At 35.4% G+C, this 144,179-nt stretch overlaps 2 protein-coding genes across 33 annotated transcripts; both read right to left on the bottom strand.

Moving 5' to 3' along the window:
- Nucleotides 1–44,730: 44,730 nt before the first annotated feature.
- On the bottom strand, nt 44,731–81,378 carry LOC129235327 (peroxisomal membrane protein 11C-like). The gene is made up of 4 exons (XM_054869092.1): nt 81,075–81,378; nt 72,523–72,701; nt 56,598–56,654; nt 44,731–46,668 (listed from the first exon to the last, which is right to left on the bottom strand). The coding sequence occupies exons 1-4, from the start codon at nt 81,294–81,296 to the stop codon at nt 46,443–46,445; spliced, it is 684 nt and encodes a 227-aa protein (XP_054725067.1). The 5' UTR covers nt 81,297–81,378; the 3' UTR covers nt 44,731–46,442.
- Nucleotides 81,379–114,678: 33,300 nt separating this feature from the next.
- LOC129235324 (pneumococcal serine-rich repeat protein-like) lies at nt 114,679–124,951 on the bottom strand. 32 transcript variants are annotated; one of them, XM_054869090.1, is made up of 6 exons: nt 120,976–124,951; nt 119,236–120,915; nt 118,330–119,175; nt 117,460–118,293; nt 116,638–116,733; nt 114,679–116,601 (listed from the first exon to the last, which is right to left on the bottom strand). In XM_054869090.1, the coding sequence occupies exons 1-6, from the start codon at nt 124,913–124,915 to the stop codon at nt 114,782–114,784; spliced, it is 9,216 nt and encodes a 3,071-aa protein (XP_054725065.1). In that variant the 5' UTR covers nt 124,916–124,951; the 3' UTR covers nt 114,679–114,781. The 32 variants fall into 32 exon arrangements, with proteins under 32 accessions (XP_054725065.1, XP_054725062.1, XP_054725064.1 ...); XM_054869087.1 differs by having other exon boundaries at nt 114,679–116,733; nt 117,460–118,269; nt 118,318–119,175; XM_054869089.1 differs by having other exon boundaries at nt 114,679–116,733; nt 117,460–118,245; nt 118,318–119,175.
- Nucleotides 124,952–144,179: the final 19,228 nt, after the last annotated feature.

The raw sequence follows: 144,179 nt of genomic DNA, 5'->3' as shown, positions 1-144,179 counted from the left end.
TTAGATCTGGAGTGAAAAAAGCAGCTCTTTCCAATGGAGTCAAAACGAAAACTGTGGGACAATTCCTTCACTTTTTATTGATGGATTTAATAAAGAAAGTAGTGCCTAAATTTCAACTAAGCCTAAAAAAATTCGAGCTAAGAACAAAAATAACTCCCGCCGTAATTAAGTTAGAGCGTTGAAACAAATTACGTAGAACGCGGAAAAGTCTACTCTTTCCAACGATATATAATATTAACATATGAAGTAATTTTTCCCCTCCATATTCGGGAATGTAATTTTCAGTATGTGAAAATTGGGCCTAAATTGAAAGAAAAAAGAACTATTCATCGAATTTTTTTTCGAACTGGTCTGCAAACCTTTTCAGGACTTAAAAGAACAAACTGTGAAAATTTCAGCGAAATCGGCCGGGTAGTTCTCGAGTTTTGCGAGTTCAAACACACGGACGCTTTTTGGAGACTTCATTTTATACTATGTAGAAATGAGGATAAGCTAGTCAAGACAGTAGTTGACAAGGATTCAAGATTTAACCATACTTCATGCATTCGAATAACTCGTAAACTGTTGATAGTCTTTAAATATTCCTGTAAGACGTAGGAGAATAAACTTGAATCACAATTTTGGGATGGCAAAAGCATTGCTTCCATACAATCATGTACCTTTCACCAATTTTTTAAGCATCACATTTTCAATTTCTACTATTTAGTTGGTAGGGTCTGGTGGGGTAAAGTGGTCATAAAATCGTAGATTTTCAACTTTGGTGGGTAATAAATACAACAAATTATTTAAACACTTCAACTTTTTTGTTGTTATTTTACATTGCATTTTTAAAGAACACAGTACATTGAAGTTTAGAAGAAAAAAATTGATTTAATTAGTTTTATAACACTTTCTTTTCCCTTTGTATTTATGACCACTTTACCCCATGGGATGGGGGAAAGTGGTCATAGCATGGGGTAAAGTGGTCATAGTTAAAAATAAATGCAAAACCATATTAAATAACCCTAATATTTGTATATTTTTCAGTTATTTTTATGGTTACAAGTATATGCACTAATATATGTGTGTATACCTGAGTATATCGTGTAAACATGAGTAAACACGTTCATGTATGATTAGATACATGTATACATCAGATACATGCAACCACGTGCCTACTTAAGTATATACGTGTATACACGAGTATGTAAGCATGTATACGTGATTACCTAAAGGAGTGTTGACGTGTCTACATGAGTATATATGTGTCATGTTTATATACGTGTCACGTGTATATATGCGTATAAACGAACGTCATATGCATGTATGCACTTGTATCTCGAGTACATACGTGCATACCTGAGTATATATGTGTTTAGTAGACGTATATACGCATATATGTACAAGTGTACATGTGGGTACATACATTAGTGTACATAAATGTATGTACGGGTATACACGAGTTAATTCGTGGATGCATCCAATGCGTGTTTGTACATGTCTACTCACGTATATACATGTATATATGGAAGCACGAGTGTATAAGTATGTATACGTGTAAGCACAATTATATACCTTAAAAGACGTATATACGTACATTTACGTGTATACACCAGTACATATATGTATACACGAGTATATACGCTTATATACATGTATGCCTACAGAGTGAATCCAAGCTCTTGAGCAAAAATCTAAGGGGTGTGAGAGGGGAGGATAAAAAGCAAAGAATAATAAGGAGCTTATGGTCGCTGACGCGCTACATGCACACAAAGTCAGGACGCAAAACAGGTCACAAACTTTTTACACATAGATAATTTTACTAAAAATTTTAGTTTTTAAGAAATATTTAGAGCATTAATTAAAAGTTACGGCCCGTAGTAGTTCTAATACACGCAATGCAACAAAGGCGCAGCGACGGATGAAATTTTTTCAAAAGTCTCGTTATTAAAACAGAGAGTGCTTTGTGATTGTGACGCATGTATTACAGCTGCAGGCCGCAAATTTCTTCAATCGCTTTAAAACTTTCTTACGACCTAAAATGTTGTGTAAAATTGTCTTAGTGTAACAAATTTGTGACTTGTTTTGCATCCATCAGTATTTGGCTTTGCATGCATGTAGCGCGTCAGCATTGTGTTTATGACCATATGTTCCTTATGATTCTTGCTTCTTATCCTCCCTTCTAAAACCTTTTAAAAAATTTCCCAAGAGTTTAAGCTCACCCTGTATATTTGTATATCACATGCTTGTGTGTAAGTATCTACTCGAGTATGTACGTGTATATACGTGTCTACCTGAGTATATAAGTTTTCGTATACATACGAGTAAAAGCAAGAATATACGTGTATAGTCGAATGTATATCTGCATAGACGAAAAATACCCATATCGCAGATACCCATATAAGTATTTATTGGTGCATTTATGTGAATACGTTTATATACGCGCCTACACGAGTATATGCGTATGCATACGTATATACTCGTATATTTAACCCCATTTACTGTAAGAACAATACATATTAAGTGAAATTTATATTTAATTTATATCTGCCTTATACTTTAAGATTCAGTGACATTAGGAGAACAATATTCGTTAAGCATAATATTATGACCACTTTACCCCATCTTACTAAAATTGTTCTAAAAAATTATCTAAAATATATTAAGCTAACTGCTAATGAGTAAGCAATCTTAAGACATGTAGGAAGTTTCCTGTGCCATCAATCTGTTCATAATTCTAACAAACAAAATTTCCCAAAGAAGTTAAAAGAGGTGTTTAGATTTTTAAAATTTTCATATTTACGCAAAATTTTTTTTTTTTTTTTTGCCAAATAAAATTTTGCCAGTTCTGAAATTTTGTATTCAAAATGTAGTTCCTAACTCCCCGAACCTAAAATAAAATTTTCACATTCATTCGAACATTTATTTCCAAGCTATAGTCATTTATTTGACGTATGACCACTTTACCCCATTAACCACTTTCCCCCACCAGACCCTATGCATTTTTCCACCATAGTTTCGGTAGCAAACTCATTCGTATCTAACATTTATTTGTATAAGTTTTAAATCTGTAACCTTGATAAAAGGATTGACAAAAATACCACAGAATCCGAGAGCAAATATTTCAAACAGCACGTTATGTTCGGACTAAAGGAGATTTTTTATAGAATAAGGATGCTTCGAAAAGAAATATTGGCCCTCATACATCGCACTTAATATCAGCGTTTAGCCCTTTCCTGATCTTTTATGGCGTTCAATTTATATGCTACATACACATGGTCGTTCGTCACGATTTAAGGCTTTTTCTTTGTGTCTGAAAAAGTGAGGCATGAAAAATTTTCGCTTTCATTTCTGGTCTTACTTTCGCTAGAAGTAGAATCTAAAACAATAAATGAGTGCAACAGAGTAACGTAAAAAGAAACATTAATAAATTCATGGGTTTACAATAAGTTGTAGACACGTGACACACGTTTCAATGCTCCGAGGAACCTTTTTCAATGCAGAAAAGTGGTATTTTGAGAAAACTTTACATTCAAAAGAGCACACTTTACAGCATTTCAAAAAAGGTTCCTTGAAACCCCGAAACACGTGTCTGCATACACTGTAAAAAAGTTCCGAAACGTTACTGAGTATTTCCGTGTTACGTTTCAAGATTTCATTGGTTTGTATCCACTTCCTGGAAAAATCAAATATCATTGTGGAAAAGTTTCCTGAATTGCTACAAGTTGCACGAATGCAAACTTCTCACTGTTATATATTTTTCACTGAAAAACTGAAAAATACTTTCAGCTCCCAGTTTAAAAGATTAACTAAGCGTATTTATAAAATGTATCGGCTGCAGTTCGAGTACGGCTCGTCCGGACTGATTAAGTTCCCAAAGGGAGTGAATAAATCAATGGAATGCGTAGTTTTGCAAGAATTGCAGGCGAGTAAAATGCTTGATTTTTACCTGCAATTCTGTCTTCGCTTTTACCATGCTTGTAATACTGCTTTTGGAACTTCCTTGCTTAATCAGAAAAAGGTCCCAAGCTATTATATTATACCTTCTTAAATTTACTCTAATTTTTCAGAGACACGACTGCCTTTAAACGGGACGATTTCTGAATTTTTCAAGAGGCTTACAGCATAATTTCAGGAAGGTTACTGAATTTTAGCAGAAAACATTTCTGATTATTGCAAGACATGTTACTTGCGAAATTGGGCACATAAGCTGCCCATCTTTTCCCAGGAACGTTTCCGAATCGTTTTTACAGTGTACTGCACCTTATTACAAATTTGTGGCGGACAAGGCAGAAACTATCACACAATTTAGAATAATTATTTCAGTGAATATATGTATTTTTTTTTCATCTGCAAATTTGATCCGGATAAACTGGACATCCAGATAAACGGGAGCCGGATGAATCAGGTTCTACTGTATTCGAATGAAAGAATGCAATATCCGCGTAAAAATCTAACACCCGTGCAAATTGATTCACGAAACATTGTTTTTCGTGTTACTACAATCTATATCTAAAAGTTCGGATGAAAAAAAAATTAAATTAAAAATAGTGACACCTTTTTTTTCTAAAACAAAAAAGGGGGTTTTGAAGTTTTTCCTTTAAAAAATATAGACATTGAAATAATGCAAATTGAATGTCTTCAATGTCACAAACCGTATTTTACACATTACCGTAACGAACTTTTATCACAACACTAGCAAGTGATTCTATTTAAAATACACAGTTTTAGTAATCATGAAAAAAAAATGTCTCCTAAACTGATGTATTATCTAAATTTTGAAGTAGTTTCGTGTAAAAAAAAATCTACTTTAAATTAATTAGTAAAATACATAACTTTTTAAACGCCTGTTTAAAACCCTTGTTTCTTAAAGTTGTGTGAAAAATGTTCCTAATTTAACAAATCTTTTTTTTTTTTTTTTTTTTTCCTTCTTCTTTTAGAAAAATCTTACAACTTAGAAACAACTTTTTTAACTAGACGTATTTTTTCCTTCATTTGTAATTTCGGATTTAAATAGAAAAGTTTCTCTTGCAATTTAAACAGATTTTGTAATCGATTACTCTTTGTGAAAGATTTTCTCTTTTTGAATGTCTCTTGAAAAACATTTTTTAAAGCTTTGGAATTAAAGAAGTAAGTTTGCTATTTTTCTCGTAATTAAAAGAAGATTATTTGAAATACAGGAAAAATAAAAATAAAAATTATTACCAAGTAAAAAAACTGCAACTGCTTCAGTGATATACCCTCAGTAATATTTTCTGGTAATTAATATTTCTCTTACAAAATTTATGTCTTGTTATTTTATTCTCTCATATAGATGGCAGAATTAAGGAGAATTAAGTTCTTCACTTACTGCGAGAAGTGCATAAAAACTTTCATTTCAATTTGATTTTTTAAAGAGTTTGTCTCAAGTGGATTATATTTTTAAAAAATCATTCGCTAAATCACAAGCACTCACTTCTGCTTCCGTTTTCACACTTTCCTTTTCATCTATATTTGTGATTTTGTGTTGTCGCCCGGCTGCGAGGCAAAATTTTACATATAGAACATATAGACTGCAAGTTGGGATAAGGATATACCCCTCAGTAAGAAGGTTCTTTAAGGTTGTACATTAAAAAAAGCAGGTCCGAACCTATAAATTTTGGGCCCCTCTGCAACAAAATCTGTATTACTCCTCCTCAGAGGCCAGCACCTCCTTTCTACTTCCCGCGATCCAAACAGGCTGAAGTTCAACCTCTTCGGGGGCAATGGCACCCTCTTTCTGATGAATGATTCACTTGCCCATTCTTCCTTGGACATAACTCAAGATCCACTCTTTCCATTTAGACCTCCTAAGAGTACTAAAATCAATACTTACCTACTTGGACCATGATCTAAAAAAGAACCTAGTGAAATCTTATTACAGAAAGGCGAAGACACTGTTCGTTCACTTGACAAAAAAAACAGTGTATTAATCTACACATATGGTTCTTCTGACATTGACTGTAATAGAGGTGGCGCACGCATCTCCATCATTTATCCCTCAAGAAATAACGTCAAACTTAAAATACCCACTGGCCAGATCGCCTCAAACTTCATCAGCGAACTCATTGCTATTAAAGCGACTCTTTCTTATTGTCTCTCTTCCCCTACTCTTAAAGACCAAATGGAAGAAGTTGAGATCTTTTCCGACTCAAAATCAGCATTCGAAGCCATACGTAACGGTGTGACAAGACTGACGCAAGAAATTAATTTTCTTCTCCACTCACTCAACATAACTTGTGTTCTCCTGTGAATCCCCGCTCATGTCGGAATCGAGGGAAATGAGTGTGCACATGCCCTAGCAAAGGAAGCACGTAACCAAGATCAACCTCTAACAGCCACCTTCACAGACGTGAATGCTGTTGCCAGGCGAAGGATCTACAATCAGCTTTTCAACAAGGCAACAATCCCCGATCTTCACTGCCCAAGAAACCTCTCTTCCACAATAGCTAGGCTACGCACTGGACATTTCAAGGACATGAAGATATTACCAACTAATAATAAATCCTATCCCATCTGCAAGCACTGTCCCCATTTACAACTCACCCCGGATCATGTTTTTAATTGTCAGGCCATTATTCGCTCCCTCCTCCAACTTGGAGCACCACCAATTGAAATCCTGTACAGCCATCGGGCTCCAGAATTAGCAGATCTTGTTATCAAGACTTTTGGAGACATCTAAACCTTTCGCACTCTGCACGTCATTATACACGACAACAACAACAACAGAGGCCAGCAGTTTATATTTGCAACGCAAAAAAAGTCTTAGTGATAGAATTTTTTTTTTTCTAATTCTTTGGTCCTTGGGCCCTTTTAGAGCGTAGGCCTCCCCGCACTGCGGCGTCTGCGGGTACGCAGATCAGGGCCAAGAAAAAAGATCACTACAGGTTGTTTCATATTAAATGGGACAAAAAGAATAGCATGGTACATATTCTGGAACTGGTTTATTTCAGGGTCGTAACCAGATTTTTGTTTCGATGAGGGTTTTATCAAACACATTTCTTGAAAAATCTATATGATCAATCAACTTCGAGTTCATTCATATATTCTATTGTCTTTTTTTACAATAGAATATTTAAACGGCGGAAGGGGGAGGTAACATGAGCAAATGTAAAAAATGAACTAACCTTTTGAATTAAGAAAAAAAATCGTATGTGTACACTACATAACTTTACCTTTGTTAAAAATGTGATGTCCTTTTAAGAACTCAAAATAGTAGATATATGCATAACGCTCACTCGAATAGTACACATAACGCTCACTCGAATACTTCCAAAATTCACTTTTTGACGCTTATGGAATATGTTAAACATTGAGTTTGGCACCCTCAAAGTGAAAGAATTTCACTGTTTTTGTTTGCGTTAGGTATTCAAAATCTGAATTAAATACTGTGTTGTGAGAAATTATGTTTGAAAAAACTAGAATTAAAATATATATATATATATATATATATATATATATATATATATATATATATATATATATATATATATATATATATATATATATATATATATATATATATATATATATATATATATATACTTGAGATAAAGCACTGAATTGGTAAAATTCTTCAATAAATAATGAAATGAATTGAAATAAATTTGAAAAAAAAAAAAAGTTAAATAGTTATACGGCAAAAAAGAAATTAGAAATGTTTTAAAACGTTTAGGTGTCAATTTGAACACTAAAAACCCAGTTCCTAAAATACGACCATTGAGAGGAGATAAAATGGAGGGAGTGAAGACTTTCATTCGTAAAGCAAAGATCTGAAGTCACGTGATGAATTTTAAAGCAAAGCATTGAAAGAAATCAGATTCCTCTTTCTAGTGCCACACAAAACGTGTCAACCATTCGTCGTTGTTGAGTCACATGACTTGGGGTCTGTGCTTCAGCTAAGCAAAGCAAATGATTGGACTTGCTCCCTGGATACGACCTTGGTTTGTTAATAAGAAACATTTATTTTGAAGCTTCAACCATGAAAGTTTTATATAGCATCAGCGAAAAATCAACCAATTACGGATTTGCCATGAGAACTAAAATTATAAATTTAAAAAAACCCCGACAGATTCGCAACTGTAGAATCAAGAGGAAAAATTGAAAATCCCTTTAAAAGCCTTATACTATTGAAAATCAATTTCAAGTATTTTATGTGCTAACAAATAGAAACTGGCAACAGATAAAAAATTTAAATCATTGCGTTTAATTTCTTTGTCGGTCATTAATGAATTCGGAGATCAATCGCGTGAATAAAGGCTTACCCGTTATTAAAATCTGCTTTAAAAAGACGTTATAATTCGGATTCTATGTAACACGGAAGTTCCAAACACATTCTATCAGACGCAGAAAAAAATTCTTTTTATTGATAATTGCATGATAATTTGATAGTATGTTTTGGTAATGTTTAACATTCAGGGAAAGGCTTTTTTGTGACAAGGCTGAACTCGATCCGGCAACTTAACTGTTTAACTATAGTAAGACTGTCACTTCAGGGGAATGAAGAAACGAAAAAATGGTCGACAATGAACGCTGCCTACTGGAGTTTAAGGTTAATCCACTGGAGTAAGGGTTACAGTTTCAACCATCAAAATATCTATAAGTAGGCAATGGCTTCGTTCAAATGTAGAAGCAATTTTCACCCGTCATACCTTGACGGGCGATTTTCTAGTTATGATATAATGGATAATGGATATTAAAAGCTACAAAAATTAACATCTTCATTTTGCAATGCTTCATTTATTCCGAATTATATTTGGCGAAAAATTCAAATTTTAAAATTTTCATTAATAAACATCAGCCATGCTAGAAAATATCATTGCTCAGCGTAAAAATGATTTTAATGACATGTTGGCATCACATAATCCGAATCTAATATACGTCACTTGTGCATTGTCCTCGTTAAATCAGTCTTAGGTATATATAAGCAAAGCTCTATTGCTCCCTACAAATTTTATTCTCTTTTTTTCGTGGATTCCACGATATCCTACTTCGAGTAAAACTACTCCCGTCTTCCTTAGCAATGATGAAACGAATAGGAGAGGAAATCCTTTTATTCTTCCTTTGTTCCATATAGTGCCAGAAATCCTTAGATTGACATAGAATGGATATAAAGAAGAAAAGAGGAAGATTAGAACATCCTAGAACGTTTTGTCCCTTGGCTCAAAATACTTCAACCATACGAAATTCCTATAATGAACTGAATAATAAAAATATCTTTAAGAATGCCATTTATACCAAAGAAAAATACTCTTTTTCAGGAAGCATCGTGGAATGTTTTTGCAATTTTCTTCTTAAAAAAGTTGTGTTCGTGAATTTTTTTATTATTTTCTCAAAGATATGACTTTATGGATTAATTTATTTCATATCTTGAAATTTGTTTAAAAACCCGTTTTTGAAAGAAAAGTTTAAAACGTTTAATGTGTAATCTAGATGTGTTATTATATTCGTAACTTTTGAAAAGACTGTATTATTTACTACCCGTTAGTTGCAATGACTGGAATTTTTCTCTCAGATGTACTCTTCTGTACTCAAGCACATCAGTGATTGAGTACATAACTCAATCAGCATTGTCATGGGCTAATTCCCCTGATACCAGAGGTGCGCACAAGAGGGATTCAGGACGTACTCTGCGCCATTAAAACTTTTAACTGAATTTATGTAAGATACATACGGGTGAATATACGGTAAATGAATTTTTTGCGTTTAGTTTAACATTCATTATTTCACCAATGGGGTATTTTCCAAAATTTTAAAAGTTTTTTTTTTCCTGAAAGAGCATGCTTAAAAACATAGAATCTGACCATTTTTTTAAATAATTTGTTAAAGCTTAATATTTTTTAAAAAAAATACTTAAATCGGAGCGCTTTTATTGTTTATGGCTTCTGCCGATGACATCACACATGATGAAATGTCATTCAAGCAAATGAACATAGCAAATTGGCGAGAAATTCATCATCTATTATTTGTAAATATACATGAGAACCAAATGGCCTTTTAATTTTCTACTATGGGCAAAGCCGTGCAGATACCACTAGTGTAAAATAGCCAAACAGAAAGACGGGAAGATTATGAATCCACCGATACCTGGTTCGATTGTCAGTTCACTCGTTCAGGAGAAGAAACTTGGACATAAATGACTACATAGATACATAGGTACATACATGCGCTCAGTTTTTAATTATATAAGACTGCTCAACAATGAGGGTGATCGACAATTTATGCCCAGTTTCAAATTTCGACATTCAAATTTCCAGCTTCGACATTTCAAATTTCCTCCCCCTTTAATGCATCAAAAGGTATGATTAAAACTGAAGAACAGGGGGGGGGGGGGCAAAAAATGAAATGTCGGCGAAACTGGGAAGACACCTGATTGACAATAAGTTTTTAATTGAAGGCTTACCTACATTTTGGCATGAAATTAGTTAAAAAACAGTTATAATCCACGTTCTAATTACCTTGGAACATTGGAACAAATTTTATCTGTTGCAAGAAAATCGGAGTGTCTATGGATATTTTATTCTAAAAATTTTGAGACCATTTTTTCGCCCTCATACTAGATTAAGTCGTCACTCACCAGCAGTTTAGTTCCAAAAAAAAATAGTGTGGTTATAGAGATTGCTTCCATTTACCCCACGTTTAATTCCACCCCACTGATCCTTTTTTTTTCCCGCTGCTTTAGCGAAAACTGTCTTCAAGTTGCGTCCATATCCTACACACACGTGCATGCATACACGAATCTGTACACACATACACTCATACCCACACACTCATGCCTGCACTCAGACATAAACAAACACGCCTACATACACAAACACACTCCTGATTGCGAAAAACAAAAATTGAATTCAAGACGTCAAAATTCAAATTATCATTATTATTTTTTGAATACAGGTTAGCATAAAAGAACTTCTCGGTTTCAAAAATGTATATTTCATGAACTATTACACTTTGCACTATAAACGATACATAAAAATAAAGAAAACTGTGAAAGTTATTTTTCACTCACAAATGTTCGATGTGTGCGCCTTTCGTAACGCGACACACATCTATAACATACATTTTGGAGTGTTTCACTCATTTTTCCGTAATGCTACACATATGCGATACTTTAAGTTCTTGCTATGTTGTAGGCAATGGTGGTGATAAGCACTGTATTTGACGAAACCCCATTTTAAAAAAATCACATGGAGTTTTTGTTTGGGGATCCGGTTGACCTACGCAAAAGGATAAATCATCATCACCTGCATGGCCAATCCAGCGTTGCGGAACGTCAATGGCGCAGCGAAGTGGGGGGGGGGGTTGAAAACACCCCCCAGAGAGCTTGGTTTTAATATTATTGCCAATCTTTATACAGTACTTAATGCATGTGTAAGAACTGTTGTGACTAAAAATACCCTTTCCGGAAGGAATTTCTGTCTGCGCTAGTGCGGAACGTTGAACGTTTAAGTAGTTACTTATATACGTTAAAAAATAAATAAAAAACATGGACAGTTTTTCTTTATTTTTATGTATTATTTATAGTGATGAGAGAAATAGTTAATGAAATATATTTTTTTTAAAACCGGGATATTCTTTAATGCCAACCCTGTACAGGAGTTATTTTAAAAAGTAGTGAAACTAACTTACAGCCTTACTAATTGTGATTTAATTACAAAAATAAGTCTTTTAAACATCTTAAGACTAGCGTATTCAAGTTTCTGACACTATTTTAAGACACAAGAAAAATCCGTTTCAAATGTAAAACAAAATTATTCAATTTACACTACTTAAACAAATATTCTTGTTCGAAAGAAGCTCACAAGCAATTTTTTTTTAGCTTTAAATTAGAAAGATTCGATTACAAGCAAAGAAAAGCTCGAATTGAAAACCCTTTTCCTTTTTTTTTTTTTTCCAATTCCGAAGTGTTTGAAAATTTTCAATCCTGCCAAGAAGGGTTCTTTTTTCGCTAAAGATCAGCGAATAAAGGGGAAAAGAATCCCTTTTTGTAGATTAGATTCTTCAATCTTAAATCTTCTCCAACTGGAAATAAGGAACAAGAATAGGACGAAAGTGGAAAAATACAACGAAAACGAAACAAGTGTTTTTCTTTTAGCACTTCAAAAATGCAATTGCAAAATTTGTTCCGATTTGCTTCATTTCAGTCGTGATTTTTATGTATATGTTACCGTAAAAGACTGAAATTGGAGAATGTCGAGTTTCACATGTGATTCACCGGAAGTATTCAATTTTTCGCCGATGTCTTTGCTATGTGAACGTTGATATTCACCGGTCAATGTCGACATTTATCAGATTTTGAACTTTTGCAGCAAGGTAAAATATCAGAGGGTACCTAATATTATGCTATATTAAAACCATCAGAGTGGTGTAATGGTTAAATAGACATTGGTCTCTTATGCCCAAAGGCACAGCCTCGAACCTGGCTCCAGTCGGCGGATTTTCAAGACGCAAAAAATCGATCGTATGACTGTCGTAAGGTTATGCAGTATGTAAAAGATCCCTTGAAAATTTGTTTGGGCTTGGAGTACTCTTCTCGGCTAACTTAAACTCTAGCGCAATTTCACATCGACTAGAGCTCAGGTGCTTCCATCTAGTGAAGAAACTGGGCGTCAAAATTCTCGTAGTTATGGCATCCGCCGATAATGGTGCTACATGAAAGTGCTACATGAAAGAATGCTATAGTGGTTTGCACTAGGTTTGCAAAAGTAACGACTCAATTGAAAGGAGGGTAAAAACACTGTCTGAAAGTAGCAACAATTTTTATTTGATTCCTTTTGAACAAAGAAAACTGATTAATCATTGCTATTTTAGCCTTGCTATTATGATCATTTTAGCCTATAGTGTGGGGTAAAATGAATGGTGTAGTAAAATAACTTTTAAAAGTTAACAAGATCGATTGGTAAGCAGATAACACGCGCATTATTAAACCTGCAGATTTGTTCTATTTACTGATTGTCTCAGCGAAATTTGTAATTTATGTAAAAAATCCCAGTTAAAATAGCGATTAACTTTAAATTTCTCAGGGCGTCGTGAGATCAAAAAACTAAGAGGGAAGGTATGAGTTTTAGCAAGCCCCCATCTCACCTTTTTCCCCTAAAAAATTTTAAAATAGAGAGAGAATGTGGATTCAGCTTTTGCATTGGGAGGAAGTCTTTATTAGATCTAAGCAATACGATTCCTGTCGTAAGTTTAATATTGACTCAGAAATAAAGGTTCCTGGGGTTTTCGCTCCCGGAATTTTTTTTAATTTGTAATTTTAGACGATCTTTGACAGTATAATGTTAAGGTGAGGATAGGCTTGGTGGCCCTCCCGCTGCAATTTTTCGAAATTGAAGCTCTAAAAACGCAACTGCGGATTGCTCCGATTATCTTAGGAACAGGTAAGTTCAGTGGCTCTGACCCGGAACTTTTTCAAAATTGTAGTTCTAAAAATGCAGTTTTAGTCCATCTTTAGTAATGTTTAAGTAAGAGAGAGGAAAATTTCCGTGTCCCTCCCGCGCCAACTTTTCGAAATTGAAATGTTGATAAGAGAAACTTATGAGAATGGATATTGGAATTTTCGACAAGAAACTTGATGCAGAGAAGTAAACTTATAGTTACAGGCAGAGAGAAACGTTTATAAATGTTATCACTGTATAGGAGTGATGTTCCCATCAATTTTTCTGAGGGTATACTCCCAGTAATCCATTACACACAATATGTGTATGCATCATGTACATAATATGTCATAATATGAAAATTTTTGAAGCTTGAGTGTACACGTTAAATGTCTAAAAAATATTTGAGAGTATACGGCGTATAGAAGAATACTCTATGGGAACACCACTGCTATGTAGTATACCAAAGAAAGTTGTTAAAAGAAAAATATATAGTTTTGAAGTATATTTAATGATGTAATTAAGCTGTAAAAAAAATCAGCATGCCAATAAAACATTTAGTTTAGAAATTGCAGCCTGTTTTTGTAGATTGTTCATTTTACTTCACCAAACCCTATATCCTGAGGGGGTTTCTTTTTTTTACATTATTTGAATTTGCTTATGGACTCCAAACTTTTTTTTTTTTTTTTTTTTTGCAAGAAAATAAGAGAATATTCGGAACCTCACCTCCCGTCTTATTTTGTTCAGTTGTTTTTCGATTATAATTACTTTTCTTGGTGCATATTTTTCAAATGCAAATTTTCATCATTATGTATACATGTTTAAATTGCTTTGAAATTTGTAACATATAATTCAACAGCTATTAGCACTGTAATTTGTGACGGGCTCCAAAATTTCTGTGCACGCCCCTGGGTATAACTACATCTAAGGCAGTGATAAGAAAAAGGATGTACGTGCCAAAATTCAAAAATTAGAAATAATCTGCAAATGTAATAGAACCTCGTCTTTGTTCTAGGACAGGATATGGTACTAGTGGCTTTGATGGATGCTTCTATACAGCATGATTTAGAAAAAAATGTCAATGAAAGCCTACCTAGGGTTTGAACTTTAAATGCGTTTTTCTTGAAACTTTAAAACGTCCACTTAAACTCCTTTGCTTCTTACTGCCTCGGCAGTACTTCTCAGAGTTCAAAACTAAAGAATTTCCGTAGTGAGCCCCTGAGCCTTCCTCATTTCCTTAACGTCTTCTAAAAAAAAAAAAAAAAAAGACTAAAACAGTATTTTTAAAACTTAAATTTCGGATTCTAGAAAGATCTAATATTCTCTAGAAAAGCTTCCGTTCTCCTAAAGTCCTGGTTTCCTAGGAGCGAAGTCGCTGATCTTCGGCGTCGCTCCTCGCCGAGGGGAAAACTTGATTCTTCTGCGCATGCGCGCCCGAGCTAAATCGACGTCGTGAATGGCCATGACGGAATCACTTGACTTTGATTTCAGCGTCATGGCGAGGAGCGACGCCAAAGATTGGCGACTTCGCTCCTAGGAAACCAGGGCTTAACGTCACCAAAGACTAAAACTGACTTCAGTTTTGAAGAAGATTCGGGAGAGAGCACTCCCTCGAACGCTGCTATTAATTTTTGACGTAAATTTAGAGCATTCTTCGGGAGAGGGGACGCCCCTTCCCCTTCCCTTTTTTGTAGGAAGAATACAAATTAAATTAGTTTGTCTTTTTCCTTAAATAAAGTTTTAAATTTTAAGTTCAATAATTTGGATGGTTTTAATACATGGGCCATTCCATTCGGTGGAATGGGACTTTTTCAGCATATTTTGTGGTATAAATACAAATAAAACAAGCTAGAATTTTTATTTTTTATGGCAACGGTAAGGATTTTTCGTACAGTGGTTCGGTTCAACTCGAACGATAAGTTTAATACATGAAATACACCTACAGCACAGCATGGCACCCTTGGTGTGGCATGGCACCCATGCTTTCACCTTAGAGTAAATATATTCACTCGTCTGGAACCCCTGGTTATAAGAGTGTTGACGTAACAGTGTGTCTGTGTATCTATCTGTGGCACTCTAGCGCCTAAACGGGTGGACCAATTTTGATTTTTTTTTTTTTTTTTTTTTTCGAAAGGAGAGTTGATCGAGAGTGTTCTTAGCTAGGTTGCGTCTTCGGATGACATTAATTAACGAAGATATTAATTAAAAACATCTAAAAGGTTTCCGTGATTTTTACTGTGAGAACACATTTAAAATTTTCGAACCCAAATGAAGAGTAATTTTTTCTGGGTCTGATAGAATGCGTTTGGAACCTTCCATGTTATACAGAATTCGAACTATATAACGTTTTTTAAAGGCAGATTTTAAATACGACTAAGCCTTTATTCACACGATTGGTAACCGAATTCATTATTGGCCGACAAGGAAAGAAAACGAATTGATTTAAAATTTTTATCTGTTGCTAGTTTCTACTTGTTTACAAATAAAATACTTGTGAATGATTTTTAATAAAGGATTTTCAATTTTCCCTTGTAATTCTACATTTGCGACTCAGTCGGGGATTTACATTTTTTTTATTTTAGCTACCTGTGTTCCTTTAACAAACTACATTTCGTTAGAATGTTATTCAACAGTTTAATTCATATTAAAAAAAAAAATTTAAATGATACTTATCACAGATGCGTCATTGCAGTTGATACAAAACGAACAGATTTTTTCTCAACCTTTGTAAAATATAAAACAAAATTTTGCATCCCTAAATAATATATTCGTAGAACATGACACGAATAATAATTAGTTTTACAACTTGATAAATTGCTCTCCAAAATGCCATTTCCGAAAAGTGTAGTTAGTTTATCTTAATTCTCCCTTCAGACGTTTTCTTCGTTTTTTCCCTCTAGTTCATCTTAAATAAAATGTAGGAAAATTAATCATTCTTTACGTTAGAGAGGATTTCTAAGAAACAACTTCATTTATTATCCCCAATTCTCAAAAGCTATATAAAAACTGGTTATAAATTAGCATTAGACATGCTCTTTATCCTTCCTTTTGCTTTGGTAAGTGGTTGATTTTCTTATGTAGATCTTCCAATTCGCTTTTATCGGAGAAGATTCTTTTTTCTTACTTTTTTTTTCAGAATTAATTTATATGGAGCGGTGAAATTAACTCAAGCATATTATGTTGTCCTTAATACAGCAGTTTTTTACTTAGATTGATAAAAAGTCAATTATTTTTTTAATTACACAGACAAAACAAAATTTCTTTACAGGAGCAATAGAAATAGAAAAAAACATCTACTCCTCATGACTGAAGATTTTTTTCATCTTAACACTGCTTAACTGATTCAGTCATTATATTATGGGTACATTCTTTTCACAGTCAGCGGCGGATGGGAGAGCATTAACCGGCCCTGGCATTTACAGGCCAGCCGGACCCTTAAGAGTTGCTACATGAAAAGGAGACCCCCCCCCCCCCTCTACTTTCTTAAATTGTAAAAGAGAGAGCGGATCCAGCTTCTAGTTTTAGGAGGGAGTCATCACTAGAATTTGAGGATTCAATTTAGGAGAATTGCGTTTTACGAATGTGGAGAAAACGAAGAAGTAATACGAACACCAGCATAGAAAAAAGGGCAATATTCTTGAAAGTAATGGGAGGTCCGGGAGGCCTCCCCCGTAAAATTTTCGAAATTACAGTTCTAAAAACGCATTTTTAGATGATCTTGGACGATGTTTGCGGGAGGGGGGGATTGATGAAATCCCTAATAAAAGTTTCGAAATTAGTCTTAAAAGCGCATGAGTAAGTTATCTTAGGAAACACTAGGAGAAGGAGTGGGATTCAGAATTCTTTCTAGACAAAATTTCTCAATTTAAGTTCACAAAGCGCAAATGTCGACGATAATTGACACTCTTTGGGGGGAGTGGGATGTTTTTTGAAATTGAAGTTCTTTAACAAGTTTGTTACCGATAAATTGATCCCAAGTCAGTCTCTGCAGGCGCACCTCATATGCAATATTGATTGAAGAGGAGGAACTTTTTTAACGTGAAATCGCATGAAAACAGAATGTATAATTTGCAATGAACGTGTATAGCGGAAATTCAGACGATCCTTAAGAGCAGGAATCTGAGAAACTGTCGCGCCTAGCATTATGAGGTGATTCATGCCGTCTGAGATTTTCTTCAAAAAATTACCAATTATTGCTTACCTTAATAAAAACCTAAATCCAGAAATTTTTGTTCTGAAGTTGAGTTGCTCAGTTTTTATGAGCCCCTAATGGTCAACGCGCGGGAGCAAAAATTGAGCGGATTTATAAGACATGGAACTTGCTATGAGCCACATTTGTCGCCGAGAACAATTTGTCTCCAAATTCTTTTAATGTATGAAGGATAGAAGGTTCAAACTTTACAAAATGAATGCTAAATTTGTGGCAAGTTATTGCCGCAAGATCAATGAATTTCACAAAAAAGTGGCATTTTTGACGTTTTTTAACAGTTTTGGGGGCGAAAAACTTTATGCATAATTAATTTAAGCAAGTTTAAATGTGCTTTTAGTTACATTAGGCCGAAATAGCGAAAATGTCACATTTTACTGATATTCAAACTGTTACAACTCCTTGCTCGAACAACATATTGAAATAATTTTTTTGCCCTTTTCATGCCCTATTATTGGTCTTATCAGAACAATAAACTCCATTGAGGTGAAATGCTTTAAAAAATTTAAAAAATAATAATAACTTTGCCTATTTTTGTCGTCATGGATTTTTCTTTCTTCATACTATTTGCCAGAATTTCTGGTATTCTAATAATATAATTTGCAATATAAACTGATGTTTTATTGTTCTGTGACATATATATGATATATTTGACATTCATTTAGCTTAACACAAGACATTAATAACATTTAAACTTTGCATATTTAAGTGCAAAGTAATTTAGTCAACATTTTGAATGTTATTATATTGAAAATTCTTTTTTTTTTTTTTTTGAAATCAAACATATACAGTGGCTTCCAAAAGTGTTCGTACACTTTGAAATTTTTTAGTAAAACCAAAATAACGCAAAACTGAAGTCGAATATGAAGTCCAACATTTTTGTACATCATTCTTATGTCATTCTAAATACAATCCAGTAGTTTTTTCAAAATATTGACGGATCTTCTTTTTGAAATGGGTAAAAAAAACGAAGAGACAGAGAAATTACACGCCAAAAGTATCGTACACTCAAATATTTTCAAATAAATTCATGATTAAAATTCTCATATGCCTTTTTTTTTAATATTTTTGCATTGTGTTGACCTTTAAAAGTCATTTGGCTTTAATTTTTTGATTATTTATTCCTTAATATTGAGCTTATTACTTTAAAATGGCTGATATTCGCAAAAAACAACAAACACTATTTCAAATTTCAATTTTTTCCTCACAGTAGCGTAAAATTCGTTCGAAATGTCTCTAAATTAGTTCATTTATTCCATGCTATAGTAAAGTGGTTGATAAAATGCTTTTAAGAAAAGAATCGGACCGAAAACAAGGTAAGAAAAGGTTAACCGGTAAAGTTGACAAAGCGTGATCGGAGATTTAAAGTTAAAAAAATTATGAAAAATACACATTTGAGTACTGTAAAAATTTCTGCAGAGTTGAATGAAAATTTTTGTATATAATTTTTGCCTATAATTGTTCGCCAAGTTCTCTGATTAGCTCGATTAAATGGGACCTCTTCCTGCAGAAATTTTCTTGGTCGTGCGAAAAACAGAAAGTTTACACTTTTCGTCGCAAAATCAAAGATAAATAAGCTCAAAACGTTTTGGAATTACGTCTTACTTACAGATAAAAATGAATTCAACATTTTTGTTTAAATTGTTGTATAATGGTAAGTAGAAGAAAAAAAATTAGGAACTTAATCTTAAGAACTTATTTGGATCAGTTAATCAGGACGGTGGAGGTGTTCTAGGTGTAAGGGTATATATCAGCATCAGGACTTGGTAGTTTGTAATTTTTTGATGAAATAATGAATCATGCTGTTCATTTAAATATTTTAAAAACCAATTTTAAACTCTTAGCAAGAAATTTTGTTATTGGAAACAACTTTGCTTTTTTACTCAGATATTACGCAAAAGCAAGAAAAAAAAAAAGAATGAAATCTTTTCCCAGACGCTTAAAAGGTTTTGTTGATACTGCATGATATTCTACTAAATAATAACTTAATAAAAAGTTAGATTATTCAATAATATCTGGACATTTTTTAAAGTGTACTGTCCAACCACGGATTGCATGGAATTTTCAAACGTCCAGATAAGACGAATCTATGTGAATAAGGGGGGAAAGTAAAAATTTGATGCGCGTATTCCACTCATTTGAATGAGACTGTTTCTATAAAAGCTGACATCGGTAAAAAATATAAGATTCGTCCATTTCGGGTGTAAAACGGATGCTTGTCTTTCCATACAATCCGTGGTCAGACAGTATGAAGACTTTTGTGAGATAAAATTTGCGGCACTTTTTGGTTTTTGATTTTTAAAAAATTAAGTTTTAATATTTTCTAAAAACTTTTCATGTAGTTTTGTTAAAAATTTATAATAGATCTTTTAATATTTCGAAATAAGTAATTAATTATTTCTAACCAATGGATAGAGGCCTATTTTGTCGAAAGTCGTAGGTATACGAACACTTTTTAGGAGCTACTGTAGTTCCATCTAAGTCTCTTGAATGTGTTTTTAACACGGCACTTAAAAACGGATCAGTAGTAGACAATTTCTCTAAACAAAAAAGTCTTTTTTTTTTCTTTTTGAAAAAATCGTACTCGAGGCTGTTTTTTCTTCCTAAAACTACATATTTATACATTTTTAACATTCGAATAAGAAATGAATGTAACATAAATCAGTTTTTGTTTTTGACAAAGTATATTTTAAAACATTATTGATTCAACTTCTAAAATTTACATCTATATTCATGGGCGCCCATTGCAAAATTGTAAGGAGGCGGGTCTCAGATATTTTAACCATGGTTTAGCAGGATATTTTCCCATGGAAGCAGATTTCAGGACAGATTCGAGTCATTAAAATTTGACATTTTTAATTACTTATTCATTAATGACTTGAGAAGAAATGTTTTTACATTTTTGCAATGAAAAATTTACTAAAAGCAAGGTACTTCTAATTTCTAAAGGAGGGGGGGGGGGGCTCGAGCCCCCCCCCCCTGCCCTCCTATATGGGCGCTCTTGTCTATATTGACTTCAGTAACATAATTCGATTTTTTTTTTTTTTTGTTTCTTGGCTTTTGTATTTTTACCACTACATTGTAATTAAATCCGAAATATCAGAACAATTATCCTATTGAAATTGAATTTCCAATGTTTTAAAATTTAAAAAAAAAGAAAAAAAGAAAATTGAAGAATATAGAAAAAATAATTTCGCCTATTTCTGTCGTCATAGTTTTTTGCTTCTTCATACTATTTGCCTAAACTGTTGTATTTTTATAATATAGTTTGCAATATAAATTGATATTTTAATGTTCTGTGATACATTTCACATTCATTTAAATTTGCACATGGCATTTCACATTTACAACTTTTATATTTAGGCGCAAAGTCATAAAATGAATGGAGAAATAATTTCTGCATCTGCGAAAAGGTGGATTTCGCCCCTGGTATTTTCTTTTTCAGCAATTTCATTTTCTTCTATTGTTATAGTGCCTAGAAAGAGTAGTGTGCCGATCGACGGGGAAAAAGTGAGGTCAGATCTGAGGAAAATCCAGATGGCGCACAGTGGAGTATTTGACTGAAAATCCTGGCCAAAACTAGTTTGAAATTTTCACTCTTCTGAAGGTGACACCCTTGTGTGCGTTTGTGCGCTGTACGGCGAAGCTATCCCACTTATAGACACGAAACTTGGTATACAAGTTGTCTGAAATGACTGATGTTACAATTTGAAACTCGATTTTTAAAATTTGAATTAGAAAATGAAATATTTAATATTTTATCCACGGTTTAGACTTTTGCATGTATACGACCGTAAAAACGATCCTAGTAAACGTAGAAAAAATCCCAAAGCATCACTAGATAGGAAAAATAATTTTCTTCAAGATTATGGTTTGTTTGAAGTTCTAACGTAATTAACCGAATTTCTAAGAATTTACAAAGGAAGGTCACTTTTTCGACTTTTTTCAATTATTCAATCAATGTAAACTAAAATTCTTGCATATAATATTCTAATAATGTTATGGCTCTGAAACTTTTTAAGGAAATAATATAAATACCTTACCTTCATTTACAGCGAAAACGGTGAAGTTATGTTCTTTCACTGATTTATAATGAATTTTTTTTCAATGAGTTGAAATAAAAATTTTCAATAATTTTCACTCGATCCGAAATGGATGCCACGGTTGGCTCTTTGCCAATAATGCTTAGACAAGTGATAAGTAAACATGTTCGATGCGAATGGCTGTTTTCCTTTGAGAAGATATGTAATTAAGTGCACTGTTCGAGGGGAAAAAAAAGCAAAAAGCGGTTAAAAAATCCTAGTATTCTGTACAAAACAGTATTTTGAAACCAAAAAAAAAAAAATCAATTTTATTCTTTTCCTTTGGTTTCAATCGTTAAAACCCTGAGTTAATCATGCACAAAAAGAATTAAAGACAAGGGTTTTGGGGTTACAAAGAACCTTTTTTCTATTGGAAATAAATAAATAAATAAATAAATGAACTAGGATATTATAACTGTAAAAACACTCGAAAATGGATATTCAAAAGCTCTTTGTTTTTGAATTGTATATATTGTACTCGTACCTTGGGTCGATCCTTAGTTTATCATCGCGTGATGTGTCCCGCTAAATATTGTACGAACAAACTTGGAACTAAAATTTTATATATCTTTAATTTTACAATGAGTAGGTAGAATGTCTTAAATATGGATAGCTCGCTAGCGTTGGAACGTTAGGATACAATTACAATTGTCTCCTAACGCTAGCAAGTGTGTGGGGGGGATTTTCCCCCTTTTGCTACGTATAAGGGGGAAAAGATCCCCTCCCCCGGCACATTATTTGCAGCAATGATCTGAAAAAATATAAATATTTATTTATTTTATCTAAAATCTATCTCAATTTTAAGGAAGAGCAAATTTTCTTAGCGAGATCACAAAATAATTTAATTTATTAACTCATTAACGTACATGAGAAAATTAACATAACTGAACGCAAACACATGTTTTAGGGGTACAGTGAATCTCTTTAGCGATGCATAAAGGTAAGCGTTTCGAAATTAATTGGATGATTCTCATTCCATAACTTACATCTTTACACATTGATGAAGCGGTTTCTCGTAACCATGAAACTCGTGTCTGAAATTTTATTGTTGTTTGTGCGCTCAGATATGTCGATCTTTTCATTCAGTAGTACTTATGCTAACTTTTTTTTACAAATTTATTAAATCTTTGTTGGTAAATTCAGTTTAAAATCATGACTTGTTACAAAAAGATCGGATTATGCACTTTTTTTTAAAAAAATCATTTAAAAAAAGGGCAGTTGTAGGCGGAAGATTTTTTTGCTGAAATTAGCACTAGAGACTTTGCCAAATACGATGCAACTTTCAAAACAGCCCGACCAAGCCCGACACCCATCTAAAAAGCTTTCTCTAGTCATAAATTAAGGCGAAAAGCCTTTAAAAATCTCATGTACCAAGTTTTCTTTATTTTTTTTTCACAAAAAGAAAATAAAAATATTTACTTTGATTTATAATTAGCACTAAGTCCTGACATTTCTTTATACCGTAAAATTGGTTTAGTTCAATTCCATTCATTAAGAAAGCCACAAAAAAATCTACATTGAAACGTAATAATTAAGCTGAAACGTAACAAAAAAGCGAAAATTCTTATAGAAATCTCATCTTTCACCGAGGCTATGAGCAATTGTATGAGACTCAAGTTTCCAAAACAGGTGCCGATCGATGCACCAGTTAGTCAACTATCACGGAATAAATTTTCATAAAAATCGGGTAAATTTTTAATTTCGGACTTTTGGCCAGGATTTTCAGTCAAATACTCCACTGTGTGGCGCTGCGCTCGAGGAGTACGTTATGCTCCTCAATCAAACTCGTTTTAAATCAGCGATTGCATGCTGATATCGCAGTTTAAAAGCTACGTTTTTCGGATTAAACTTATTTCTACGCAAAAGACAAATTCTGTAATAAGTGCTATTTGTTTCATGGGTGTTCTTTTATTTTTTGAAGAATGTAAAATTACCTTATGCTAATTTATCTTCAATGAAAATAGTAGACTACTAGTCGACCGTGCGGAACTCCGCACTGTGCTTCAAATCGTTTCATAAGGCATTTCGCTCTTTAAGAATTTCAAAGGAAGAACATTATGAAGAAGAACCGAAAAAAAAGTAAGCGCTGAAGAAAAGGCATGTAATTTAAAGACATCAGTAACAAAATCTCGTTAAATACAACGTTGTGATAATTTGATCATAGCTCCCCTTTTAATTGTACATATTTTCAATGCAAACATAAATGTCATTAAAAGTGTGGCTGAGTGGTGACTCGTGAAAAAGCAATAATTGTGCATGTGAAAAAACAGGTTGTGGCAAATACAGTCCTGCACATGTCAGCATCTGACGGGAAAAAAAGAAACATTAAAGAGATATTTATTGGCACGTATTCGAATTGGCGCCATTCTAACTAACAGCCCGACACCCCAACAAACCTAGCAATTGCGCCTTCCTTTTCGAAAGCTATTCATTGAAGGAATGCGTTGTAAAAAACAGCAAAAAAGCTTTTTGCCAAAAAAAAAAAAAATAATAATAAGATCATGCATCTGTGTTTTGTCATTAACCAGCATGATACGATTTAAAATAATTCGCAAAGCATGGAATTTGATTAAAGAATGACGAAGATCTCACGTAGCGATTGAAACAAACATTCTAGAGAAGTAATAAATTTGATTGAAAATAAGTGTTTTTATCTTTGAATATTGAATTATTTCACATAGAAGGTTGCTTTAACCGTTACGGCTTAAATGCCCTCACATGTTTCTCTTTTAATCGAACACTTAAAATTCAAAACCAAAACCAGTTGAACTGAGTCCGTTCTTAAGTGTAATTTTTCGAACGTAGACAAAATGTATTTTTTTTTCAGCAGAAAGCAGAGGAGTAGAAAATAATTTCTTGCTATTGAAGTTGATAATACTTTTAATGCTTTATATCGTATTCGCGCGAATAAAAAATTAAAGGTTTACTGAGTGAAACTCGTAGTTTTAATCGGGCGTAGTATTTTTTCATTTGTACAAAAGGTCGAACACTGCTATTAGAAACATCTACATTTCAGCATACAATAAAAATGTTTTTCTGCACAAAAAGGATTTCTTTAGGTAAATCTAATACTTTTTTATGCTTACATTATGTTGAGTGGTCTGAATGTAGTCAAAGAACACAGTTCGATTAACAATCAACTTATCCGAATGATAACTGTAGCCTGCATAAAGGAGTCGAAACACCAAGTAGCATTCCCACTGCATTTATTTTATTAGGTGTGCATGTTATAAGCACATGTAATGCGTAATACTAATATAAATTTGATATTATGTCGGACAGCCCAAGCTTGCCCGAAGTTCAGATAGTTTATAGCCGAGCGCTCTACCGAAAAAAAACTTATCAATTAAAACGAACAACTAAGACCAGTGCTGTTAAGCTTTATTAAAATATGAACACACACACACAGGCTTTTTTTTTTTTTTTTTGCCGAAAGCGACGTAAAAAATGGAAAACTGCATTAGAACTTTGCTTTAAAAAATGCATAAGAACTACAGGCAGCATCAAGGTTTTGAAACAGCAAGAGGCGATTTCGAAAACTTGAATTTTCGACCGTAAGTCTTTTTTTCGTCATTGGCCAGCCTGATAAGTTTTAAAATGAGAGGGGATTAATATATAAGATAAGATATTGAAGAAAAATGTTTTTATTTTTGAAAATTTTTACAATTTGTTATCGCAGGCTGCTTAAACCGTTATAACTTAGATGGCAGCACGTGTTCATCATTTAACAGCACGGTTAAAATACAAAATAAATTGAACTATGCTCTTTTTTAAGCGTAGCTTTTCGAATGTAGTAAAAATGTGATAAGCTATTTGTTTTTTAGCAAAAAGAAGAAAAAATATGTATTTTACCCTTCAAATTGAGGTAGTATTTTATTTATTTGTACAAAGAGTCAAAAACTCATTAGAAGAATATATATTTCAATATAGGATTTATTATTTTTTTTCTGAACAAAAAACAATTCTATTGTAGTCTGAAATCTTAAACCTGTTACTTATATTTTCGCTTACATTATGCTTTAATTTTCTTTCCAGAGCCTAAGCTTCAAAAAAAGAAAAAAAAAAAAAAAAAAACACGTGCAATTTCGAAGTAATTTAGCACAAAATCACTGAATGATTTCATATCAGCAACGAGCATTTCCTTCTCATTTATTCTATTCCCTCATAGTTGTTATTCATTTAATTCAGTGTTCATGTAATGCGCGATATTTCTCTAATTTTATTGTTGCAGATTGTCCGGACGTGGGCCCGAACACGTAATCTCCTGGTTACGAAGAGAGCGCTCTGCCGATCAAGCTACTCAGCTCTGTCGGTCATAGCGCAAATTAAAGTTATAAGTTTGACCGAAAACCTTATTCTGGTTCTTTAAAACAGGTTTTTCGGCTAAAGGAAACAATTTTTAGACCGCGGGTCTATTTTTCGTCAGTAGCCAGCACCATAAGCTATAAAATTAGCCGTAAATCAAAGAAATCGATCAAGAATTGAGGGAAACTTGGCGTAGAAACCAAAAACAGGCTACAGAAATAATATATAAGGATAAGGGGCCATTCATTAAATACGTAAGGGTCCCGAGGGGGAGGGGGGTTGGAAAAGCCTCTACGTACCTTGGGGGGGGGGGGTCAAACTCACTCTTACGTAATATTTTCCAAGTCGGTATTTCACATTAGAAATTTCGCGGTCAACAAGTGATTTGGCAGAGATTATCTTCCATTTGCGTCTGGAAGGTAAGAAACGTGTTAGGATAAGATGTTTTTTTATTTGTTTTACACAGAATGAATAGTGTAAAATATAATAAAAGAGTCGCATTATGTATGGCATGTTTTATTTTTAATTAATATTACATCAGAACGAAAAAAAAAACGTCGAAAAAACATTCAGTTTAGATTCTAACTTTTCAGTAACTATTTCTTTACGCAAAAGGTTTAACTTAATAATGTGAATTTAATAACGATTCTAGTGATGCAACGATTCCAAGATTTGTTATTTTATTATTTTGAAAAACAAAATGGAATCTTATGTAAGAATGGGGGGGGGGTGAAAAATCTTACATACCCTTACATGGGGGGAGGGAGATCAAAAATTGCCAGAATCATCCTTACGTAATTAATGAATGGCCCCCAAGTATTCAATACTGTACAATACTTGGTATTGAATACCAAGTATTCAATACCAAGTCTGCGCGTCTCTTATTTCTCTACTAATAATAAAGCTGAAAGTCTCTCTGTCTGGATTTCTGTCTGGATCTCTGAGACACGGACAGCGCCTAGACCGTTCGGCAAATTTTCATGAAATTTGATACAAAGTTAGTTTGTAGCATGGAGGTGTGCACCTCGAAGCGATTTTTCAAAATTCGATTTTGTTCTTTTTTTATTTCAATTTTAAGAACAGTTTCCGGAGCAAAATTATCATAAGGTGGACGAGTTAATTACTAAATTATCATGACGTGGAACCGTAACATGGGAAGAGCAAATGAACATAGCCAATTGACGAGAAATTCATCATCAATTATTTGTAAATATACAAGCTAATCAAATGACCTTTTAATTTTCTCCTCCGGGCAAAGTCCTGCCCGGGTACCGCTAGTTTCAAAATAAAACTGCTTCTAAATTCTTAAGCCAATTAAAATTATCAGGGCTTCTCAGTCTGAGTTGAAGAGTCGGAGTAGCTTGAAAACCTACCGACTCCGACCTGTTATTTTTTAATTTTCAAGGACATTCCTTACATTAAAAAAAAAAAAATAGAGCCACTTGTTCCGATCACATATATAACTGCATACTAATTTGCAAATAACTGCAATTGGCAAACAGCTGGCTTGATTATTTGTTGAATTTTCGGTAAGACTTATCAACGTCAAACTGCTAGTTTGCTTATTTTTATAACGTTCTTTAGAACCTGTCAGCAAACGGTTTTGTTGTCGATCATTATCGAAATAGAAGTATCTTTTGAATCTGACGTTATCACTGTAAAAAAAAAAAAAAGTATTTATGTATTTTTATCTTTTATCTCACGTGTAAAATAGGGAAAGAAATGTATCCTAAAAAACTAAAAATAATTGGGGAACCTCCTCGTCCCTCTCCTTTGCCTAACATTGCTTATGATAGCTTTAAAATATTCTTTTAAAAGGAAGAGCGCAGCTCTGAATCTCCCTACCCTTAATCAGGAAACAACATGACAGTGTTACAATTAAAAAATCTAAATAAGTAGCGATCAAAAGAACATTGTGATACATTTTTTTGGACGCAAAAAATATTTTTCCGTTGTCGATATATGAGATTTTAAAGCCTATGGGAATTTTAAGAAAAGCGAGTCACGTTGTTCCAAATTTAGCGAGTTTCAATGGGGACAGACATCTTTCTCACGCTCTGTAGATATGGATGTTCTGCCAGTGGTGTAGCTAAGGAGGGACGGAAGGGGCGGTCCGCCCCGGGCGGCACTTTTTGGGGGGCGGCAATTTCACACTTTTGATGTGAAAAAATTTTAAGTGTTTTCCCAAAAAGGAAATCATGCTTTAGATCTATTACTGGAGGCAAAAAAGAAAAAAAAAGGAGTTCGAATTCTAAAATTTTAGTACGACTATGAAAATAAAATTACTCTGATACAAAACAAGTGTTTTTCTTCAGGACATCTTAGCACTATTGTTTTTTCTCTTCCTTCGTCTGAAGCTACAGACTAAGGGAGGTGGTAGTTTAAAATCAAGGGACCATGTTTTTTTTTCTCTTTTTGCTGTTAACTATTGCGGAGGAAACAATAAATTTCATAACCTTTCGTAATATGATGAAGCTACCACTTGATTTTAAGGAAGTTCCAAAGAAACCACCGTATTAAAAAAAAAAAAAAAAAAAAAAAAAAAAAAAACATTTTTTTAAAGGAAAGTGACAAGAGTAAAAGGAGAGAGGTCTCAAATGGTGGGCGATTTCTTAATTTCAATACCAACAAATTCCTAAGGGCGGCGAAACCATGACCTCTCCTGTATAATGGTTAAAGATAGTCTAAAGTGTGTATTTATTACATCAACTTCGGACTTTAAAATCCCCATCTCATCCAATGTCTCCAAAAATAGCTTAAAGTTGGGTTTTTGAAACTTAAACTTCAAAAAATTCTAAGGTAGGGACCCCAACCGTGCAAGAAATCACCTAACGTCATCACTGTTGGATCCAAATTTCGTTTATAAAAATCTCTGAGGGAAGACCGGAAACCATTTTTTCTCAGTAGTGACGAGCTTAAAATGGGCAACAGTTTCGAAAAAACTTTCGGGTGGGAAACCTCCCTCCAAACTTTCTCTCATAACGTTGTCGTCAAACAACGGTTGAAGTCACGTTTTTAGGACGTCGTTTTCAAAACGTTTCAAAGGGAGACGAAATAAAAATCTTACTCCCCAACAATTTTGGAAACATTTAGAAACTTTTGCCGTCAAAGATAGCCTACAATTACGTTTTTGAAACTTCGGCATCGAAAAATTTCCAGAGAACTCCTGAGCGTTTCCTATCCTCTTTAACGTCATCAAAGGTAGACTAAAATTGATTTTAATTTTGAGAAAGAAAATGGAGGGAGATCCAATCATTTTTTATACAAGCGTTACTAAAAATTGCTTAAAATTCCGAATTTTGACTGAACTTTTGGAATGTTTCGATGGGGCTCTGAATTACTTTTTTTTCTTCTGTAAGAAAAATAAGAAAGAAAAAAAACTTTTTTTCTTGTTTATTAAAATCTTATTAAAATACTTTAAAGTCTTTAATGTGTCAACTATTTCCCATAAAAAAAGGGCGGCAAATTGAGGAACCACCCCGGGCGGCAGAAAGTGTTGCTACGCCACTGTGTTCTGCCACATGCAGACGAGGAAATCGTCTGTGAGAAATTGGTACCTTCAATCCCTCACCAAGTGTTTAAATTTGCCACTTTTCTTAAAATTTTGGGAGACTTAAATATTTTTTATCTCGATAACGAGGGACGATAACAATAATAATTATAAATTTCGTACAGGATTTTAAAAGGCTGAAATTCAAAAAAAATAAATAAATAAATAAATAAATATAACTTACGTGCTCGTTGATTCCGTTTGTCCGAAAGTCTTATGGTCGGTCGCTAACAGTAACCAGGCGTAGCGTTGCTGGACATTTCCAACTTATTCTCCAGACCTATAAACTGTAGAGGTGGTGCTATCATATACCGTGCCCAAGTCAGGCTCTTTCTCATTTAGGGACCTCATTGACTCAGGAGTCGCTCCTTTCTGCTTTAAACTCATGCTGGCTACATGAATGGGGCTTTAGTCTCCCAAGTGGCATTAAAAACAACAACAAACTGCGCCCTAAGCCATCTTGATTGATAAAAAATTTACCTTAAAATATAAGTATCAAATTTTCAGTCAATTGTGTAAAATTTTGTTTTGAAAATATCCTTGTCTTTGTGTCTACTTCAATAATGATCTTTTTATCGTCAGTATTATTTTCCACATAATTTTCATTATATACAGTGCTGTGCAAATTAATTGGGACAAGCAGGAAAATTTAAAAATTATTCATAAAGCTGTTTATTTATTTATTATCTATACATTAATAATTGATATGTCCACCTTTTGCTTTAATCACGGCTCTTACTCTCTTTGACATCGAACTGACTAGTCTTTCACACAATTCTTTTACTTCTGGATCGCGAAACCACACTTCAATCACACTCTCTATTAACTTCACTTTGGTTGTACAATCCATTCTCCTCATTCTTGCTTTGCATATCGCCCATAAGTTTTCCATTGGGTTCAGATCTGGTGAGTTGCCCGGCCACTCAAGCAATGACAACTTTTCTGAAGCGAAAAAGCTTTTGGTCAGCTTGGAATTGTGACAGGGTGCCAGGTCCTGCTGAAACACACAGTCGCCTTCCGGGAACCTCCTCCGCAGTGTTGGGATGAGTTTTTCTTGTAATACTTTGATGTATTTCTCACTATTCATCATCCCTTCGATGGGATGAAGGGTTTCTGGCCCTGAGGCAGTGAAACAGCCCCAAAACATCACTTTTGGGGGGTGCTTGGGGGCTTGCTGGATGTGTCCTGGTCGAAGAGGCTCTCCAGTTGTGCGACGAACGACACTTGCTCTGTATCCATGCACTTCGAAGTGAGTCTCGTCAGAAAAAATAACTTTTTTCCACTGTTCCACAGTCCAATCTTTATGTTTTTGTGCCCACTTGAATCTTTTTTTCTTCATTTCACTTGTCAGGAGCTGTTTTTTGATTGGGCGTCGCGCACGACGACCACGCTCAAGAAGGCGGCGACGAACTGTAGACTCATCTACCTCCACGCCATGGTCAGCGATGGCTCTTGTAATATCGCCACTGGTCTTTTTAGGGTCCATGACACTCATTCTGTGGATCAGAGCATCATCTCTTGGTGTGGTCTTACGTTTCCGTCCGCAGCGCCCTTTCCTGGATGCCTCCACTGACCCCGTTGTTTCATTGAGTTTTATAATCCGTGAAACACTTGATTTTCCAACCCCAACAGCCTCTGCTATCTTCCTAACTGTGAAAGAGGTGTTTTCACTAAGTGCGATTATTTTTGCTCTTTTGCGTGGGGTAATATCCATTATAACTGAAAAATAAAAAAATACTGAAAATCGCTTTAAAGTCCTGCAATTCGCAGAGAAAGAAGAAACACATGTGAACACAACCAAGCTTTATTAATCAATGTCCAACTGACGAATTGGTCGTACTCAATACATAAGAGACAAGTTCAGACAAGTAGAAGCCAGTTTTGGGCAGGTTGAGACTTGCAAGTTGCAGTAACAAGGATCCAATGTCCTTGTCCCAACTAATTTGCACAGCACTGTACAAAACCTACAATATTTGGAGATTTTTTTAATTTCATGCAAACCCAATATTCGTTAGGCAAATTAATATGAACAATTTCATTTTATAATGGATTTATACGTGGTTATTTCAGTTTCATCTGCGGAAAGATCAAGTTTTATTTTTTTCAAACAGGGAACATTTTTCTTAACTGCATAATTCTTGATGGACCTTTTCTTTGGTAATTTTTTAGTAAAGTATGTTGGCAGACTTGGGGAAAATTGTCGGAATTGCCTCATCTTACAAAAAAGTTTTTCCCTGAGGAATCAAAACTTCCTCACCATTTATAATATGCTTAAAATGCGTTTCAATAAAATGTTTTTCGAAATGCAGAGCAGAAATTGAGCAATATATATCAAAAACTTTATCTAACCTGGGAATTAAAGAGCTCCACTTTAGTTTTTCTTCATCTGCTGGAGCTTTAAAAAGCGTAACTTTTTCCTTGCATGTTTTGCACCCTTACTCACTTTTGCACCCTGATACGAAACAAGATAAAGCTTTATTTCTTCCAATGTTCAACTTTGATACCTCCATTAAAAGCTTTAAACGCTGTTTCATGAAATGTTCACGAAATAAAGGTAAAAAAGAAAAACGCGGACGTAGGAAGTTCATCAGTCATCCATTTCAGCATCAAAATATTTAGCCGTCTTTTTCATTCTGCTAAAATAGGACATAACCTGTTCTTGTGTTAAATAATCTTCTGGGCTAAACTTTTTCTTACCCTGAACAGTTAAACATCTCATAATTTTTGCAACATTATGAGCTGTACATTTATTTGCTTTTTTCCCTTTGTTGAACACTTAAGAAGAAATTGCTTTTGACTTCGGTTTAGCCGAGTGACTTTTTTTGGGGTAAGGGAGGGCTTTAGTGCCCATCCATATTGTGAAACCTGACTTGAAAACATTGCATAGCTACTCGATGCATTAGCACTTTCAGAAGAGTTGATAATTGGATAGCTTTTTTTATTTGTAAGTCTCCATTATTTTTGCAAATTTATTTTTCGCTTTATCAATTCCTTAGAGAAGTTAAGGAATTTTGTGCTCGCCTCTTGCTGTATGAATTGATAACTAATTGGCAATTTTAAATGTGCAAGTACATTGTCTGAAGGACAAGTAAACTTACGAATTTTCGGCCAAGACATACATAATTCTGGCTTGGTCACTCCATACAAAATGAACAAAATTCGCAAAAAAGTTTTGGCCGCATGACAGCAGATTTTTATGAAATTTGGTACAGAGGTTCCTTTTATGCCTATATAGAAGTCTCTAAAATATTTCGGCTTAATATTTTTTATTTTAATAGTTACATGCAATTGAAAATTGGTCAAATTAAATAGCATTCTCATAAATGCTAAATCAGTGGCGGCTCGTGGGAGGAGCCGGAGGAGGTCCGGGCCCCTCACTTTTTTCAAACAATAATTTATAACTTTTTTCCCTTTTTTTTTTCTACGTACGCGTTTGAAATTTTAAAAAATAGATTGTACTTTTTTTTCTTGCGTATAATCCGCAGATTATCTGTTAAAAAAGAGTAAAATTAATGTGGTGCGGATTATGTCCCCCCCCCCTCAACACCAACGCATTGATCCTCTGTTACCGTGCCTATATGTTGTTTATTTTACGAAGCTTGAATGTTCTTACGCGATTCAAGCTATAACAAAACATATAAACATGTAAAATAAACAACATACCGTAAGGAAAGAAGCCTTCATTAGGCACAAGATTAAGACCGTTTGCTCCTTTCTTGACTGTTTGTCTTCAAGTAATTAGCATACTATGATGACCATTTAGAGAAGAAATCAATATTTTTTAGATTCTTTTTTATTTGAATGTACCTTAAAAGTTATTACTTCTTCGCATTTTAAATTAGTTGCTGAAATTGTATGTTAAATCAAAACTGAATTTTTTTGCATCGTATTATCCGTGGAAAATACGATGATTTTTTTTTTTCTTCAGGCCGGTTTTAGGACTTCAATTTTAAAAACAGTTCCAGGGGAGAGCTCCAGAACCATTTCCCATAAAAATCTTCAAAGTTTGTCTACAACTGCCGTTTAGGAACTTGAATTTCGAAAAATTGGAGGGCGGATAAGGCAATGATTTCTATAATTTTTCAAAAAAAGAAAGAAAAAAAAAAGATCGGGGAGAGTTCTGGAACTTCATCCCTTGCCCTAACGTCAACAAATATGGCCTATAACAGCGTTTTAAGACTTCAATTTCAACACTTTCCGCGGAGTCCCCTGTACCGTTCTTTCCCCTAACATCACCGAAGACCGTCTAAAATTGCGTTTTCAAAACTTCAAGTTTCAAAATTGAGAGTTTTGATGAGCATATATCAAATCAATCAAACTGATGAGATTTTTCTCCTATTGTGTCCCCCCCCTTTACAATAAAAAAAAATATTTTCTAGGTGCTCCACGGTTGTGTGTTGTGTTGTATGTATGTATGTGCCTATCGTTACAAGATTTTTTTCTAAAAATGTCTTTCCATTGTTACACAGAAATTATCACTTGTTTTAAATTACTGCTCATGTAGTTTTGAAGAAAATGTGACAAGTAATCGATAGTTAGAAGAAAACAAAAATAGTTCGACATTTTTTTCTTTATAAAAATTCTGAATCTGGCCCATGGGCGCCGGCAGATTCATATATTAGAAGGGTACTCCCCGCACGTAAAGCGCTAAGATTTTTTTTATTAGTTTTTTAATTTATTTATTTTTAGTTTTTTTAAATTTAGTTTACCTATTTATAATTTTATCAAAGCGAATACTGAGGTGTATTTTCATCTTTGTAAAAGTTAATTAATTTATAATTGTTATGTATTTCTCCGATCACAATATTTTTGCACTTTTCATTAAAAATAATTAGTTATTAAGAGATTAAGAATAATATTACTATCAAGAATATTAAATTAATATTGCTTTTTAAAATTTACTTATTTATTTTGCAAAGCCAGGGGGTGAAGGTGCCTCCCTTGTAGCCCCTTACCGGTGCTGCAAGGGAGGCGTACTGCAGCGCCGAAAAGCATACTGAACATAAATGTGAGATTGTTCATTTTCGTGATACATGTTGTAGCTTTTTCCTATCTGATTAATTAAATTTTATTTTTGAAAGTCAGGGGGTGTAAGCGCACCACCCTGCCGGCAATCACGGACATAAGCATGATATTAATATCTTTCGTGATTTAATTAGAAGTTTAAATATTTTGTAGCTTGTCCTGTGTTTAAAATTAATTTAATTTTATTTATTTAACACAAATAATTGTTTTAATATAGTTTAAATGTATTAAAACATTTTTAAAAAATATTCTTTAATTTTTCAAAAACCGGGGGGGGGGGGGGAGTGTACCTAAGATCTGGCCCCTCACTTTTTCAAGGCACAAGCCGCCACTATGCTAAATGTTTCATTTTTGAAGGCTTGTATTTTATTAACTATTTAATGAAAACATAAAAGTTATATGTTGTTGCAATCAACGGAGTAAGGGGGTAATTGGCGCTAAAATTTAAAATTAATATGTTGAAAATTTGATAAAATATGAACGTTTAAAGCAATTAATTTTTCACTGTGCACATGTGAAAGATAGCAACTTTCATCGTTCTAAATCAAAAACCTAACTAGATTCCTCAACTCATGATAAAATTCCAGTTGAATATCTTAACAATTCAGAAAGTTCTCAGCGATCTAATGAACCAAATTTGAATAACTCTTGGCTAGGCGACGAACCATGAGGGATTCTTTGCAAACAATTTGTTTTTACCATGAATAACAATGAACGATTTCAAGCAAATGTTGAAAACTTGTAAAAGACCCCTCACGACTTGCTTCCTACCCGAGAAGTGTTGAAATTCGGCTCATTGTTATATATCCCCTGCACTTAACGGTGGATTTCCTTCAAACAAATTTTGTTGAAAAAAGCTCTTGATGACCAACTCCCAAATTCAACATCTAGAATTATTGGGCAGTTGACTCCGACTTCTGTTTTCTGTACCCAAAATTGGTCAGACTCTGACTCCACAGCTTTGGCAAAAACTCAGACATGGAAAGAAAATGACCGACTGAGACTCATGGAATTTTAAAGTCTTAAACTTTGACTCCTTTATCTCAAAATATGTCCGACTCCGACTCAGCAAACATTGGCAGAGTAGCGGACATTGGGGGAAAATGAACAATTCAAAGACTAGAATTTTTTTCCGAGTTTTTGAATCAAAAAAACTTCGACTCCCGACTCTTTTACCCCAAAATGAGATGGACTCCCAACTCCATAGCCATTGTTTTTACAGGGAAATAATTATTGTTGATAAGATTTCTTTTTTATTTCTCTAAAGTTTTGATTTATGTATTCAGTTTTTGACAGAGAAATTCGGACTCCTTTATGTCTCTACATAAAGATATACGCAGACAATTTTTTTTAATGAAATTTTTTTTTAAGTTGGCATTTTGTTGCTTTTATTTATTTTTTGGAAGCACATTTATTATTTTTTGGTAACAAACGATTTTATTTTAAATGTAAATAGTGTATTTATTCTAAGGAGCTTTTTATTTTTATTCATTTATTTTTCTTTTTTAAAATGGTTAAAGTTTTTTTTAGAGGAAAAAAATATATTACCTGCTTTGGTTAAAAGGCGCTACTAGTAAAATTTCCATTAAGTATACATCCTTTGCCCCTCCCCCCACTCCTCTCCCATTGGAAAAATTCGAAATTCAAGCCTCTTTAAGTGCACATTTTACAGATTTTTTTTTTTTTTTTTGAAAAAAATACCAGGCACATGCAACTCAACAAGCTTACTCTCCTGATATAGCCCCCTGGGACTTCTGGCTGTTCTCTAAATTTAAGAAGCCATTGAAAAGAACAAAATTTCAGACAAGGAAGAACATTATGGCTACACTAATAGTCAAGCTAAACTGTACTCTGAAACAGGCCTTCTCGAAATACTTTTAAATAATGACTGAAGTGCTGGGAGAAGTATGGAGTTTCAATGAGGCTATTTTAAGGGGGATTAGTTTTCTAATGCTACAGGTGTTCCAGTTTTTTTTTCTTTGCCAAAAGATCAGATGCTTTTCTTACACACCTCAAATATTTGTACTGGGGCACTAATTTCCTATTTTCTAAATATTGTGCTAACCTGCAATGATTCTGCTCCAAGTTTTGTTAGTTCCTATGTATATCTTAGCTATGACTCCACAATAGACTTTTACTTTTTCCATCCACCAGAAGATTTCTTGAAAAACTTAAATTAAAAACTTGCAAAAAATATATGAAAAATTGCTACTTTAAAATGCTTAGTTTTCCTTAATTTCTTTTTTCTTTTCCTTCCCCCCTCCCCCTATCTCCTTCTCTAATTTATATCAGATAAACAAGGGAGGAATCCGAAGAAAAAGGCTCATTCTATTGGTCCCACAAATTCTAATTTTTGAAAATGCAGAAGTTACTTATGATAGTAAAGATAACACATATGCAGCCATATCCAAGGGGAGGGTTTTGGGGGTGCAACCCCTCACATTGGGGAAAAAATGAATAAAAGTGCACATTTGGCTTAACATTAACTTAAATGTTGAAGTTTGAGCACAGCCTTTTGTTTTTAAAACATTCCCTGTAAAGTTTCCTGGCTTTTTAGAAATACCCTCTCTTTGTTGACTAAAATCCAAATTTTGGGAAAACGTAATGGATTAACTGTCGAATAGGCTGTCAATGCAAAGCATTCACTGCATTTAATCTTGCTTCTCATAAGGAGGTTATGATGACTTAGGCGTTCCACAAAAAAAAAATTAATGTTGCCACTATAATTGTGTTAGGTAATGTATAATAATTTGCATCTGCAATGGACCTCTTCCTATTTTGTTTTCAAGACATTATCTTAGAATATAAAACCAGAAAACACATGACATAAAGGAATTTTAAATTTTTTTAGTACTTGTTGCAATAAATCGCACAGTAAACATAATAAGGCTTGAATCTTAACAAACAGTAAAATAAATAAATACTGAGGGTTCTAGCGCAACCAGAATTTACTTTTTAAGAGGTGGGGTTCATAAAGGTCCTTACATGTACAGTACAACATCCTTTATCCAGACTAACTTGGACCAAAGGCAATTCGGATTAATCGGGTAAGCAAAAACATTTTTAAATGAACAGACTTCTCTTGTATTGAAGCAAAAACAATGCAAAACTACAAAGCACCATTTCTTACAAATACTTTATCAGTTATAGTTCAACTGCTAACTGCAGTGATGTCGGTACAACACAATGCGCTCCAAAGTGTGCCATGTTGTTTGTTTAATTAGTTTTATGCTTTATTGTATGTTCTATGCAGGAGTTTTATGTTAAATCAAAACAAAATGTTAGTCAGGGTTCATACTCTATTTGGATAAAAAAATTCCATGACTTTTCCAAGACTTTTTCATGACTTCAATGAAAATTTCTATGACCTCGTTACACGAAGAAAATAGCAGTTTTTAATCTCAAACTTGGTAATATTTGGAAATGAGCATTAGCAAAATGTCTATATGAATGCCACAGCCTCATTGAAGCACTTACTCGTAATGGAAAAAATATAAGTGCACACTTAAAAAATTATTCTTATTTGTCTTCAACATATAAATTTTCGTAAAGTAAAAATGCAGTGAAACAAATACGATGATCTTAAATGTTTTTTTTTTTAAATAGGCAGAATGATATTGAATATGACAAAGGTTGAATGAGTCAATCACTAAGTTTCAATAAATTTGCTTCAAAAGTTTCCTTTTAGTGTCAACAGTGCCTTTAATCATCCACGTAACTTGACAGTATTTTGGTTCTTTAAAGTAAAGCCACATAGTTTAGTTCTTTATGTTTCTAAACCAGATCTTTTTTGAAAAAACATTCAGTAATGAATCAATCTTCTGCTTCAAAAGTATATTTGTTTTGTTTACAAATTTGCATATTTTCAAATGCTTATAAATTAATAAGTTCAGGAATTCCAGAACACTTGTAATTCCCACATTGAACGTAGTAGTGGGTCGCATGGATTAATTTTGCGTGCCGTATGTTGGGCACTACTGTTTTAGAGCATTAGAATTCCTCTTTTCCTGTATTCTATCGCCTGACTTATAGATCTTTATTTTCTAAAACATTCAACAAATTAAGATAAACTCTGATAAATTTAATAATAAAGTCCTTATGAGTGATGGAATCGAACTTGCATGCAATTGAATTCCTTTTTTATTGAGTGGGCGTGGCGAAACTAAGAACGTGAAATTTTGCTACTACAGAATATGAAACATAAGAAGTGTTGAAAATAACAAAAAATTCAAAATAAGTGATGTCCAAGCAGTAAAATCACATCGCAAAAAATGGCAAGCGGCTGCGACAGAAGTGGATGCAATGAGATTTAAAAATTCAGATTTGATTTTTGAAACGTTCACTTTTCCGCTTTTAATATCTTTTATGTGCTATACTGTTAAATCACTCAAGATTTTTAATGCTCCTTTAGCTACTGTTCCTTTCTCTTTGTCCAGGACATTTTTCCATGACTTGAAAAAAAATCCCATGACTTTCAATGAAAATTTCAATTTTCCATGACTTTTCCAGGTCTGAAATTCTGTTAATTTTTTTCCATGACTTTCCAGGATTTCCATAACCCGTACGAACCCTGGTTAGTATTTGGCACATTTATAGCTCTATTCTTGCAATCATAATTTAAAATTATTATTTAAGAAAACTAGAAAGTCGCCCGTCAAGGTATGACCAGTGAAAACTGCTTCTACATTTGAATGAAGCCATTGCCTGTTTGGTGATATTTTGATAGTTGAAATAGTAACCCTAACTCCAGTAGATTAACCCTAAACTTCAGTAGGTAGCGTTCATTGTTGACCACTTTTTCATTTCTTCATTTCCCTGAAATGACAGTCTTACCAGTAAAACTGTTAAGTTGCCGGATCAAGTTCAGCCTTGTCACAATAAAGCCTTTCCCTGCATGTTAAACATTACCAACACATGTCATCAAATTATCATGCCGTGGCGCAAGTTTCATTGTTGAAACATGCAAGTTATTTGATCATTGGCTATTATTCATATGAGGATATATGTTTTTAACTCTACAAATTTGATCTGAACAAACTGGAAATCAGGTCTGGTATGCCAGTTAAACAAGGTTCTACTGAAAAAAACATACAATAGAATTGGTAATATTTCTTAAAGCCAAATCTTTTGGGAATTTTAACCATCCCCCTCCCCCTACTAACCCCTGAACAGAAATTAATAATTTGACACTCCTGTTGTGTTTTCCTGACAGTGCAGATAAGAATGAAAAAACATTGAAACCAAAAACCCTTCATTTATGAAATCCTGGGCACAGGTCGACACATATGGATATTTAAAATGACATAAAATGAATTTTAAGCAAACCTTTCAATAAAATGTCGATTTTTATTAAAAATGTTTCATAACAAATTGCAATTTTATACACTAAAGAAATATTAATCTAAACATGAAACGATCCATCGCTTCATTTTTGATAATTAATAAATAATGATTCACAAGTGATATTCGAGATGGGAGTAATGTCAATCATTCTACAAATTAATGAAACTTTGGTTTTCATCATTGTACAAATAAGACTTTGGGGGTGAATATTTATTTCATTCATGCAAAAAAATTTTACACTTGGAAATTAATTACAATGAACTATATCAACACAGACCCATTAACTATATTCACAATACATATCCACCCATAAACATATTTACACATCCATTCAACTGCCTCTGTAATATTTTGGAAAATAGGCTATTTAATTGATGTATTGGAATATCGAAAAAATATTATGTTGAAAGTTAAATTGTGGCTTTTCTCTTCATCTGAACAAAATTGAATGATGAAAAAAATAGAAGGTTTTAGAGATTTTTGTGTGTACAAGCTCGGTAGCAGAAAGAGTGCTACGTTTGCAACATACAGCAGATTTTTGAGAGTCTGCAGACTAGTTCTTAGTTGAGGTTAAAAAGAACTAAAATTTTAAAGGAAGAAAATTTTTTATTTCAGAAAATGAAGATTTGTATGCATTTTCTGGGATATAAATGACAGGTAGAATGAACGTGCAGTTTTAAGTTCTACATCTAATTTTTAGACGTTTCTCCATGTGATATAGATTTAATGATAAAATAAAATACCTGTTTATCTTGCAGACTATTTCTGTGGTTTTTAATTTGCATCGCAGAAAGCTGAAAAACATTCTGCTGCTAGGTATACAAGTGAACTTAATGTACTGTCAGAATAACATTCTTTGCTTCTGTCCTGTCCATTTTGCTCCAAAAACTAAAAAACTTTTATGACAAACTAATAACAATCGCTTTGGCTGACAAAACCTTTTGACCTATTTAGTAAATGAAGATATATTGAAGATGTGGTCGATCGTCACAACTCTTTTAAGTATAGGTTGACTCACTGATCATGTTTTAGCCCAACAAAATTGTCTCTCAAAATCTTTTTTTCTGCTTTAAGCGACGGACAAGTGTAGCCATAACCAGAGGGAACGCAACCATATTTTCTTGGAGCAGCAATGGTTATTCTCTTAGTCATGCGTCGGTGCCCTTCAGTAACCTTGTTTTATATTGCAAAACATAAATTATACCACCAATAAAATCTTATTAAGGCGATCATCACCTCCTATTCTGCACTAAGGATGGCTTCACAAACCAAAATCATTTTATTTAAAGCATATTAGGTACTAGAAAACTAACATTTTAAATATAAAAAAATAGATAAGTGGAGCAAAAGGACAAATGAAATACAATATTTGTAATAAGATTCTTTAAATGCTATAATAATTTTTTTTGAATAGAAATTAAAATCTGAGGAGGGAAAAAAAACAGTATTTCTGGGATCAAACTCATAATGTTATTCCTACTAAATACAGATTAAAATATCACATTCAAATCTCAAAAAAAAAAAAAAAAAAACTTTTAAATTTTATATGATGCAGTACAATTTACAAATGATAAAGAGAATTTTTCATCAAAATTACAGTAGAAATATTCTTCAATATGCTTAAACACATTATAAAATGAAAAATATCAACAAAAAATATATTCGTAAATACTGACAAAAAGAGCATAGAGCAATTTTTGAACAGCAAAACAACAAAATTCAGCAGGGCCAAGCACTTTAAGTAATGTAGACACACTTATAACAGCCATAAACATCAATATATTACACCTTTAATTTACTGATCCCGTAAGGATGGAAAAAACTAAAGGCTGCTCAAGTAATTTTGAAACTAAATGCTTCATTACATGATGCAATAATCTATAGATACACCATTCTCAAGGTGATAACACCACAAAGGTCTAATAATGTATCTGCTGTTTGAATTCCAAAAAAAAAAAAAAAGCATTATCACATTTTTTTAAGCATAGAGAATTACGGACAGGGCTAGAAAAATCTTTCAAATTTTACATGCCCTGCCGGGCATGTTTGTCTAAAATGTACATGGCAGAATAAAATTTTTACATGCCCAGTTTTTTTTTTCTTCTTTTATTGTATAATAATAAAAATATTTAAATTTATTGCATAGCATTAATCAGACAAAAAATTAATTTAAAAGCTTTAGATTTGAATCAAAAATTATTTCAATATAAAACATTTTAAAAAAGTTTAAATAAATAACATAATAAGTCATTAAAATTACCAATACTAAATTTAAAAATTACAATAATTATGTCCCCGGCCGGTATGTAAGGAGAAAAGATTCGTGTCCAATCAGAGTTTTTACCTAGGAATGTCAGGCAATTTGATTTTCGAACCCTGATTTGGAACAAATTCATTTACTCGTAAATACAACATTAATATTTCGTTAAAAATTAGGAAGTTAAATAAAAATAAACCAATGATTTTTCAAACTATTCTAAATTAAAATTATTTTTTCATTTCATTGTTTTAACTCTTGTGGGCAAATGAATTAAAATAACAATTGACTTGTGAAAAATAATTTTGGCATCATGTTAATGAGATTATTTCCATAATTCACAAAGCACTTATATCATTCTAGTGCTGATTCCATTTATAAGTTGTACATAAATATAAAAATCAAGCTCAGTCATGAGATCAAAGCTTACTTATCTTTAATTAAAAGTGTTACATGAAAATACATTTCAGATTAAAACATTCATAAAGCAGCAACAATATTCTTTAATAGTAAAATATACTTATTCTAAAGCGTAATGTTTTTCCAAAGCGTAAAAAGCAAGTACAAAAAGTTGCTTATTCTATGAAATTTGTTGAAAGAGTTTAATTTAATATTTTAATAGGTATAATATTTAAAAATTCATAGAAAATATTTTTTTTGTTTTGAATTCAGTTTTAAAAAAGTGCATTTACACAAAATTCAAGTGTTTTCACATTATATAATGCTCAGCATTGATGAGACGACAAAGTATTAACTGCAGCAGCTTAAAATAGATCAAGTCATGTTCTAATTAACTAATAATTTTAGCTTTATAAACTTTTATATACAACATTTTTAGTAAAATAAAAAAATTTTTTAAATATAAACATGTCTGGAATAAAATAAGAATAAAACAATATCGAAATAAAAATACCCTTTTACAAAACAAAGAGCATAGTACAGTCCATGTCAATTATTTAGTCATCCAACTTGTACAGTCTTTCTCTTTTCTATATCACAAACTTAACAGAAAAAATTGTGTTAAAAGAACACTACATATTGTACATGCATACCAGACAGCCCGGTTATCACATCCAGAGACTGCAGTTCCACTCTTATTAAAATTTATCAATCTAGATTAGTGAATAACCGTGCTGGAGGCAAACGTAATCTCATTGAAGCTGAGAGTGCCGGCAAACTGGTAGATAAAGTAAATTTTTCTTACCCGCAAGTGTCCGCAGCATGGTGCGGTTCGATTCGTGAATTGAAGGCAAAGCTTGGGTATTTAGCAATAAGTTACTCCCCTAAGCCAGAGCTAAGGAAGAACCACATGATGACATCTGCCTCCAATTTGGTTATTCACTAATCCAGACTGATAAGTTCTAACAGGAACGAAACTGCAGTCTGGAGATGTGATAACCTGGCTGCCTGGTATATTGCATGTAGTTCTGCCTTAGTTGAGGCTCAGGGCTTACTGCTAACTATAGATTGTATCTTTTGTTCTTTTTGGTAGCATAACCATTTTGAATGTCATGCATGTAAATTAAGCCTTTAGATCACACTACAGACAAAAACTATAAGGTCACAGGAGGAAGAGCAGGGAAAAAAGAAATTAGGACAGAACTTACGTAACATTTTTAGGACTAATAAAAGAGAATAGTTCAAATTATATAGTGCATAAAACAGCATTATTTTCTCACCTTGAAGATTTTAGTTTGTTTTAAAGTCTATTCTAAATCATTATGGAATGTTTCATTTTTTTAATGCAAAGTGAGACATGATGCAGAAGTATTTCATCTTGTACTTTACAAAAGCCAAAAAAAGGAATAAAACAAATAAAATACTCATTCAGTATAACCCCAATTTAACAATTGTCAAGGGACTGGAAAAAGTTATCGTTAAATCGAGGAGCATATACATTTCGTGCAGTAAAATCTGGACCAGTGAAATGTAAACGCAACGACATCTGGTGCATTTTGGATTGATTTCTTGTGGATATAAACATCAGATATGGCAGTTTGAAAACTACTGTGATTGATGGAGTTCCCAAAATGTTTAAGTCGTTTGAATATCAGTATGTCAGGCCCTGTCGATGATCCAATATATTTAACACCACAACGACCTCAATCATTATTTCAAGAACATGACAGTGACAAGCCATCCAGAGTAATTCTCTGTTAAGTTTTTTCTCAATGAGGAAAAATGCTCCTTTTTGTGGTCCTGTGTTTGTCCAAGTTGCATCAAAACACAGGCATTTGACTTGCTCACTAATTTCCCAAGATTTTAGGGTCTCGCAAACAACCGAAGCTGTTGCTTCTCCTGTTCTCAATTGGAGTTTCGGTACCGATAGTAATTGCTCAATAGTTTTCCCTGAAACAATGATTGGTATTTGGTCAACAGATTCACTGCCTGCAATGTCTTCTTAAAGTTTTCCATCAATGTGGGTAAAGGAACATGAAGTGAGAATTTACTTTTCAAATATTGGGCAGCGTTCTTTCTGCTTTTCATTCTAAAACTGAATAGAAGATATGTTTAAGTTGTATTCCGATGGATCACAACCTACGCTTTTAAGCACTGTTGTCAAGACAACTGCTTATATATCACTCAATTTTGCTGCATCAAGACCCACAGCAACATCATTTTTAGAATGTTCTTCCTACCTCTTTTTCTTTTGCAAGGGATAAGTTGCACGATAAACTTTGTCTGCATTTAAAGAACAGCTGTAACTTTCAAACAAGTCACATTTACCTTCATTTCCCTCTAGGGGAGTTGGTACTCGTTCAAACAGCAGTATTTAACTTAGACACTTCTTTGTGAACTTTAACGGATTTCCCTTTTTTTGACTTTTAATTGTACATATAAAAGGTCTACTTATACCTAACTGTTGTACTACCTTCAATGCATTTTATAGCTCTTCAACCAAAAAGAGAACCTTTAGCTCTTCTTTAATTGTCAGCTCTTTTCCTTTCCATCTTCACGAACTTTACATTAAGCAGTGCTCTTAGGTGTCATTATGTTTCATAACCTTTTGCATTTCGAATGAGAAAAATAAATATAAAAAGCAGAGTATTTACTTGTATACAATAACAAAACAATGTTCAGACTAGTATGTTGAGGGAACTTCCGCTATGTGATGCTAAAAAGATGAAAGTCTATTCCCGAAACCAATATTTTTTGCAGCCAATAGCAAAGCTGATATTTATACAGCAAGATTCCTTTCTAGAAATTTTCTTGTTGAGAACGTGGAATTCAATTCGATAGTTAATCACGTTGCATTGCGAGTCGACTGTATACGTATTAGGGGCTGCCATAAACGATGTCACACTTTTTTCAACATTTTTATCCCCACCCATCTCTTAGTCTTAAAGTGTACCATTTCACCTTATCTTCTACCTTGCTTTTGTCACATATCAAACTAGTTTTTATGAATGTATTGTAATAAAACAATCTGTGATGCTAAAACTTTTGTTACCCACTCCCTCCCCCTAATCCAAAACTATGATAGTTTCTCAAGCCACCTCAACCCTCAAAGAGTGACATCATTTGTTATTTATTCAGTACTATAGAATGAAAATTTTTTCGATTTTTTTAAAGGGCGTGCATACGGTTTAGTTAAAGAATGATTGTATATCAGATATGTATCAAATAAAACAAAGTTTTAATTTCAGATTTGATCAGTTTGATGTTTAGTAGCATTTTTGAAAATTATAACCATTTAGTATTCTAAAAATTAACTGTTGTAAAAGGTTAAGATTTTTTTTTTTTTTTTTTTTTTAAGAAGGGATAGAACTGCATGGATAGTTTTTGGGTGCTTGCAGAGGAAATAGCTCTCTGGTGACCTTACAGAGAAATGTTTGACTAAGAAAAAGTTTGATAAACTTATGAAGGTTTACTTTGGTTAAAGGAGGTACCAGTTATAAGAGTTTTGGATAATTGAGGTTCTACTGTAGTACTGTAATTCTGCTACCAATGCAAATAACAAAGATGTTTTTTTTTCCTAAAAAATTCTCTTTTTTGTACAAATAAGTTGAAAGTATGTTTAAGAAAAGGGTGATAAATTATTTTTTCAAGAACAAATATGTTTTATGTTGAGTATACGAAGTCCTATTTCTTTCCTATAACATGACATAGAACATACATATCATTCTACTAAAAAACACCCATTTAAAAATACAATTTAATAAAAATAGCTTTATGGACAAAGATCACATACAAATTTTCATGATGTTTGAAATAGATAGCTCAACAAGGCATAGTCGCATTCAGTTATAAAAACATGTATACACAATAAGTAAGCATTAAATGTGACACAATAAGTGAATTACTTCAACTTGTGTGTTTCAGTTTTAGCAGAATTTCTCACTAACAGTAAAACACGAATAAGCGATGATACAATACCAAATACTCCAATTTGCTTTGTATTCAGTTTACCAGCCCAAAGTAAACTTCCATGGGGTAAATAATTTATTGCAATCACAACGTCAGCAACATCTTTAAAAGCAGAAAGCAAAAGTTCTAACTGTTCCTTCACTATTTCTTCGTGAATGCTGAAAGAAGTCACAAAAGCTTTGATCAAGAAACTTCACTTGAAAAATTATTTAGATACAAAGATTACATTAAAAAATCAACATTTATCAATAAAAAAAGATTATTAGTAAAATGCAAATAGGTAAATGCAAATAGGTAGAGGCTGAAATATTTTTCCTTCTGATAAATGAAATAGATATGAGCAATGCTCATGAGAGAATATTACAAATGATTTTTTTTATATACAATAGAGCACCATTTGTATGGGATGTTTGAGACTATCGCTATCCCGGATATAATTTCACAGTTTTTTGGATCACTAAAAAATGCTGTATTTGCTGATTTTTTAACCAAACAAACATAACAAACCATAATGAATAGTGATGCATCTTAAAATATGAAGAAAACCTGTTCAAAAATTCCTATAAATATCAAATAGATAATAATATTAAATGAAAGAACTATTTAAAGTCCTAAAACTTTTAAACATTCACAAGAGCATTAAAAAAATCATTGTAGTACTCTATTATGTTTTATAAAGAAATATAATGAAAGATAAGAAACATGTTTTTGAATGTAAGTGTGAGATGTTTCATACTAGTGGAAATTTAAAGAGAAAAAGATACTAGTGTAAATAGTGTGAAAAAGAGTGCTTTTTTTTTTTTGTAAAAGTTCTGTTTTTGCAATCATGAGTTATTAGTTGTTGTTTTCATGTTGAATTAATATCAATAGAAATTTGCATTTGTTGTTAGTTCCGCCTTACTACAGTCTTTTGTGTAACAATCTCTAGGTTCCACAACATAAACTACCAAAACTCACGAGTCTGGTATTCGATCTTTCCCACAATTTTCACGTATTCATTGTTAAAGCAGTCTAAATGGTTTTAATTGACGGCCTTTCAATAAAAATAGCATTAGAATGTGTCAGTATTTATTTCTTCAGTTTTCAGTTAGAATAAAATAGGGGAAAAGTCAGAGTTTTAAGTGTCCTTTTTAAATTTCTTCCGGGAAATCATTTCGGAAATTTTTCTGTGCCTATCAGATGACTCTTCAACTTTGAAGTACATTTTTGTACTAAGTATGATAAATTATATGCAAATAATAAGGGATTTATAAAGAAACTGTTCATATTCTCTTAGGTATTTCTCAGATATACTCACTTATTCGAAAACTGCCAAAAATGCATATTTTTAAAAAATGGCGAGAAAATCGAACAAAAAGTTTCCACTTTTCTGGTTTTGCAGTATTTTGGATCCGGGAAAAAAGGTTCTGTACTGTATCTTTAATGTAGAAAATGCATACAGAAACCATTCTCCCCCCTCCCTCCCTCACACGAATGGAAAAGATCACATTGGCGACTTCAATAAAAATAATATTCGCCAAAACATGAAAAATGGTCGCATATGGCGACTGGCGACCGCAAGTTTTGAGCTTTATTTAAGACTAGAAAGTTGCCTGTCAAGATATGTCAAGTGAAAATTGCTTCTACTCTTCTACATTTGAATGAAGCAATTGCCTGTTTGGTGATATTTTTATAACTGAAATTTTAACTGTAACACCAGTGGATTAACCCTAAATCCCAGTAGATAGCCTACATTGTTTTTGTTTCTTCATTCCCCTGAAATGACACAGTCTTACCAGTAAAGCTGTTAGGTTACTGGATTGAGTTCAGCCTTGTCACAATAAAACCTTTCCCTGCATGTTAAACATTACCAAAACATATTTTCAAATTAGCGCGAGTTTCATTGTTGAAACACCTGGGTTACTCGATCATCGGCTAATATTTATATGAAGAGGTTAAATGGAAATGTGCTTACATTTCATAAAAGACAAAATTGATCACCAATTTTTATTTCGAATGGCATAAAATAAAAATGCTGCAGTTTAAAAAATTTAATCAAATATTTGGTATTCCGCCAAATATTTAGTTAGATTGATAACTGAATATTCAATACTAAGCATTCAGTTAAATAAAGTATTCCATGCATCCCTAATCTTTATGCAGCACCTACTTTAAGTGCAGTCAAAGATAACACTTTGACATAATGAAAATACTATTCAAGAAGATACTTCAGAAAAGAAATTCCAAAAAAAATTTCTTTGATTATTAAAAGTAAGTTCAACACGCAAGGTAAATATAGGAACTTTTCATGATATTAAAATACAACACAACAAAATCTTTACCAATATATGATCACGGAGAGTACTTAATGTTTTACATCAGAGCTAGAGGGCTAAGCATAAGTAATCATTTAAGGCAGTCAATTTAAGTTAGCATACGGAAAAATACCTCCTAACTTTAAAAATGATTGGAACATTCACGGGATGCAAAAATATTTAAATTTTAATCATAGTAGGGTCTGGTGGGGTAAAGTGGTCATAAAATCGTAGGTTTTTAACTTTGGTGGATAGTAAGTACAACAAATTATTTAAGCACTTCAACTTTTTTTGTTGATATTTTACATTGCATTATTAAAGAACACAGTACATTGAAGTTTAGAAAAAAAATATTGTTTTAATTAGTTTTACAACACTTTCTTTTCCCTTTGTATTTATGACCACTATACCCCATGGGATGGGGGAAAGTGGTCATAGCATGGGGGAAAGTGGTCATAGTTAAAAATTAATGCAAAACCATATTAAATAACCATAATATTTGTATATTTCAGTTATTTTTATGGTTACAAGTATATGCACTAATATATGTGTGTATACAAGAGTATATACGTGTCGTGTACACATGAGTAAACACATTCATATATGAGTAGATACATGTATACATCAGATTCATGCATGCATGTGCCTACTCAAGTATATACGTGTATACACGAGTATATAAACATGTATACGTGATTACCTAAAGGAGTGTTGACGTATCTACACAAGTATATATGTGGCATGTTTATATACGTGTTACGTGTATATACGCGTATAAACGAACGTCATATGCATGTATGCACTTGTCTCTCGAGTATACACGTGCATACCTGAATATATACGTGTATAGTAGACGTATATACGCATATATATATACAGGTGTACATGTGGGTACATACACAAGTGTACATAAATGTATATATGGGTCAGAGGCGTAGGAACTTCGTAGAAGTAGGGGGAGCTGGGACACATTATGAGAAGTGTCTGGTATGTAAGGGGCAGAAGCAGTGGCCCCTTAAAATAATTGGTGGGGGGGGACTTTAATTTTTTTTTCTATGTATGAAATTAGCTTCGAAGCTTCCATCTCTATTTTATCTTGTACCAATTGTTTGTGGAGAGAATGAGGTGATAAAACTTTTGGTTTTGAAAGAAGGTCAGTCAGTACTCGATGATGAGCAGGTAGAAATAAAGGAGTATCGGAGATCCTCCCCCGGAAATTTTTCAGAATTCTTGTTCTAAAAACGAATTTTTAGGCGATCTTTGGTAATTTTAAGGGGAGAAAAGTTTTGAATACCTTCCCTGAAATTTTTTCGAAATTAATGTCTTAAAAACGCGATTGTATACCATATTTGTTGACTTAAGTGAAAATATGACTCGAAGGATTGTCCTCGATGGATTTTTCGAATCGATTTACATCTCCCGCCCAATATTTCGATTTTGAAGTCTTAAACGTAATTGTAGACAACCTTCAATGATGTCAGAGGAAAAGACTGTACTAGGCCTCTACTTTGGTAACTTTTAAAATTGAAGTCCTACTAGCGAGCGTTTTTCAATGGTGTTATCAGAAAAGGTTCAGAAGTTCCTTCTCGTTAATTTTTTCGAAATTGTAATCGCTAAAACACGCGACTGTGGATCATATTTGTTGGCGTTAGGGGCCCAGCAATTTTATTTTAATTGAAGTCCCAAAAACGGAACATTACATAATCTTCCATGTTGTTGGATGGCAAGATATCCAGGGACTCTCTTCCAGTAATTTTCAGGGAATCGGAGCCTTGAAAACAAAATTTGAGGTGCTCTGTAATAATTTTGGAGAAAAGGGGAGGCTTCGACAGCGTAGCATTTAGAAGAATTTCTTATTTTCTGAGAACTAGAAAAAGACGAATAGATGAAACAGGAGGGCAGAGAAACAGAACGTTGGAAATGTGTTAAAATGAAGTGTCCGTTATATATTATATTGTTCCGATAAGTTTTTGTAAAAGTCTTTGATAGAAACTATAAAATATTAATATAATATTGTTGGGGGTTTTTTTCTGCAATAGTAGATGAAAAGTAACAATTTTGTCATTAAAATATATCTGTAAGTGACGAAAAAACCGTAATTTAGAAAGCAAAAAAACAAGAATAATTGTAACTTCGTAAAGTATAATCTGAGGGGTCAGATAACTTAAAATGAGATAAGTTTTTGGAAAGTTGAAATTATTTGAAAAAGTACAAACAACCTTAGCAATCTTTTTCAGTTAAATGCCAAACAGACTCATCACCCCCAGCTTGCTAGACACTTAATCTTTTGTTCCAGAATTATAAAGAAATTCGCCCAAAAATCAAAATAGGATGTTTTTTCTAATTTGTGTGGTCTTAAAAATGTATTCTAGATGATCTTTATTAATGCTAGGGTGGAAAAGTGGCCTGGGAGCGTTTTCCTCGGCATTTTTCGAAATTGAAACTTGAAAAATTTTATATTTTTTCTCTAATTACGTTAAGGAGGTTGGTATTTTAGGGTTCTTCCAAGAAATGTTTCAAGATTGTTGTTCTAAAAACGCAGTTTTAGACATTATTCGGAGATGTTAATTAGAAGAGAAATCCGGGGCCCCCCTCCCAGAAATTTTTCGAAAATGAACAATCTAAGAAACGCAGCTGTGTGCCATCTTTGATATCGTTATGAAGACTGGAAATTTTTCCAAATTGGAGCTCCAAAAACAATTTTATTTGACTTTTAATGATGTTAGGGGTGAGTTTTCGGGTGCTTTACCCCAGTAATTATTTGAAAGGTAAGACCTTAAACGAAATTTAAGATTATTTTAAATTATATTGGCGGAGGTGGAGGGGCTGAAGCTCATTAATAAAATTTTCGAAGTTAGTTGTCAAAACGCAGTTTTAGATGATAGTTGGCTATGTTACTGGGAGAAGAGGTTCGGGATCCGTCTTCAGCAATTTTACGATAGTGAAATAACAGAAACGCAATTTTAGATGACTAGTTGACCCACGCGAAGCATTCAAGTTAAAAGGAAGAATTTTGATTTCAATGCAACCTCGAGATGCTATAGACCAAAGCAATGTGTAGTAAAGCAGCAAAATAAATTGAAATTTATCCTTCTGCAAAGTCAAACTTCGATTTACCCTCTTAAAATCAATGTTTTGTTTCCTGATTTTAACAACAACAGATATACAGCTTAGAATTTTGTATATTAGTGGAAACTTGGATTAAAATTCTGCTAAAAAACAAAAACCCATTAAAACGATATTTTTCGGCCCAGATTTGAACTCCCATCCTTTCCCTCATTAGCACGCTGCTTCATCCAACCAAGCCAATTTGTCTTCGCTCTCAGGTGCTATTCATTTCCAAAATTATTTGAGTGGTTTGGTTTTTCCATAATGAAATTTTCAATTTCTAGCCTTACATTTTTATTTGTATGAAATAAAAGTGTTTTCGGCCCCCGTCAATAAAAAACATTTTGAATTTTTTGGTAGTTCAGACTTATCTTAGTTTTTACTTTCTTTTGTTTTAGATGTCATGTCTCCAGAACATTGCGATAAAATTTTCGTTTAATTTCGCCTTTTGTATTTAAACACTTAGAACTATCACACTAGCAGTGGTGTGACTAGTCATGACATTTTTAAATCTCACCTTACTCTGTTTCAACTTTTTCTCTAATTAAAATGTATTTTGGTGGCACATATATTTTTCTCTACTTAATCACTATTTTCATGATGATATTTTTACAAAAAAAAAAAAAAAAGAAAGAAAAGAAATTTAAAAATGCCGGCAGCCCGTATGAAGTTATGTTTATTTACGTATTCATTTTTTACTTGACTGACGCTTGTCATAGATTTGTACTAAACACTGAATACTTTCTTTTCGTTAAAAAATGTTCGAAACGTTCGTTTCAGCGCTCCTCAGAAGTAAATCATAATGCATAACCTTGCTTGGATGTTCCTAAATAATATTCAGAGATTGCATTTGCTTTCAAATTTTGCAGAAAAAACTCTTTTTGCAGTTTTATTCTATTTGTTCACTTATCATTTCTATTACATGTTCTTAAAATCGTAAAGGTTTCCTTTCGGCTTTCTTTTTTTCATTACTAATATGAAATTGGTGACGCCATTTCTGAAAAACTGGGCGGGGGGGGGGGGGGAGGTAGCAAAACCCTTCTTGGTGATGGCTCTGGTGCCTCATCCCCCCCAAAAAAATGTTTGGTTATGCTACGCCTCTGACAGGTACTGATTTTCGCAGGCGAGTAGAGTCCACTTTCCCGCATTTCGGCAATCAAGAGTGTTTAAACAGTGAAAAAAAGGTGAAGGTGAATTCAAGTGCACTGACCACTCCATGTGCTCACTGCTTGTGTTGCTCATTGGGTATTAATTCCGAAATTCCCAAAAAAGGCAGATCACATTTTTGAAATCAGGTTTGAGGTAAACAATGTACGGAAAAAAGCAGCAGTGCAAGAATTTTCCGGGGGAGCTAAGCCGGTTTGAAATATTCCAGGGGAAGCTCAAGCTCCCTCAGCTCCCCCGTTCTGACGCCTATGATACGGGTATACAAGAGTTAATTCATGGATGCACCCAGTGCGTGTTTGTACGTATCTGCTCACGTATATACATGTATATATGGAAGCATGATTATATACGTATGTATACGTGTAAACACAGTTATATACCTGAAAAGACCAATATACGTACATTTACGTGTATGCACCAGTACATATATGTATACGCGAGTATATACGCTTATATACACATGTATGCCTACAGAGTGAATCCAAGCTCTGGAGCAAAAATCTAAGGAATGTGAGAGGGGAGGATAAAAAGCAAAGAATAATAAGGAGCTTATGGTCGCTGACGCACTACATGCACACAAAGCCAGAAACTGATGGATGCAAAACAGGTCACAAATTTTTTACACAAAGATGATTTTACTCAAAATTTTTGTTTTTAAGAAATATTTAGAGCACTTGTTAAAAGTTTCGGCCCGTAGTAGTTCTAATACACGCATCACAACAAAGGCGCAGCGATGGATGAAAGTTTTTCAAAAGTCTCGTCATTAAAACAGAGAGGTCTTTGTGATTATGACGCCTGTATTACAGCTGCAGGCTGCAGATTTCTTCAATCGCTTTAAAACTTTCTTACGACCTAAAATGTTGTGTAAAATTGTCTTAGTGTAACAAATTTGTAACCTGTTTTGCATCCATCAGTCTTTGGCTTTGCATGCATGTGGTGCGTCAGCATTGTGTTTGTGACCATATGTTCCTTATTATTCTTGCTTCTTATCCTCCCCTCTACACCTTTTAAAATTTTTCCCAAGAGTTTAAACTCACCCTGTATACTTGTATATCATATGCTTGTATGTAAGTGTCTACGAGTACGTATGTGTATATATACGTGTCTACCTGAGTATATAAGTGTTCATATACATACAAGTAAAAGCAAGTATATACGTGTATAGTCGAATGTATATCTGCATAGATAAAAAATACCTATATCGCAGATACCCATATGCATATTTATTGATGCATTTATGTGAATACGTTTATGTACGCGCCTACACGAGTATATGCGTATGCATACGTATATACTGGTGTATTTAACCATACTTACTGTAAGAACAATACATATTAAGTGAAATTAATATTCAAATTTATATCTGCCTTATACTTAACTATTAAGTGACATTAGAAGAACAATATTCGTTAAGCCTAATATTATGACCACTTTACCCCATCTTACTGAAATTGTTCTAAAAAATTATCTAAAATATATTCAGCTAACTGCTAATGAGCAAGCGATCTTAAGACATGTAGGAAGCTTCCTGTGCCGTCAATCTGTTCATAATTCTAACAAACAAAATTTCCCAAAGAAGTTAAAAGAGGTGTTCAGATTTTTAAAATTTTCATGTTTACATAAAATATTTTTTTTTACCAAATAAAATTTTGCCAGTTTTGAAATTTTGTGTTCAAAATGTAGTTTCTAACTCACCGAACCTGAAATAAAATTTTCACATTCATTTGAACATTTATTTCCAAGCTACAGTCATTAATTTCAAGTATGATCACTTTACCCCATTGACCACTTTCCCCCACCAGACCCTATACAATTTCTGGCAATGTTGTAATGTTTCTAAAATACAAGACTTTAGTTGTAAAGAAAAATGTACAATTCATTAAAGGTAAATTTCCAATAAATAGATAATTTCTGCATTTATTCTGTTTCTCAATGGTAAAAAGTATAATGGGAAAGGAAGATCAAGAGGCATAAAGGTTTTTAATCAGCATTAGTTACTTCAATAAACTAAATTTTTCCCTGATTTATGACGCAAATCAAATGAAAAAAAAAAGAAAAGAAAAAAGGAGCCTTTCTTGAAAATTGGGGGAAAGGGGGGAGCGAAGGGTTGTGACTTTTGATTATGGTATTTATTTATTTATTTTCGTGGAAAGTTGTCAGCAAAATCTAAATTGAGAAAGTGAACAATCTTTGTGCCTTCTCCTAGATCATTATTATTCCTTCTGCGTAAAAAGAACACATAAATATAAGTTATGGTATGATTTGGCCACAGAAAATCTCTCCCCCCAGTGACATCTGCAAAGTCAAATACACAATTCATATTGTCTGCAGTAAGGCCCCTATATATACTAGCCGACGCATCAGCTTAAGATTAGCCATTTTGGATCGGAGTGCGTGTTTGAGTGGCTGTCTTTCTGGCGAGTTATCGCGTTTGGTGATTGTTCACTGTGAGCAATTATTAGTAGCACATGAATTGTTTACAAAATAAAATATTATTTTCGGCAAAACTGATAAAATCCGAAGCTTTATTGTAATAACCCTAACAGTGCAACAATTAAAATTTCGATCCAAAATGGCTAAACTTAAGCTGATGCGTTGGCGTATCTATATAGCGGCTCTAGTCTGCATGGTGCCTGTGGTGCTATATGGTGTGCTATGTGGTGCTTAGTCTATATGGTGCCTGTAACTGTCTACAATGTTTTGGCAAGCATTCCTTGAAAAACATATTATAGTTGGGGCAAACCTATACTGGCAGCACTGTAACACTGTAATTAGCATCTGCTTAGCCTTCACAATGTTGCCAGTGTTAGAATTATTTATGTAAATTAGATCTGCACACGTGAACTAGTTTATATACTGTAACCGCACCTAATGCGAATCTTGATCATTCATTGAATTTCTGAAATTTGCCAGTTATATATAGATAAGTTGTAGTAGTGCATGAAGCTATGATAAATGTCGTGTCAACTAATAAAGAATTAACTTGAATGCATTTGTGAATTACTCAATAGTTATCATGAAACTTGACTACTTGAATTTAAATTATATTAGCCAGTTTAGGTTTGCCCTAACTATAGATGTGTGAACTACCAATGCTACAACATATACAACAAGGCACTTGGAGCTAAACTTATAAACCAAATCCAGAGGGACATGGTTGAAAGTGGTAAAATTGATAACTTAAATTTGAAAGTACTAAAAGGGAACCGTTTGCTCATTTAACCAACATTTTGGAAAGTTTTGATCTAGATGAGTTTTAAGATTAAGACAAATAGAAGCTATTTAATTCAAAATCAGGATGAAGAAGAGGATTACTGATTACTCATGCTGTTGTAAAATTTAAACATTGTTCTTTATTTATTTATTTTATTTATTTATTTATTTTTTTTTTTTTTTTGATTTTCAACACTTTAGTGTTTTCCTCTATAATCATTCATATAATAGGAGTTTTGTGATATTCCACTTTTCTTAAACAGCTAAAACATGAGCATGTTTATTAAAAATTTTAAAAAACTTACGTTATATTTTTCAAACCAACAGTCTTTCTCTGCAGTATAGTCATTAGAATAAGAGCTCTACAAAGGTAAACAACAAGGAATTGACATCAAACAAATTATAATCCTTTTATATTCACCAATGTAATCATGAATATATACAGACAATATATTCAGTCTGAAAAACTTTTAAAACTAAATAAAACAAATAAATAAATGTCTAGTCACTTTCCAACATGACAGGACTTAAAAAATTGATTAGAATTTTAGATAAGCAGTAAAATGTTCAATTAACGAAAAAAATAAATGATATAAAATTATTTTTAAAAAATGAAATCATACAAAACAATTCAAGCTGACTTAATGAATAATACACAACCATACATAAACATGATTTTTGAAAGGATGATGACAACAATAAAACAGTAATATAACCAAGAGCAGATCCATAAGGGGTTATGAAGTGGCTATGTTAAGCATTGGCTAAAATTGTAAATTCGGTGAAAAAATTCAGATTTGGTGAAAGTATTGGTGAACAGAAAATTCTTCGAAGTTTAACAGGAGAAAAACTTTCTTATTGCCGAAAATTCTACAAGTGAAAAAAAAAATATAGCTAAATATATGCCTCACTTATCTTAACTGCATGCTGCATATTCATTTTTTTTCGTGGAACTGTTTTCCTTTTAATGTAACTATTTGTCTTAGTTAATGGAATGCTTTATTTAATAATTAAAAATAAATTTTCAAATTTCAGCAAAATTGATTTTGGCTATGTTTGACAAACCATTAAATGCATTGTTTTTACAAGTATGGCAAAAAATGTAGGAAATGAGCCATAACATGAACATAACGGAAAAGTACCACCCTTATCCACCTTTTTGTAAGCTTTCTTGGCTTATAAAACAGTAAAAATTAGTTTTCCACTGAATTTTATCTTTTCACCAAAATACAATATTTGCAATATCAAAACTTCAAAAGGATTTGTGTAATGCAATACATTAAAAATTTGGGTTTAAAAAGTTTTTTGTTTTTTTTTTAAATGGCTTTTTTAACTTTTATGGGTCTTTTTTTATGTTTTTATACATCAGGTAGTAAATTAAACAGAAAGCTTCAAGATTTATCTGAAGCACCCACCGTAGTACTGTATACTGCCGTGCACAGGTAAACGGCAGTATCTGCAGAAATGAATTTTCGAGATATTTGAAGAAAAGCCTTTTGGATTCAATACTAAAAATAAGAAAATGTTGGAATTGGATGTCTTTTTTGCACCATTTTTCAGCGGAAATCAAATAAGCGAGCTTCTACAATAAAGATAACATACAATAGATGACAAAAATGCAAAAAAATGAAAAATGAAAAATTTGCAGTTACTGCCCTTTACCACCACACGGCAGTACAGTTTCTGCCACTACAAACACAATAGTAAAAACGAGCTGATGTGTGCACCACATGACTTCTTTATGCACCAAATAATGATTTTTAAGCAACACTTTCCGAAAAACACCAGCACCATAACCTCACCTGATTCATCACTAACATTAAGGAATCTAAAAACATTTCAAATACTAACTAGTTTGTCGCAAACAATTGCAAAAAAGAGTTTAACAGAGATCACGTTTCCCAATATTGACAATTTGAACGTGATTCAATAGATAACTCTAAATAGCGGTAAATTGAAACCAAATTTGAAAAATAACTTTTTTTCGCCAAATCTGTTGCCAACTTGGTGATATATCGCAATGTTGGCAATGCAATTTGCCGACATATTGTCAAGTAAGATAGATTGCCAAATTGTAACACCACTTGAGTTCAAGGGCGGATCCAGGCTCCGGTCAAGGGGGGGGGGGGTCACCAAACGTGTACCCACAAACAATGGTATCTTGGTGGGGGGGGGGGGATTACAACATGCTCGTCAAAAAAAAAGGGGGGTTCTTCGGTCTAAATCATAGTTTTATCATATTTCGTTATGTATGAAGAATCTGAAAATGTTGGTATTGAAATCTTGCGCTTGTTTCTTACTTACCAACAAATCATTGTTGCATTATTAGCATATATATAACAAAAAATACAGTATGCTTCTAAGAAAACTATGTATATTCTAAATGTTACAATTTTTAAACTTTGTGGAGGCCTGATTTTTCTAATTTGAACTAGGAGCAGCAGCAGTCATTTATGTTGGTCAACGCACTAGATTATACTAAAATGAAAATGAAAAAATTATAAAACGAACAAGAATTTCAAATTGTACAAGTACCATACTGAATAGTCAGTAGCAGATTTTAGGGGAAGTCCAGAGGGTTCAGGCCCCTCCCAAAAGAATATAAATTAATGCAACTATTTCATTTAATTTTTTAATTGACTTCTGTTATACATAAATAAAAAACTTTCAGTCATGAAAAATAACACAAAACACACAAAGCATATTTGATTAAAAGTATTTTGTTTGCTAAGGAAGTACAATAGACTCTCTCTATTCTGAACACTCATTGGACCGAACAAAAGTCTTCAGTTTAAGAGGGTGTTCAGTATAGGGGGAGACGGAAGTAATGCATACATGATTCCCGGGACCATCAAAATATGTTCAGAATATCTGGGTGTTCAGGTAAAAAAGTCAACTGTACTTCAGGAGTCCGAGGCCAGAGCGGCAGAATACATTTAATTCATCGAAGAACCTGACACCCGCGTTTCGTCTGTTAATTCCTCCTTGAGGGAATCAACTATTAACATTTTAAAATAATGTGTAGCCTAGAAGAGTCATTTCTATCCAAGAAGCTATTTTGGAAACAATACATTTATTTTTTAGCATATAAAAAATGTAGAATGAAAAAAATCGCATAGTAGTTTCTTGGCTAAGCCATATAATATTAATAGAAACGGCATTTAGTATCAAAATGGTACGTCATCTGTATCAGGGCATTAAGAACAAATCGACAACTACTTTGAAAGAAATAATTTCTACATAAAATAAAATATAATACAATACTACTAATGTAAATATACTATAAACTAAATACTATAAAGCTTACACGTTATGAAGGTATGATTTTCTTAGTTACATAATATTTTATAGTTAACACATAAATTAATTTATAAAAACTCAAATGAAGTATGAATATAATTAAAAACCTTACCCTTGTGTTATAATCAGCATGACAATGTTTCTAATTGAAACCGTTTATTTTATAGCATCTTGGTGAAATTATACAGAGTTTTTAGTAGGGGAATGTGGGGCAAAGTGAAATAGTTAATATGACTGAGCTTTTTCAAAATGAACAAATTGGAAATTTGTTTTGAAAATTACAGTACACAAAGAAAAAACATTGCATTTTATAACAAAACTTGCATTGAAACCTTATTTTCGATTTTTGGCAGTAAAATTGTTTCTTCAAATAAAAAAGTGGAAAATTTTCACTTTTTTTTCCATGGGGCAAAGAGAAAATTGAAATATTTTTCGAATGAAATATGTTCTATTCGATTGTGAAAAATATTTTTGATTAAATTATTAAGTAAATAAAATGCGGGTGATTTATTAGATCGATTGAATGAGTGACTTTGACTAATTGTGAGAAATTTTAAAAACACAAGTAAGCTGAATAATAACTAAATAAATACTGCATCGAATATTGGAAGGTCCCAATTCATCATTCGATAATATCAAAATAATTTTTGAGTTACAACAAAATATTACAATTTGAGTATCATTTTTTAAAAATTGCTTGTATTATCATACGATTAGATTTTCGGAGGTCATTTCTTTCTTGACTAGAATAGACTACACATGACACATCTTACTACATAGTTAAAATATTTCTAGTCAAGTAGCGCTAAAAACGGAGTAGATATTTCACCATTTCACTTTGCCCTGCTATTTCACTTCGCCCCACATTCCCCTACTAAATTGGCTTGAATTGTTAAACATATTTTACCTCCACATCAAAAGTGTGTAGTATGCATTAAAAAGTAGTTTAATTAACCTTAAGGGATCCTAAAAAACATTTGAAAATAAATTCATGAAAACTTTGTTATGAAAAATAACATTGGTGAAGGTGAGGGCTTTTCAATTTCCGGGATCCCCTCCAAACATTATTTTAATATTTCTGAACGGTTTTCTTCCACACATTTTCTCATAAGACAAAGTTTAACTTCTTTTTCGACTTCTTTGCGAATCTAGTGATTATGTGGTCAATGTTTACATCAATGTCTCTGTGGATATTTAAGAAAGAAAGTCTCACAAGGCATTCCTCACACATTGAGGCTCTTAACCAGGATTTTAAGCGCCGCAATGTCGAGAAGGTTCGCTCACTTGTGGCAATACTAACTGGCAATGTAGCTATGAGTCGAAGAAGGCATTTTATTCCAGGATACATGTCCTTGTCACATTCTTCGATAAGTTTTATGATACATGGAGGGAAATCTTTAACTGGATTTTGATTCTTTTCCCGTGTCCACTTCGGGACCCACAGTTGATATTCAACTTGCAGCGATGATGTATTAACTAGCAAAAGTTCTTTATAAAAATCCCCCACTTTGTGTAAAACTTCGTAATAAGTACCTGCTAGCAGAGTTTGCGGCAAAAATGCTTTAAGATTGAAAATATCCATGATGTCCGAGGAGAAGCGGTCTTTAAGCTTAGAAATTACATTGTCCAGTAAGGGAATGTAAATTACTTTTCGAAAAAATTCATCTGGGCTATTTGCGAGCACATTTACTCACTGCGTTTGACGAGACAATATTCTAGGCTTCTTAATTTCAGTGTACAGTTTCAAAGCAGTTTCTGTAGCTTCTGCAAAAAGTTGACTGAAAATAAACAAAGCATTCTCTCTCTTGTTTTGCAGTATGCTAAGAGTGTCTTGGATGTACTCAAGCGTTTTACTCAGATCGAGTGCTGGATTTCGTAAATGTCTGCTAAGACCTACCATAGTGCCTGGAAAAAGTCAAGCTTTGTTTATAAAGTGGGTGATCCTCAATTTCTCTTTCGAAAAAATCTGTAACTGGAAGATTAAAAAGGTTCTGTTGGGCTGTGTTTGGTCTAGCTAGGGGGGGGGGGCATGATCCCATGACCTCCCCCTTGACCCACACTTGCCCCCCCCCCCCCATAATTTTGTGCTTGGATATAATTTAAATTTGTTCACAAACTGGGTGGTCCTCAATTTCTCCTTCAAAAAACTAAGTAACAGGAAGATTAAAAAGGCCCTGTTGTGTAATGTTTGGTCTGGCTAAGGGGGAAGGCGGTCATGACCCCCATGACCCCCCCTGGATCCGCGCTTGCTTGAGTTTGTATTAAAATTAACACTGATTTTACCTCAAAAAGGTGTATCCCTTTTGGAACATCCCATTGCAACCAACAGGAACAGGGGAGGCACACAACTAAATCCTAATAGGAGTCCACATATTACATTTCAACTTTCTAAGACATACCGTTTTTGAGTTAAGCGAGATACATACATACATACATATCCACATACAGACGTCATGAGGAAACCATGGGTGCAAGTGTGGTGATCAACACTGAAAACATTTTGAGCGCTCCCCCCCCCCCCCCCCCAGGTGTGCTTAGGGAAAATTTTCTGTGTATGAAGTTGTAGTTTTTAACTATGTAAGTTTTGAAATCTCTTTAATTTGAATTTTAAGTTTGTGACTTTTCTAACAATAAGAACCAAAAATTTGCCAATAATGGGCGACCTGGGGGCGCTCCCCAAAAATTTTTTTTAAATTGAAGTCCAAAAAAACAAAGTATGGTAGGCCGTGTATGATAAAGTTCAGGGAAAGGAGGGATTCAGGGACTCTCTAACAGCAATTTTTTCAAACTGATAGTTCCAAAATCATAATATTGAGCGATCTTCAAAAATATTAGAGAAAGAGGAGAGGGGGCCCTGGGCTCTCCCCAAAATTGAAGCTTTAAAGATTTTGAAATTGAAGCTTTAAAAACACAATTGTACTCCATCTTTCATAACATTTATACGCTTTTTGAATGCATTGTCGAAGGGATGGAGTTCAGAAACTCTTCGGCGATATTTCGAAAATCAGGTTCCACAAACGCTATTTTAGAAGATATTGGATGATGTTAGGAGTAAAATCGTTCGGGGCTCCAACGCCATTAGTTTTTTGCCAATCGTAAACATTTTTATTGCAGCAATAAAATTGCTCGGGACATAAGATTTTCACTTTTGCAATATAAATCAGTTCTGATCGGAAAGCCTACCCAAGGTAGCGCGAATAAACCAGAAAAGGAAGAAATGTGGGGGAGGGGTATGGGTGACTTATGAAATGGCACCATTCCCCACACAGTCTTTATTTGTAAAAGAATTCTTTTATAAGATAGCAGGTGGAAAATTAGCAATAAAAAAAAACCACTTTAGTGAAGTAGATATATTTTTTAAACGAGTTATACTTTTCAATGTTCATTAATTAAAAAAAGCAATAGGGGAACTAAATCCTCACCCCAGGGAGGGTCCCCGAATCAATTCCCTCTTAGGCCACTCAAATATAGCCTAAAGTAATGTTCAAAATATTTCAGCACCAAAAACGTTTCGGAAGAGAAGTCCCAAACCCCTTCCCCTAAGTTCACCACAAATGTCCTGAATTTGAGTTTTTAAGGCTTTAGTTTCAAAAAAAATTTCTAGGAACAGTACCCTCCTTACCTGTATACATGACTTATGACCACCTGAAAGTTTTGATACTTTAATTTCGGAAACTTTTTGAAAGAAGTTTCCGACTCCCTTCCCCCTTAAGTCACCCAAAGACAGCCCAAAACAGAGTTCTTAAAACTTCAGAAACGGATATTTTTCAGCCTGGCTGGCGAAATACCGCCCTCTCTTTGTGTTTACTACGAGTGGCAGTGAAAGCTTGTTTAAGATTTATTTGCCTTTTGAAAGATCAACTCCCCTCCCCACATCGCCAAAGACAACCCAAAGTTTTGAAACTTCAATTTTGAAAATGTTCCGAGAAAGACCCCCCAATTCACCAACTCTTAACTCACTCAAAAACAGACAAAATAGCATTTCTATACTTCAGCATGTAAAAATTTTCAATGGAGAGAGTCCCCTCCCTCGAACTGTTTCCCCTAAGTTAATTAAGTTTGACTTAAATTTGCGGTTCCCCCTTTTCATCACCAAAGTTTTAAGAATTTAATTTTTAAAATTTTCTGAGAGAAAGTCTTCGAATTCCCTCTTCTTAAGACCCCAAAGATTACCTAAAGAAGAGGTCTGAATACTTCAGCTTTGAATATTTTTCAGGGAAGAGGGACCCCGAACCCCACTCCCTAAATTCATTAAAGATTGTCTAAAAGTTTGCTTTTAAGACACCAGTTTCGGAACTTTGTCTAAACAGAGCTCCCCCCCCCCCCCTCTCTTAACATTGCCAAAGACAACCTAAAAGTTTTAAGACTTCAATTACAAACATTTTTCGAGAGAGGGTTCCAAATACCCTTTCTCTTAAGTCATTTAAGTATAGCCTCAAACAGTTTTTAATACCATCAGCTGCAAAACATTTTCAGGTTAGAACAGTGAAACCATCTTCCATAAAGTCACCAAAGATTGCCTAAATTAGTGTTTTTAAGACTCCAGTTTACAATTTTATTTGTTAAAACCTCCCCCCTCCTCACTTTTAGATCATTAAAGACGGCCTCAACATTTTTGACATTTTCATTTTCAAGAGTTTGCAGAGGAGAAATCCCGAAAACAGTCCTAGCTTCAAAAAATGGCTTACAATTAAGTTTTTCTATTTTTTATTCTGAAGCCCCTTGAGTAGAACCCCCCCCCCCCCCCCTCTTAGATTGTCCAAGATATAGACCTCTTAGGGCTTCAGTATCGTGTTTGCTGACTTACCCTCTTTACAAGAGCAGTGTTTTTTCGCAAACTCGTGCTGCCGTTATTTTTCTTGTTTCCTTTCTTTCTCTCTCTCTCCCAACCCCACCCCCCCCCCCCATATTTTCATCCTAGCAAGTATCAGATTGAAAGTCAATGGAATTTAGTGATTCCTCAAGTCTTAGATTACTTTAACAGAAACATGTCAAAAATGCTAGAACAATTGTGCATTGGTGTTTCAAACAAGCTTGAAAATTTCCCCCCGAATCTTTACAAAATTCCCATTTATTAAAATCTTCAAAATTCTTCATAGTTCCCATTTTACCTGGTATGTGGACGCCCTTTGCTGTGACGTAAAACATTTCATTCCCTTTAGCAATCACTCTCAACCAGTGATTCAGATTCAACTCTAAGACAATTTAAGAGTGCACATAATTTTCATTTATGCGTGTAAAGTTTGCAAAGAAAAAAAAAGAAAAACGAAAGGATGATCGAAAATAGTAAGTGAAAAAAAGAGCCAAAAGGTGATTAATTCAAAAAATCATTGAGAACAGCAAGCAACTCTGCGGTCTGTAATGCAGTAAGTTGGAAATAACAGAGTTCTATAGTCTGTAAACAGTAGACTATACTGAATAACAGAGAACTATAGTCTGTGGGCTGAGTGCAAATATCGTTCAAGTTCGTTTACCAATCTTAGGGACCACGTGAACTTGCTTGAAATCTATTATAAATGATGAACTCAATAGAAAAATACAATGTTCACACGCTGGAACTGTCTCATTAAGTTTTAATTAGTAATTGAAATAGGAACTATGTTCCGTTGACTGTTAGGCACTTACACAAAAAAATTTGTGTCTAGATGGCACTATTAAACACAATATTTATAATCTAAAAATTTAATAAACAATTTTTCAACCGAAACTTTACTGTTTTACTCAATTTTTCGTTGCAAAATATATTAATACATTTTAAATTACTTACTTTTGCTTAGTAATTTTGTAACTGAAAGGAAATCAAAAATTGTATCAATCTGCAGCTCTGAATGATCTTAATCTCAAGATTTCGTTTATTACACTAGAGCCAGTTCACATAGACATTGTTAAGTACAAAAATTAGAAGGCACTTTACTTCACAAAAAAGATCACCGAATAGCAATAATTGACCGACAAAATCTTAAGAACATAAACAACTCTAACAGATGCCAATACATGCTTAAAAAATATTATAAAATTAAACATTAGCAGACGATAAATTAAAAATTAAAAAGTATTTTTCACTTTCATATCACGATGTTTTATCTTTTCCTTTTTTAATAATATTGCTTTTTGATTACAAACGATATTTAGAGTTCATTTTTAGCCAACTTTCTCGTCAAAGTAATATAAAATAAATAAGGACATAAAAGGCCGCTTAGGTGGGCTAAGGTTAATGTATCGTAAAAATATTGCTTAGTTCAAAAAAAAGGTTAAAAAAAAATAGGTAAAATAATTAAATATATATCAAATTCGAAAGAAGGGGTTTGAGATGGGGAAAATATGTGTCTGTCGGTCGACCTATTAGCTCCCCCCCCCTCTCCCCTGCCCCCCCCCCCCCCCCGCCCGCAAAAATTAACAAATCGTTCGATTCAAACAAACTTTTTTTTTTTGAAAGATCTCCCGCATGACACCTCATTCCGGTATTTCATTCTTAATTTGAGTAATTTTTCGTTCAATTTTGAGCAGTTCAAAGCACTTTATATATAGCGCTTGCGAGGAAAAAATTAAGGCAAACATAAAATGCGAACATAAAGGTGGATTTGTTTAAGAAAAACTTTGTTGGAAAAAGCTCTTGATGAGAAAATTTTTACAAAAGATTTTTTTTTAATTAGCCATTTTACGGGCATTTTTTTTGACAATGACATTTTTTTTAACATTAACGACGAAGCAAAAAATTATTTTATGTCACCAAAAATTGACAAAATGGAATAGATTCTAATACATTTTCAATTTTTGGTGACAAGAAATAAAAATGAATGTTATTAATAAATACAGGTATACCATATATCATAGACTTAACATTGACGAAAGCCAGAGATTAATATGACGGAATCAAAATGAAATGAATTTAAAGAGCAAATGTTTTTACCAGGGCTGCGGAGCTGGAGTGAAAAAGAACCAATTCCGGACTCTGACTCCTACCCTATCCCCTTGTTTGTGCACTAACTATCAAGCAAATATTCATAGCTGATGCTTGAATAATTTAATCCAGTGGTGAATAACCTTTTTTTATCTGCGGGCCACAATTCACATTAATAGGAATCTCGTGGGCCAGAACAAATATAAAATTTATTTATATGATTTAAGTTTTTCTAGATAGCATGGGAAAACAAGGGAAACGAAAAACAATTACAAACCAAAATTGCTGTCATTATTACTACATGCTTATTTTATTGCATCTGTATTTCAGAAATCAATTTATGACTACTTGACTTCAAAATTCATAACACCGAAAGAAGATTACTAGTAGTTTTGGAAGGTTTTAAGAACATATTTTTTGTTTTTTAATACTGAATACAACGACAGGGCACATGGGTTAGCTTCAAGGGGCATATTTGATCCACGGACTGTAGGTTGAGCATCACTGATTTGATCAATGCTCCCAGTTCATCAGAACATTGGACGGACTATAAATGCGGGCAGTATTGAAATACAATGGAGCACTATTCCCATTGCATCAGATAATGTTCAAAACTAGTGTCCTATGCATGCCCGAAAACTCGGTGTTCTTCGAAGAGATGTATTACATGAAAGACGCAAAATTGTTCATGCACATAATTTTCCTCTAGTGACGCTGTATAAACTCTCAGGAGAAAAATAACTCTATACGCAGAAACAGGATGGATGAATTCAGTGATTCTGATGATGATACTTCAGAATGAAGAGTTTGCTTCTTGAAAAAAACTATTCTTTGATGTACAGTGAAACCTTGACCACTCGCAGTGCAGTACTTTGGCGGTTAACTTAGACAGGTGGTTAACTTATAAAGGGCGGTAATAATTTTTTTTTATTTTTTGTCATTTCTTGCACTATGTATTCATTTTTTGTGGAATTCACCCTTACTCTTGCTGTTCAACTCACTTTCATTGTTAAACATTATCGAAAGTGAAACAATAATTAAAAATACTATTCAAATAATTTTGTTAGTTTTTCCTTGTTTTTAACTATATTAGACACTTTAATTTTGGAAATTCCATATATGCCAGCTAATATTCTCTGGCTTTTTCCATTTTCAGTTAATTTTAATATTTCATACTTTTATTAATCTCAAGTTCAGCTAACTTTCTTTTGAAGCCTTTTTACGTAAAATTAATAGCACAAAGAGCAACAAGCTCGACTCTCCCAGTTCATAAAGGCAAAATCAAAATGTCCTATCTCTTAATCCCTTGCACCAGAAACATGTAACTATACTCATTAGCAAGCTCAGATCTACGGACCCGGAGTGCGAGAGGCCTGCGTCCTTAAAGGGGCTAACGGCCCTAGAAATTGAAGAAAAATAGAAAAAATCTAGCATTAAGGCTTATTCACTTTACTAATAGACACTGCTGATCACTAGGGAGGGGCCCTACATGTTTTGTTGCAGGAGAATCAAAATGTATAGATCCGGGCCTGCTATTTTTAGCACAATTCCTGTGTCACAACATATTGCCACTGAAAGAAAAGACTTTGAACTTTTCTACTGACACCTATTTTCATTGAACAGAGTACAAAAAGCTATCTCAAATCGAACAACAAATGAAAAACAAGTTTGGAGAATAAAGAGCAGCATTAAGCTTTATGCTGCTGTTTAGTTAGTAAAATGCTGTTCTGTCATCAAAGCTTTAAAAACATTCTTGGAAAGCTACGAAAAACATAATAATAATAATTTAAAAAAATAATAATAAAATAAAATAATTTGCTGAAGAAAGTTAAAATAAATAAACCAAGTGATCAACTTACAAAGGGCTTTTTACAATACTCCAAACCAAATTTGGCGAACATTAGTGGTCAAGATAGACAGGTGGTCAAGATATAGAGGTGGTCATGTTACAGAGGTTTTCCTTCATTATATGAGATAGAACTAATCCTGTTCTTGACAAAAGTGGTCAACATAGACAGGCCTTCAACTTTACAGGTTTTACTGTACATGCATAATGTTTTTAACATACATACATACTTTTTTAATGTACATTAGGGTGTCCCGAAATTTTTTTTTCCGTTTTTCTTAATGCAAGATCTCTCAAAATTTGCGAAATCGATCGTAAATTACAAAAATAATTTAAAAAATAGAATAAAACTATATCTTCAGGGCTCTAACGATCGTCAAAGTTTTGAAAAATTGTCATTTTTATGGCAACTGAAAAAGAAGTACTGTGAATAAAGTTATAAATTTACTGTGAAATAAAAGCTCGACAGCTGAAATAAAAAGATCGTGATTCGTAATATCAACACGAACAGAAAAAAAAAAAAAAACATATGGTGATTACTACTGTAAATGCCTATATGGGAATAACCCCCATTTCCGCAGTAGAATCGTCCACGAAGCTTGGCGAGACGTCTCGATTTGCATGCAACAATATGTTACTGATGACTTCGACTTTGTTTGGTTTCAACTTGCTAATTCCTTTTACTTGTTTCGAGGGCTTTCTTGGTTTGACTCACGGGTGTTTTCTTCGTAGCCAAAGTAATTTTAATGCTATAAAAGTACAGTTGCAATTGTTAGTGTTATATGCCGATTCTGTTAGTTTTAAGTAATGAGTTCGAGACGTAGTGAGACTACTTGTGCTATACTAGGACCCTACAAGGAACTTGATGATCGGCAGCTACCTACTGTAAAAGACATCATTAAATTTATTTTAATTGTCAGGAGCGAACAGATGCATAATGGAAAGGACCCTTCCAGTTCAGATATATATACAATTGTTTCTGAAAAAATCAACAGTATTTCGACAAAAGCATCAATTCCAATCGTAACTAAGGAACGAGTAATTCAATTATTAAAATTCTATTTCGAAAAGTACGTCAATTTGAAACGATACCCCAGAAGCAAACGAAGTGATAGTTTTGAAAATAAACTGAAGTGCTTTTTAGAGTCATCTGAGAAGCTCTTCGACGTTGCAGCTTGTAAGTGCCCTGTATTTGAGTCTTGTTCGTGTTTAAAACCTAAAAAAGTTCCCATCAATGAGAGAAGTTTCTTGTTGGATCAAAGAAATGACAGGAAAATGGTGATAAGAGGTGTCGATAAGAAAGAAACAGCTAGATTAATGAAACAACAGCAGAGAAAACTTGAAAGGGCAGCAAAAAAGTCTTCTACTGAAAATAACGATTCTGTCTCAGCAAATTTTGATGACGATTCGATGCGTGAATTTTCTCCAGAAACGTATCCCATAACAGAGACGAATACGGCCGCTACAGGGACACCATCAACTTCAACGACAAATAGGAATACACTGATCTTGCCAACAGTTGCTAAGGTCTGTGATAGATACGGTTTGTCGACGCGATCTGCTGCTGCTGTTGCTTCTGCAGTTTTAGCTGATGTGGGCTTGGTTTCAAAAGAAGATTTAACTCTAGTTGTTGATAAAAACAAAATCCACAGAGCTGTAGCTAAAGCTCGGAAAGAAGCTTCCAAAGATATTGGAAGTATTGTTATAAAAAGCATTTACTTTGATGGACGTAAAGACAAGACTCTGATAAATGAGAAAATAGGAGCTCGTTACCATTGCAAAGAAATTTTAGAAGAGCACATCTCAATTTTAGCAGAACCCGGATCAATTTATTTGGGACACACAACGCCAAGTCGTGGCGCTGCAAAGGCAATTCAAACTTCGATTACAGCTCTATTAGAAGGTCAATGCTTGAATTTAGAAGACGTGATTTGCGTTGGATGTGACGGAACTGCAATAAACACCGGTTGGAAGGGTGGCGTGATTCAATATTTAGAGGAGTATTTGGAAAGACCATTGCAATGGTGTGTGTGTATGCTTCATGCCAACGAATTACCCCTTCGTCATTTATTCTTGACCTTAGATGGTTGCACTTTGGGTCCTAAAGAATATTCCGGACCTATTGGAAAACAGTTAGCTAGTTGTGAAAATAAAATGACATTGTCTTTTTGCGCGGTGGATGGTAATTTGCCTAATTTGCCAAAAAATGTGGTTGATGAACTAAGCACGGATCAAAAATATCTTTATGAGATTTGTCAAGCTGTATCAACTGGTTTCTGTAGTCCTGAGCTGGCAAATCGCCAACCTGGAAAAATGGCACACTCGAGATGGCTTACTTCTCCTAATCGTATACTCAGACTTTATGTAAGTACTCTTAATCCAACAGAAAATTTGCGATTACTTGTTAACTACGTGGTTAAAGTGTACGCTCCAGTTTGGTTCTTAATCAAGCAAAAGTCATCTTTTAAGGAAGTAGCCAAACATCTTTTTCAAATGATTGTGTACTCTCGATTTTTACCCGAAAACTTGAAATCTGTTGTGTATTCTGTTATCGAAAGAAATGCTTTTTTTGCGCACCCAGAAAACCTGCTGGTCAGTATGTTGTTTGATGTTAGGGAGCACATTCGGGAGTTAGCATTACGAAGAATAAAAAAAGCTAGAGAGGCTGAAAGTAGCACTAAACGCAGAATATTTAAAACACCAAAAATTAACTTCTCTGCTAAAGATTATACGAAAATAATTGTCTGGCAAGAGTGTCAGGTTACAGCACCACCGGTTCTTCGACATATTTCTAACGAGAACCTTCAAATTATGGCAAAAGATAATAGCTTGGAAATCGTTGACTTTCCTTGCCACTCACAATCTGTGGAAAGATGTGTTAAACTAATAACACAGGCTTCACAAAGTGTTACTAACGCTACTACTAGAGATGGCTTCGTTAGAACCAGGTTGCAATCTCGCGCAGAAATGCCAAATTTTGGACACAAAAATAAGTTTAAATTCTAAACTTTTGTCATTATTTAGAAACTGTAGTTTGTTTATTTTGTTTTCTTGTGCTTTGTTTCATTAGTTTCTTAAATAAAATGCTTTCTAAACTTTATTTTTGTATTTTTTAAATCATATCGTTTAGGTCTGTCAAAAATGTAAAATATGCAAAACTTCAAAGAGTGGTAGAGCCCTCAAGATGATACGCAATTCCATTTTTTTTTACCTTTTTCGTGATCTGTGAAAATTTTCGCAAATTTTGACACTTCTTGTGATAGTGTAGCTCAAAATTTTTTTTTTCTCATATATGGACGGGACACCCTAATGTACATGTATAATATTTTTATATATTTAAAATTTGTCCGCCCCTTACTTGTCAGTTCCACTCCTTTTCATGTATCTCTAATGGTCTGTAAAAAAATTATGAGACACTATTTTTTTGTGAACATTGGGTTTTTTTCATCTGTAAACACTAAGGATTCAGGAAAATGTCACTTTTTGTAGTCCCCAAAGTTGCCAAACGAAACCATGTTTTTAAGCATCTTTTATGCCTTCGTCCCACAGCCTACTAAAAAGAGTCTAACGGCACGAGTCTAAAAGCCACTCCTTCAAAAGCACTTTGCAAACAAAACAAGCCCATGGCGGAAAATCAAGAGAATATCGATGTAAATTCGTGGTTATGGAATGGTCCAGTAATTAAAACATACTTTTCAAACTCTCAATTTTTATTTTTAAAGTAAAAACTGAAGGAAAGTCATCGAATTTTTTTCTGTTCTGACCTCCCTTTCAGAAATTCCATCCAAGACGGAAATCCGTCCTGAGACGGAAGGTCTTGCACCTATGGAGGAAACTCATGGTAATTAACTCGAGGATTGTCAAAATGGATATTTCGGATGTCCATACATTCTTAGTCATATATGCATGTGTGGTCCGGTCGAAAAAAACCACTAATCATTCATTTGGGGATGAATTTTTTTAGAATACAATATTTCCCTTACTATGTAAAAGGAAGTAATAATTATAATTGTTAATCAGCAAAATATTAACCTCAGAAGAATTTAACTTTACCAAACTAAACTGAAATTGCCAGCTGCATATGTAAAGAATTTTAATACAATATTCATATGGCATAAAGTAATATAAAAATGCATACATCATACATATAAATATTTAACAAACATTAACAATAAATAACTACCTTATCATGCTAATATAAGAAGACAATGCCCATAATGCAGATCCAGTGACATTTAAAGTAGCAGTATTTAGTTTTATTAATTGCTTCTCAGCTGCCCAAGTAATATGTTCTATTGGATAATACATTTGATCTATTAAATTCTTTAAAACACCAAGAAACTGCAAAAGCACACTTTTTTCCTGAAAAATAAAAAAATACACAAATAATTTTAAAATCTTTTGTTCATGTTCAAACAAAGCACATTTTGAAAAATTACTGTAACTGGTATAAAATAAACCAAAAGACAAATTATTAAACATCAACTTCAGAGAGTGCTGCAGTTGGTAAAAAATATATATATTTAGGGGAACAGACTTTTTAAAAGCGTAGATGCCATGGTTATCAAATTTTTGTTTGACCAAAACAGGTCAGTTTAGATTACTCATGCCAGCTTTCATTCAAGATAAAGTAATTTTTTATTATTATTAAAAAGGTGGTTTAAAACCAATTTATTTTTATTTCTTCTATTTCTACATTATTAAATCAAATATTTCGGGGAATAGCACTTCGTCACATTCCCCTCCAACCTGGGCTGCAGAGTCGGAATCGGGCTGATTTTAGGGTAAAGGAGTTGGAGTGAAGCGTCGATAATTTAAAATTCTAAGAGTTTGAGTAAGTCCTTTTAAGTTCACGACTCCCCAAATGCTTGCGGAGTTGTGAACTTAAAGACTCTGCAACTCTGACTCCGCAAGCATTTGCTGATTTTGAGGTTAAGAAGTCTGACCTGAAGGGTCTAAAACTCCCACAATCGGGTCATTTTGCCTCCGACTCAACAGCCCTGAGCCCCAACTCTAACTACAGCACTGCCACTGACGCCAGATGTTCCTAAAATAAAAAAATAGCATTAATACATTTTTGGTTCTTATCAGGGTTTGCCTATATATATTGGTCGATATATATCATGATATTTTGATATTTTCAATACTTATTTTTTCAACTATACGGTATTTCCAATACCAAAAGCATATTAATAATAGTAATATTGTTAATTTACTATTAATAATAACTAAGTGTTTATGTACTATATTTTTATGATGGATTAATACTAGTTATGTGCCGGATCATTAGAAAAGTAGATCCGTGGATCCGGATCATAAATGTCAAGATCTGCAGATACGGATACAGAGCTCAAATTTCTTTTACCCAAGTGTAAAATTTGCTATGGAAGATATTCCCGTCAGGGTAATGGCAGTTTCTTTAAAAAATGCCATCGATGGCGAAAATATAATCAAGACTATGATTTATTCTTTAAAGAAATCTCCGTTAAAATTGAGGGTAAGTTGGAAGGAATAGGTCAGCATTGCATTAATGCTAAGGTAGAATGTGAAAAATTATTTCTAGCTAGCTTGTTAGTTTTAGGCATAGGCGGATTTAGGACTGAATTCCTGGGGGGGCAGGTTTTTTTTTTTTTTTTTTTTGAGAAATATCAGTTGTAATCAAGGCTGGATTTAGGCTTAACGTGGACCTAAGTTATTTCAGGTTTTGGGTCTTTTTTGTAGTCCAAACAACCTTTTCTGCTGGTGGAGAAAAAGGCCATTTTTTAAAGCCCCCCTCTCCCCCACTATGTCGTTTTTTTTCTTCCTGTGATGCAAAATGTCATGCCTTACTTTTTTGTGTCGTTTTAATAATGAAATTCCTGCTGTCCTCCTTAAATTGAACATGAGGGGAAATAGTACCTCTTTTAAGTAGGGTATAAAATATCTCCAATTTTAGAGGGTCCGGGCCGTTTCTCCCCCGGCAGAATTTTCTTAAAATAGATATAAAATTCTGCATTTTGAAGCCTTATAAGGGGTAATAGGAACTACAAAAATCTCGGGGAGAAAATAGGCAAAATACTCTTATGTAAATTACGATAGTACACAGTAAAAATTGTTTTCGGGTCGACAAATCAATGACAGGAGTCCTCAGAGAGAAAAAGCGAGGAAGAAAAGAAAATTATGCATTGTTATTTGCTTACATCGACCGTAGGCTCAATTCAATAAGTTTTTGATCGCTCCTTCAACTCACCTACAAATACAACAATGAGTTAAATGCAAAATGCTCAATAGTAAAATATGCCTTAAAAGAAATGGTATTCAGATTTAGAAAATAGGTAACAAGAGAGTAATATACTATGCTACCCATTTGGACAATTCATAATTTATGCTCTTGATAAGAAATAAAATTGAAGCACACTGCTTAGGAATTTCAAAGACTCATCTAATCTATTTCAAGGACTCGAGAACAATTAAAATCATTTAAGACACTTCATTTGCCCTTTAGTCTCAGAAATTTAGTACTAGCTTGTACAGTTTTACAGTATTGTTCTAACTTTCACAACAACAACGTTTTTTACAATTACAAGTAGTGCAGAAAACGAAAAGGAATAGAGGTAGTTTATTTATATTTTTTCGGGCTAAACAGATTAACAATATGTAGTAGAAGTAAGATAAAAGCAAGCAGTAACAAAATAATTTTAAAAATACTGCATTCGGGATTAAATAAGTAGCAAGATAAGAAACATGTAAATCATAAAAATTTGTAATAAGTTTCAGAAACACGAGAACCGTGATTTTTACATTTTTGATGCAGGATGCAGTAAGGAGCTGAATTTGTCATGTTTTCACATTCCTTCAGCCAACCCCCCTTCTATTTGGGGTTTGTAGTCACACTTTTCTAAATTTTCAAGTTTTTCAAGCACTAGAAAATGAAATTTATTTTTTCAAGTACTTTTCTTTCTTTTAAGGAACAAATCATGAATTTTTTGGGAGTTGGGGACTTTCAACAAAGCGGGTTCCCTAAGCTATAGCTTGTTTATTTTATAGATAAATCCGTTTTTTTTTAAATAATGTTTGTTTTTCTAATTTGTTGAAATATTCATTGATTATTTTCAGCAAAAGCAGCTGAATACATGGCTTGTTCAGCTGTTATTTTCACTTAAATACTTGCCCTAATGGTTTTCATTTCAAAATCGTCGTTTTCAACACATTTTCAGCAACCCCAGGGACAGCTAAACTACTTGTAATAGTGATAGTGAATGGTGTCTTTCTTTCTCCCCCCCCCCCCCCACCCCACTATCAGAAAAGGACAGTCGCTTTTCTCTTAATTTTCACTACTGAACTATTTAAAGAAGAAAAAAAAATCATGTTTTTTTAATTTTGGAAAGTGTTGTTACTATGTATAAAGTCCCCCATGACTGAGGGGGCATTGCCCCCCTTCGCCCCCCCCCCCAAAAAAATCAGCTTATGGTTTTAGGATACAGGAGCAAGAGTGTAAAGCTGCTTCTGGACATGCTAGAAATAATTTTTCGCATTTTATTTCAGCATAGCTGCAGTGCTGACCCATTACAACTAACTTACCTCGACCGATGAAATAACAGAGCTGGGAACACCCTTACAGATAGTAAATATAGGATTTAGTATCACTTTTTTTGAAGGATGAAGAGAAAAACCGAAATGAAGAAAAACAGAAACCCAAAATCAATAACAAAAACCAGTTTTAAATTAAAAATTTAAAAAAGAAAAAAAAAACATCTCCTCGAGGGGCGACCTTATATGAAGATGAATTTCATGAGTCAGAACACACATTGTTAACAAATGTGAATTGACAGCAGATAGAAATTTTAAATCATTGAGCTTTTTCTTCTTGTTTTCTAACTATGAAATCACTACCGATCACGAGTATAAAGGCTTAGAATTGCATTTAAAATTAAGGGGAGGGTCGCTCAAAGCGGGTATGCTTTCATAGGGTAGGTATGGTGTGTCAGCAGCGATGCATACGTATGCTGTGTTTATCCGAACACCCCCAAGTTTTAATCAGCCCCAGTAAAGCAGCAGTGCAGCGGCATGGGGCACAACCAGGCTTAAAATAAAAAAAATGAAGTTTTGTAACTTGTGATTAATCAAAGACAGTTTATTTTTTTGATTGTCAATAATATTATGTATTCTGACACCATCCACTTATAAACTACAATAGTCGTTCCGTTTTTTTTTTTTTTTTTAAATTCTTAATTTAAGGTTATAACTATTGAAAAAAAAAACGTGCTTTTGGGCAAAGCGGGTATAGGTTTTAATCATGCATTTATTTATAGTTTCTTGACACATGTGCTGACTTAGATTTTCTATTTCAATTGGATAAGTAAAACTTTAGAAAATTATTTTTTATGATGGCAATTAATTAGTCTAATAATTTAATCAGTTATTTCTTTATGATTTATAAACAAATGTACTGACTTTAAATTGGATAAGTATAACTTTTTTTATATATTTTGTATAATGGCAGGTAGCTAGTCAACTAATTTAATCATCTATAACTTCATATTTGATTGGCAAACGTACCAAATCACAATTAGTTAAGCTTACCTGCTTTGGGCCCCTTTCTAAGGCAAAGCGGGTTTTTCAAAGGTTCTAAATGTTTGATAATAAATAAATACTGACTCTAAAATAACACAAAAATCACTTTTTATTTTGAAGTTCAAGAGGAACTGCTAGGAAATAAAATCGAAATTGTTGCGATCGAAATCCAAAAACTACAATTTTCGAGCATTCTTTGAAAACCCACTGGTTTTGGACCGCCCTCCCTTACTCAACAAGAATATAGCTCCTACTGGATATAACTTGAAAGTTCCAAATAAATATCAAATGCAGAAAACTTAGTTCTTTCAAATTAGTTCCAATATTTTAAACGTACGGGTAAGTTTTTACTACCATAATTGTGAAAAATGTTAAGTCGGCTTTTAATTAATACATCCAGTAATTAAAGTTCTACAAAAACGAGACCAATCTAAGAACACTTTTGATCAAGTCACTTCTAGAAAGAAACAAAGAACTATTAAAATCGGTTCATCTGTTTAGGAACTACAATGCAACAAATAGATACACATTTTAAAAACTTATTGCCCCTTCCTTTTTGAGATGGGGGTACTAATTGGCTTTGGAAATCATACCTCATAATTTAAATAAGGAATAAAACCTAATTTAAACAGAATTTAACTGTCTTTTATTCAAAATATTTAAGAATTTTTAGAATAGAAAAGCTTTGTTTAAGATCCGTCAAAAAAGTAACGGATACGGATCCTTATTCTCCCTCGAATATCCGCGGATACGGATATCCGGAACATCACTAATTAATACATCATTAATATTACAAAGTAATATGATATTCCTTTTTTTAATTATATTTTATATTCATAAAATTATTATTTTATTTCATATTAAAAGTGCTTAATTAAATATTAAACATTGCTCAGAAAAAAAGAAAATGTCTTGTGACTATGCACCGACTAATGCATATTATTTATTTCTGAATCATATAACTGTAAAAGTAACTAACAGAAGAAAAATGAGTAAAACAGCTAATGCTAAATTAACTCTATTTAAAGTTGATAGAAATGTAAAATGAAATATTAGATAAATTAATGAAAGAAACCTTACTTTTAAGTCTACATTATAATATAAGAAAATTAAGAGTGATTTGAGGATGGATTTACTATTATGAAGACTTCAGTTTGTGCTAGTTGAAAATTTTCTGATATATATCAAAATATAGGATATTTTTGAAAATATCATATTTTCGAACCTAGGTTCTTTTGCATCATTATGTCCTCACATTTGATAGTGCACTGAAAATTCTAGAAGCAATGCAAAAATATTAGGACCCTGCATTTATTCTTCAAAACAACAACATATTATAATTTTCACATGACACCTTGTTTTATCATCATTTTCTAAATTCCAAGCTCAATTTCAAAGTATTTTGTGCTATAACTTACAATATAAAGCAACAAGGAAAGTAAATAACTTTTTAAATAATAAAGTTATATTTTTATGAAACATTACAATTATCAAAAAAAAAAAGGATGGAGATTTTTAAAAAGAATTACAATTTTTTTATTTAAAACTAATATTGAAATCATAGGTATGCATAAGGGGATAAAAAGAGAAATTCACATTTGTGGTTAAGTTGGGGTTTAAGTTTGGATTGTTGATATAAAATATGCTTTTAGCAGGGTTGATAAAAATCAGGATTTTTTTTTAAATAAAAAATTGGATTTTTTTTTATTTAAATAGAATTTTTGAAATTTAAATACTGTCTGCCCCACTTAATCAAACATTGTCGGTTCTAAGAAACATTATTCGATTAAACAGGGTATTTGATTAAGCGGGGAAATATTCCTTGCCTTTTGAAATTGACAACATTTGTCTTAAAATGTAATGATATTAAATCAATAGCTATATAAAGAAAGTAATTAATTTTATTGGTAAAAAGTTTTTTTAAATAAGTTAAACAACAAAATATTTTGATTATTAGTCCTAATACGTATATTCCAAGCAGGTATGAAAGTTATAAAAAGTAACTTACAACTTGAGTTATGAAATCTTTATTTTGGCTGCTTTTTCAGCACATTATTTTTTGAAAAATTTCATAAAATTTGATTGTTTGTTCAAGGTATTTTGGGTACACTTTATCAACTCCTTTTCCCCTTCCTTGTCTACCATGTTTTACATTTAATATTTATTGATTCTTCTTAATCTTCTAAAATGTGTATATTCCTTTGTGTTATTTAATTATCAACTGCACCATCAATTTTTTTTTTTTTTATTGGTAAAGAAAAAAACAAATTTTAGAATAATGGAATGATTTCGATGGAATATGAATGTTTTTTTTTCTCGCCCATTGTCAGCAAAAAATATTACTTTATATTTTTACACCAATTATTGTTCTTGTCTTATTTAATTTATTTATAATTTATTCAAAAATTTTCTCAGAAAAACTATTTGCAAAAGCCAATTGATATTATTTGATTATCAGGGGAAATTATTCGATTATGCGGGGATCCTTTCCTTAACATTACGTCAAATGGGGATATATTCAGTTCCGGGAGGTTTCATTCATATAAGCAGGTCATTTATTTATTCGTTACCCGATTAAGTTGGGCTGACAGTATGTTTAAGCAATATTTGATACTAAAAAATTAAACTGTTAAAGTTAAATGTCTAAATCAGAGAATCCTTTTTTTTATGTATAATGAAAAATGTACATAATTAAGTTGCCAAATTGAATAATTTTAGCCACATCTGGCGACCATGAACTGCGGGTGCATATCGGAATTTGACAAAAACTTCCAAATTGCCATATCCAGATGGATCTATTTCCCAGACCTTTTTAACAATCAAAATAAACATCTTCCCCTTTTCTTAAAAAAAAGAAAAGAAAAGAATATAGAACTAACTGTAGGTATTAACTAAGGAAATAAAAAATAAAACTAACATAGAGTATTGAAGTATTTTCCTCAAATAATGATTTTTTTTTTTTCCTTTTTGAAAAAAGAACCCTAAAATAATATGCATGATTTAAAAAAAAAAAAGAGAGAAACACCTGCTTCTTGACTTTTAAATCTTTAATAAAATTTATCAAAGACTGAAAAGCATTTTTTTTTAAACAATTCTTGTCTTACAGATATAAATATCCAATCTAATGCATTGTATGCTTAATTTCATTGAAAAGAAGCATCTTGTTTCAAATATCTTTTTGTAAGTTCTTTTCTTTTTAATTTTAATAATGACTTTTATTTTTCTTCAGCTTCAATTTGCTTCATTTAATAACAATATGAAGCATTCTGTTTCCTTTTGGAAAGATTGTTTACAACAATCATTTTTTTTCTAATAAAAATATTCTGAACTTCATTCCTTTCAACTTCATTATTCTGAACTCATCAAATTTAAATCTTTAAAAATCATGATCTAAATCAATGATTTTTTTTTTTTTTTTAACATCAATGGATAAAATTATGATTTAAATCAAGTTGATTTAAATCATTCAACCCTGGCTTTTAGTATATACAGACTATTTTATCCCCAAATGTTTAAATGCCATGAAACTCAGTATATTTGTTTAGCCCTTTGCATAAATTATCAAAGTTTTAATCATTTAACTAGTCAGTTGTGAATTAATTTGAAGTAAGCAAAGGTAAAAAATTTAACTTTATGAGCTAAAAACCTAAAAATAAAAAAGTTATTTAATACATTGGCACGTAACTGAACAATATTGACAAAGAAGCTTTGAACAAAAAATGGTCCCCATGAATGCAATTTCATATTTATTTCATAAGAAATTGGTAAAATTCATGGTGGAAGCAGAAACTATTTGAATATTTGTTCTCCTTCTACTGTTTGTTGTTGATGAAAATTTATTTTTTTTTTTTTTTTTTTTTTTTGTAATTTTCGATAATGATATTATATTTTGTCCACCAAACTACAACTTGAAATGTTAACATAATGAACAAACAACTTCTAAAATGAAAAGTCTAAAAAAACAACAATGAATAATAATTTCTAGCTCTAAAACATAGGAGAAATTTATAAAAGCACAATGTGTATCATATAAAACAACTGAGAAAGTACATGTCAATGTACTTTTAAACCAATGAAAAAAATAAGAAATATTCACGAATGAGCATAAAATTCAAAATAACAATAAATCGCTATTCAAATGCACAACCTGAAATGACACATATTAGGCGTAATATAACAAACCTCTCTTCCCAAACCATAACTTAAGGTAAATCGAAGCATAGGTAAGTCATCGAAGAGGCGTAGAATTAATCTACAGTAACTGAGTTCTTCACTAATCATTTTTAACTTACGAGAACATCTTCCACTTGTTTGACTGCTTAAATATAATGAAAAATAGCTCATAGTACGAACAATACTATCACGCCCGGTATAAGAATTCAAAAGATAGATCAGAGAATTCATTTCTATTAAATTAAAGAGAAAATATGCCGAGATGAAACAAATTAACGGAGAAGTGTAAAGGCAACTTGTTGAACATCAGACCGCAAACAAAAATACCAAGTTTTTGTTTTTGGTTTTTCGATAAATATCGAAGCCAAATTTACAAACATAAAAGTAGAAGTGGAGTGCAGTTTTCTCGGAGAATGAACGAGAAGACCGATAAATCACATGGAGATCAACGTAGGCCCCGTTTTTTAACAATCTGTCCCCCCGTTTCAAAATAGTGTGTAGGGACTTTGGACTGAGTAAGGACTAGAGTCCCTACATGAAAATGTAGTTTCAGTAGGGAAGACCAAATAATCACTCTCCCTAACATCACAAAAAAGGCCTAAAGTTGCGTTTTTAGAACTTCGATTCTGAAAACTTTCCGATTGAAAAGTTGAAGGAGAGTTCGCATCGCTTCTTGCACTGTAAAAGCGCTTGATTAGTGATTTTAGCCAAACTTTGAAATTAAGTTTGCGCTTAGTATTTAACAAAGATATATATTGTAGATACTCATTTTGTTCAGAATTTTAATCTGTGCAAGTATTTTGCCCATATGGATGGCCATTGGAAGCGCAATTTTTGAGCTATGTGCGCACCTGTTTTGAAAAAACAGGTGTTTTTGTCACTAACTTGCCCATAACGGCTAAAAGCTCACTTAGTAGAAGGGGGTAAACTTAGTATGGTCATCCCAGACCCATACGGCATACATTAAAGCAGTTTCCAGATTTCCACCAATTACTTCCGTACTCAACTATCCAACCACTGGACTATGCTTGTAATTGAAGAAAAAAGTTGTTGAAATGAAAAAGCAAAATATATTTTTTCTTTTAAACTTAAAGTAGTTGTATCTTACAAATTTAGAGTAAAACTGTAAAATCTAGTACTAAATTTCAGAGACTGGAAAGGGCAAATGAAGCCCAAAATAGTTTCAATTATTCTCGAGTCCTTGAAACGGATTAGATGAGTTTTTGAAATTCCTAAGTAAAGAGTCGTGCTTCAAATTTATTTCTTATCAAGTGTATAAATTATGAATTTTTCCAAATGGGTCTAAGATGATCTTAGTCTCTTGATACTTATTTTCTAAATCTGTACACCATTTCTTGCAAAGCACTTTTTACTATTGACAGTGGCGCACACAGGAATTTTGCAAGGGGAGGGTCCAAGATCGAAAGCCTCAGTCTCATATCATATCCCCAATACGCCGTCAAATATATTGACTTGATTTTTTCGATTCTCGAGAACGAAAAACAGTAAAAAATAAACTATTGAATAAACAGTTAGTGTTATTTAATAAAATATACTTAAATAAATTACCAGACAGCAAAATAATATACGCATTAACTTTTCTCATAATTAAAAAATGGGTTCAATAAATCAATTCATCGTTGTAGAAGCAGCATATGATTTAGAAGTTCATAGAATCTCATTTGGTGTAATCTGTAATTACAAAACTAAAACATGGTTTTTTAGTGTATTCATTTATAATCACCATTCTGCTTGTAATAGGCAATTCGTTATAGGAAAAGTGCACAATATTAAAAAAAAATCTTTTATCATGAGGATTTTTTTTTCACTTATTAGAACTGAAATTAATGTTACCTTTGTTTGAATTTATTTTACGTACAAAATTCACAGAATCGTAATCAATCGGGAAAAAAAGCAAGACCTTTGGGAGGGGTCCGGACCCCCTGGACCCCTCCCTTGTGTGCGCCACTGACTATTGATCATTTTGTATTTAATTCATTGTTGTATTAGTGGGTGGGTTGAAGACGTGATCAAAAACTAAGTGCTCTCAGATCGTGCATCAAGAAACTTATATAAACTAATGGAAAATTTTAAAAATTTGCCAAGAAATCATGTTAATTTACCTTTCAAAAACAGGATTGAATTACCTCAAAGAGTTAACGAGAAAGAAATTGTGGAAAATGATGTAATGAAAAAATGCCCGTATATAACTTTGATTAGGTGTTTATCATTTCTAGCTGCAAGAAGCAGACCAGATATTTCTTTTGCAGTAAATGCCATGTCTCAATTTTGCAATGGTTATTTATTTAAACATTGGACTGTTACTGTAGATATCATAAATTATGTGTCTAATACTAAAAGTTTAAAAATTAATTTGTCGAATGTTAACAATTCTAATTTAATTGCGTATTCTGATGCAAACTGGGGTTATAAGTTAACGAATAGGTATTCTACAAGTGGGCATATTATATTTATTTTGTCGGTTTTCCATTTAGCTGGAAATCGAATAAACAGAAACCAATCGCTCTTAGTTCAATGGAATCTGAATTTGTATCGCTAACAGAAAGTGTTAAAGAACTTGTATGGTTTTCGAGAGTATTAAAAGAAATTAATTTCGTTAAAAACTTAAATATTCCTATGCAATTCTGTGATAATCAATCTGCTATATATTTCTCTAAAAATTCACTAGAGAATGTTAAAACTAAGCATATAGATATAAAATATCAATTCATAAGAGATCAAAGAAAACTTATTTAGTTTAAGTTATATCAGTAGTAAAAGTAATTTAGCAGATTTCTTTACAAAACCTTTATCAAAGGAAAAACTTCAGTATATCGTAAATAGTGTTTTTGAACTAAGAATGAATGTACGCCCGATGGGGCCGATTGTTAGAATTATTCAATTTATTTGATTGTTTTTTCGTACGAACATTTGAAAGTAAACACATTTGCATATTCTTTCTTATATATTTAAAGTGAAAAGTATTTCTGTAAACCGTGAACTGTAAAATTCTGAATTATGCAAATGTTCCGTACTTAAGGTAAGGAAACTAGGTGTGTTTTTTTACAAAGTTATGCCATTAATTTTGTTAGCTACAAAGCTCGTAGCCATGAAATTCATATCGTACATTATAACATACTCAATAAAGGATTTGCTATTAAATAAGTGTCTTCTGATCTCAACAGACGGAAATTGTTATTTAGTTATCATGGTGGATGTAAGTTATAAAAGCTATTAGCGGTAATATATTCTACAAAAATACAGTACAAAGCTGAATTGTGTGAAAAAAGCGGTACACTTAAATTATGAATTCATCAATTTTTTGCACAGTTGATCGCTTGGAAATTAGTTGGTTTAAAAATTTTTTAAAAAGCGTATTAATAATGCTACAAGAAATTCAAAAGGTTATTTTTCATTGCTATTATTTCATTTTTTTTACCCTTTTTCATTCAATTAAAAGCAACAATTAACGTTAAAAAAGAACAAATCGCGGAAACTAATCCGCTTCGAAATTCGGGATTGCAAAAATGAAACCTTTTCAAAAACAATGATAAAAAGCAACCCCTCTTCTTCGGGTAGCACGGTGGCGTGGGGTCAACGGAATGCAGGCCATTGTCCTACGTGCATAGAGCCCCCGCCCCCCCCCCCCCCCCCCCCCGCAGCTGATTACGTACTGTTTGGCTGGACATCCTTCGTTCTGTTGCCAAGAGCAACTGTTTTTGCAGCTGCGTAGAATTCTCTGTTCTGTTTCGACGGGTTGTAAACAGTATATACCGGTCATCAGTTGCTGTAGTGGCGTCGTGTGGCCGACCTTGCCCTGGTCGCGACACTACGTTATGTTTGCACGGATACCCAGTGCGTAGCGTAGGGAAGGGGGGGGGGGCAAAGAGGACACTCGCCCAGGGCGGCACTTTGCTAGGGGAGGTGAATTTTGCAACACTATATTAAAATTAGAAAAGTTTTTTGAGCAATCACGATTGCTTATTGTTCTCACTTGACCGTCCTTGATGTTGTGGTTCCTTTTTCAGCTTGGACCAGGACCCTCTCCAGCACCACCGCCCGTCATCCTTTGCAGACGCGACTGTCCCCCGGTTCTGAGCTATCCGTTTCTCCTGGTCGGAGGCGTCCATGTCCTACACACACGCACGCTCACACACTCACACACATACGAACACACGACTTCACACTTCACACACATACACTCGCACGCACGCCTACGTGCATACACACAGGTCTACGCACAAACACAAGCCTAACACACACACACACAAATGCACACGTAAGCGTCCAGGAGGGGAGGGAGGCCAGGCTTGGGGGACAGGAGCCGTTTCTAGACACAGTAACTCCAATGAGTAGGGTCCTGTTGCAGTTCGTGATTGCGAAAAACATAATTTGAATTCCAAATTTCATAATTCAAATTAATTTTTTTTTTCGCTCTTCAGTTTTAAATTATATTAGGAATTTTTTCTCGTTCAACCACAAGCACGAAATACTGGATACTAACATGTATGCGGATTATTTTTCACTGGAGCTGACATAAGACGAGAGGGGAGAGTTCAACCTCGTTGAAGAGAGGATTATAAATATCACAAAGATCGACAAGCAGTCCGAGGCGGACGAAGGCGCATGGACGGTTAGAGGGCGTAAAAAAAGAGAAAAAAATGAAGGCACACACGTTCGAAGAAGCAAATAAAGTAATATAATTTTTTTTTTTAATTTGAATTTTTTACGGTCTTGAATTCAAATTATGTTTTTCGCAATCAAGATTCACAACTGTGTGTGTTCAGGCATATGTGTGTGTGCGTGTGTAGGGCATAGACGCCACCACCCAGGTTTATAGTCTCGCTCGCAGAGGCCGGTGGAAGGTGGAGTTCGCAGAGTTAAGTTTTATGCTTAAGTTAAGCCTTGAATGAACGCAAACTATTTCTGACCATGGCTACAAAAGTTTGTCCTCTTAATAAGGCGCAAAATAAAAAAGAAGGCGGATAGGTTTGAGGGAGCAAAAAAGAAAAAAAAAATTCGAATTTTCCAAATTTGAATTCTGAAATTTTGAATTCAAACTATGTTTTTCGCAATCACGAGTTGCGACAGGACCCTACTCATTGGTTACTACCCCACTCACTCGTTTCTAGAAACGGCTCCTGTCCCTCCAAGCCTGCTCCTCCTCTTGGGGCGGTTACCTGTGTATAGTTGTGTGTGTAGGCTTGTGTGTGTGTGTAGAGCTGTGTGTGTGCGCAGACCTGTGTGTATGCATGTTGGCGTGTGTGTATGTGTGTAAAGGCGCGTGTGTGTATGTGTGTGTGAGTGTGTATGTGTATGAGCGTGCGTGTGTGTAGGACATGGACGTCACCGACCAGGAGAAGCAGCTACCGGGAGGAGTCGCGTCTGCAGAGGACGGTGGTGTTGAAAAGGGAACTAAACATCACGGACTGTCAAATGAAAACAATTAGTAATTGTAATTGCTCAAAAAACAAGAGTGCACAGGTTTGAGGGCGTAGCAAGAAACGAAGGTGCACAGGTTCGAGGGACCAGGTAAACTAAAAATGTTAACGGAATCGGTCTGGTATTTTCCGACTTTACCCCGGACATATTAATTTGGAGTTTGTGTTTTATTTATATAAAGAAGATACTAATGCTAAATTGTAGGCATGAGTAATTTCGTTCGAAATCTTAATTATTGTCCGTTTTCCACGAGAATGCACTTGACTCCTCCTTCGTCACGTGGTGTCCGATAATTTTATTTCGCTGTTTTCGGCAGAAGGTATATTCGGGTCATAGAGCATTTTGCTGTAAAAGCAGCAGTTTTTAAAATGTAAGAAAAACTACTATAATTACAACAGACAAGTGAAGCAAGTGATGTAAAAGATGCTAAGACTTTTTTGCACATTATAATGCACGCCCAGGTTAAAGCTGTCTGATTGTTTCCTTTAGAAGCGCGCGGATTGCTTACCGAACACCCCCACATAAAATGGATCTCTGCGTTCGAGGAGGCGTGACGAAGTGCCTTCTCGTGAAAAACGGACTATATGTGTGGTCGTAACTTCAATAAATATAATGTAAATAATTCGGAAAGGTTTGCAACTAAAGGTCTGTGACGCGACTCATATGCAACATACGATGCTTCAAGATTTATTTATTTTTTTTTAAAATTTGTATTTATTTTATTTTATTTTATTTATTTATTTATTTTTTTTCAACGTGCACATTTTTTTTTTTTTTTTTTTGGACATGGAGCTCATGGAAATGAAGCTGATACTTTGATTTGCATCGAGAAGGACAATCGAAAGCAAATTCTGGAGGGAAAAAAAAAAGAGCGCTTTGATGATTTTTTAAATATATTAGGGTATTTTAGGTAGCACCTTGAAGGTCCCTCCTTGCGACAAATGTTCATGTTTTTTAACTTTTATTTTCTTCAGTCTCTCAGAAGAATGTTAACGGTAAACATAATGCCCTCTCCGGCTAATCAGCATTTTTCTTCCTAATGTGCAGCCGTGAATGATGTTTCGGTATGTCTATAGCACGTAAAGTTGAGCATATGAGGCGCAAGACATTTTCTATGCCCCATTTTGGATCACCAAGTGAATATATAGTGCTCATTTTAATTTTTGCAATATGTTTTTTTTTTGTGATCTTTACTCATTGTTCGTGGGAAATCGACTATTCCATGATATCTTACGTAAAAAATACTGTAAGCCCATTTGCATGTACTTTATTAAGCCTAATATTTTTATTTCGTAGCCAACAATTTTGGTTAACCAAGCTTGACCATAATTAATTAATTCCCTCCTCCCCCCCCCTTTTTTTCTTTAACTATTTGTGTGTCAAAAAATAGATAAATAAATAAAATAAAGAGCTTTGGAAAATGCATTTGTTTCAGATATCATATTCATGCTTTCCGCATTTTAGAATCGTTGGCTTTACATTGAGAGATTTCAGTTACAGATTTAAGGTGAGATATCCTCGATACTTCAATTTAGAAATGTACTGAGTACCTTGTAGTCATGTTTTAACTGGCATAGAAGTTTGATTAATTATTCATTAATTACAGGTTAGAGAAGAGAGATATTTAGAGCGGTGTTAACTTTGATACTTAAAATATTTTCTTTTTCCAAAACGCATAAGCATATCAGAGGAGCAACTGAGCTCGAAATAACTTCGAGATGTGAAGTAAAAACGTACACCAAAATTAAATACACATTTTTGAAAATTGTTTTTTTAATAAATTAAATAACAAACGCACTTTCTTCTACGTTATATTTTTCTAAAAAACCTCATTCCAGGTATTAACTATATATTTTCGTCGAATCACTACAAAAGGGACTAAAATGAAATTTGCACGACTGCGCAGATCAGACTTGGCGCGGGATGCCTGTGTATACGCTAGCCTCCGCTCAATGAGAAGGGGCTATTCATTAATTATGTAAGGGTGCCGAGGGGGAGGGGGAGTTGGAAAAATCTCTACATACCCTTACTTGGGGGGGGGGCTCACCTGAGATGCGCACCAGTGGGGGAGAAAGTGGGGAGGAAGCTCTTCCCTAACCAAGATCAGCGAAGCAGAAAATTGGTTTCCCCCCGTCGGAGCTTAAATCTGCATGGAACGTTTTTGTAACCCTTTCCCTTTTTGGCGAGGATTTCTTAACAGAATAAAGAAAAAATTGCCAATATATGATTGAGAATTAGTTCAGCCAAAATACAATATTTTTAAAACTCGTTTAATTAATTTTGCTACTTTAAAGTATAAAAGAATGTTTGTTTATGTTTATTTATAAATTACTTTTAAATTTAAATACTTTGGCGAGACAGTTCGAAAAAAGAGCTATTTTAAAGACAAAATCTCGTAGGAGTGTATTACGTTTTTCTTATTTGTTTTACTTCCAAGGATAAAAGTCATAAATTTAAAATTAAATTGATGCCTACACTTATATTCTAGAATTGCTGAAAAAACGAATGATTCTAATGGTGTTCTTGTTTTCCGGAGAACGATCAATAAAATTGTAAATTAAGATAAAAAATAAAGGAAGATAAAACTGATATGACACTACAAAGCATACATATCATTTTTGAATAAGAAAATGTAACAAATGTTCGTTTCAACAATTTTATGATAATAGAAGCTAAAAGAATATATGTGTCAGGATTATTATTAATAACTATTGCGTACGACATTTTCTAAAACAGAGAAAGTCTTCTTCTATAAACATACATCGTTAAAGATTGAAAAACAAATATTCAAAACATTATTTACCTGACAATGACTACAATAACTGGTACTCGTCATTCTCTTACAAATTATTGTAAACTAAACTTAATATTCCAATTATGTACTGATAGTAAGCAAAATCTGGTACTAATTATTACAATATACGACAATGCTCCGAAGAAAAATGCACGTATTATATGCAAAATTGCCATTTCCGTGAGCAACGGCAATTAAGTAACACAATGGTGTACTTGGAAATTTTCCCTATTTGTATGAGTAAATTTTAATTAATCACACATTATTGTTACCTACAATAAAAGATTAGACACATAAACCTACATCTGTAATATTCGTTTTTTTAATTTTTATTTTATTTTTTACTTCGTCATAATTCGAAACTAGAAATACGGATAATATGTTAATGCATATGCATATGCAATCGCACATTTTTACTCTTTTTGTCGTTAATGCATATAAATACATAAAAACGGCATTATTACGCCGACATTAAAATAAATATATTATGTCAAACAAAAAAAAAGAAAAATCGTTTGTTTTTCCCCTGTTACCAAAAATTTTTTTAAACAAATGAGTAAATGTTCTTTTAAAATAAATAAATAAATAAAAACAACAAAATGACAGCTTAAAGAAATAATTTTCATTATCAAAAAAATAAATAAATAAATAAATCGTCTGTGCATATTTTTATGTAGAAACATAAAGGACTCCGAATTTCTCCACCAAGCACTTTTTAATTTTCGCGTGAAAATGAAAACAAATCTTATCGACAATAATTATTTCAAAGTAAAAACCATGGCTGCGGAGTCGGAGTCAATCTCATTTTGGGGTAAAAGAGTCAGATTCGGCAGTCGAAGGTTTTCAATTCAAAGACTCGGAATCGGTCATTCTCCCTTAAAGTCCGCAACTCTGCCATTGTTTGTGGAGTCTGACTTTTTTTTTTTTTTTGATAAAGGAGTAAGAGGCGATAAGGGAGACTTTAAGTTTCCGAAATTAGGAGTCAGTCATTTTCCCTCCGTATAAAAATTTTTTGCCAAAGTCACGGAGTTGGAGTCGTGGAGTCAGAGCTCGACTAATTTTCGAGTGTAGGAGTCGGATTCGGAGTCGACTGCCCTAAAATTCTAGGAGTCGGAGTCGGGAGTAGTTCATCAAGATCTATTTCCAACAAAATTTGTTTGAAGCAAATCCGCAATTATGTTTGGAATTTATATTAACTTTTAGTTTCGCCGTAGGCGCTAATGAAAAAGGATTTGAACTGTTCAAAATTGAAAGGAAAATTGTTCAAATCAAAAAGATATTTTATATACATGCTCCTCAAAAACTTTTTCCTGCGAAGTTTGTTTGAAGCAAATTTGCCTCTAAGTTCGGAATTTATATTTGCTTTGAAATTCCCCGTAGGCGCTAATGTTAATTTTTTTTGAACTGTTTAAAATTGAACGAAAAACTTCAAATCACAAAATGAAACATAGGAAAGAGGTGTCCTCGCCGAGATCTGTTTGTTTGAATCGGACTACTCCCTCAAAAGTTATTAGGGGAGAGAGGTTCCTTCAAAAGTTATTAAGGGGGGGGCGGACAGACCGACAGATATTTCCCCCCCATCCCAGTACCCTACTTTTCAATTTTTAATTTTTTAATATTTATTTAATTATCTTATTTATTTTTGAATTTTTTTTTGTTTTTCGCAATATTTTTCAGATGCAAATAAGCCAGCCTTCTTTCATGTCTTTTTTCTTCGTTTCAACTTTTACTGGGAAAGTAGGCTAAAAACTAAGTTGAACAGCACTGAGTGGTTAATTATATATTGTCTAAATATTTTGCATAAAGCATTTTTTTTTTTTTTGGTAGCGGACGGCATGTAATTTTCGCTCGGGCGCTGTTGTGTCTTCAGGTCGGCTGAAGCTGAAGGGGGGGGGGGGGGATAGAAAGGTTTTAAGCTCAAATTAAACAAAAAAATAAATAAAACAATAAAAAAATACATCTGTTTTTCTTGACACTGATAATGATATTTGCCGTGGTTTTAGTGTACTAGTGATCGTACCTGTGACCTCTAAATATTTAAAGGTCAGAAAAGTCACCTATACTTTCACATTTTCATTTGTTAACAGACTAACCTTATCTTCTTAAATGTCATTCAAAAATATTCTTAAGACTTGTGAAAGAGTGTTTCTTTTGTAAGTGGGAGCATGGGGGCATTATCAATACCACCAAGGGGGAGATAGCTTTATTCAATAGTATTACTTAGAGATTAAGCTCGAATGCTTCTAAAAGACAGATGAAAATGCATGAAGCTCTTTGTAAAAATATTTCCAGGAACCAACGTATAGTTTTCGAGCACAAACCTTTTTCCTACTCGAAAAATCTTTCAAAGAATGAATGTACATACAAGAATTGGGGGGAATTAGATGCACCACCTGGTCCATCATAATTGTTTCTAGTTTCAACTTGCTTGTCCCTTGCTCTATTATTCAGAACTGGATTAGTAACCCCATGTTCCTTCAATATTGTGAAGATCAAGGGGGAAAAAAATTTTATATGTTATGCACACAAACATTCATACTTTTACTTATATCGCTTTCCGAAAACAAAATTGACGGGGGGGGGGGGGAGGGGGATCAGCTTAGGAGAAAACCAAGGTGGTACGTAATGCTACTTTTAACTGATTTATTCGCAAATACTGAAATATGCGCATTTACTGTTTTTTTTTTTTTAGTCTAAATTAATGGTGTATAGTCAAAGTACGAAACAGTCTTTTCCTAGACTACGAAATTTTAATAGTGTGTCACTGCTGATACCGTTTATATGTTACCAGATACTTTGCGAATTTTGTGGCAAAAAATAGCATTAAATTTAGATTTTAATGAATGATTATTATACTTTTTTTTTTAATTTTCAAAATGTGTCACTTTTGTGCCCTGGTTATTCGAGGGTCCAGGGAACAGACCCCCCCCCCATACATAATTTGATCTTGAGATACAATTTGTTAATTGTTAAAGAAAACGCATCAGTGTTGCAAATTCCTAAATTTTTCCAAAAATGTCAAAATAAATGAACAAAATCAAGAAAATGGGGAAAAAGAGCAATAAAAGTCAATTAATTATTTTTTACAGAAACAATATACATGCATGTATTTTATTTATTTGTTTATTTTTTTCAAAATTAAGACGAAATCCTATGTGCATGTATTGCAAGATAACGAGCTAAAAATAAATTCCACTTATGTTTCATTTCTTTTCGCCAACAAAACTTTTACTGATAAAGCGAGAGATATGTCAACCCCGGTGAAATCGAGATCGCTCGACATTCGGGGGAGGAAAGAGCGCAGTTCATGATTGGCGATAACTTTTCTCTTTTGCCAACCCTGTTTTACGGTTGCTCGGTGCGCACTTCGAGTTTGCCCCTTGGGGGATGGGTCAAACCCAGTCTTACGTAATATTTTCCCAGTCCATATTTTATATTAGAAATAGCGCAGTCAAGTGGTTTGGCAGGGATCATATTTCATTCGCTTCTACAAGGTTAAAAACGTATTAGAATGAGATGTTGTTACTTCTTTTTCAAAGAACTAATAGTGTAAAATATAATAAAAGAATCGCACTGTGTATGCATATTTTTAACTAGTATCGCATCATATTCAAAAAAAAAAAAAAAATGTCAAAAAAAATTTTCAGTCACGATTTCTTTTAGTAAATATTTCTTTGCACAAAAATGTTTTTAAAAAAATAATAGTGAATTTAAACACGTTTCCAGTGATGTACGATTATTTTATTATTTTGAATAACCAAGTGGAATGTTACGTAAGATGGAGGAGGGGCGGTGGAAATCTTATTTACCCTTACATGGGGGGAGGGGGGTCAAGAATTGCCAAAATCATCCTTACGTAGTTACAGCAATTTTGAAAACTTATAAAATTTTCAGAAAGTTTTTCAGGGGTCAATCCAAGTTTTATTTTCTGGGTCCCCATTTTGTTAAAAAACAAAATATTTTTCTAAATTTTCTTTGTTTTTGAAAATGAAGTTATTGTGAATTGCCAGGTTATATATGGACATGGCAAAATGATGCTCATTCACAATATGAAGTATAAGAAGAGAATTGTTAATGTCCTAGTGATAGAATTACAAAAACCGTTTTTTGGAGGTCGCCACTTTGTCACACTGGATCACCAGGTGGCAAGGGGCGATCCTAAATCTTGAATTTTAGTTCATGATGCAATTTTTTGTGGATGAGCCGCTTTTACGATGTGGAATTTTGTGAAGCTGCCGCTTTTACAATGCAGATTTTTGTGAAGGGGAAGCAAAGCGGACCCAATTACAGTCGGGGGTCAACCCTATTTTAGTGAGCGCAGGGCCGCGTAGAGGCAATGCGGGCCCCTTGTCATCTTGGTCACCAGGTCTCCCAACTAGGCTGACATGGCCTCTGTGCGAGCAACAAATGTTGTTCGTTAAGTTTGTGTTTCTCCCAATTAATAATATTGAAAAAAGAACAATTATAATTAAAAAAATATGCTGGTATCATTGTGGTACTCTACTCACAGACATTTTTGCTGTTGGTTATGATATGGCACTGGAGACTCTGGAGAAATACAGCGTTTTTTTTTGCAGAAATTTAAGAGAATTTGAATTTAGTTTTAAATTTTATTAAGATCTTGTTTGAGGTTGTACTGTACTGTAGAGTATTGTTTCTGAATTCAATGAAATCCATCAACTTAAAACATACAATAAAAAAATCAAGTAACTTCAATTGTTAATGGAGTTTTTCACAATAACAACAAGCAATATCAATAATCCTGATTATTACATTACGAAATCAAATGAAACTAATGTAAAAATTTGAGCATCAAAACACCATAACTGAAATAACATTGGACAAGAACTTTTCTTACCTACCTGTCACAATTTAAAACAGTGTAGACTGTAGAACAAAAAAGTCAGCAATAGAGTATGTTAGATTTTAAAGCATACTAGCACTCTCTTTTGCTGCCCATTTTGTTATCGATGTTTCCATAATAAAGTTCGTTTGATGCAATAGCGTATTATACAGACTAACTTTATATTGAAAAGAGCCCCAGTAGCACCAGAACGTTCAAATGTGGTACAGAAATCGTGTTATTGGTCGAATGACGGTGTTAAGTGTTACTTGCACGTAAAATTAGACGTACAGCAACAGTGATATTATCACGGTGCCAGTTTAGTTCTGAGGTGACGTCATATTAGACGTTCAAAAAACGTTCTAATGCCACGGTGTTATTCCCGTGCTAAAATGACGTAATATTTGACGTTCCGATATCACTGCATCCGAGCGCCCTCTATATCTGTATACCTTGGAATAGTTCCAGAAACTTTCTTTGCTTGTCAACTTCAACAGCTTTCGGAGCAACTGCTCAAAAACAATCGGGGCAAAGGATATTCTTTTATCAAAAGTAAGTGATTAATTATAATTAATTTTAAATCTTTCACATGTAAATTTTGTTTATAAGTCGAATTTCATTTAAATTTTGAGTTAATTGGGTTTTTTTTTTTCTTAGCTTCGAACATTCTGCAAAACTTAATTGTTCCATTTGTATAACTTAATATCAATGACTACTTCGCGGATACATTTTTTGCTAATGTTTCTTTGAAATTTTCATTTCTGATCTGAATCCGAAATGATTGCTATATTTATTTCCGTAAAAGGGGTTGTTTTAGTTATTCTATGCAGAATGCGTATGGCTTGTTTATTTTATCGCAACAAAACAAAATGGCGAGCGGCTACCAGCTGTTGATTGTCATCACCTGGTGCTTGAAAGTTTTCTGCGTTTATTATTTCTGCACAGATTTAACAAACAAAAAAGACTGGCAAAAATCAACTAATGAATTGGAAACTGATGGGGAAAGAAAAATAATATTGAACAGAAGCGTTAGCTTTAAGAGTTAAAATTATCTTCTTGTTTTGTCTCTATTAGAAAAATATTCGCCCTGTAACAAAGTGTTTGAACTCAGTTTTTTTTAAAAAAATTTTATTTTTATTTTAAGTCTTTATTTAGAGTTTTAGATTCGGGTTTTAAATTTGTAACATCTTTTTGACGGAAGAAACCCAGCCTTGCTCTTGAATCAATCGGCATCTTATAAGTGGAATTAAATTGTATTTAATAATGAGTTGAGTATGTTTTGTGCAATTTTTAAATGGGATCGAATTTATGTTGAATAAAGAGGCAAAAAAATCCCCAACCTGACCTTTTCATATTTTCGTGAAATTTTCAAAAATCTTACTCTTCCACATCTTAAATTTGTAAATAATTTAAAAAAAGAATTCAATCATCCATAACTTATGATTTTGAAATTCGTTAAAAAGTATTTGTTTTGCTGGTCGGCATGCTTTCATGCTTAACTTCAATTCTATGGGAACTTCAGTCTTGTAAAATAGCTCCTTTTAAAAGACAACTACGTGCTCTTTGATTCGATATGTAAGTTGAAAACCTTTTCAAAAAATGCTTCTCACAAAATTTCAAAAATTTTTGAGATATTGTCTTTCATCTCAAAAAATGAGTGCTAATCAGGGTTGTTTGTGATCTCTAATTTCCGAAAATTTTCGGCCGACACATTCCAAAACTAAAAAAATAGTTTAAAAAAATATTTTGAAAAAAATCTTTTAAAGTGGTACTTTTCAAATGATTTCAAATTATTTTTCTATGCATATTTGACAAGTTTTTTTCACGAGGGTTGGAGGGTAAAGGGGGGCAACTTCTAAAAATTTCACTGTTTCCAGAAAATTTTACTTGAATCCACCATCACCCATGGTGCTAATCTCTCAATAGTTCCAGTGAAAATCTTTTTTTTTTCAAAATCTCAAAAAGACAATATCTTAAAATTGAGATTTTTTTTCCCTAAATATTAAATTATGTGATTTTTTTTTTTTTTTTGAAGAGTATTTAAGTTACTGACCACCACACACAAATCAAAGTGCATGTAATTGTCAGTTATTACACAATCCTGATGCTCCCATAGCTTTGAGATATGATTTCAAAAGCACCGAAGAAAGGAACATTAACAAACCTCAAAACTTCATTACGCACTAGCTGCGTCTCCCGGCTTTGCACGGTCTACCTCGAAAATGAAAGTTGTGTCAAGTGACGCGTGTTCAACAATCACGCTTGGGGGAGAAAAAAAAACAGTAAAATTTTGCGACGAATTCCAGAAAAATAACCAAAAAGGAAACGTTTTAAGTCTACCGATTGCAGGAAAAGCCTCAAAGCAAAACCCAGAATTTTATTTGTTTTATGTTCAAGAAAAAAAATGGCAACATATCTTCCTTCTCAATAGTTTTCTTCACGCTATAAATTTCAATAAAAGCATTGTTACGGAAAGTTGAGATGAAGCACTGATAACTTGAATGGATGAAAGTCATCGAAAAATAGAGATTTTATGTCGAGAAATCTAAGTATTATCCTATGTATTATCCTCATATAAATAATAGTCGGTGATCAAGTAACCCGCGTGTTTTAACAATGAAACTCGCGCCACGGCATGATAATTTGAGAATGTTTTGGTAATGTTTAACATGCAGGGAAATGCTTAATCGTGACAAGGCTGAACTCGATCCGATGACTTAACTGTTTTACTGGTGAGAGTCATTTTAGGAGAATAAAGAAACGTAAAAAGGGTCAACAATGACCACTATCTACTGGAGTTAATGTTTAATCCACTGGAGTTAGGGTTAAACTGCCAAATTTAACTTAAACTACCAAAATATCACCAAACAGGCATTCGCTGCGTTTAAATGTATATCGAAACAAATTTTCACTAGAGTTTAGAGTTGATCCACTGGAGTTACGGTTAAAATTTAAAACTACCAAAATATCACCAAACAGGCAGTGGCTGCGTTCAAATGTAGAAGCAAATTTTCACCTGTCATACCGTGACGGGTGACATTCTAGTAATAAATAGTTTTCACTTGACATCTTTGCTAATTATTATCGGAGGATTATGTTAAACTGCCAAACATAAGACGGGAAAAATACGAACCCAATTGTACCTGGTTTGATGGTCAGTTTATTGGCGTTCGGGAGAAGTTACTCGGACATATGTATACAGATTAATAATAGATTGATAGGCACAGACGCTCAGATTTTAATTATGTAGGATGATTTATGAAAGATTTTTTTAAAGCCATATGTATCTTTATGTTATAAAAGAGCAAAATTTCTGAAAGTTTTATGTTAGTATGAAATGGTCAGGTTCAGTGCCCACCTGATTTAACATGAAGTCACCCAATACGAAATAGAACACAATGAAATTAAAACAGTAACAAATGAAGTAAGCTTATTAATATGTTTTGAATTATATTGTCTACAACACCTAGACATTAAAGTCAATGACAAATCTTTCGATCTTTCGAATTATAAACAAAATAAAATAGTTGAAGGAAGTACATGTATTGCAAAATAAATAACAGGTAAAAGCATCTAAGCACTCATTAATACACTTGTTATAATTTGTTACGTAATTATAAAATTATTGGAAGACAAGCGTGTTAAATTACATACTTTATAGCATGACTCTGGAGAAAAGAAAACAACTAAAATTTACACATGTGATCCTCGCATATAATTTTGTTTCTTGAAAACATGAAAGTAAGATGCATACAAAATAATCAAAACAATTATATGTCACACCAAATAATCAAATGACATTTCCCCATTAAACCACACGTATTCTCAATATAAAAGATACAGCATGTGCTTTTCAATACATAATGGGTGTTCTACAACCTCAAAATAGTGAATAGTATCAGGAAGAGAAAATTACTCCATCCAATCATGAACATTTTTAGTGAAGAGGCTTTGTTTGTCTGTATTGGAAAGGTGGAAAGGTTTTTAATTCTTCCAAAAAATACCAGGTTAATTTTGGGAAGATTCTGATAGGGACAAAAACTTTTCTGTTTTTCGCAGGATATGTTACCGGCAGGAATAAGATACTTTAGCTGTCCGTTATTTTCTAGGAACATTTCGGGGTTTTTTTTACAATGAAAAAAACAAATTAGTGCACATCTCTTCTTTGTCCGACAACTTCCATTTCATCCTTTGTTATAAGTCTTAATAAACGCGATTTTGGAAAAATATCAATAAATATTTTCATATCTTGAAAATATATCTAGTAATATCTCTGAATATATGTGTGGTACATTGATTCTTACATTTCTTCATTATTTACTCTGAGAAGGGCACAAAATAGATAATTTAAGTAATGCAACTAGCATCTTCTCCTGAAAGCAGCAGGCCATGTTTTATATGTGTGCAAACTAGTTTTACTGTGTAGAAGTAGAATCAAGTTATGACTCCTAAAATTATTACCCAATTAGACTAGAAATACTAACCAACTTAGGTTCCAAATCAAACAACAAATAAACACGCGAAAATGATGCATAAATGCAGAAATAAAGAGTATCTATTTTTAAAATAATGAAAATATATTTTTTGCAGTATGAAATGGTGGGAAAAAAAGTACTATCATAGAAAACGCATAGAACTTTCTTAGTGATTTTTTCCCCCATTTGGACAAATTAAGGGTCTTGCTCGATATATAGCACACAAGTCACAAACATGGATACTCGAGTTGGATTTTGAAATTCCTTTAAAAGCAGCATGGTTTTTCCTAGATTAAAATTAGAATCATCCCTTATGTTTTTTTTACATACATTATTATGTAATTTTTTTCATTAAAGAAAATCAAAGTCAAATTGTCTCTTATGTTAAAAGAATGTATTGCCTCTCTATGACTATTTCTAAAAAATGATGAACACATTGGGCTCCCAAGGTATGATCAACGGTTGTATTGTACTATTGGATTTGAACACATCGGGTTACATTTTTTTTCCAATTTATTTAGTTCAATTTGTATCATTCAAAAAATAAGAATGTTTACGTCAGGTGATTTCTGACTGTACTTCAAATTTTTTACGCACTTAATCTTATTATAAGCTGCAATTTTTGTCTTTTTATTTGTATTTTAATTTCAGGCAGCCAAGGTCATTAATGGGACAAAACGATCAACGCCTTTCTTTTTAATTCCTTTTTGGTTGTTCCTAAAATCAAAATATGCCTAAGAGTTCATCATGTAAAATGAAGGGCATTTTGTGATTAAATTTTTTATTAACTTGTATGTATTACTTCATTGATTTTCTGTGTGACTTACGTGATTCTTTTGCAATTAACTAAGGAATAGAAGAATATAATTCACATGAGTTTTTCTGAGAACTAAGAAACATCTTGCATTTTAGAGAGAGAGAAAATGGGGAGTAGAGGAAATTCAGGATTTTAACCATAACATTCTTTAATCAATCAAAAAGTTAATGCCGTAAAATAGTTTTAATAGGAAAATCCATTGAAAATTTGAGACCCTTTTCAAGTAGAATCATAAAATGATTCAACTAAAGTAATTTTTTTTTTATCATCCAAATATTATTCATTACAGACCAACTTAAAACTAGCAGGCACTTCAAAAAAAGAAAAAAAATCCCTAGCAAATTTTTACATTTGTGATAGTTTTACTAATGTTGCTGTATTTTATTTTTAAAATTTTTTATCTCCATATATGTAGTAGACACATCTTAGCCATTATAATGCATCATTTGAAAATTGTAAGAACTTTTAGGGGAGTCAATACCCTAAATACTTTCAAAAATTCGATTTTTTGATTTCTATATATTTTGATACTCCATTTAAATACCTTTTTAATGATACAAACTTTTTGATTGAGAAGTAAGTTAAAATAAGCTTTAAAAAAATGTAAATATATCTTGATAAGGTATGATTTTCTTCTTTAAATTGCTATATCGAGAAATGGTATTTTTGAAACTAAATGTTCCTTTTCTCAGAACCTAGATTGTGTTAGATTTTGAAATTTTTGCCACCAATTCCATACATCTAATTAGAATATTTAAAAAAAGCTTTCTTTCTGTAAAATTTTACTTCAGTATAGAGAAAAATGTCTACTTAAGGTACAGAAAAAATTCATTATTGTATCTTTAATAGATTTTCAGAAAAAGGTACATGAACATGTGGAAATTAACATTGACGGTATAGGGGATACTAACTCCCCTTAAAATATGTATTTTATTTATTGAATTATTTTAATTTATTAACGTACAGGATTCGTCAAACCGGACACAGCAAGAAAAAAAAAAAAAAAAAAAACTCGTGGGTTTGTTAACACGGGCCACTTGAAAAGAATAAACTATCTCGATAAAGTGGATTTTTTTTTCAAAATTTACCGCATATTAAAACATTTACTTCAGAAACAAACTACGTATTAGATCTAAAATAAATAATACCAAGTATGGAAATTGGCATCTGCCTTTCTGAACAACTTCTTAAGTTTTAGGAATTAAAAGTGCATAAAATTAACCAACCTGTGTGATGACTATTCCAGATTCCATAAACTGTAATCATACCTGAAAATTTTCTCACATATTCTGAATTATTGTGTGCAAAATTATTTTGTGACTTTATAGTTACTAATTTTAATATTTTTTAATACAGTTCAAATTTTTATTTCCAACTTCTCGTGTGGAAGGATATATAAAATAAAGTAAGACAAAACAACGTAAGCAGAAGCACAAATTTGTAAATTACAGCAGACACGTGTTTCGGCGTTACGGGGAACGCCTTTTTCAATGCAAAAAATAATGAGCTTATGGATGAAGAGACATCCGACAAAAGCCAAAATGGATGTCTTTTCATCCATAAGCTCATTATTTTTTGCATTGAAAAAGGCGTTCCCCGTAACGCCGAAACACGTGTCTGCTGTAATTTACAAATTTGTGCTTCTGCTTACGTTGTTTTGTCTTACTTTACTGTTCAGCACAAAGGTATTTATTTATCTGATATATAAAATACTTGATATGATTCATGGTTATGGTTCATGCGGCTCTTTTTATCGCAAAATTTAGTCAGAGGTTTTTTTGAAGAAATAAAATACTACTAAATGCCTTTTGGGACTAAAAGGAAAGCTTTTCTCAAAATGTTACATACTTGCTTCTGTATGGATGAATCTGTTTTCTTTTTATGGTGTGGTCATGTTTCAGAAAAATTAATTTGATAATATTCCACCTAAATGCTAAATATTTTCAGTAAGTTTTTCAGAAGTTAGCTTCGGTGTATTTTATGTATTTTATGTAAATGCTACATGGTTTTCAAATTCTTTTTTTTCTTCAATTTTGACGATTTTTGTAATAAATTTGAATAGAAATAAATTCAGGATTTAAAATTATTCATATGCTGCCATTTTATTCAATGCGTTAACTTAGGCAGTGCTTGCATTTTCTATTTCGCTTTTTTAACCGACGAAAAAACGGAGGAGATTCTCAATTCGACACGTATATATATTTTTTTAATGTATGACCACGCATAACTTTTTACAGAACAGTCTGATTTTGATAATTCTTTTTTTATTGGAAAAGGTATACCCCGAAGGTGGTCCCATAAAAATTTTGAAAAAAAAATCCTACCCTAAGGGTGGGAAAAGGGGGTTGATTTGTTGTTCACTCACAGATTTTTAATGTATGACCACACATAACTTTTTACAAAATAGTCCGATTTTTATAATTCTTTTTTTTATTGGAAAGGTTATACCCTGAAGTTGGTCTCATATAAATTTGAAGAAAAAATTTCTACCCTAAGGGTGGGAAAAGAGGGAGATTTGTTGTTCACTCACAAATTTTTTTATATATGACCACACATAACTTTTTACAGAATAGTCCGATTTAGAATATTCTTTTTTTTATTGGAAAGGGTATAGCCAGAAGTTGTTCCTATATAAATTTGAGGGAAAAAATCCTACCCTAAGGGTGGGGAAAGGGGGGCGATTAGTAGTTCACTCTAAGATTTTTTGATGCTGAATTGGGTATAACAAAAAAAAAAAAAAAAAAAAAACTTACGATGAATGAGATGCAGACTTGTATGTCTCTCGTGTGTACTGTCTTGAGCAGGTAAACGACAGTATCTGCAGAAATGAGTTTTCGAGATATTTGAAGAATTGTGCGCTGGATTCAGTACTATCAACTGGGAAATGTTGGAATAATATTTCTTTTAGCGGAAACCAAATAAGTTAGTTTGTACAACAAAGCTAACGTACAAACAATGATGACAAAATACAAAAAAAAAACAAAAAAAAAGAGATAAAATTGCAGTTATAGCCCTTTACCTGCACACGGCAGTGTAGACCTCTCAATCTCTGGTACTTGTGATTAGGGTTTGTTTTTCAGTGCCAGTCGTCAAACATTTTTTATATTCAGGATTTGTATGAAAAAATAGGGCGAAGTTTAGTGATGGTGACATACTATTTTTAACCGACGAAAAAACGGAGGAGGTTCTCAAGTCGACACGTATATATATTTTTTTAATGTATGACCACACATAACTTTTTACAGAATAGTCCGATTTTGGATATTCTTTTTTTATTAGAAAGGGTATAGCCTGAAGTAATTCCCCTATAAGTTTGAGGGAAAAATTCCTACCCTAAGGGGGGGGGAGAGGGGGTGATTAGTTGTTCACTCCAAGATTTTTTGATTCTGAGTTGAGTATTACAAAAAAAAAAGCTCACAATGAATGAGCTTCAGACCTGTATGTCTCTCGTGTGTACTGCCGTGGGCAGGTAAGCGGCAGTATCTGCAGAAATGAGTTTTCGAGATATTTGAAGAAATGTGTGTTGGATTCAGTAGTATTAACAATAAGAAAATGTTGGAGTTATATATTTTTTTCAGCGGAAACCAAATAAGTTAGTTTGTACAACAAAGCTAACGTACAATAGATGACAATATGCAAAAAAAAAAAAAAAAAGAAATGAAAAAAAAAATGCAGTTACTGCCTTTGACCTGCCCACGGCAGTGTAGACCTCTCAATCTCTGGTATTTGTAATTAGGATTAGTTTTTTAACCGACGAAAAAACGGAGGAAGTTCTCAAGTCGACCCGTATATATAAGTTCTTTTTTTTCATGTATGACCAGGCATTACTTTTCACAGGTTCGTCCAATTTTGATAGTTCTTTTTTCATTGGAAAGAATTTTCCCAGAAGTTGTTCCCATATAAATTTGGAAAAAAATGTTCCTATCCTAAAGGATGGAAAACAGGGGTGAGTTATTGTTCACTCAAAGTGTTTTTACTTTTTTTTCGTGTAAGACGACGCATAACTTTTACAGAATAGTCTGATTTCGATAGTTGTTTTTTTATTGGAAAGAGTATACCTAGAATTTGGTCCCATGTAAATTTGGAAAAATTCCTTATCTAAAGGTGAGATATTAGGAGTGATTTATTGTTCGCTCACAGATTTTTTATTACTGAGTTGTGTATTACAAAAAAAAAAAAAAAAACTCACGATGAATGAGCTTTAGATTTGTCAGTCTCTTGATTTAGAGCTCTCAGTCTCTGCATTTCTGCTAAAGCTCGTTCATCGTGAGGATTGTGTAGTAACTTATTTGGCTCTAGATCAGATAAAGCAATATCCTCAAGTGTTTTTACTCTACTCAGTGCCACATATGCCTGTCCTTTAGCAAACACTTTCTTTCCGAGGTCTATTACAGCTTTATCAAGGGTCGTACCTTGCAATTTGTGTACCGTGACGGCCCATCATAGAATTATTGGCAACATCCTGTGCTCAATGTCACCATAACCTTTCGTTCCTTGAAAAGTTGCAACCACTGGAGGTATGGCGACACAACCATCGCTATCTTTTAGTCTGCTTCCTATGCTTTCATCGTCAAACTTAACTAATATGCAGTCGGGTAATTCTCCTTCCTCTAGTTGATCCCTACGTATTGATGGCCATTTTATTTTTTTTTTTAAATACCCATTGCACCATTGACGAGGCCGTCAGATACTGATATGTTACGTCTCAACATCACACGAGATTCGGCAGCAAGTTTTACCTCTGATAAAAGTCCACCACAATTGTTCACATCTTTCGGGACAACATTATCTGGAGGTTTCTTTCCATAGGTAGCAATTTCATGAGACTCATCTATGAAACGGATTGTACAGACACGATGTCCTCAATTTCATTTGAAAGTCGCTCTCTTATCAGCTCTAAACGATGAGCGCGTTGCTCTTCACTCTCATTTGAAAGTCGCTCTCTTATCAGATCTAAACGATGAGCGTGTTGCTCTTCACTCTCATTTGAAAGACGCTCTCTTATATCTAAACGACGAGCGTGCTGCTTATCACCTTCTTGCAATAAACTATCGTTATTGTAGCTTCTCATTCTCGACAGTCTTTCCTCGCGCTGACCTAAACTCTCCTGTGAACGTGTTAATGTAATTCTCTTTCTGTTTGCTTCCAACCTTTTTTCTTTCTTATTAATAGATTCTTCTAAACATCTTTTCCTCATCCGAGCAGCATTTTTTGTAGGCCTACCCATGGTAGTATATAAAGCCTGCTTTTTAAAAATTATTTATGTAACACAACAGATAATTGTTAAAATACGATTATATATATATATATATATATATATATATATATATATATATATATATATATATATATATATATATATATATATATATATGTTAATAGCTAAAGTAAGGTAGGTAGCTATTTTAAAAGTAATCAAAAATATAAGCATACAGATTATAGCCACATTAGTAGCTTATAGCCACAAAAAATAATAAAATAAAAACTTTTTAACAAAAAAATTAAACCGCCGAAAAAACTGAAAAGCAAAAAATAATAAACCATTTTAATTAAACCTTAATAACTAAGTTCTTAAACTGATGTAAGTATACCTAAGTGTATATTTTTGTAATAATTTAGAGTTTTTAATTAACCTTAATAACTCAGTTCTTAAATTAATGTAAGTATACCTAAGTAGTTTTGAGTCGGTGCCAAACAATAAATAAACAAAGATCCCTAAATTACCTAAATTTAAAGAAATAACCAAATAAAATTAGCAATGTAATGTGAAATGTCCGGCGATAAACATAAATGTTTCAAAAAATGCTCCCTCCACACGCCATCATTAAATCATGAATGCTAATAGATCGTATACAACGAAAAGTACCTCTCGTTGGAGCTTTGAAACCTTTGGGACCTCGCACGAGAGAGGCAAACAACCAGTGAGAAAAATCTTCAGGATCATGTATGCAATTAACGACTACAGTTGTTATGCCATACTTACGCTGAATAATACTATGACCCACAAAACCATTTATTTGAGCTTTTAACAAGATGAGAAATCCTTCTTCAGTATGATGAACAATGATATAAACATTTTGACTGTTGTATATGAGGCAAAAGCTCAGTAGCAGCCAAATACTCGACACGTGCTTCTTCGAGACCGCTCGACGACGTTCGGGTTTAACTTCGTGAACGCTCGGCATTTTCCGGCGAAGGGGCGTGTCGCCATACGCCACCGCTGCGCCTCACGCTTTACAAAAATAATTAATTTGCTTGTTTGGCACCGACTCAAAACTACTTAGGTATACTTACATTAATTTAAGAACTGAGTTATTAAGGTTAATTAAAAACTCTAAATTACTACAAAAATATATACTTAGGTATACTTACATCAGTTAAAGAACTTAGTTATTAAGGTTTAATTAAAATGGTTTATTATTTTTTGCTTTTCAGTTTTTTCGGCGGTTTAATTTTTTTGTTAAAAAGTTTTTAACGCTCACGTTGGTAATAATTAAGTAGTTTTAAACAAACTGAATGATAATATTTCAGATTTTATTGATTCCCTAAACCGTTAAATAATTTTAAAAAGAACTTATTTTTGGAAAAAAAGCTTTTCGTATTTTATTCAAAATTTTTGCATGGCTGCTAAAAAAGGAATTTTACTTCTAAACCAACAAAGATAGAACTATAAACATATACAAGTTTTTCAAGCTCTTGTTCTGTTGCCTCTTTTGCCACATTTTTAGTGCTTTATCTCCTACGGTTCGCGAGTTATGAGTGTTTTAGTAAACGGCTTCCCCCTACTGCTTTCCCCCTCCTCTGGGGATGTCGACCACCGAGGGGGGGGGGGACGACATGCGTTTTCATAATCACTATAGTGCCTGTAACAATAATCAAAAATAATTTTGTGTCAGATCTTCCATGCATGCTCAAACACCCCCTTCAGATCCTGAACTATACTACGAATAGTGTTCGAGCTTGCTACTGTCATTTTGTTTTTCAACGCGTTAACAGTACTTAAATAGTTTTAACAAAGTGAATAATGATATTTAGGACTTTATTTCAAAAAAAAAAATCAAACAACTTTGATTTGGAATTTATTTTGGTCAAAAAAAGTTTGTTCTGCGCATTTTATTCAAAAATTTTGCTTGTTTGCGAAAAATGGAATTTTACTCAGAAACCAACAAAGATAAGTCCATAATCATATTTAGCTTTGATGAAGCCCTTGTTTTGTTGCGTCGATTGCCACTTTTTTCAGTGTTTTATCTCAAATAGTTCGCGAGTTATGAGTGTTTTAGCAAACGGCTCCCCCCACTGCTTTCCCCCCTCCCCCGGGGTTGTCGACCACACAGGGGGGCGACGACATGTGGTTTCATAATCAACATCGTGCCTGTAACAATAATCAGAAATAATATTGCGTAAGCCTTTCCATGTATGCTCAACTCTTTTCAGATCCTGGACTAGAATGGGCTTATGTTTTTGGTGAAAGTCCTACGCATTTTCGAAAGAGTAACAAGTACCAAGTATGATTGAAAAAGCTGAGCTTGTCGATTTATTGGATGGATTACCAATGATGGATTACCAATGGACATTTATTAAGTAAGTACAATTTTTAAGCATTTTTTTTTATTTACTAACATAACATAAATGAATAATATACACAATTCGTGGATTTTAAAAATTATGAAAAATTTTATTGAAATAAAAAAATGTCTTATAATTTATTTAAAAACGCCAAAAAAAAGTTTATTGCATTAAATTTGATAATATTCAGATTATTTCAAAATAAATAAATAAATAAAATTTTTTAATTTTAATTTTTTCCCTCGAAAATATTTAAGTTAGATATCAAATTGCAGTGCATTTTATAGCTGCATTCTTTAAAGATTTATTATTAGTATTTTACTTAATCTTACTCAACTAAAAAGTAAGAAGTTTTAAAGCGAAAGCTATTAAATGACTAAAAACAAACTATTTAAGACATCAATACGAAATATAGTTCACAGTACATTCAAATTATTGAGACTGCTTAAATTGAAAGATTTAAACAAAATATTATACAACCCCTTTTCATTCGGCTAAAGTATACGAGCCCCTATTTTCTTTTCTTTTCATTGATAAAATTTGATAACGGTCTACTACTTTACACAAGCGTGTGGAATATTTGAGAAATTTCTTTTCGGTGTCTATATAAGCCGTTAGCGATGGATAAACAGAAGAGTTTCGATTGATATTTCGAACTGAGAGCATTTTTGCTCTGTTTATTGCGAGGCATTTCGCTGTGTTGTTTTCGTATTTGGAAGTAAATACGTGTGTAAATGTTGAGTTTACGGTGTTGTGTGTTAATTGCTTAATTGCTGATGAATAATTTAGCAGTTGTTGACGATCTTTCCTGTACATAGTGTAAATAAATTTCCTGTGATTTTATCAAGAACTGTGTCTTCATTTCAAGAAAGTAGAAGTCGCACCGAATCCGTTACAATTTGGCGCCCAACGTGGGGCCTCTTCTGGACTTTCTTGGAGTAAGTGTGACTTTGGACATTTTTTTTTCATAAAGACTTTTTTTGAATTAGGACTTTATTTTTATGGTGATTACTCGCGCAATGGATGAACAATTAAAACAACTTCTTGACGCAATCACCTCAGTGAAAAATGATATGGCAGCTAATCAAGAACAATTAAAAAATGATATGCCGGCTAATCAAAACCAATAGAAAAGTGATTTAACGGTGCTGAAAAATGACCTAGTTTCTAACCAAGAGGAAATTAAAAACGATCTTACTTCGGTAAAGACTGTGATGGAAAATAAATTTAATGAGATAGAGCATCGAGTTGATGCTATTGAAGGAAAGTTTGAGGCAGTTGAAGGCCGATTCATCGCAGTGGAAAATAAAATCGAAGAGAAATTTGAAGAAAAATTAAGTTCCGTTGAAGGCCGATGCAATGCTGTAGAAAATAAACTGGAAGAAGAAGATAGAAAATTTCATCAACTTAAAGAAGACATCTTTAAAGACCTGGAAAGGAGATTGGCGATCGCGGAAAGCAGCTCTGTACAGTTTGGCGCTCTCACATCGGTTGCTCGACCGTCCATTAAACTTGCCACATTTGATGGGAAAACTTCGTGGCAGGTTTACAAAACTCAGTTCATGATAGTGGCGGAAGCGAACGGATGGGACTCTGCTACCAAGGCCTGCCATCTTGCAGCATCCCTGAGAGGTGACGCAGCGGACATTCTTCAGACCCTTCCGGACGGCCAGCGCCTGGATTTCGCCGCCCTCACATCTGCGTTGGAGCTTCGCTTCGGTGAGAAGTGCCAGAAAGATTTCAGCCGACTCCAGTTGAAGTCCCGTTTCCAGAAAACCGGGGAAACCCTGCAAGAGCTTGCGGCGGACATCGAGAGACTGTCTCATCTTGCTTTTTGCGACTGTCCTGCGGATGTTCGAGACAACCTGGCACTCAACTACTACATCGACGGGGTTCGAGATCAGGAAATCCAGAAAGCTCTACGGGTGGCGGATGTCAAAGACCTGAATTCTGCTGTTGTGTATGCGATGAGATACGAGGCCGCCCAAGAAGCAACCCGTGTGGATCGCCATCTAATCCGGACTCAGGAAGCTGATGAGTCTGATTCCAGGTCGTCCTACCTGGCTGAACTTGAGAGACAACTCGGTGACTTGACAAGACATCTGAGCAGCATAACAGCCCAAAAGAAACAAGAGCAGAAGTGCTGGAAATGCGGTAGCGAAGGACACCTGCGAAGGAGTTGTCCGGCTCGCCAAGCTACGCGAGGGAAGGAAATCACCACCACCAGAGCTCTGCAGATTTCCTCTTCTAGTAGTGGCAGTGATGGACTTTTCATTTACGCACATGTAAATGGGAACCCCTGCAGACTGATTGTCGACACTGGAGCCAATGTGACAATCATTAGGACAGATGTGGCTCGTGAATTTGGATTGAAACTGCTGTGGACATCGCCACGCGTAAGTCGAGACTGTGACAGGTGACAAGATCGAGATTGACGGTAAAGTGGACTTGGAAATAGTGTTTGGGAATGCCACCTACCATCATACGGCATTCGTCGCTAATATCACAGACCCCTTCATTCTCGGATTGGACTTTTTGAAGAAATATGACTTCACTCTCGACTTCAAGACTAATGAGCTGCACTCGATGAGAGAAGACATAGCCGTTTTCCCTGCAGAAAGTGATGTAAAATCCGCTCATCAAATAATAGCCCAAACAGATTTATCGATTCCCTCAAGGTCAGAATCATTAATACCTGGCTCCCTTGAAGAAAGCAACAGTTTTCGATTTGGACTCATTGAATACCCTAACCTAAGCAATAACCTAAAAGGAGTGCTGGTAGCATCTACGCTTGTGGACCTTTCCAAGGATGTAATTCCTGTAAGAGTCGCCAACGTGAGTGAAAGGCCAAGGAATATTCGGAAAGGTGAAGTGTTAGCAACTTGTACTCCAGAAAACTGCATCATTAGAAGAATCAATTCCCCCGAAACTGTGTCTTCTGAGTCCTTCACATCGAAGTTAATTGGGAGTGCGCCATTATCGAAAGATCAAAGAATTGCTGCGGAACAATTGGTGGAGGACTTCAAGCATCTGTTTTCATCTACATCGGAGGATGTGGGCAGGACGAATTTAACGCAGCATAGGATCTACACTGGAGAACACCTCCCTATTAAACAGCATCCAAGACGACTACCGTTCACCAAGAAGGAAGAGGTTGAGACCCTCCTGAAAGAGATGAAGGAGAACGATGTAATCGAACTGTCATCCAGTCCTTCGGCGTCTCCCATCGTCTTGGTCCGAAAGAAAGATGGCTCCACCAGATTTTGTGTCGATTACCGACGGCTGAATGAAATCACCAAGAAAGACAGTTACTCTCTTCCACGGATAGACGACACCTTGGACACTCTTTCCGGACACAAGTGGTTTTCGACCCTGGACTTGAAGAGCGGCTACTGGCAGGTTGAGATACACCCTGATGACCGAGAGAAGACAGCGTTTACAACTGGACAAGGCTTATGGCAGTTCAAAGTGATGCTCTTCGGCCTCTGCAATGCACCAGCTACGTTCGAGCGTCTTATGGAGACAGTGTTAAGAGGACTTTCCTACGAATCCTGTCTAGTCTCTTTAGACGATATCATCATCGTGGGACGCAGTTTCGAAGAACATCTGGCAAATCTTAGGAAGGTGCTGCAGAAGCTTAAGGAAGCCAATCTGAAGTTAAGCCCGTCCAAATGTAATTTGTTCCGCCGGGAAGTGAACTACCTTGGTCACATCATCTCTTCTGAAGGTGTACAAACCGATCCAGAAAAGGTATCTGCGGTCAAGAGTTGGAGTCGTCCCGAAAACATCCATCAGCTGCGAAGTTTCCTGGGGCTCTGCACGTACTACAGGAAGTTTGTAAAGGGTTTTTCCAACATTGCACGACCTTTGCATAAGCTGACGGAGAGCAAGCAAAAGTTTGAGTGGTCCAAAGAATGCGAAGATGCATTTCTACGACTGAAGGAGGCTTTAACATCAACGCCTATCCTCGCCTATCCTCAGCCTGAAAAATCCTTCATCCTGGACACTGATGCGAGCAACGAGGGCATCGAAGCTGTTTTATCCCAAGAAATTGACGGAAATGAACATGTCATCGCTTACTGGAGCAAATGCTTATCAAAGTCGGAGCGAAATTACTGCGTCACCAGAAAGGAGTTACTGGCCATAGTGAAAGCTGTAGAACACTTCCATCATTACCTCTACGGCCGAAAATTTCTGCTTCGGACAGATCATGCTTCATTAACTTGGCTTTTGAACTTCAAAAATCCGGAAGGCCAGATAGCCAGATGGATACAGTGGCTCCAGGAATATGACATGGAGATCAAGCATCGAAAAGGGTTATCTCACGGTAATGCTGACGCTTTATCAAGGAGACCCTGTCCTGAAAACTGCCACTATTGTTCCCGAATCGAGAAACAGTATGGAACGACTAGCCTTACCGCCTATCAGGTAACAGTGACTCCAATATCATCAGAACCTGATCCATGGAGTGACGACCAAGTTCGAAAAGATCAACTTGAAGACCCCGACATAAAACCAATTTTGGAGTTAATGGAAAGTGACAGTCGGCGACCTAGGTGGCAGGACGTTTCCATCTTCAGTCCTGCAACAAAAAGATACTGGGCTTTATGGAACTTGCTCCATTTACGGAACGGCGTGCTGTACCGAAAATGGGAATCTGATGACGGCAAAACATCTAGGTGGCAGTTACTACTTCCCCGATCAAGGATTTCAGATGTTCTGAAAGAAATACATAGTAGTGCGACTGGAGGACATTTTGGTGTCTTGAAAACCCTCAATAAAGTTCGGGAGCGCTTCTTCTGGAGCAAGGCGAAGGATGACGTGGAGAAGTGGTGCCATTCTTGTGACGCCTGTGCTGCTCGTAAAGGACCGAAGAAGAGAAGCAGAGGGAAGCTACATCTGTACAACGTTGGAGCTCCTTTCGAACGAATTGGGATCGACATCTTGGGTCCTCTACCAAGAACTGCTGATGGGAACAAATACATTCTTGTTTCCATCGACTACTTCACCAAATGGCCGGAAGCATATCCCATTCCAGATCAAGAGGCTACCACCGTAGCAGAGACTCTAGTCCAACATTGGATCTCGAGATACGGAACACCTTTGCAGATTCATTCCGATCAAGGGAGGAATTTCATCTCTACTGTGTTTAAGGGCCTATGTCAAATTCTCGGAATTGAGAAAACTAGGACAACACCACTACACCCACAATCGGACGGCATGGTGGAGAGATTTAACCGCACAATCCTAAATAATCTCTCGCTTATGGTATCCAGAAATCAACAGGATTGGGACAAGAAGCTACCTTTGTTCCTGCTGGCCTACCGCAGTGCTGTCCACGAGACTACCGGATATGCCCCATCTCAGATGCTCTTCGGACGAGAGCTTCGGCTACCTTGTGATCTCGTCTTCGGTCGTCCTCCGGATGCGCCTGCATCGCCTGAGGAGTACATCCAGGATCTCCAGGCCCCGTTGGAAGACGTTCATAACTTCGCACGAGAGCGAATCAACATCGCGGCGGAGAAGATGAAGACCCGATACGACACAAGGTCTACTGGACATGAATTCAACGAAGGCGACAAGGTTTGGTTATGGAATCCCATCCGACGGAAAGGTCTGTCACCCAAATTGCAGTCGCATTGGAATGGACCCTACAAAGTCCTTAACCGACTAAATGCCGTCGTAGTGAGGATCCAAAAATCACCTAATGCAAAACCTAGGGTTGTACATTATGATCGGTTAGCCCCATACTATGGCCATAGTTCATGAGTATTACGTAAACAGCAATGGTTGATAACATAAAGGTTGTAGATAATTTTTTTTTTGCTTTTAATGTTTAGTAATATTTCTTGTTATTATTGTGTTTCCTATGCATTATTGGTTATTATTTAATGTGTGTATTTGTGAACATGTGATAGAAGTTTGGCACCCTTTCTGGGGATTGTACTGCCCGGGACGTGCAGTCCTTAGGAAGGGGGCAATGTTACAAATCCTGTAAATAGTAATTTTTGTAGTAACGTAACCTGTAAATAGTTTCCCGTAATGAATATACAACCCCTTTTCATTCGGCTAAAGTATACGAGCCCCTATTTTCATTTCTTTTCATTGATAAAATTTGATAACGGTCTACTACTTTACAGAAGCGTGTGGAATATTTGAGAAATTTCTTTTCGGTGTCTATATAAGCCGTTAGCGATGGATAAACAGAAGAGTTTCGATTGATATTTCGAACTGAGAGCATTTTTGCTCTGTTTATTGCGAGGCATTTCGCTGTGTTGTTTTCGTATTTGGAAGTAAATACGTGTGTAAACGTTGAGTTTACGGTTTTGTGTGTTAATTGCTTAATTGCTGATGAATAATTTAGCAGTTGTTGACGATCTTTCCTGTACATAGTGTAAATAAATTTCCCGTGTTTTTATCAAGAACTGTGTCTTCATTTCAATAAAGTAGAAGTCGCACCGAATCCGTTACAATATTTTAAACTTTTGTCATGCATTGAGCTATACCATTGATCACGCTCTCCTCCTCCCCCCTCTTTGAATTAGAGAAATAATATTATATTTGGAAATGTTTTTTGTTGTTTTTCGATGCTTTGCATCCCTTCCCTCCCCCCAAGAATATATCGATGTATCGAAAATATCGATATTTGGCGAGCGATATATCGCGGTATTAAAATTCTGATATCGGCCAGTCCTAATAGTGAGAGTGCCCTATTTTCGCTGAAATTTTATTGATGAAATATAATTTAAGATTTATTGAAGAAATTTTTCAGAATTAAAGAATTTATATTTGTTATAAACTCTGAAATTAACTTGGGGTGTCACCCGGGCGGACCGCCCGCATCCAAGAAATTTTTTTTGACTTAACGAAAAAGCTTTTTCTTTCCCTCAAGTAACTCTCTTTACAGCTTTCAAAAATTGAAAGCACACGATTTAATCAACCTCTAATTGTTAAACATTAAAGGAGAGCAAATTAATCCGTTTAAATTTTTGGACTAAAAAAATGGGTTTTTAAGTCTTTTCACTTTTAAAATCGCAACTACTGGGAAAACCCATTTTCAAATTGAATTTTTAACGTTTCATGCATTTAAATAATCAATAAAATACAACGTGAAAATTTCATAAAAGGAATTAAAATTTCAATCACTGTTTAGGGGTTTCTCCCCCTTCCCATAAGGGGGGAAATTAAAATAAAGAAATAAATAAATGATCTGGAGTCGGAGTTGGAGTCGGACACTTCAAAATGCATGAGTCGGAGTCGACGTCAGCCATTTTCCTTCCGACTCCGCAGCCCTGGTTTTATCAAAACTATAAGTGTAATAGATTATTCATTTCTAAAAAAGAAAATAAAAATTATTCTTCAGAAGAGGCTAGGAGGGGAACATCCGATAACTCAAGCTACCGATGACTCGAAGGTTTCAGCCGGTTGCTCTGGACTCTCTACTGAGAGTTGACTGTATTTTACACATTTATCTAAAGGAGTAACACTTCTATGTTCTACGACAATGTCTATTCCAATTCTTAAATGCATGAGTTTTCTATAATTTTATTTCTCCTATTTGGAAAAAGCACTTATAAATAATGTAATAAATAAATCAAAATACATAAGTTCGCCAAAAAATAAAAAAAAATAAAGAACTTAGTAAACGAATAAAAAACATTCTGAACTAAAAAACATTTGCTTGCTAATACTGTCTTTATTTTTCTATCGAAATGTTTAAAAGAAAAGTTACAAGAGACAATCACGATTCAAACGTTTCGTGTTCTTTAGCTGAAGAGTCTAAAAAGAACTGCTAATCACAGTAGGAGATGATACACTCACGAACGATGTTTGACCTCTGTTAAGAACTTGCACTGTACCAGTTAAGACTTCAAACAGAGCTTGAATCAAAGCTTGCTCAGCAGAAACCCCGAAACTATTGTTCTGAATTTCTGAGAACACAGAAGATAAACTACTCGAAAGGTTTTCAAGGCTGACACCACTTGATGATGATAGAGCAGTCGATAAACCGGAAGCAATGCTATTAATTCGTGAAGAGGCTGAAGAAGAAGACAAACCATTAGAAGACAGAAGGATTGGAGCCACATTGCTGACTAAGTTTGCTAAACTAGGAGAAGAAGTTATTATCCCTGAAGCAGAAGTGCCGAATCCAAAAGCCCCTGAACCGGAAGCACTTTGGCTCGCCACTTGACTTCCTGCTTGGCTTGACGCTTGACTTCCTGCTTGACTAGCAGCCTGGGAGAATGCCGATGCTGCCGACTGATTTTGAGCCAATGCTGCTGCAGCAGACTGTGCAGAAGCTGAGCTAGAGGCAGATGTCGCGGCTGATGCTGAGGCTGCAGATGCAGCAAATACATTTGCGAAAGAGGAAGCCAGAGCTTGTGCGTTGGCTGATGTAAGGACACCTGTTCCTGAAAGGTACTGAGCAAGAACGCCGGATACCGCACTAGCGTAAGCCGCTGAACTAGCTCCTACTCCAACCGAAGTAAGGGCTTGAGATATAGAACTGGCGAATGCTTGGGAGTTGCTGATTCCGAGTGACCCAGCTGCTTGAAGACCAACTTGATATCCTAAAGATCCAAGAGAAGAAACTGAAGAAACGGATGAGATGGCGCTTGCAAAAGAACTGGAGGATGCTAGGGCGAGAGAAGCTGATTGTGCGAAAGCAGATGCAGAGGCAGAAGCTGAGGCAGAGCTGCTTGCTGCTGCCTGACTTGCTGATTGACTTCCAGCTTGGCTAGCTGCTTGGCTGGCAGCTCGGCTTGCTGCTTGGCTACCTGCTTGACTGGCTGCATTACTTTGAGACGCGGAAAATGAAGCACTGGAAGCTCCTGCTCTAGCTGAGGCTGCACTTTGGCTTGCTGCTTGACTTGCTGCTTGGCTAGCTGCTTGACTTACTGCTTGACTCGATGCTTGACTCGATGCTTGACTCGATGCTTGACTTCCTGCTTGACTCGATGCTTGACTCGATGCTTGACTTGCTGCTTGACTCGATGCTTGACTCGATGCTTGACTTGCTGCTTGTGAAAACGCTGACGCTGCCGCCTGACTTTGAGCTAATGCAGCAGCAGCCGACTGTGCAGATGTTGCGCTTGAAGCAGATGCCGCTGCAGAAGCTGAGGCTGCAGACGCTGCAAATACATTTGCGAAAGAGGAAGCCAGAGCTTGTGCATTCGCTGATGTAAGAGCACCTGTTCCTGAAAGGTATTGAGCAACAACTCCAGATACTGCACTCGCGTATGCTGATGAACTAGCTCCCACACCAACCGAAGTAAGTGCTTGAGATATTGAACTAGCAAATGCCTGGGAGTTGCTGATTCCGAGAGAACCTGCTGCTTGGAGGCCTACTTGATATCCTAAAGTTCCGAGAGCAGAAACCGAAGAAGCTGATGAGACGGCGCTTGCAAAAGAGCTGGAGGATGAAAGTGCGAAAGACGCTGATTGAGCGAAAGCTGACGCAGAGGCAAAAGCGGAGGCAGAGCTGCTTGCTGATGCCTGACTTGCTGATTGACTTCCAGCTTGGCTAGCTGCTTGGCTGCCAGCTTGGCTGCCAGCTTGGCTACCAGCTTGACTTCCTGCTTGGCTACCAGCTTGACTTCCTGCTTGGCTACCAGCTTGACTACCAGCTTGACTACCAGCACTACTCCTCGAAATGGTTGTTGTGAAACTCGATGCTCCAGATCCACTTTGACTTGCAGCTTGACTTCCGGCTTGGCTTGCGGCTTGACTTCCTGCTTGGCTTGCGGCTTGACTTCCAGCTTGGCTCTCGGCTTGACTTCCTGCTTGGCTTGCGACTTGACTTCCTGCTTGGCTAGCTGCCTGACTAAATGCTTGACTAGCTGCTTGAGAGAATGCAGAGGCTGCCGACTGACTTTGAGCTAATGCAGCAGCAGCAGACTGTGCAGATGCTGCGCTTGAAGCAGATGCCGCTGCAGAAGCTGAGGCTGCAGACGCTGCAAATACATTTGCGAAAGAGGAAGCCAGAGCTTGTGCATTCGCTGATGTAAGAACACCTGTTCCTGAAAGGTATTGAGCAACAACTCCAGATACTGCACTCGCGTATGCTGATGAACTAGCTCCCACACCAACCGAAGTAAGTGCTTGAGATATTGAACTGGCAAATGCCTGGGAGTTGCTGATTCCGAGAGAACCTGCTGCTTGGAGGCCAACTTGATATCCTAAAGTTCCGAGAGCAGAAACCGAAGAAGCTGATGAGACGGCGCTTGCGAAAGAGCTGGAGGATGAAAGTGCGAAAGACGCTGATTGAGCGAAAGCTGATGCAGAGGCAAAAGCGGAGGCAGAGCTGCTTGCTGATGCCTGACTTGCTGATTGACTTCCAGCTTGGCTAGCTGCTTGGCTGCCAGCTTGGCTACCAGCTTGACTTCCTGCTTGGCTACCAGCTTGACTTCCTGCTTGGCTACCAGCTTGACTTCCTGCTTGGCTACCAGCTTGACTACCAGCCTGACTACCAGCACTACTCCTCGAAATGGTTGTTGTGAAACTCGATGCTCCAGATCCACTTTGACTTGCAGCTTGACTTCCGGCTTGGCTTGCGGCTTGACTTCCTGCTTGGCTTGCGGCTTGACTTCCTGCTTGGCTTGCGGCTTGACTTCCTGCTTGGCTAGCTGCCTGACTAAATGCTTGACTAGCTGCTTGAGAGAATGCAGAGGCTGCCGACTGACTTTGAGCTAATGCAGCAGCAGTAGACTGTGCAGATGCTGCGCTTGAAGCAGATGCCGCTGCAGAAGCTGAGGCTGCAGACGCTGCAAATACATTTGCGAAAGAGGAAGCCAGAGCTTGAGCATTCGCTGATGTAAGAACACCTGTTCCTGAAAGGTATTGAGCAACAACTCCAGATACTGCACTCGCGTATGCTGATGAACTAGCTCCCACACCAACCGAAGTAAGTGCTTGAGATATTGAACTGGCAAATGCCTGGGAGTTGCTGATTCCGAGAGAACCTGCTGCTTGGAGGCCAACTTGATATCCTAAAGTTCCGAGAGCAGAAACCGAAGAAGCTGATGAGACGGCGCTTGCGAAAGAGCTGGAGGATGAAAGTGCGAAAGACGCTGATTGAGCGAAAGCTGATGCAGAGGCAAAAGCGGAGGCAGAGCTGCTTGCTGATGCCTGACTTGCTGATTGACTTCCAGCTTGGCTAGCTGCTTGGCTGCCAGCTTGGCTACCAGCTTGACTTCCTGCTTGGCTACCAGCTTGACTTCCTGCTTGGCTACCAGCTTGACTTCCTGCTTGGCTACCAGCCTGACTTCCTGCTTGGCTACCAGCTTGACTTCCTGCTTGGCTACTAGCTTGACTACCAGCCTGACTACCAGCACTACTCCTCGAAATGGTTGTTGTGAAACTCGATGCTCCAGATCCACTTTGACTTGCAGCTTGACTTCCGGCTTGGCTTGCGGCTTGACTTCCGGCTTGGCTTGCGGCTTGACTTCCTGCTTGGCTTGCGGCTTGACTTCCTGCTTGGCTTGCGGCTTGACTTCCTGCTTGGCTTGCGGCTTGACTTCCTGCTTGGCTAGCTGCCTGACTAAATGCTTGACTAGCTGCTTGAGAGAATGCAGAGGCTGCCGACTGACTTTGAGCTAATGCAGCAGCAGCAGACTGTGCAGATGCTGCGCTTGAAGCAGATGCCGCTGCAGAAGCTGAGGCTGCAGACGCTGCAAATACATTTGCGAAAGAGGAAGCCAGAGCTTGTGCATTCGCTGATGTAAGAACACCTGTTCCTGAAAGGTATTGAGCAACAACTCCAGATACTGCACTCGCGTATGCTGATGAACTAGCTCCCACACCAACCGAAGTAAGTGCTTGAGATATTGAACTGGCAAATGCCTGGGAGTTGCTGATTCCGAGAGAACCTGCTGCTTGGAGGCCAACTTGATATCCTAAAGTTCCGAGAGCAGAAACCGAAGAAGCTGATGAGACGGCGCTTGCGAAAGAGCTGGAGGATGAAAGTGCGAAAGACGCTGATTGAGCGAAAGCTGATGCAGAGGCAAAAGCGGAGGCAGAGCTGCTTGCTGATGCCTGACTTGCTGATTGACTTCCAGCTTGGCTAGCTGCTTGACTGCCAGCTTGGCTACCAGCTTGACTTCCTGCTTGGCTACCAGCTTGACTTCCTGCTTGGCTACCAGCTTGACTTCCTGCTTGGCTACCAGCTTGACTTCCTGCTTGGCTACCAGCTTGACTTCCTGCTTGGCTACCAGCTTGACTTCCTGCTTGGCTACCAGCTTGACTACCAGCCTGACTACCAGCACTACTCCTCGAAATGGTTGTTGTGAAACTCGATGCTCCAGATCCACTTTGACTTGCAGCTTGACTTCCGGCTTGGCTTGCGGCTTGACTTCCGGCTTGGCTTGCGGCTTGACTTCCTGCTTGGCTTGTGGCTTGACTTCCTGCTTGGCTTGCGGCTTGACTTCCTGCTTGGCTAGCTGCCTGACTAAATGCTTGACTAGCTGCTTGAGAGAATGCAGAGGCTGCCGACTGACTTTGAGCTAATGCAGCAGCAGCAGACTGTGCAGATGCTGCGCTTGAAGCAGATGCCGCTGCAGAAGCTGAGGCTGCAGACGCTGCAAATACATTTGCGAAAGAGGAAGCCAGAGCTTGTGCATTCGCTGATGTAAGAACACCTGTTCCTGAAAGGTATTGAGCAACAACTCCAGATACTGCACTCGCGTATGCTGATGAACTAGCTCCCACACCAACCGAAGTAAGTGCTTGAGATATTGAACTGGCAAATGCCTGGGAGTTGCTGATTCCGAGAGAACCTGCTGCTTGGAGGCCAACTTGATATCCTAAAGTTCCGAGAGCAGAAACCGAAGAAGCTGATGAGACGGCGCTTGCGAAAGAGCTGGAGGATGAAAGTGCGAAAGACGCTGATTGAGCGAAAGCTGATGCAGAGGCAAAAGCGGAGGCAGAGCTGCTTGCTGATGCCTGACTTGCTGATTGACTTCCAGCTTGGCTAGCTGCTTGGCTGCCGGCTTGGCTACCAGCTTGACTTCCTGCTTGGCTACCAGCTTGACTTCCTGCTTGGCTACCAGCTTGACTTCCTGCTTGGCTACCAGCTTGACTTCCTGCTTGGCTACCAGCTTGACTACCAGCCTGACTACCAGCACTACTCCTCGAAATGGTTGTTGTGAAACTCGATGCTCCAGATCCACTTTGACTTGCAGCTTGACTTCCGGCTTGGCTTGCGGCTTGACTTCCTGCTTGGCTTGCGGCTTGACTTCCTGCTTGGCTTGCGGCTTGACTTCCTGCTTGGCTTGCGGCTTGACTTCCTGCTTGGCTAGCTGCCTGACTAAATGCTTGACTAGCTGCTTGAGAGAATGCAGAGGCTGCCGACTGACTTTGAGCTAATGCAGCAGCAGTAGACTGTGCAGATGCTGCGCTTGAAGCAGATGCCGCTGCAGAAGCTGAGGCTGCAGACGCTGCAAATACATTTGCGAAAGAGGAAGCCAGAGCTTGTGCATTCGCTGATGTAAGAACACCTGTTCCTGAAAGGTATTGAGCAACAACTCCAGATACTGCACTCGCGTATGCTGATGAACTAGCTCCCACACCAACCGAAGTAAGTGCTTGAGATATTGAACTGGCAAATGCCTGGGAGTTGCTGATTCCGAGAGAACCTGCTGCTTGGAGGCCAACTTGATATCCTAAAGTTCCGAGAGCAGAAACCGAAGAAGCTGATGAGACGGCGCTTGCGAAAGAGCTGGAGGATGAAAGTGCGAAAGACGCTGATTGAGCGAAAGCTGATGCAGAGGCAAAAGCGGAGGCAGAGCTGCTTGCTGATGCCTGACTTGCTGATTGACTTCCAGCTTGGCTAGCTGCTTGGCTGCCAGCTTGGCTACCAGCTTGACTTCCTGCTTGGCTACCAGCTTGACTTCCTGTTTGGCTACCAGCTTGACTTCCTGCTTGGCTACCAGCTTGACTTCCTGCTTGGCTACCAGCTTGACTTCCTGCTTGGCTACCAGCTTGACTACCAGCCTGACTACCAGCACTACTCCTCGAAATGGTTGTTGTGAAACTCGATGCTCCAGATCCACTTTGACTTGCAGCTTGACTTCCGGCTTGGCTTGCGGCTTGACTTCCTGCTTGGCTTGCGGCTTGACTTCCTGCTTGGCTTGCGGCTTGACTTCCTGCTTGGCTTGCGGCTTGACTTCCTGCTTGGCTAGCTGCCTGACTAAATGCTTGACTTGCTGCTTGAGAGAATGCAGAGGCTGCCGACTGACTTTGAGCTGATGCAGCAGCAGCAGACTGTGCAGATGCTGCGCTTGAAGCAGATGCCGCTGCAGAAGCTGAGGCTGCAGACGCTGCAAATACATTTGCGAAAGAGGAAGCCAGAGCTTGTGCATTCGCTGATGTAAGAACACCTGTTCCTGAAAGGTATTGAGCAACAACTCCAGATACTGCACTCGCGTATGCTGATGAACTAGCTCCCACACCAACCGAAGTAAGTGCTTGAGATATTGAACTGGCAAATGCCTGGGAGTTGCTGATTCCAAGAGAACCTGCTGCTTGGAGGCCAACTTGATATCCTAAAGTTCCGAGAGCAGAAACCGAAGAAGCTGATGAGACGGCGCTTGCGAAAGAGCTGGAGGATGAAAGTGCGAAAGACGCTGATTGAGCGAAAGCTGATGCAGAGGCAAAAGCGGAGGCAGAGCTGCTTGCTGATGCCTGACTTGCTGATTGACTTCCAGCTTGGCTAGCTGCTTGGCTGCCAGCTTGGCTACCAGCTTGACTTCCTGCTTGGCTACCAGCTTGACTTCCTGCTTGGCTACCAGCTTGACTTCCTGCTTGGCTACCAGCTTGACTTCCTGCTTGGCTACCAGCTTGACTTCCTGCTTGGCTACCAGCTTGACTTCCTGCTTGGCTACCAGCTTGACTACCAGCCTGACTACCAGCACTACTCCTCGAAATGGTTGTTGTGAAACTCGATGCTCCAGATCCACTTTGACTTGCAGCTTGACTTCCGGCTTGGCTTGCGGCTTGACTTCCGGCTTGGCTTGCGGCTTGACTTCCTGCTTGGCTTGCGGCTTGACTTCCTGCTTGGCTTGCGGCTTGACTTCCTGCTTGGCTAGCTGCCTGACTAAATGCTTGACTAGCTGCTTGAGAGAATGCAGAGGCTGCCGACTGACTTTGAGCTAATGCAGCAGCAGTAGACTGTGCAGATGCTGCGCTTGAAGCAGATGCCGCTGCAGAAGCTGAGGCTGCAGACGCTGCAAATACATTTGCGAAAGAGGAAGCCAGAGCTTGTGCATTCGCTGATGTAAGAACACCTGTTCCTGAAAGGTATTGAGCAACAACTCCAGATACTGCACTCGCGTATGCTGATGAACTAGCTCCCACACCAACCGAAGTAAGTGCTTGAGATATTGAACTGGCAAATGCCTGGGAGTTGCTGATTCCGAGAGAACCTGCTGCTTGGAGGCCAACTTGATATCCTAAAGTTCCGAGAGCAGAAACCGAAGAAGCTGATGAGACGGCGCTTGCGAAAGAGCTGGAGGATGAAAGTGCGAAAGACGCTGATTGAGCGAAAGCTGATGCAGAGGCAAAAGCGGAGGCAGAGCTGCTTGCTGATGCCTGACTTGCTGATTGACTTCCAGCTTGGCTAGCTGCTTGGCTGCCAGCTTGGCTACCAGCTTGACTTCCTGCTTGGCTACCAGCTTGACTTCCTGCTTGGCTACCAGCTTGACTTCCTGCTTGGCTACCAGCTTGACTTCCTGCTTGGCTACCAGCTTGACTACCAGCCTGACTACCAGCACTACTCCTCGAAATGGTTGTTGTGAAACTCGATGCTCCAGATCCACTTTGACTTGCAGCTTGACTTCCGGCTTGGCTTGCGGCTTGACTTCCTGCTTGGCTTGCGGCTTGACTTCCTGCTTGGCTTGCGGCTTGACTTCCTGCTTGGCTTGCGGCTTGACTTCCTGCTTGGCTAGCTGCCTGACTAAATGCTTGACTTGCTGCTTGAGAGAATGCAGAGGCTGCCGACTGACTTTGAGCTGATGCAGCAGCAGCAGACTGTGCAGATGCTGCGCTTGAAGCAGATGCCGCTGCAGAAGCTGAGGCTGCAGACGCTGCAAATACATTTGCGAAAGAGGAAGCCAGAGCTTGTGCATTCGCTGATGTAAGAACACCTGTTCCTGAAAGGTATTGAGCAACAACTCCAGATACTGCACTCGCGTATGCTGATGAACTAGCTCCCACACCAACCGAAGTAAGTGCTTGAGATATTGAACTGGCAAATGCCTGGGAGTTGCTGATTCCAAGAGAACCTGCTGCTTGGAGGCCAACTTGATATCCTAAAGTTCCGAGAGCAGAAACCGAAGAAGCTGATGAGACGGCGCTTGCGAAAGAGCTGGAGGATGAAAGTGCGAAAGACGCTGATTGAGCGAAAGCTGATGCAGAGGCAAAAGCGGAGGCAGAGCTGCTTGCTGATGCCTGACTTGCTGATTGACTTCCAGCTTGGCTAGCTGCTTGGCTGCCAGCTTGGCTACCAGCTTGACTTCCTGCTTGGCTACCAGCTTGACTTCCTGCTTGGCTACCAGCTTGACTTCCTGCTTGGCTACCAGCTTGACTTCCTGCTTGGCTACCAGCTTGACTTCCTGCTTGGCTACCAGCTTGACTACCAGCCTGACTACCAGCACTACTCCTCGAAATGGTTGTTGTGAAACTCGATGCTCCAGATCCACTTTGACTTGCAGCTTGACTTCCGGCTTGGCTTGCGGCTTGACTTCCGGCTTGGCTTGCGGCTTGACTTCCTGCTTGGCTTGCGGCTTGACTTCCTGCTTGGCTTGCGGCTTGACTTCCTGCTTGGCTAGTTGCCTGACTAAATGCTTGACTAGCTGCTTGAGAGAATGCAGAGGCTGCCGACTGACTTTGAGCTAATGCAGCAGCAGCAGACTGTGCAGATGCTGCGCTTGAAGCAGATGCCGCTGCAGAAGCTGAGGCTGCAGACGCTGCAAATACATTTGCGAAAGAGGAAGCCAGAGCTTGTGCATTCGCTGATGTAAGAACACCTGTTCCTGAAAGGTATTGAGCAACAACTCCAGATACTGCACTCGCGTATGCTGATGAACTAGCTCCCACACCAACGGAAGTAAGTGCTTGAGATATTGAACTGGCAAATGCCTGGGAGTTGCTGATTCCGAGAGAACCTGCTGCTTGGAGGCCTACTTGATATCCTAAAATTCCGAGAGCAGAAACCGAAGAAGCTGATGAGACGGCGCTTGCGAAAGAGCTGGAGGATGAAAGTGCGAAAGACGCTGATTGTGCGAAAGCAGATGCAGAGGCAAAAGCGGAGGTCGAGCTGCTTGCTGCTGCCTGACTTGCTGATTGACTTCCAGCTTGGCTTCCTGCCTGACTTCCCGCTTGCCCCAGGCCAACGCTAATTCCTCCTGTTGAAAATTGAGATAAATTTAGAGGAGGTAGGCCAGCTTCTTCAGCAAATAAGGAGACCAGACCCTCGATTTCAGAAACGAATGGTGGATTTGGGACACCAGTGATTCTCAGGAAGCAGCTGGATAGTACATTCGAGAGAGCAGATGCTTGGGTAGAGTATTCGGATCCTGCAGCTTCGGCTATAATCAACTGAGCCAAAGATGATGCTAAGGCTGTACTGAGTGCTTGAGCTCTTACTCCTGCCGATACTCCACTTGATGTTGTAACAGCTGAGAGAATTCCTGTTGCTACTGCATCGAGATCTTCTTGTTCTTGTCTTGGAAATGCGGAAGAGCTTCTGATGCCTGATGTTAGACAGCCCAAGAAATTCCTTGCAACATCTTGATTGCCGAAAACATTTTGTACTGCAGCACTGCTTGATGCTTGTGCTACCTGTGCGTTCACCGGGCAATAGAAAAGTAGCAGTAAGCTAGCAGTGAAGAACACGGTTGCTTCATTTAGCCAAACCATCTTTAAGCCCTAATTATTAGGACAATTCTCCAACTGTGACTGTGAAAGCGATAAGCTAGCCTTTATATACAAATCGAGGCGGTGGAGATGTCAGTTATAAAAGGTTCCACCTGTTGATTTGCGAAATATTCATCTGTAATGAAAAATTCTCCGACGGACCGCAACTCTTTAAACATAAATGAGAAATAAAATTCTTATAGCTTTTAATTTAGAGCTCATTACCAACACTTGAAAGTGAATGTATTTTGAACGTGGTTCTTTAATTTTCCTCTTTCATTTATTTTACTAATCATTCTTCCTGAAATCTGAAGAGTGTGGCTGCAATAATTTAGTCTTTCGGAGCTCTATATTCATTGATGTTAAAAGGACATGTATTTTTATTTCTATGTTAATCACCTAGTGTTTTATGTAAAAAGGCTTTGTTTTTTTAAACGATGATATATTATTTTACGTATCTTTATTAACCTTCAATTTCAGAGATACAACCAAAAAAAATGCTTCATTCACATTTTAAAAGCAGGAACAATTCCCCCCTTTTATTTAAATATTACTTATTAGAAAAAGAATGTTTACAAGATTATGGGCTGCTAATGCAATTTGCATGTAAAAGTTTTAACATATAATTAAATCCATTAATGGCGTCAAAAAAAAAGTTGCTTTCAAAGGAGTTTTATTTATGTACTATTAATTTATTAACATGATTTATTTAATTATTTATTCATTTACTTTTCGAAAAAAAAAATCTCTCCTGTTTTAGTTACATTACCACTCTAAAACAATAGTAGATAACAAATTTATTAATTCATGGGGTTTTTTTTTAATGTGCCTAGACCTGCTAATATTCCTTGATTTCAAAAATAATGACTTCGGAGACATATACTCACCTTTTTTTTTTTTTGAGTAGTATTTCAAATTTACAATGTTTAGTGATACTTTTTTGACGCAGTCCCGATAATTCCTAATTTTTCTATGATCTTGAGATTATTAGCATGACACTGTATTTTGCTTTTCGCAAGTTTTATTCAGGCGCAGAAAAATGCCATTTCTAAGTGATGTTCATTAATTCAACCTGAGGGTCATTTGTTGTATACTAAAAAAAATTTCAAAACGTCACAGATGATTTCCAGGCAACGTTCTGGGATTTCACGGGTTTCCACTAGTTCCCCGCGATTTACAAGTATATTTGCGAAAAGTTCCCTGAATCGCTGTAATTTTTATGAACGCCGACTTCTCACTGATGAGAAAAACATTTTTTGCTACCTGTGTGAAAATATACTCAACTTCTTTATTAGGTATTTCGTCTTCAGCGCAATTAGGAGGCTTAAATTCACTTAGACACAAAGGAGGGTGAAATGTAGTTGCGCCAATTTTTTGGTTACTTTAGATCAGGGCTTCCGAAACTGTGGTCCGCGAAACCCCATGGGGGGGGGGGGGGTCCGCCGCTGCTTAGTAGGGGTCTGTGGCAAAATTCGAAAGAAAAGAAGTTTGAAAAATGTTAAATGATTCTGGAACAATGCTTTTAGATTTAAAAAAAAATTAAAAAAAAAAAACGGTTTCCAAGTGCTTGAAAATGAAATTTATTTTTTTAAGTACTTGACATTTTTAAAAGAACGAATCATGCACTTTTTCGGGAGCTGGTGTCCCCCAACAAAGCAGGGGCCCTAAGCTATAGCTTGTTTAGCTTATAGGTAAATCCGGCTCTGGTCAGCCCCTGCCAGTATATTTGATTTAGTTCAGGGATGATCATGAGTTCATGAACAAAATCTTAAAGTTTTAAAGAGGAAATCGGGAGGCGGGGGTGGGTGGGGGGGGGGGGGTAATGCGAATAATTTTCAAACTATACACATTTATTTACATACATTGATTTTGCTTTTGATGAATGTACGCCAAGGGGAGGGTCGCTGAGTTGTGGACCCTCCCGAAATGAGTAAGAGTAACTTAATATATAAAAATCAATGTCCTGAGATAACATATATATATCAACACACAGCCAATACCGCTGAAGTCTCAACTTTGAAATTTGGTAGGCATGTCTACATGATTACGAAACTATCCACTAAGAAAGGATTTTTTGAAATATCAATTAGTTCAGAAGAAATTAATTAAACCTCTTAATTTCTGTGAAATTAAAACCTGTCATTGAAATTTAAATTCCTTATTTTCGGAGGCTTTCCTCCCTTCAAATCATTATAATTCATCTCAACTTTTGGTCGATAGCGAATTTTAAATTTGATATTGTTTTTGTTTCTCACGTGATTCTTAGAGGCTTTTCTCAAGTCAAATAATAATGTTTCTGCCTTTTACTTTCATTTTTTCTAAACTAGAAACGAAGTTTTTAAGAACATTGTCACAGGTGGACTATCCTTTGGAATTTAGAAGAGTGCAGTTTCCTTTAAAAGTTTATTTTGCAATAACCGTTAATAAGTCACAAGGACAGACATTAAAAGTAGCAGAGATCGATTTAAGAGAAGACGTTTTTTCACACGGAGAATTTTGTGTAGCTTGCTCCAAAATCTGTTCATCAAGCAGCTTAATAATTTTAGCACCAGAAAAAAAATCTTTAAAAAAAAAATTAATTTGAATTTTGTCATTTTGAATTCAAATTATGTTTTTCGCAATCACGAGCAGGGTTGCCAGATTTAAGCACAGTAAATACGGGACAGATTTCTAAGAGTGAAAATGGGGGGGGGGGAGGTTGAGGGCATTTACTGAATTTGGTGTACTTTTAAGGGGTGCTTTCCGACGTAGAACGTCTCTTCATGATAAATCTGAAAAATTAAATCGCAACAAAGAATTAAACCATACAAAATATCGCTGATCAAAGTGTAAAAATAGTTTTCATTGCGATTGACGACGCATGCGCAGAGATATATTTCTAGCATTTGTAATGAGCAAAGAGGTAGTGATGGGCATAATCGAGTACTCATAATCGAATCACTCGATTATTCAAAATCATTCGAGAACTCGATTATCATGAGTTCTCGATTATCGTATCTCGAGTTCTCGATTATCACTTTTCGAGTTCTCGAGCGATGAACTTCTCGAGTTCTCGATTATCACTTTCCGAGTTCTCGAGCGATGGACTGCTCGAGTTTTCGATTATCACTTTCCGAGTACTCGAGCGATCAACTGCTCGAGTTCTCGTTTGTCCTTTCCGAGTGCTCGAGCGATCAACTGCTCGAGTTCTCGCTTTGAACTTCTCGTGACGTTGAGTTCTCGAGATGTTAAGTTCTCGAGATGTTAAGTTCTCGAGATGTTAAGCTCTCGAGATATTGAGTTCTCGAGATCTCAATCACTCGAGCAGTGTAATTTTTGATCTATTTGAGAATCGAATGAACCTCTCAATATAGTTGACTTCTGACAGGGGTGCCCACCTTGGAAGGTGGGGATCGTGGCGCAGACTGCGCCATTGACATTTTTAGGGGGAAGGGGTGTTTTAAGGGGTATTTTTCTTATTTTTCGGGGGCTCTGTGATATTGAGGGGGTGCGCCCTTGACCTCAGGGGGCACCCCTGCTTCTGAAGTGATTCAATTGCAGGGGTGGATCCGTCATTAAGGGGGTCAGAGGGCTGGCTTTGAAAAGTTAATGATTTTATTTATGAATGGTCATGGTTTTTGTTGCCTTCCGAAAAGATATGCATTGAGACCCTTTAACCCTTCCCCCAGAAAAATTTGGAGTGGCGGGTTGAGCTGAGGTGCCCACAGGGGAGGTGGGTCATAGCGCAGACTGCGCCATTGAAATTCTCAATGGACGTTAATCTTTTTTAGGGAATGTCCTTTTGAGGGGGGGGGGGGATGTTTTGAGGGATATTTTTCGCTTTTTTTTGGCGATGGGGTGGTCTATGCGATATTGAGGGGGGTGCCCTTGTCCTCAGGGCGGGTGGGCACCTCTGCTTCTGAAGAGTTTCAGTTGCAGGGGCGGATCCGTCATTTAGGGGGGGGGTCAGAGGGCTAGCTTTGAAAAGTTCATGATGTTTCATTCGAATAGTGTTATAATTGAATGTATGCTGTCGAATGCTTGATTATCAAATGATTATTTGGGATGCTTTGGTAGTCTAATGATATGTTTGGTGGAAGTGTGTGCGCTAATAAGGTTCCAACTTGAGAGGCATTAAAATTAAAATTATATTTCAGGTAAAAAGGCGGAATACTTAAGTTGAAAACCTGAGGGAAGTCTTTCCCCTTACGTCCACCTTCGACTATACCATTAGGTAATGATACAGGTGTAACAGGCAACAACAAACGTTTTACAACCCAACTATTCAGATTACTGCAGACACGTGTTTTGGGGTTTCAAGGAACCCTTTTTTCAACGCAAAATAGTGAGATAGTGGATGTAAGGACATTACTGGATGTCTTTAGGGACCATTCATTAATTACGTAAGGGTCCCGAGAGGGAGGGGGGCTTCAAACCCATTCTCACGCAATATTTTCCAAGTTGATGTTTTACATTTGAAATTGTGCAGTTAAGTGGTTTGACGGGAATTATATATTTTATTTGCGTTTGGAAAATAAAAAACTTATTAAGATGAGCTGTTTTTTATTTGTGTTACGAAGAATGAATCGTGTAAAACATGATAAAAGAATCGCACTATGCATAGCATGTTTTATTTTTAATAATTATCGCATCATACACAAAAAAAAAATGTCGAAAAAACATTCAGTCTAGATTCCAATTTTTTAGTAAATATTTCATTACACAAAAAGGATTAATTTAACAATAGTGAATTTAATTTCGATTCCCAGTGATGTTAGATTCGTTATTTTATTGTTTTGAAAAACGGAATGGAATCAATCTTACCTAAGAATAGGGGGAGGGGGGTCAAAAAAATGCCAAAATCATCCTTACGTAACTAATGAATGGCTCCTTGCACGCAAAAGCTTACTATTTTGTTCAAAAAAGGATACCTTAAAAACTCCAAAGCACGTTTCAGCAGTACTCTGTATATTTGGGATACAAAACGTTTGTTATTTCATGTTACTTCTCGGCACTAAGGTATTTACTTATTCCTTAATAAAACAAGTGGTTTACTTCTTGTGTAATTCCTTCCTATGGGTGCAAATAAGAGGGGGGGGGGGGAGTTTTGACGCAAACTGCGGGATTGTAATTTTTAGGGGATTTTGTCTCATTTGGGGGTATTGCTCTTGGGGAAGAGCTTCATAGGTGGTGCGCCTTCGCTCTTGGGATGGATAGATTTGGAATGATTTTAAAATACAATGGATGCTTTTCGCTTGCTTTATTCGAATGGGGTTATAGTTGAATGTTTGGCGTCGAATTTTCGATAATTGAGAGATTCCTTAATAATCAAACGATATTTTCGAACGAAAATTGTTAATTATCATATGAGCGGATTTATGGAGGGGTATGTGTTGTGTGAGTGGCGGATACAACGGGAAAATCATGGGGGTCATGTCCCCCCACCCTAAGCCGTCGACAACAGTATCCGTACACATTGTGTTCAAACACTTCATGCATAAAATGTGAACGATGACAGTATCTTTTCATCTCATTAATTATTTTTCAAAGTAAATATTTGAACTACTACTTCGTTTCATTTCTCATGAAATTAATTCGCAAAGTTTATTCCCAATCAGGTGCCTTATTCCTGACCGATTTGGTGCTTTTTATTGACTCCCAAACAGATTCAGACATTTTTCGTACCAAAAACGGGAATTTCGTTCATGGGCGTGGGGGTGGGGGCTTTCTTCAACATGAGCCCCCTCTCCCCCTAAAAAATGGTTTTCTGTATCCGGCCCTTTAGTGATCCGGTAGTGAAATCTTGAAACAAAGGGTAGAGAAACGCTTTCCATACTGTTTTGAACTTGACAATTATTAAGATCAAATATGTACAATTTTTATTAAAAAGTGAGGGATAATGATAATATGGGCGGGTCTTTGGGCGACACTAGCAGGTTTAAACTTGAGAATTGTTAAACTTAAAAATATATTGAACCAGTAAGTAACCAGTAGTGTAATTGAAAATTTAAGGTGGTCTTAGGTCTTTTTCGGATTATTGTTTCTTAGGGGGAGGGGGAGGGAGAAATTTTCATAAGATGCGTGCCATTGCTCACAGGGACGGACGAACACCCCTGTCGTTCGTCCGTCCAAGACTAAAGTTTCAGAATCAAATAATAGCTTCTCAAGTGCTTTTTTTCCGAATGAGGTTACTCAGAGAGCACACTTTGTTGAGATAAAGGTTTTAAAACGATTGTTAACGCTGTGGCAGTCATGTTAAAACGTTTGTGAAACGTTTAAACGCAATGTGTTTAAAATGCAGTGGTGCCCATCCCCCCCCCCCCTGGCGATGACATTCATATCTCAAATGCGCCGGAGAACTCCCAGAACGAGAGCCCCATAAAATAAGACTAAATGCCCTCTTATAAGTTACCCTCTCCTCTTCAAAACTTCAATGGCATGGTCTGCGCCATGAACACCCACCCCCCCTCTGCCCTCTCAATCGTGGGGGATCCTTGTTTAATATATTGCTTGTTGTCGAATATTCGGTTATCGAGCGTCTCGGATGATTTGAAAACCGGATACGTAATCTGCTTTTTAGAGAAAGTTGGTAATCAATTTAAACCTTTTTGAGGACCAACGCACGGAAAATCAAGCGCAGCTATGAAACTAAGTTCCGAAATGGATCGTCGCGAGCCAAAGCATTTTCAGCAGTTTTGCCTCAACTTTACAATAAATAAATAAATAAATAAATAAATCTCATAAAATCAGCACATCAATTGACTCCAAATTTTTAAGTTGAGTGAATAATATGCTAATCAACATTTATGAAAATATAAGGAATATCACATTGAAAATATAAGGAATATGACTTAAATAGAAGCGAGTAAAACAAGAAAAACATTTAAATTCAACTACGCACGCGAAAATAAATGCTACGCACAAAAGTCATAAATATCTTACGTATGGAATTTGAAAGAAAAAAAAATCTGTATAAAATGTTATTTTTATTTTTAAAAAAATGGGCCAAAGAGTGGAAGCTAATATTAATTCCACACGACAAACTTCCATATTTCTTTTTAATGCACTCAGAAATATTTCGACTTTACTCTCTACACTTTTATACTGTTATTACATATTTCCCAAGTCAGCGAATGAAAAAGAAAAATAACAAAGAGTGAATCAAGAAAGAAAAAAAATAATCATGAACTTCAATGCAATTCAAGCCACACTTATAACTTACAATGCCCCGGGGAATCCCAATCTGCTGGAAAACGCAGCCAGAAATATTTTACCCGCCCTCCACATGTATCAGTCAGATAAATATAATTCCACTAATAACAAGAACATAAAAAAAAAGCAAAGCAATAAATAAGAATAAATGAGTCCTTTTGCGCAGATGAGAGCAACGTTTCTCCTACTTGTTTACATTATTAACTTTGTGTTTGAGTGCCCGAAACCATTTGAAATAACCACGTGATATCTGAGAATCATTAGTTTAAATACATGACCGTTCGAATAAATCGCTCAAAATGAATGTAAAAAAAAAAAAAATCGAGAAATCAATCCGTTACAGAAATTGAAATGAAAGGGGGAGGGGGGTGATACCATTTCAATCGCTACGGGGCGTCCCCTGAGGGCTACCAACAGTCAAGGGCACATTGCCAGTTTTCTAGCCGCTACCAATAAACCTATAAAAGTTTATACTAGTCCGAGCCGAGTCGCCCAAATGCCGAACTCCTAGTTTCTGACAAGCTAACAGGGAATCTCGTCGAACCATCATCCCCCAAGGATTGCGACCCCTAAATGAAGACTAAAATCTATCAAATTGACCCCCTAAAACAGTCTTGCGTTTCGAACTTTTCCGGAGGGTGGGGGGGCAAGGGTGTATCTGCTGATTTTATCGGAAAACAACAACAAAAAAAAAAAAAACTAGACCCACTGAAACGTAAAAACTAGATTTTTTCAAGGAATTGGGGGAGGGGGGCAGGCCCGTTATTTCGAACTTTACAAGAGAGGAGGAGGGATTAAAGAGTATCCTACGAGTTGCATATTATGCCGAATAAGAGTTAGAATTTCATTTATATGAGTACAATAACTTCTAAAAGCCAGGAGGGTTCGCCCCTTATTATACCCCTAAATGATAGGCTTGATGGCACATTCCTATTTCGAGCGCACCCCTGCCAATACAACTCGGGAATTCAACTGTTCCAAAAGTCAAAGGTATCCACGCCCCCCCCCCCCCTTCGCAGGGCGATGGTGCACCCTCTCAAATGTTACGGAGCATCCGTCTAGAAAGAGCTCCCCCCGCTCCCAAAATGCGATTTAAAAAACCCTCTCAAAAAACCACTTTTATAGAAATTTCGGTTTCGCAGGCAGCGCCATGGATCCCCCGCCCCCTCCCGAAAATGAGATTTAAAGAACCCTCTCAAAAACCCAGCCCTAAAAATTTTAATGGCACACGCTGCGCCATGCCCCCACTCCACCCGAAAATGAGATAAAAAACACTCTGAAAAACCGGCCAATGGCGCAGGCCGCATCATGCCCCCTCCCCCTTATAGTGGGGCGCCCCTGTAGCAGTCTACTCAATTCTGGAAAAGCTCAGAAAATGAACTACTTGAGTAGCTACTCGATTCAAACGTCTTGAGACCTCGATTTGAAACATCTCGAGATCTCGATTTAAAACATCTCGAGATCTCGATTTAAAACATCTCGAGATCTCGATTTAAAAGATCTCGAGAAGTCAATCGCTCGAGTACTCGATTCCAAAGATCTCGAGAAGTCAATCGCTCGAGTACTCGATTCCAAAGATCTCGAGAAGTCAATCGCTCGAGTTCTCGAATTCAAAAGATCTCCATTATCAATCACTCGAGTGATCGACTTGAAAATATCTCGATTATCAATCACTCGATTATCAGAAGTACTCGATTCCCGAGATCTCGATTATCAAAAGATCTCGATTATGCCCATCACTACAAAGAGGAAGCAATCATTCGGTTCCTCATTGTCTGCCGCCAAAATAAAACCCAAATTGAATCGAAAATAATTTCGCGTTTGCTGTCATATGATTTTCTTATTGCTCTTTGTTTCACATTTTTTGTTTTACTCTATTTTTCCATCTTAAAATAATGTCTCATTTTGTAAAATATTGTTATTAGCTAGAATACGGGACTTTAGCCGTCCCTTATGGAAGTTCTTCGGGACGCGGGACAATTCTTCAAAATACGGGACTGTCCCTTGAAATCCGGGACGTCAGGCAACCCTGATCACGAGTGTGTATATGTAGGCGTATGTGTTTGTGTGTGGGGGTATGTGTGTTTGTGTGTAGGGGGTATGTGTGTTTGTGTGTAGGCATGTGTATTTGTGTCTGTGTTCAGGCATGAGTGTGTGAGTAGTTGTGTGTATGTGAGTGTGCAGGTGAGTGTGTATGTGTTTGTGTATGTGTGTAGGAGTATGTATGTGTGTGTAGGTGTATGTATGTATATGTGTGTAGGTGCGTGTATGTATGCGTGTAAGTGTAGAATATTGACGAAATCTGGAGACGGTTTTCGCTAGAGGTGCAGCATCGTGAGGAGCCGGTCGACGGTGATGCTGCGGAGGGTGCTGGTGGGAAAATAAAAATCATAGGAACGCCGAAAACAGTCAAGTGAGAACAATAAGCAATCGTGATTGCTCAAAAATGTTGTATACAAAGAAGTTCTTGCTTAAACATGGGTATAACAATAAAATGTGGATGGCCTGTGTTTGCAAAGATAATCAATACTTTAAAAGGATCGTTAATAACAGTAAAAGATCGGTTAAGGACAAGGTCATATATATAAGAAGTCCAGAGGCCCCGGGATCCTCCCAAAATTAGAAAAAATATATAGATAACAAATAATTATTATAGGGGATTTTCGAAACTAGGTGCACCAAGCGCTGTTAACCCCTGCTAATTCCATTACCCTAGCAATGCCGGGTACGGGAATGCTAGTCTATGATAAAATTGTTTAGCGCGTAACAGTTTTACCTGGGTAACTAAAATTTTACCATTTTTGTCGATCTCTGCTTACCCTCAGTTTTGGCATCGTCTGGAAAACTAAAAATACCAATCACTCCTTCAAAATGCAAAGCGTGTTCTGCCATTTGCCACATATTACCGATGCGAAGTCGGATTTTGCACCTCTATGCAACCGCCAAAACTAAATACCGAAGATGTTTAGATACTGATTCTGTTATTCGGCTCTCGGTATCAAAAATCTATTAAAACTGTACACCCCAGTTAAAACAACCTCACTCCTCCCATTAATTTGAAGTTCAATATAAAATTTTAATTGTTTTGTTACTTTAATGGTTAACCCCTGCTAATTCCTGCTGCGTCGGTTCAATTTCGTTTTTATTCCATAATTTTCAAATAAAGGTAAATATTGTAAAATTCTTACGCCTTTTTATTTTCTTCTATATCTAGTATATAGAAGAAAGTATTGCATTCGTGCAAATTTTTGAGTTTCGAATTTTGACTGATTCCAGCGTTTTGAGGTGTGCTGCGTCCATTTCGATCATTTTTGGAAAATATCTGTCTGTGTGTGTGTGTGTGTATGTCACGTATGTGTGTGACCAATTTTTTTTTTGGCCGCTTTAAAGCAAAAACTACCGCATGAAATCGGACGAACTTTGGTACACATATGTGCCCGTATGTGAACTTACGCTCATCGGTTTTTGGCGCGAATTCCTCCAAGAGGGTGGAGCATTAGAACGTTTCTTGAGTTATGCGTGCCTGCTATTCCCCAAAAGGTAACTGGCGGAATCAAACAAAATTTGGTCCATATGTTGCCCTTAACAGGTACAGGTGCTGATTCAATTTTGGTATTAATAGCTGATACGGGGGATGAGCTATAGAACGTTTTTTTTCGCCAATTGTGACTGCTATATCTCAAGAAATAATGAATGGAATCAGACAAAAATTTATCGACAAGTCGCCCTTAGAGGGTATAAGAGCTGATTTTATTTTGGCGACAACAGCTGAAAAGGGGGTGGTGCAATCGGACGTTCTTTTTTTTTTTTTTTTTTTTTCATTGTGAGTGCCGTATCTTAAGAAGAAATGCTTCATTCTGGATGAAATTTGGAATAAATGGGAATCAATATGTAAACAAGCGTAGGTTCAATTTCGGCGCCATCGCTCCATGAGGGGCTGATTTTTTGAACAATCACATTGCTTATTGTTCTCACTTGACCGTTTTTGATGTCCTATGATTTTATTCCCCCGCCCCCGCCTCCCTCTGCAACACCACCGTCGACTGGCCCCTCTCGTTGCTGCTAATCTAGCGAAAACCGTCTCCAGGTTGCGTCCGTATCCTACACACACATACCCACACACACATGCCTGCACACAGACACAGACACACACGCATACATGCAACACCCTACACACACATTCATACCTGGAAAGAAACAACACGCCTACATACCCACACACACACACACACACACACACACACACACACACACACACACACACACACTCGAGATTGGGAAAAAAATAATTTGAATTCGAGATGTCAAGATCCAAATTACTTATTTTTTTTTAAATTGTTATCTTTCTACAAATTCAAAAAATTATTTCTTTTTTTCACTTTTTTTTTTGAGCAATCACGATTGCTTATTGCTTTCATTTGACAGTCCTTGATGTCCGGTTCCTTTTTCAGAATTTGGAATAAATGTGAATCCATATGTAGACAAGCGTTGTTTCAATATTTACAATATATATATATATATATATATATATATATATATATATATATATATATATAATATATATATATTATATATATAAATATAAGAAAAAAAAAAATATATATATATATATATATATATAGTAATATATATATATATATATATATATATATATAAATATAAGAAAAAAAAAATATATATATATATATATATATATATATATATATATGTATATTTTTCTTACCAAAAATCATAAGTTTATTCATGGAGGAGGGGTGAGGTTCACTCTTTAGCATGAGCCCCCTAAAATGCTAGTCTGGTATCCGCCCCTAGACGATAAGTAACCCCCAATATTTGGTGTTTAAGCGCATTTCTTTTCGCTGATCATTCCACCAGGCAGAGAAAAAAACTCTTTCCAAAAGTCGCCATCACTATCAAATACTTCGACACAACTTTTAACAGTTCTGAATTTGTACAGTTATAATATTCACCGTAGTAATATATAGGATTCTCCTTTAGTTTAAGAATTGGAGTCTTAGGATCGACTGCAAGAACTGGCAACAGACTACCATTGTCGAGTCACAATTACGACCAATTACGACATTGAAGCCGTTTAGTTGGATTTTCGGATTCTGAGTACGGTTTAAAGCACTCTATGCAGAACCAGTCTTCATCATCTGCATCCGAAGGACGCACTGTTTGGACGCACCTTTTTGCTTTTTTGCTTTTTTTTTTTTTTTTTATTTGTCTTTGTGTCCTTGATTTCTTCTTTGTTAGACACAATTTCCTTTTCACAGATTTTTGTTTCCCATGTTCGACTTGCAAAACATTTTTTCTGGTGTAATTTGTTTAAGTGGCGCTGACCGATGGTTTCCACTTGCGAACCGTCTTCACTTCTGCACTGCCTGCAGCGTTGGAGAAAGACCTACATTCGAATAATACATTATTTATTATTATTATCATTGTTGTAATTATTATTATTATTTAGTCAACCATACATATTAACAATAAATTAAATTATAGAATGAAAGAATTCAGAATTATTATTACTATTGTTATTATTACTATCGTCACCCAACTACAGTATTTTTATATGAATTAAATCATAGAATGAAAGAAATCAGAATTATTATTACTATTATTATTATTGCTATCGTCACCCAACTACAGTATTTTATATGAATTAAATCTATGCAATAAAACAGATCAGAAATACTTCTTACCACCACTAGCATTTTTCATCTTACTGCAGAATCTCTCTAGTGTCATGAAATTCATCGGCTACCTTTCGTAATGAACTACATGGAATTATTTCTTTCTTCTTTAAACATCCAGGTATGTTTCTTTCAGGGCTGTGGAGTCGGAGTTGGAGTTGGAGTTGGAATCGAAGAGTCGGAGTCGGACTGATTCTGGGGTAAATGAGTCGGAGTCGGAATCGTTAAAAACCATGTCGACTCCGACTCCGGGGTTCTTTTTTTTTCTTTTTTTTTCACTGACTCTCCTTGCATTTTTTAAAAACTGACTACGAACTGGTTCGATTACATGTATAAAAAGTTACTAATGAGAAAATAATCTCCATTATGACAATCAGTTAGTTTTGAGTGTTTACCGAACTTTCTGTAGCCGACCCCTAGTTTTCTTGCTTTTTAACTTAATTAATAGCAACTGTCAACAGACGGTTTTGTAGCCTAACATTTTCAAGTAATCACTTTCAAAATAAAAATAGAAATACAGCGTTTTGTTCAATCTCAGTTAAAAATAGTAAAAGGAACATAACAATTTAGTAAAAACGAGGCCCGTAGCTCAGGTGGAAACTTTTGAGAGTGATCGGCAAATTCAAATAAATTCTGGCGCGAAAGCACGAATCCATAAGATCCGATGAAATAATCTATTTTTTTTTCTTTATTAAGACTATTTTTATAAGCTTGACTCTCACTAAAAAGTATGGAACAAAATAAGTGTAAATGATTTCTTGGTTACAACATTCAATAATTGCAGTTAATCTTAAAATCTTCATATTAAGGTTAATTCTAAAGCAGCCAGCAAAATTTAAATTAAAAATTTAGCGAAGAAGAAATATAGGTATAGTCAAAGCTATTCGTACATATTTGTATACCGCCGCATTTTGTGTAATTCTGTGTAAAATTAGTTCATGACGTATATGTGCCCTATTTTTGTTGAAATTTTATTGATGAAATATAATTTAAAATATATTCGGGAAAATTTTCAGAATTAAAATATTTATATTTTTTATAAACTCTGAAATTAAATTTGGAAGTCACCTACTAGTTGGGTGACACCCGGGCCAAACCACCCCCTCTCAAGAACTTGGACTTGGAAAAAAAGCTTTTTTTCTCTCAAGTTACAGCTTTCAAAAATTGAAAGCACACTATTTGATCAATATCTTTTTACTTCCTTTTACAAAAAAGGAAGTATTGTATTCGCGAAAAAATTTTCACTCAAAAATCGCCCTTAATTTCCATTTTGCTCACCCCCAAATGAATGTTGAGTTTTTTTTTTCGATTCGACCACATGCGGAAAAGTGCCTAAGAATGTATAGACACGCGAAATATCCATTTTGACCATCACCGAGGTAATTACAACGACTTTTCTCGTGACGTCTGTATGTATGTGCGTATGTGTGTATGTGCGTATGTGCGTATGTGCGTATGTATCTCGCATAACTCAAAAATGGTATGTCCTAGAAAGTTGAAATTTGGTACATAGACTCGTGGTGGGGTCTAGTTGTGCACCTCCTATTTTGGTTGCATTCGGGTGTTTCTAAAGGGGTCTTTTGCACCTTTTTGGGGGGAAATCATTGTTAATTTCGATGCAAACTCAAGTGGTGTTATAATTTGGCGGTCACTTGGCGATATATCGCCAGTCTTTTGGTTGCCAAGTTTTGTCGCCAACTTGGCGAAAAATTTGGCGATTTTTTTTTTTTTTAAATCTGCTTTCAATGTGGCCATTGCTAGTGATATTTAAAGAGTTAGAGAGAGAATCCCATTAAAATTGCAATAATAGGGAAATAGCATTAAATTCGTGTAAAAGGAAGTCATGTGATGCACACATCAGCTCGTTTTTAACATTAAAGGGGGGGCTTACAGCTAATCCTTCTCAATTTTTTAAAGGGATTTTTAAGTCATCTCAATTTTAAACTTGTAACTATTGGAAAATTTGATTTTTAAATTGAATTTCTAACGTTGTATGCGTCTTGGGTTTACAATAAAAAGCAAAATGCGAAATTTTCATAAAAAAGAATTAATATTTCAATCTTTGTTTACAGGTTTTCCCCCTTCCCCTGAAGGGAGACAGGGAATTGAAGAACTACAATTTAAAATAGAAAAAAAAATTGGGAGTCGGAGTCGGAGTTGGAGTCGGGCGTTTAAAAATCCAGGAGTCGGAGTCGGGGTCGGAGTCGGTCATTTTCCTTCCGACTCCGCAGCCCTGGTTTCTTTAGATGTTTTGTCCCTGTCCATCTTGTTTTTATAGTCCCGCCATATCACATTTAAAAAGAAAACATAATATTAAATTAAAACTTGCATGGGGCAAGTTGTCACTTGTAACAAATAACCCCAACAAAATTGTAACAACTTGCTCCATATGACGCCACTTTAATTCTTGGCACATATTACTGGTATTATGTCTTTGTACAAAACTTTTAAATATGTTAGCACTTACCTGAAAATGTATGCTTTCACGTGGTATAGAGATAAATTCGTTATCTGCAACGGCTTCGTCACAAATAGAAAAATAACAGCAGAAAGAAAAATTACTTCCAGACTCAAAAAACCGTTTTCCTTGAGCATTCTCCCTGCTACTGACAGCAACCACTCCAGTGACCTTCAGGGAATGCAGATGGGTGAGTGCTATCATCTACTGCAAGGGAAAGCCAGTTTCACCGTGGTTAATTTTAAATTCGAATGTAACAACTTACCCCGCGTAACAACTAATCCCGGTCTCCCCTACTTTATTGCTAGTAAATCTTTTTGATCAACAATCTGTTCAATAAACTCTTCGATCGATTTTTCTCTTCATGTTTTACAGACATTTAAAAACCTGTAGTGACACTGATAGGCAACTTATCACCTTGAATATTATCTCAAGCAGTCAGGGCCGGATTAAGGCATGGACACATGGGGCATTGGCCCAGGTACCAAAATATAGGGGGCATCAAATTGGGGTCTAAAATGTTATTCTTTCAATTATATAGTATAAACTGGGGGGGGGGGGGACCACATCGAATTCGTGCCCAGTTTTTTTAAAAGTCATAGTGTGGCTTAGGGCTGGATTTAGACTTAACGGGGCCCTAAGCTATTTCATGTATAGGGCAAATTTTGTAGTTCGAAGAATTTTTTTGTTGGTTGCGAAAGAAGCTATATTTAAGTTGTGTGTGTGTTTTTACTATGTTCGTCTCTCTCCTATGAAACATTAAACTAAGCTCCCCCCTCCCCCCCCTATTTCGACTGACCGTAGAGAGGAAAAAATATCAGAAGAGTGATACAGGGCTCTCCTTTAAAAGTGGGTTATACAATATCCCAAATTTTTGGGAGACCGGAGGTTTTTCCGCCGAGAGGGAATTTTGAAAAAATAAATATAAAACTCTGCATTTTGAAGCCTTATAAGGGGTAGTTGGAACTACAAAAATATCAGGGAAAAATAGACGAACAAAACTTTTTAAATTTATGTATACTTTTGCAAATTAAGATAATAAGCAGTATAAAAATTGATTTGGTTCGACACATCAATGACGCAGCCAACAGAGAGAATGAGCAAGGGAGGAAAAGATAGTGCATTGTCAATTACTCTTGCTCACCTCGGCTTTCGGTATAATTAGTTTTTGAACATCCCTCAAATCCACCGACAAATACAACAATGGAATAAATATAAAATGATCAATGGCAAAATAAAAAAAAAAAAAAATGCTTCAAAAGAAATGGTGTACAGATTTAGAAAATAGGTAGTGCGAGTGTAACATACTGCCCATTTGGGCAATTTATAATTTGTTATACACTTGAATAGAAATAAAATTGAAGTACACTATGCTGGGAGTGTCAAAGATTTATCTAATTCTTTTCAAGGACTCTAGAAAAATTTAAATTAATTAAAGCACTTCATTTCCACTTTCCAGTCTTTGACATTTTATTATAGTATTTGATTGTATAATTTTACATTATTGTTCTAATTTTTGCAAGAAACGCCCATTTTAAGTTCAAAAGAGAAAATAAACTATAGATTTTTCATTAAAACAGCTTTTTATAGTTACAAGTTGTGTCGCAAACGAAAAAGAATAGAAGTACTACATTATATACGTGCTTTTTTTTTTTTTCGCTGAGTGTGTGTGTGCTAAACGGATTGTCAATAGGCAGTAAAAGTAAGGTAAAAGCAAGCAATAACAAAAGAATTTCCAAAATATTTCATTCGAGATTAAATAAATAGCAAGGTATGAAACACGCCGGGTCACAAAAGTTTATCTCAAGTATGTTACAAAATTTAACATATTTTGGCCTTCCTCCCTTCTACCCCCCTCCTATTTGTCAGAAATTTTATCATTTAAGGATTGAGTTACACTTTTCTACATTTTCAAGGTTTCCAAGTGCTTGAAAATGAAATTTATTTTTTCAAGAACTTGTCATTTTTAAAAGAACGAATCATGCACTTTTTCAGGAGCTGGGGCCCCCCAACAAAGCGGGGGCCCTAAGCTATAGCTTGTTTAGCTTATAGGTAAATCCGGCTCTCGTCCGCCCCTGCCAGTAGATTCATTGGATTTAGTGCAGGGATGATCGGGAGTCCATGAACAAAACCTTAAAGTTTCAAAAGGAAATCGGGAGGCGGGATGGGGGGAGTAATGCGTATAATATTCAAGCTATACACATTTATTTACATATTGATTTTGCTTTTGATGAATGTACGCCAAGGGGAGGGTCGTTGGAGTGTAGACCCTCCCGAAATGAGTAAGAAAAATTCAAAATGAAAATACAGTGAAACCTGCGTAAGTTGACCACTTGCGGCGCATTACTTTATTGGTCAACTTAAACAGGTGGTCAACTAATAGAGGTTGATTTATACGATAAAGGCTAATTCTGTGCCTGAAAAAGGCGGTCAACTTAGGTGGTCAACTTCACAGGTTTCACTGTAGTTGTTTTTCACATTTAATTTCTCTACTCATATGGAAAAGAAAACTTGGAGTTAAGTAGATGCAGTTATATAAAACATATATTTCAGACTTTCTACGAAATGAAATCCTGGCTACGCTAGCAAGAGCTTTTACCGCTCGGCCGCAAAGGCCGGTTTTCGTTTCGCTAATAAGAGTTTACCTGCCCTACGCCGATTCTGATCTTTACGCATGCGCTATGAATTCTACTCAAACCATAGAGCAAGGTTCCTCCAACAAACAGTTTCAGTTTTTAAAACAATGATAATACAAACTTAAGAATTCGTGCAACATTACACCCATTAATACTTGTAACCTTACACATTTTTTAGTGAAATTTTCCAAAAAGTTTTGGATCAGGTTTTCCAAAATTGTACTGGCTTTTATTTTTATCATTATTTTAATTTATTTACTTATTTTTGAGATGAATAATATTAAAAGAAATATTGTATTTTGTTGCTTATTTAATATTACCTGATAGATTCCTACCGTCTTTTCCGTACTTACGTAATAGAAGATGTAGTACTTCTAACACCTTTTTTTCTCTTAAGGAATAAGTATTAAATTGACTAGCTTTTACCCGCGGCTTCGCTCACGTTGATTTAGTTTTTTTCAATCGATTCAAGTTCATGGTCAACCACAGGTTACCAAAAAATGGTTTGTCCCCAGTTTCGCCATTGTTGCCATTAAAGTAGGGACATTTATTCCGCAAATCCTAATTAGCATCATTTATCCTTAAAAACACACACACAAAAAAAAAAAAGGAAAATTTAAAAGTTTCATAAAAATTTTACAATAATTCGCCAATGCGCTAAAGTAGTCGCCTGGTGAGACTGGAGATAAAAAAAAAAGATTTGGCGAATTAATTTACATTGGATTAAGTACATTGTGATTAGTAGTTTTAATGTCATTTAAGCGTGTTGTTTCACTAATTTGGCGGATTAATTTTAACTTCAATACCTGACACATAGTATTTAATGATCTTTCAACGAAAATTAATTTGGCGAAATTTTTACATTTTATGCAAATTTTGTAATAGCTGTAGCGCCAAGACTTTTGAACACTCGTCCCAGAAAGAATATTGCATAGTCTTTACCTTCAAAAACAGCGACAATTGAAAAAAATGTCTAATGCCTTAGCTATTGAAATGATTCCGCAAAAAGCGTTTGGCGAGATTCCTGCTGGTCAATCAACACAAATACATCACCCACAAAAAAAAAAAAAAAAAAAAAAAAAAAAACACATTACTTGCCTCAAAGGTGTGCTAAACTGGAAAGTAATCAGCCAAATCCATGTATTATTTTCCCATCTTGTGCAAATACCTTACTTTAAGATTTAACTTTCGAACAGGGGCCATCTTCAGCAGAAAAATCAGAGCTTTCGATGGACATATAATGTTAAGATGTGCAAGTATTTTCTCACCCCCATATTAGAGAATTTGTA

The sequence above is a fragment of the Uloborus diversus genome, chromosome 2 (assembly GCF_026930045.1).
Source record: "Uloborus diversus isolate 005 chromosome 2, Udiv.v.3.1, whole genome shotgun sequence".
NCBI classification, from domain to species: Eukaryota; Metazoa; Arthropoda; class Arachnida; order Araneae; family Uloboridae; genus Uloborus; species Uloborus diversus.
This window is presented reverse-complemented; position numbering and strand designations above follow the sequence as displayed.

Bases quoted from the DNA above. Each gene is read 5' to 3' on its own strand.
- LOC129235327 (XM_054869092.1), bottom strand. From the start codon at position 81,296: ATGAATTCTCTGATCTATCTTTTGAATTCTTATACCGGGCGTGATAGT. The intron at 72,702-81,074 runs GTTTGTTATATT...TTTATTTTTCAG, and splicing joins GTTATGGTTTGGGAAGAGAG to GAAAAAAGTGTGCTTTTGCA. The intron at 46,669-56,597 runs GTAAGTTTTTTA...GACTTCTTTCAG, and splicing joins GTTGGTTTGAAAAATATAAC to CATTCACGAAGAAATAGTGA.
- LOC129235324 (XM_054869058.1), bottom strand. From the start codon at position 124,915: ATGGTTTGGCTAAATGAAGCAACCGTGTTCTTCACTGCTAGCTTACTG. The intron at 120,916-120,975 runs GTAGCCAAGCAG...GTAGCCAAGCAG, and splicing joins TCAGGCTGGTAGTCAAGCTG to GAAGTCAAGCTGGTAGCCAA. The intron at 119,176-119,235 runs GTAGCCAAGCAG...GTAGCCAAGCAG, and splicing joins TCAGGCTGGTAGTCAAGCTG to GAAGTCAAGCTGGTAGCCAA.